At 46.9% G+C, this 144,179-nt stretch overlaps 2 protein-coding genes, 2 long non-coding RNA genes and 1 pseudogene across 5 annotated transcripts; 4 read left to right on the top strand and 1 right to left on the bottom strand.

The window, feature by feature from the left end:
- Positions 1-274: 274 nt before the first annotated feature.
- Positions 275-53,963, bottom strand: LOC8034144 (eukaryotic translation initiation factor 5B). The gene is made up of 22 exons (XM_029995791.4): positions 53,725-53,963; positions 52,182-52,257; positions 47,567-48,244; positions 45,791-45,964; positions 42,512-42,658; positions 40,246-40,360; positions 36,004-36,104; positions 35,634-35,750; positions 34,387-34,537; positions 27,360-27,461; positions 26,483-26,871; positions 23,899-24,006; positions 23,085-23,195; positions 19,352-19,419; positions 16,306-16,579; positions 15,132-15,314; positions 12,120-12,413; positions 11,099-11,230; positions 9,032-9,108; positions 5,504-5,807; positions 3,585-3,746; positions 275-1,819 (listed from the first exon to the last, which is right to left on the bottom strand). The coding sequence occupies exons 1-22, from the start codon at positions 53,763-53,765 to the stop codon at positions 1,712-1,714; spliced, it is 3,912 nt and encodes a 1,303-aa protein (XP_029851651.3). The 5' UTR covers positions 53,766-53,963; the 3' UTR covers positions 275-1,711.
- Positions 53,964-54,266: 303 nt separating this feature from the next.
- LOC115333165 (ubiquitin carboxyl-terminal hydrolase 46) lies at positions 54,267-80,420 on the top strand. 2 transcript variants are annotated; one of them, XM_029995779.4, is made up of 9 exons: positions 54,267-54,576; positions 57,301-57,381; positions 62,165-62,381; positions 64,374-64,454; positions 65,880-66,142; positions 66,733-66,893; positions 71,752-71,884; positions 76,912-77,055; positions 79,144-80,420. In XM_029995779.4, the coding sequence occupies exons 1-9, from the start codon at positions 54,574-54,576 to the stop codon at positions 79,243-79,245; spliced, it is 1,185 nt and encodes a 394-aa protein (XP_029851639.1). In that variant the 5' UTR covers positions 54,267-54,573; the 3' UTR covers positions 79,246-80,420. The 2 variants fall into 2 exon arrangements, with proteins under 2 accessions (XP_029851639.1, XP_029851638.1); XM_029995778.4 differs by having other exon boundaries at positions 54,297-54,576; positions 76,891-77,055.
- A 30,948-nt stretch (positions 80,421-111,368) lies between these two features.
- Positions 111,369-111,855, top strand: LOC115320015. The gene is made up of 3 exons (XR_006077617.1): positions 111,369-111,432; positions 111,522-111,571; positions 111,721-111,855. It is a non-coding gene; the product is annotated as an uncharacterized LOC115320015 (long non-coding RNA).
- A 1-nt stretch (position 111,856) lies between these two features.
- LOC121835492 lies at positions 111,857-113,064 on the top strand. Its single transcript, XR_006077616.1, has 3 exons — positions 111,857-111,918; positions 112,529-112,844; positions 113,012-113,064. It is a non-coding gene; the product is annotated as an uncharacterized LOC121835492 (long non-coding RNA).
- Positions 113,065-129,724: 16,660 nt separating this feature from the next.
- LOC115308327 lies at positions 129,725-134,790 on the top strand (annotated as a pseudogene).
- The last annotated feature ends 9,389 nt before the right edge of the window (positions 134,791-144,179 follow it).

Here is a 144,179-nt window from a genome sequence, read left to right on the forward strand (position 1 = left end):
GGGGCGGGTGCACTTGGGGACAGTTCCCCTTCGATACCTTTAGATAGTGTCATCTCGCGGACCGTTTGGACATTTCTGGAAAGCGGAAGACCTGTTTCTTGTGATTTCAGATACAGCTTCAGAAAACTGGCAACAATGGTTTTGTCGTTGATCCAAAGGAGAGCTTCTTCGATGGCTCTTGGTCTGGAAAATATAGGCAGGCATCGATTTCCTTTTACTACGCCCACGTCCCACAAATACGCCACTCCGTGCTGTCGATCGAAACCAACAAAAATAGCTTACGAGAGATAAATTTATTTCCTTGTTTTCACAACACTGTAAACCTTCCCTGTCTCACCCGTAATACCTTGCAATACAAGAGGGCATTTTCAGCAGCTGAACCTGCCGCTTCGCATTCTTCAAACCTTTTTTGGGAGCATTTCAAGAAACAGCATCTGAAAACGTCCCGCAGACGCTCATCGCTAAAAAAAGAAGGGGGGAAATATTTTATGTATATATGTGGCAATTTTTCAGAATCTTGCAAGTCTTAAAAGTGTGTCACAGTGGGCCTGTTGCACTGTGCTTGCCGCCGGCATATTACTTTAAGGAAACCTCATTATCGAGCCGTTACAATTGCCTTTCATGTGAGAAAAAAGTGAGCACATTTGAATAGACGTGGCTGTACTCCAGCATATGCATTATTCTTGCTGTACCAAAAATTTACGATGCGAACAAAAAGATGGACAGTAAAAGATTTGACAATAGTCTTAGTTGGGCACAAGCGTTCGACTAAATTACCTGCGGCCACAGATTGTAGTGTACTTGTGAATCATAATTAGCTGATCTGCAATAAGAGAAGGCAAGCGCAGAAAGCTATTTAAAACTCTAGAGTCGGTGAGAGGTTGCTGGGACTTCTGCCACCACTTTCGCAGTGCAAATGCTGAAGAGGGGGTGACCTCTCCAGCATTTGCTCTGCAATAGTGGAGAGGTGGGAAGAGCTTCCCCTGAACTCTTAACTTAGTCCTCGAGCACATTTGTGTAACAAGCCTATTTCTTCACCAGTCCGGATTGGGTTGCCTTTTACAAGCTGAACCAAACCCAACAGTGCTGCAAGTTACCATTAAAAAAACAAAAGGCTACTGCACAAAGTAATGCGAAAGAGATAATTACTCCAATTCAGGAGTTACATGCAGTGCTTATGAAGATACGAGCATGCCTCACACAGACGAGCACTTCCACCTACAACACTGCGGCACAGAGCTCTTTAAAAAGTCTAGAAAAATGTTTTTCTTCTTTTCAGTACGACCAGGTTGACCTCCGTAACACCATAAAATGTAGCACAGTGCCCATGAAATGGAGCGCACAGTATCCTTCGTTTCCTTCTGTGCCAACAAGCTGGCCTCCGCGTCGCCGCACATCTTGAAACTCGCACACCCACAAAAACAATTCTCAAAACAGAAGCGCAGTATGGCAAACGAAGCGTTGTGTCGTTGCCTTGCGGCGCTTTTTAATAATAAAGTTCATTATAGTACGATCGGTAGCAAAAGCCGGCCTCTCGAGAATAGTCGACGGTTCTTTTGGCCGCTCCGTCGAGTCCTTGCACAACACACTCCTTGCATCATTCACCAGGCGCCCCAGTCAGACTCTCTCTTCCACTCTTGCCGCGGAATTTCGTCGATGCGATGCAACGAGGAAACAAAAAAAAAAGTTCACTTTGCATCAAGTGGGTAGATCATAGGATTTGGAACAGCTTCTTGAGTTCCACCATAAGTTGCCAGTCCGTCTTGATCAGGTCGTCGCGGAAATACTCCTTGCAGGCGTCGATGGACTGTCTCGTGATCTGCATGGAAAGCAACGGAGAACCCTGGTTTAAGGTCTGACAAGCCCACCGATTGTAAGCATAAGGACTCCTTTTTAAAGTTGCATTCCCTATAGACGTTCTGTTTAGTATGTAGCAGAGAAAAGCGTTGGACAATGTTATTCTAGTTTTCTAACGAGATTGACTTCACGATGCTGGCCGGCACTTGAAAGAAGCTATCGTAATTTTGTTCCCACTTCATGTCTGCATCATAATCATCTCACTGATGCTGATGCAACGTGAAGAAATGGACGCACCGTCAAGTTGATTCGTCACAATATAAAGGAAATTTCTTCTTAATCTACACACCTCCTTTTTGGAGACATTGGACCATTTTTTCTGAAATGCCGCCATGCCTACTGGAATGTTCTACTAATACGCAATTCCCCACCTACTATGCAGAGGGGGGGGGAAGAGAGAACGGAGTTTTCGCGCACTGCTGGAGATGCAGTGTCCCCCTCCACGTCCCAGCACAGGCACACAGATGTTGTTCTCGGTGTCCCAGTGCAGGTCTACGAGTGCCTCGCACTGTCCCAGTGCAGGAACACTAATGTTGGTGACCCTCCTAGCATAGGCACACAGGCATCATGCTCTGTGTCCCAGCACAGGCCTCTGAGTGTCGCTATGTGTCCCACTGCAGGAACAGAAATGTCGCACTCTGCGTGGCTCACCACCGTTGGTCGCATGCGCTACGAACTCAAACCTACAGCTGCACTCTGCTGCTGATGCTCTCTTTCATGACCTTGCTATAGTGCGTGGAGGGTTCCCCTACACGGCTTTACAAATTTGTTTTAAAAAATCCGCGAAAGCTACACTAATTCGGTTTGTGCAGGTGAGTTGTATGGCCAGGTGGACATAATATAGGGTGCTAGTCGTAGCGATTAGTCAGTCGGATAATTGACAAAACTTTATCAACCCTTTAAATGGTAGAAATAAACATACGCTTCCAAATAGAAACTTGCCAAATGTAATCGAAGACCGCTCATTTCAGCAACATTTGGAGTGTGAGAGAAGTGCAATGGTGCACTGAAGTTACCATTCTTAAACAACCGGAAAGAACAAACACGAAAACTGGATGAAAACGGACGCACACAAGCGTCAATTTTCGTCCCGTTTTCATGTTTATTCTTTCTGGTTGTTTATGCATATTTACCAACACGCTTGTTTTTAATGTTTACCATGATTGCAATAGGTGCAAGGATAGTAGTGCGAAAACGCGTATGATAACACCATAGCACGCTTATCATCCGTGTTTTTGGACCACAATCTTCTGTAAAGCCTAAAAAAAAATTATACTTTTACAAATCTTTGTAATGCAAAATTAGAGCACAGCTCTTGAGAAAGAGGAGGGGAGGGTATGCCTTTCCTCCTCCTCCTCCCACAGATTCCTCGCTAAACTTAGCTGAAAAATTCCTCAACACCAATTCACTTTCCCCGTTAAATTTAGCAAGGAAAATGACATCACATGACTTGGTGAAACGTCACCTATGAACAATTCAGTTTCTCCGCTAGATTTAGCGGGAAAATTTATGTCGCGAGACCTCAACGCCAATTCAATTCCCCGCTAAATTTAACGGGGAATTAAATTGGTGTTGAGGTCACGTGACATCAATCTTCTCGCTAAATTTACCGCGGTTATGCCGACGCCGCGAAACACAGAAACAGGCGCCTAAGAGCTGCGCTCTAAAACACCCTGTACAGCCATCACTTTAAAAGTTGCAGAAGTGCAAGAAAGGGAAGGGGTCACCTTGCTGACGAGGAAGTCCGTGTGGTCGAAATGCCTGCCGTACATCTTGGGTGCGTCGCCGCCCAGGGCCTCGATCTTGAGACACACTTCCTGGCCCTTGCGGGCGCTCTCGATGGGTTTGTGGTTCACCTCTATCGTCGTCACCGTCCCGATCTCCAGGAACTGGCGAGGGACACAGACGTAGTGTCAGTAGTGAGCATTGTGCTATGTATGGTATACTAAAAATACTAGTTTTTACCCAGTACTTAACGAACATGCTTTATATGAAAAATTACTTCGTCAATGGCCCGATGACATCAAATACAATGACATTCAAGTCGGGAAGCAGCACCACGAAACATGGGTCTGCTGCATTTACGATTTTGGTTCCCATATTCTGCGAAATTGTAGTGTTCATCACTCATTTTTGTGCAACATTATGTTGTCTTACCTCGAAAAATCACTTATGCCATATTTTTCCCAGTTTCTATCTTCATTGCTTAGGATTTTACAGGAGGTCTCCCTCTAATGAACAAACCCTGCGAATCAACTTTTCTGCAGAGCATAGCAAAAGCAAATCATTGCCCCTTGTGTAAGGAGAGCAGTAAATGCAGCTGCATCTATACCAGGGGTGGCCAAGCTGCGGCTCTTCACGTGTTAAAGTGCGGCTCGCAGCTCTCCTCTCCTCTCCTCTCCTCTCCTCTCCTCTCCTCTCCTCCCCTCCCCTCCCCTCCCCTCCCCTCCCCTCCCCTCCCCTCCCCACCCCACCCTCACCCCCTCACCCCGCCTCTTTCCCGGTCACACGAGCACTTCCCCAGAAAGAGAAATGGGAAGCGTTGTAAATCGAAAGGCAGGTTGCAGTTTGGTAGTCTTGTTGCTACTGCTACCTTACGTAAAGTTGAACTGCTTTTGACTGATAGATTGAAAGTAGTTCTAGTTTCGTTTATTGCTCAGGGCAAAAGTTTACCCCCTCCCCCCCCCTTCCCCCCGTGGCTCTTGGAAGTTTCGTAGTTTTGTTTGCGGCTCTTAGGCCGGGTCAGCCTGGCCACCCCTGATCCATACCATTCAAGATACAATCTCTATTTGAACCCCCACATATGCAAGTACAATAATCAGTGTCCTAAAGCAGGCACAAGCATCACAACCAGTGCCCCAGTGCAGGCATAAGTGTCACTGTGTCCCAATACAAGAACATGATGCCAGGCTCAATATCCCACCACAGGCTCATGTCATGCTCAGTGCTCCCCAGCACATGCATGTGAGCGTCACACTGTGTCCCAGCACAGGTATGCCAGCATCACTCAGTATCCCAGCACAGGCACGAGCGTGTCGTGCTCGGTGTCCCCCAGCAGATGCATGTAAGTGTCCAACTTTGTGTCCCAGCACACGCACGCAAGCATCACTCAGTATACCAGCACAGGCACGCAGCATCACATAGTGTCCCATGCAGGCGAATAAGTGTCAGACTCAATGTCCGAGCAGACACAAGTGCATCATGCTCAATGTCCAAACTCCATGCATGTCATACTTTCATACTTCAAGTTGCAGCACAGGCATATGAGTGTCACACTCCATGTCACCGACAATCCTAGCACATGGGCATCACACTCTGTATCTCAGCTGACACAAGAGCGTCATTCGGTGTCCCAGTGCAGGCCTACAAGTGTCACACTGAGTCCCAGCACAGGAACACAAATGTCACACTTACCGTCTTAGCACAGGCACACAGGCATCACACTCAGTGGCCCCAGAGCAGAAACATGAGAGTCAGAAGTTGCAACACAGACGTGAGAGTGTCATGCTCAGTATTCCAGCACAGGCAAGCGAGCATCACACTAGTGTCCCAGCAGGCATGCAAGTGCCACACTCAGCGTCCCAGTGCAGGCAACTTTTCCAATGTTGCCAGTGGGTATGACAGTCAGACAAGACGCAGAACTCACATCCTTGGAGGGTACGCAGAGCGGGGTGCCCTCCTTGACCACGCCGGCCTCGATGGACACCCCCACCACGATGGGGTCCCTCGAGTTGAACACAAACTGGGGCAGGATGCGGACCTTGCAGGGGAACACCGCCACCGACTTGAACTCGTCCCGCTTCTTCTGGCGCAGCTCCTCCCGGTAGGCCATGAACTTGTCGAACAGGTGGTAGATGATGTCCGCCTGGAAGATCCTCACCCCCAGGGAGTCTGCCAGCTCCTGGGCGTCCCGCTCAACCTTTACGTCGAAGGCCAGGATCACCGCGTACCTGCATTGATACAAAGCAGATGGTCCTCAGACGAAAGCTGCGACGTTCCTTGGATTGCTCGAAGAAAAAAAGGGGCAGTGTTTCTGCGGGGCTTCGATGCAGACTATGTAGAAATGCAACACGTTACTGGTCTTTTATGAAGGCTATGTTCAATTGATTAAACTGCATCAAACCCTACAGAGGATAACTAAGTAGAATCTTTTATTGGCTTCTTGTTTCTTCATACGATCCTCCGTTGAAGCGTAACTTTTGCTACGACACAGTCACACTCAGTACATCGCCGCTTCTGTTTAACTGCTCTTCAGTGGGAGTAATGCCGCATGCTTAGCTGAGTGGGCAGCTCAGACAGCTCCAATGTGGAAGAACGGAGTTCAAGTCCCACCAGCCCAATTTTTCATTTTACCGTCTAATTCCAAATTGTTTCGGGATACAGACGAGAAGTTTCCTGGGGGGGGGGGGGGGGCTGCTCAAAGAAATGTTATAGCATTCAATACAACTGAAATTTCAGAGGCTTACTTCCTGAACCAACCAGAGACATCTGGCACACCTCAGCTAAGGACCGAAGGTTACTTTAGATCACTCAAAATCTTTAATCAGCAACTGAAATCTTAGTGAAACAGTGCGTACACCGCAATGCGCTTTGGTCAAATTCTGAGCACTTTGTCTCGTATTTGAAACCGCCCATTATGGTAAGTGGAGACTCTGCGCATGTGTCAACGTTTTAGTGACATGTCTATACAGCTGCCAATCAACTCTGCGTACACAGACATTTAGGACGTGCTCAGTACTGAGGATGCCTTCGCGGGACTGTTGCTCAACCCATATAAGTAGTGCATAACAGGACCGAAATTTGAAATGTCATCGTTCAACTTTTCCGAGCCAGTCTGCACGCTATGGCCGTTCACAACCTAACAATTCCATTTATCGTGAGGCTGCGAAGTAACCCCTCCAGTCAATGACTATGTTCTAACAACAACCTGCTAGACTACAACTGCAAACTGAGTCGCTGCAATTTTGGTTTTGACTTGTAGCCTCAATACCAAGTCCTATATTGAGTCGCTGCAATTTTGGTTTTGACTAGTAGCCTCAATACCAAGTCCTATACATGGTAGAGAAGCTCAACTGAGGCTATGGTCGGATTGTCTGTTCCAGCTGTGGCAGCATGGCGCTTTGGCTTAGCATGCATGCTGGAAGCTCGTGCTGGAGGAGGAACAACTAAAAGATTTTTCTGCCGTTTTCATCCTGTTAGTGACTATGGCTGAACAAGCATAGTTCAGCAGAGCAATCCTGTGCAACTGAACATTGCCTCAAAGTTGTCCAAGAACACTGTTGTCCTCAAAGACACTGACAAAACACTGCAGCACATCGAGAACCCATCGAACGCGGAAAGTGGGCGAAATTACCGAGCGGAAATCGGACGGGAATTTAATACTTTCCATCTATCAAGTGGAAAGTAGGCGACACTAAGCAGAATAGCGCGGGAACCTACCGTAGAATACCGTGCGTCTCCCCATTCCACATTAAGTGCCCATTACCAAATTTGCAAGATCAGAGAATATTCGCACCGTACATTTATATGTAAAATTCATGACCGGACAAGCGCCCATTCCTCCTTTTTTTTACGATTATCTCCAAAGTTTGAGTGGGCGCTTGCCCGGTATTTTACGGTAATACAGTATAGACCACTTACAACGTAACCGCTTATAGTGCAGGACCGGGTATAACGCGGTTTTTTTAAGCCACCGGTTCGCCTCCCATAGAACTCCATGTATTTATATACCGCTTAAAATGCAGGTGCGCGAAGGGAAACACCGGTTATAGTGCGTTTTTTGGCACAGCCCGCCGACCGCGCAGACGACCGGAGCAGCGAGCACGCTTCCCTGTGCGACACTAGATAACAGCGCTGACGGCGCGGGGTGAGGATGTTGCTCGAAGAAGTGGGGAGAAGCGAAGAGAGAGGCTTCAGTAGGGACGCACGCACGTGTCGTTCACGTGCGTGCGTCCCTCTGCCCCTCTACTGCGTGGAAACAAAGAAACAAACAACTGCACCGACAGACCAATCGCAGATCGAGGAGAAGTCGGAGAAGTGTTCGCGCGCGTTGCATGCCGGTCGCGGGCCGACTGCTTCTATCCGCAAACATGGCGTCGGTTGTGATCGTCGTCATAGACGGCGTTCATCTCATCGTTCTGCGTAAAAGCGCTATCCTTGACTGTGAATTTTCGTTGTGTGTCGCTATGATAACCCAGCACGTACTAGAAGGGAAGATCCACCTACTCGTGCGGCGATGTCGTGGCGGCGCTCTCAAGACGGCAGAAACGCCCGTGTCGTCGTGTTTGTTTACTTCGACTACAGTGGTGATTTCTATAAGCATTTGTGTCCTCGAACATCGCCCAGATTTCTTATTTGGCGCATTTCATGCGTGTGCTCAAGTTCGAGGTATTACTGGCGCGTACCGTATGAAGGATGCGAATTTTCACGCATTTTCATCTCCGGAGAAAAGTGATTAGGGTTAGCAATCCTGACCGCTCGCAACGTCCGTCCGCAACCCGCGATGCCATTAAAAGGCTGCGCCAGGCAAAAGCCGCTAATTTCTTTCAAAATGTGTGACACACATGAGACAGAACTGTACTAGTCTGGTGAAATAAAGTCTTTCCTCAAACTAAGCTTTATTTTTCATCTAACATAAAATAAATTCTTTTACGAAGGTAAGTTGTCTCATAACATGTATTTTGGGCTGAAAAATTAATGTTTTGGTTATAGCGCGGTACCGCTTAAAGTGCAGATTTTCGCGACTCCCACGACATACGTTATATGCGGTTTACACTGTACTTCGTCTCAAATTGTTTTTTTCGGACTGACCGATTGTGTGAACTTTTGCGTGATCCGCTTAGAGTACAAAAAGTTGGTTGGGAGCCATACGCCACTTTTTTGTAATGAAATACTAAAAAGAAAACTATGTTGTACCTGATTTGCTAAGGGAACATAACACAAGATTAGATTAAGTCTAAAGAATTTTTTCTCCGATTCAACATAACCTACGAAACCGCACGCGGCTAAGCTGCAAAATGTTCCATAGGCTCGCAGAGACCTCCATTGGCTTCTGCAGCTCGCACCTTCTAAGGATTTCCAGAACACTTCTGTGCTTCTGAGAGTTTGGTTCCTTACTTCAGCTTTTAATCCAAATTTCTAAAGAACCCTCACTGTATCAGTTCCACCAACTCACTGGGTATCATGTTCCAACATGATGGAGGCCTTCATGACATCCTTCTTGACCACCGGACCTATCCTGATGCCAGAGTACTGCAAAGAAAAATAGCAACATGAACATGCTAAAAAAGCTGCCTCTCTTCGGTACACCAATCCCTCGAAACAAAAATTGTGTTTAACGCAATGGTGTTTAGCAGCTCGTGTCAGAGAAAAGTCGGCATCGGTGGGACGGGAAACTCCTCGATAGGCTTATGACATCATAGCCACATGACCTCGCGTGAGAATTTCAAACAACCCACAACGCTCACGTGAAACGAGGCGTCAGACGTGGAATAGAAGTGATTAAAACATGCCACGCGAATTAAAGGTCGCCAGATGTCTCAAGTGATTTCACTTTAAAAAGTAATTCATTTGCCTTAAAACAAGAATTTGAAGAATTTTAGGCAGAGGCAGGATTCAAACCCCTGACCCTGCAGTTGCAAGCCAGACACGGTACCGCTTAGGCCATGCAGACACGCTTGCATGGCTTGAAAACAAGCAAGAATTCATACGTTTTTTTTTGTTTTTTTTCAAATTATTGCTTCTTGATCAAAATGCGTGCAATTTTAACCGGATTATTCTAAGCTTGTTACGGAGGCCGAGGTAGCGAAAACGCGAGCCTAAGTGGAGGCGCATGGAGACCCTTGCGTGCCCCCCCCCCTTCTCCTCCACCGAAGCAAACAATAAACCAGGAAAACGGCAAACAAAAAAAATAGAGCAAACGCGTAACAAAGGGCAGAGCGCGCAGAGTGCTGCTTCCAATGCAGATGTGGCTACACGATTAGGGAGCAGCATCCATGTTCCAAAGCTATTCACGACGCCCGCAGCTCACGCGGCCCGACTCCCGTTGGAAACGGGGCAAGGAAGTAAAGGAACCCGGAGCTGATAATCTTATGGGAGTGTGGAAGTGTTCACCAAAAGCCGCTTCAATCTGCTAGGTTGATAAAAGTGGCTGGCCCAAGTCAGAAAACCGCCAAGCAATTCGACATTCTGGCATTGAGTGTTCAACGATGTTCACCATTTTGCGGAACAAGCAAGACATAGTTGACAACTTCGAGAAAAGTTTCTCGTGCAAGAGAAAGAGTGCCAGCGACTCGAAAATGAAAGATTGCCAACTGCTTTGTGCATGTCCGATTTTCTTGCATGCGCACACGCTTGCCGAGTTAGCGCGCGATTCCCAAAGCTGCAGCGATCTTCACATGAGTGTGTGCAAACACGTTCGCGAAGCCACCGAGGATGATTTCGATTCGTTCACGCTTGTCGTTGCGGACATTTCCCTTGTTGCTCCAGCGACATATGCCGCCATCGTAGACCTTACGTGCAGTCAAGGTATATGCGAAGAGTCGTCGGAAAGGCACCGCGGGAAACCCCGACGACTGCAGAGATGCAAAACATCCTACAGCTGCTTCGGAATAAAGTGGAGTTTAGCGTCGGTGACAGTGCTTTTGCGATGCCTGAAACAGGTTGAGAACTGATGCCCGGATAAAATTATTGGCAAACTCCACCTTAATTATTTCTTTACTCTTCAGTAAAGCTGCCGCGAGTTGTTCATAACAGAGGTTTGCTAGAGTAAACATACGGTCAGAGCATTCCACACTGTTCTTGTCCAGCTTCAAGGCTACTGTCGTTTTTTTTTTTACTCTTTTGCTTTTATCAAATTGCCGCTTATATAGAATTTTTTTCCCGTCCCAATGACTTCCTTATAACGAGGGACCACTGTATCTCCGAAAGGAATTCGAAATGCATCAAATTTATAGTCTTCTGTTATGTCGCAGTATCGCCCGATGTCACAGTGACTTGAGTGTCGCACACTATTCATGATGTCATGTGACGTCACGTCATATCACGTGGCACTAGGACGTCACTGTCACGCGACATCAGGGAGTCGTACGACGACGTCAGGTGAACAGTGTTGCATCTTCAGCGCAACATCACCATCGAGGCTACGTCCGACAGACACAAATGCGCCAAGAGATATAAATGCAGCGCACCTAGAACATGTACACATAGCTCGTAGGAACCGACGTAATAGATATGCACTCACCGGAATCTTGGAGACCCTCAAGAACTCGAGGAGGGCCTCTAAAGAACCTAGCGTGGACGCCTGAACGTAGACGCCCCTCTCTGACAGCTTGAACCCGCTCATGACTTCCTTCAGAGATCGAGACACTTCGTCCTGGACGCAGAAGAAATGGAGGTTCGATTTAGAACCAACACAAAAAAGAACAGACAGCAAAAAAAAAAAAAAAAATTGGGACTTTTTTATATGTTTTTTATATCTATGCGTCCAAAGAAAAGTTTGCTTATACAGTCTTGCCCTGTTAATACAAGCCAACCCCCGCCAAGCCAATTACAAGCTAAGCCAGTTACAAGCCAATACAACAATATTTTATTATATTGTTAATACAATATAATAAAATGAATATCTCGCTATATAGACAAGGTTTTGGGGACGAACTGGGTGAATACATGCATCTTTACCACGTTATAATGGACAACTCACATTACGGATGATTTTGGGGGGGAACGGAGGTCTGCATATTAATGAGATATCACTGTACTCTATATAACACACTTCTGTTAGACAACAAACATATAAAGGAAACAACGAATTTCAAGTAAGGCTTATCATGTGCAAATGCTAGTTCTCTTATAAAGAGCTTCTGATACAACAAACCCCTCTTTGCAAACCTCGTTAGTATAAGTGGCCAATATTTGTTGCTTTTCTCCACATTCGTTGAAGCTGAGCAGTGCAGTAAATGTGCTGCCCAGAATAAACAAGCTTTTGTCCACGCATTTACTAGATGTAAAGAATATGTTACAGTAGAATCTCGATAATACAATCCCAGTTGATAGAAAATATGGGATGATAAAAACTTTCTAAAAAAATCCCAGCCAAAAAACGAAATGCGTTACATTTCGGAATAGCGCGAATGCCCTTTTGGGCTGCGATGGACGATACAAACAAAAGGGCCAACCTCGAAGACGTAAAACCACGATACTGGGGAAACCAGCCCTTAACAGCTGCGCTGTAAAAATAAAATAGAGCTAGTCCACGGACCCACCTTGAGCACCTCGACCTCATCCGGATGGTGGGCGATGAGCACCTGGAGCCCCGCGATGGCCCTGTCCAGGTCCCTGGCTGCGATCTTGACCCCCTGCGCCCCCTTGACCTCCTTATACTCCTGGTAGGGGTTCTTGACCCTGAGCTCCTTCATGGGCTGGGGCATGAGCAGTGACCGGATCGGGGTGGTGAAGGGCCCGTCGTGGCCCGCCAGCACCATCGTGTCGCCTTCCCGGAGGTAACCGTTCACCAGGATCACGTCGATGGTCGTGCCCAGTCCCGGAATGGCCTTCACCTGCACGGCGGGCGTCGGGGTCGGGCAGACGTGAGCTCACGGAGTTCTTCCGTGTGCCTAATGTTTCGTTTGCTCTTGGTGAGCTGCAGCTCTCAAACTGAGTTCATTCCCGGGCAGCACGTCAGAGCAATGCCCAACTTAGGCCTAAGTTCGGCAATCCTCTTTCACAGTTAGATTTAAATGATCATTTCCTCTTTCTGTCTATTTAATTGACGCATCCCTCACTTGCTCCTCGTATTTCACTACTAATGCATTCAAACATCCGTAACATCCCAATGTAAGCAAAGTTGGGCGAAAATAAGAAGTGGGTTAACTTTTTGCAATAAAAGAAACACAAAAAAATGCTAGTTTTAGATTTTGTAACCTGCAAGACGTGTAACTCTAACTGATGAATCAAAGATGACTGTCCTTCCCAGTCAGCAATGTTCGCTTATCCCCCGCCGCGGCCAAGTGACGCCATTTTTCAGCCGAGGTCACCACCGGCCAGGGCCGCCATCTTACGGCGTTTTCGAAAATGAAATTGTGCTGAAAATAGGGGGCGGGTTATCTTTCCGGGATGGAGCATCTCTCAGAATACTACGAGAGGGCTGGGCATAGAGTAAATTTTTTAACCCGATTAAATGGCACCATTTAATGCATTAATTAATTGATTAATCGGCCGCGTAAATGCCAAGCATAATAGCACCAAAAAGGCAAAAGCACTTTTTTCCTTTGTTCTTTTTTTGTTTGTGATAGACACTGCAATGTGAAGTTTCATCTGGGGATAAAGATGTGCAGTTGCGTACGGCCAAAAAGATACTCGCACATTATTATTCCTCTGGAGAAGTGATGAGAGCAGAGGGAGTTTTCTGGTATTGTTCAACACTACTACGAGCAATCGAGTTTCTAGCTCCTTCACAATCATCCTTGCCGCCATACAGGTACGTCATTTTTTTTTAACGACCGGCACTACTTCAGAATTGCCAGAGGTGTGCCATCCCCACTGCACCTTGCTGTTCCTCCCATCAGCAATGGAGGGACAGAGAGACACACCTAGGCTTTTCTGCTAGTCAATGTACCCCGTGGCCCGTCGCCATTGAGCAGCATGATGCGCGGCTGGCCCATTGCGAATGTCGGCTGCTTCGAGGGGGTTGACGGCGCCGTCAGACCGACTTCAACGACGGATTATGAACAAAGTGTTTCCGATTGTCAACTTGAGCGCCTCCGAGTGCCGGCCGTCGAGGCCAGAGACGCGAGGGAAAAAGTGCTCAACCCCGACAGGTATCAGAGTGAAGCTGAAAGGCTTTGTCCCTTTTGGGGAATCTCTGCCTGCCGGCAACCTGGCGTCCTTGAGGAGCGCCCTCTCTGCGCTAGACTAGCTGGAGTCACGGACAACGAGAAAACCTGACGGGCTTTCGTAAATTAGACAAGGCCATCTTGCTGGAACCAGCCCTGCCTTAACCATGAACAATTTTGTTCTCTTTTGTAAGTTTCCTTTTAAGAAAAGGATAGTGTTCGCATACGAAAAAATAAAAACGCAGTAGTAAAAAAAAAGCGTACAATGAGTTTTTTTTCTTTTATTTTAGTATGGCTTACCCGCTTTCAATATCAACCAATTACTGTCGAGACCGGTTATAACGAAGCCAACGGGAATCGGAAATCACTTCACTATATCCGCTATTTCGTTATAACCGACTTCGGTTATAACGAAGTGCAAAAGAGAATGGGAAATCGTGATCGCTTCGCTGTAGCCGCCATTTCGTTATAACAGTCTTCGTTATAATTGGTCTCGACAGTAGCCAGTTAAAAGCTTTTGTAGCTATTAAAGCATTACTTGATGAACCGAAAGATTAATCAATCAATCGCCCAGCCCCAATTAAATCGTCAGCTGATAGTAAGCGCTCGACCTCCCTCTTCTTTGTCCTTTGCGCTTTTCAATTTTTATGATTTTTACAATTCTAGGGCCTACTGTGGGCCTCATAATGTTTTGCCCAAGCTCTTATTGCCAAAGAAAAATACTTTGGCACCAATTAAGTACTTCTCTTTGGTCTTTCTTTGACTTTTCCCTGGTTTGCCACATAAAATTCGTGAAGTGCCAGACATGAGCCAAAGATGCCACAAATCAACCGAACGACCAGCAGTGAAGCCTAACTTTGGCACTAGTTTGGCAATTTAGGGCCAATATACTCAGACTGGCCAAAAAATATCAAGTTTGGCCATACCTCGGCTTTTTCTGCCTCTTAGGGCCCTAAATTGCCAGGCAAATACTAAACTTTGGCCCAAAAAGATGAGCCAACTTGAGTAGGAACACAGGGGTCCCACACAGTACCCTCACGGGCTGCTCAAACACCCACTTTGCCCTTAAGCAAAGCGTTTTTTTCCAGTTCAAATGCTACTTCAGCACTCCCTAGCACTATGTACATTACCTAATATGTGCATGACTTTTCCAAGGTAGTTATTTTTTTTCTCGTAAGCCTCCCTGCTTTGATTGCAGAACACGTGGCGCATCACAAGCCTCTACCGTAACAACCGAAGATGGTAGAATGCCTGAGCCAATAATGGCCCCGATTCCTCCTTCCCAACTGGACTGGATCGACTTCTTTCAACCATGTAATTTTCTCGCTAAAACCCCGTTCGAGAACACACCTGGACCTTGTTGGAACGCCGTCTCAAGATCTGAATGAGTGCTACGGTCACCGACAATGTGAGGACGGCCGATAAACACTGTGCCGCACAGACCTCCAGGACGGTGGCCTGCAGCTCCTCAGAGAAGGCAATGCGCTTGGCCATCATGTTCTGCGTCAGGTCCACGATGAGGCTGATGAGGTTGCCCATGCCGTCCCCACTCAGTGCCGACGTGGGCACCAGCGAGATGAACGTCCGCTGGTCTTGGTTCTCGTGGAAGAGCGCTGCGTTCAGCCCCTGAACAGGAGAAAGACGATCTGTGGCCAAGCATCTCAACATGCCGCAGTGCGTAACCCGGATGAAAAGCCAAAGTTTTTCGGATAAATCCTTTAGGAAGCGGATAGTTTGCAAGCGTGTCAGCTCAGAAAATTTCACATTTGTTGCACACAACTTTCACGATACATAACGTCATACCAAGATAATGTTGAGAGTAGTTTCCGTTCTTCTCCGCAGCGGATGTGACAACCAGCTTTCGAGGCATCACCACAATGCGCAGGTAGAACTTGTACTTCGAATCACCCTATGGCAGACTACGGCCAAAGCAACAGACCACGATGTCCAATCACGAGCCGGTTAGAGACGGTGCATCGCCAAGAAGCGTGCATCTGTGTGCCGGTGTTATACGCCCGTCGGAGCAAAATACCATGCAGCTAATAACCGGCTCACAATTAGACCTGGTGACCCTTAAGGGCTGTTTATACTACAACGTTGAGCGTAATGAACGCAGCGAAGCGCAGGACGCGTACCTTTCATTGGCCGGCGACCAGGAACTAGATATATTCGACCAATCAGTATCAGTAGGAGCTGCGCTACGCCACGCCCGTCAACGTTACATTGGAGTATAAACATACCTTTAGCTGCGGCTGTAGTCATCATAAGGCGAGACGAAGTACAGAAAAGACGCTGGACATGCAACCGGACATGCACGCCACAACGAGAAGGACACGCAATCAGAAAGGACAAACAGCCAGGCATGCAAAGGACATGTAACGGGGTTTGTTGCCCGTCAAGCGACATACAACCGGACATGCTACTACAACAGAAAGCATGTGCAACTGGGCTTGGCTGCACGTCGTTTGACAGGCAACCGAATGTGCACGCGACGACAGGAAGGACATGCAGGCAGATGCACATGCAACGACGGAAAGGGCGTGCAACCGGAAATGCGCGTAATGACGAGAGGGCCACGAAAGCGTAAAGGACAAGCCGCCAGGTCAAGGTGCCCCACCTGCTCGGCAAACTGCAGCACCACCTCCCGGGTGCGCTCCTCGAACTCGAGCTTGGTGTTGCGCGACTGCGACTTGAGCACGTCCGTGATGTCCTTGTTGCGGTTGCCCTTCCAGTCGTACAGCCGGTCCACCTTGTTTAGGGCCACCACGAAGGGTGTTTTGCGGGAACGCAGCATGTTCAGCGACTCAATGGTCTGCGGCTCCAGGCCGTGCATCAGGTCCACCACCAGGATCGCCATGTCACACAGGGACGAGCCTCTCGACCGCAGGTTGCTGCGAGAGGGGGCCGAGTTGGAGGTCGGAGGGCAGACTTTTGAGCCAATGTGTCCCGAGCAACTTATTTCAACCTTGCTCACGTAGCGAGGCCGAATTGTCTGCAATCGCTTGAATCCCCTCGGCGACTGCGAACGATGTGGCTATGTGGCCCCAAAAATTGCAGCTGCGTTATCTGTGCTGTGCTTCAGCACACTCCTTTTGTTTACACACAACCCGTTAACTAACGCGCTTGATGTTCCAACAGAGCCCATGTTCTTGGCTGGTACATTTTTCCGGCCGAAAGGTTTATAAATGCCGATCCTGTTGAGCTCCCATAGGAATTTGAGCATCAGTGTCCCGTTCGTTGCATCTGCCTTCTCGGCTGTATCCAAAATCTGCCGCCCTCTTTCCTTTGCTCTGCTCCCCTTCTTCATCGCCTCCTTGTCTATCTGAGCCGTGCCTTCTTCCCCGGTGGGCATGACCTTATCATTTGCTCGAAAAAGAGTCAGGTTTTCGCAATAGCTTGTTCATCCTTCGATCTCTTTCTCCAGTGAGAGCAAGCACTTCCATCTGTTTAATTCCCCTTGTACTCCCATCAAGCTTCCCCACCTTGCACCGGTGCACGCACCGAGCTTGGCCACTTTGGCTCACAAGAGACAGCCGCCGAGTTAGCTCGATCGAGGCTCTACTATAAGTAACAGAGGCCAGATTAGCCAAGAACTTCTTAGGCTACGACAACTTAGCTAGGAAGTTCGTAACTTACAGACGTCGTAGGAAGTGGTGAAATTGGTATTTGCAAATGCTTTCTTGAGTGAGAGTAAAAAAGCGAAGTTCTTGTGGTTGTCGTACAGGAAAATAAGAACTTCCGGTGTCCCGTAAGCTCCTGATCGCAGTCACAGAGGGCTGTTGCTATGGCAACACTGCCTTCAGAAACACGAACGGCCAGTCGGAGAGCTCGGCATGATCGCTGCGCACGGATTTTGGATCGTTACAAATGTGGGCGGCCTTTCCAGTAATGCTTGTCTGGGGATCGTGTCTATGCATTGTAGTGTCGATACTACAAAATGTTGATTTAAACAGGCCAGAATGCCCAGCTTCGCCGAGGACAGGATAACCGTTTTGGCCGACTGCTACAAACTCGATCGCTACAAAGTCAACACAATTACCATCATTGCTATAAGGAGACCGCCCGCAGAGCAACGCACGTGAAAAAAAATCGCCGCAGCGTTTTTCGTGGCAAGAAAGAACTGACGTCCAGGAAGACATGCTTGAACTAAAGGGCTGTCAACAAGAGCCACGTAAGTGCCTGTTTACATTGGGAGCAGAACTGTGCTGACACCGTGCTGTTGGACTGCGACTTGGTAACCGGTTCGAGAACAATCTTTTACACCCGATTATATGAACCGCTGAGCCGGTAGACAATCGCAGCTCATGCCAAAGTGCTGCCCAAACTCAACATGTTTTGGCGTATTGTAATAACAAAAGAAAAGAGAAATACTAAAACAAAAAGGGTAGGTACCCACGTTGTGAAGGCAATCCATACGGCATTTATTTGAGCTCTATAACACAAAAAAGGAGATAGAATCGAGGATAGTGTCCCCTTTCAACGAGAGATTTGCCACCTCTGAAAACGAGGGGACGACGAGGGAAAGGGACTGGCCCTCTTGAAAATAGAGGTCAGGGTTAAAACTATTAATACAGGAAGGGTCCACAAAGGCTGCGCAGGAATATTCCATTCGGAAAGCCAACCGGTCGTGGGCAGACGGTCTTAGCCATGGGCGTTAGAGCAATGTTGCGTCGGAGTGCCTTGCTAGTCCTAGAGATCCTAGCTAGCCCTTGGCGACATTCATTTTTGAGTACATCTTTTCTCTCGCCGCTTGAAATCAGGACGTGCGCGGAGAGCACAAAGAAAAGGAAAAGCCCGTTAATCAAAGCAAGCAACGTTTTCCGTGAAAATTTTATCTAAGAAGTGTGTTAAAACCTCTGAAGCTGTCGCAGGATTCCGTCGTAACCTGTGCAAAACTTGCAGCGATCTCGCTTCAAGGACACAAATTCGTTTCTTAGTTCTTGTCGTACGCACCTTTTTTGTCGCAAGGTCGTTTCATGAATCTGGCCTCTAGTGCTCAGCTTTGTGTATCACACTTGAAGTTGAAGATAGCTGATAGATATGTGCCAAGTCAACAGTTATAAACAATCTCAACAGCTTTCAATCATCTGTCTAATGTTCTATCCTGTATTCAAACAGGCCTCCAAGAGCCTCAAATCCCACGACAGTCATTTTTTAACTTGTCGCTCATTAAATCTTTTCGCACATGCGTGGCTTGCATCGACGTCACATCAGTAGCCATTGTGGTGGCCGGCTGTTAAGCACGCACCCTCAGCAGCATACATTTCGCACTACCGAATTTGTTTTTCTCAACAAGAACAAGAAGGAATGACCATCGGCCTGACGTGATGACGTCACGTACAAACCACACTTATTTCTCCCCTTAAGGTACAGGTGTCCTACAACTCCCATGCACTTTAATGGTATGACTGGAGGGACAGAGCCCTCCTAAAAACTGTCTTGGGGGCTGTAGAGAGCTGATATATTTTAGTAAAAAACATGATCCAATGCACACCCTCATCCAATGCAGTGTCAACAAAGAACTTTTCATAATTGAGACACCTTGACGGCCTTTTTCTTTCTAAAAATAAACCTTCCTTTCTTATTTTCTTTAGACTCGCGGCTCGTATAATGCAATTACAAATAACAGACACATTCGCCGCCCGAAGTCATTCGGCCCTCACCTGAAAGATTCGTGACCAGGGGTGTCGATGATCAGCAGGCCAGGAATATTCAGCGGCTTGGACGTGAACTGCGCGAGAGATCACGATAAATGAGAATCACCGTTCAACTTCCCAGGACACTAGTCAGCACTCGTTCTAGAGGCAGAGTCTTCCTAAGCCTTTCCAATTTAAGGTGACAATAGTGAAGAAGCAGGGTGCTTGGGCCAAGTCGCAATTCTCCCCAATTTCTGTAGTTTTCAAACTTCAGTTCTGCTAATTCCTGCCTTGCTGTTGCAGCCTAAACTGGGAAACAGAACAAGCACAAGACCTAGCGGCATTAACGGGGAACTGTGACAGATGAAGTGATGGTTTCAAATACCTAACGTGAAATGTCGGAAATTTAAGTTGTGCCAACATTCATTGATACTAGGAGCAAGAGTTTTTTATTTACCGTAAAATCACAAGCAAGTGCTCACTCAAAATTTAAAGACAAACGTGTGAAACTGAGGTCAACAATATGTAAAGATATGTCCTTTTTGTATTTTCCAAATGTTCCAACACTAAAGGGTTAGCGCCTATCATGGAAGGGGGGGGGAAGCCTCGGTATTAGGGTCGTGCAAATATTCTCATAGTAGTTTCAGATAATATGCTATTCAATATTCACTTCGAGATGAGCTGCTTTATTCATACATTTCGAAGTGTTGATCACGGCAGGTTAGCCCCGTTGAGTGCGCTTCTCACCGAGCACCTGTGCACTGCAGGGAAGCAACATCCGCAGAGCTCGCAGGCTCCGCAAGTATTGCTTCCCTGCGGCGCACAGGTGCTCGGTGAGAAGCCAACTTAACGGGGCTAACTGGCCGCGATTATGCATGTGTATATGCTATACTTCGTTTCAGCGGAAGTGAGGACGAAGCCAACGCTACGAGGTAATGAAACAAATCGAACAGTGTTAAAAGCATAAGTCACTGGGCCCCCTCTGTTTATGATTGGTTCAACGAAAATGTAACACATCCAAAAACACCAGGAACACCATGATGGTGCGCTTTTGACGCTGTCTCATTAGTCCCTTCAGCTCTAGCGTCGGCTGTGAAATATACACCGACACGCGGGCTTGACGTCACGGAGCTGCGGCGGCGCTGCGATCGCGCCGGAGCCGGGGGGTGTGGGCAAAAGCGCGCACGTTTCGCATGGGCGTCATAGCATTTCAGCATGCCCCGAAGCTGTGTTGCCGTTAATTGCACCGAAATGTACAAGAAAAGCAGCGCAGTGAGTTTCCACAAGTTCCCGGCAGACTTTGAAAGGCATAGAAGGTGGATAATATCCGTGGATCGAAAAGAATGGTCGCCTCGCGCGAACGACCGTTTGTGCGGCAATCACTTTCTTAGAGGCAAGTGGGGCTTCCATTTCAACCTCCGTCCTGAGGCTTGCTTATGTGCAGGGAAACCGCTGTCTGATCGAGACCGCCCAGATTTTGTTCCGACGGTGCTCGCGCACAACGCATCGGCCAAGCGCTCGTCGGAGGTTCGCTACGCCCGTGCTACCGAGCAGAAGGATATCGGCGACAGAACGGCAGTGTTGTAAGCGTTACAAAAAAAAAAAAAAAAGTAACGAAATACGTTACTCGTTACTAGCATATAAAAGGTACGCGTTACTGTGCTACGTGATCTAAAAATAAAAGGAACGCGTTACCGCTACCGATGAAAAGTAAGGCACGTTACTTCTGCGTTACTTTTTTAAATTATGATTTAACACATTTTACGGTTTTGACGATACAGGTCATATATCAAGAAACGTTATGTTCATGCAGAAACTGAACATAATTGCTTTATCTCTTTTTACGGTTTCACCTAAATACTTACGAGAAAAAACGCAAAGAAAAACATGGCTTGACGCCCAAAAAACGGAAGCAATTGAAGTATAATTTCTTTCAGACTTGCGGAAGTAGTAACGACTAACGTAACTACGTTACTTGAAATAGTAACATAAGTACGCTACCCGCTACTGTGTCGAAAACGTAACGAGTTGGTTACTACGTTACTGAAAAAAGTAACGCGTTCCTGGTAACGCCGTTACTTGTAACCTGTTATCGCCAAGACTGCAGCACGGACAAATCTTTACTGGTTCTAATGCCTTGTGGTCATGAGGGTATGAAAAATATCATACCTTGACTTGAAGACGCTCTGTGTATTTAATCAATTAATGGATACACACACTTCCGCAGACCCGCAGTCTGCTGATCCCGCCGGCAGTGTGGAAACCGACTCGATGTAATCGTAAACCTCGAGAGACTTGTACGCCTGCACCGTGTTGGCCGTGAACTGGCTTGGCGAATAAACTAAATAAACGACGACCTGAGCCGTCGACTTCCGTGGCAGCAACTTTACGTCGGAAGTCCAGCAGGCCTTGTTAACGGCGTACGGATCCTCGTAGGCAACGCCGTCCACGCACAGTTTGTTTCGATACCGCTACCGTTCAGGCTCGGGCAACGACCTCAAATAGTCGTGCATAGCATACGACATACGTTATGAGGAAATACGACGCACAAATAAAGATACAAGCGTCCCTACAACGTCAACAACGAGCGCACGCCATAGAGCGCAATGGCGAAAACACGGAGAGCCGGGCTGCTTTTGCCCACATAGCTACCGCGCATGCGCGGCCTTCCGGCCGTGTTGGTAAACAGAGCCGCTCCGCGTGTCGGTCTATAGGCAGCGATGTATTGATAACCTGTATTCACTTGTACTTAATTTGTTTTATTCGTTAATTCTGAAAAGGAAAAAAGGATATTTGCATATAGCGAGCAGATTGAGAAATTCCTTCGATTTGAATAGCTGTGAAAAATTTGTTGTTTACATGCCACAGTTTATAAATATAGTTTTATTAAAATTAACCGAGTTTAGAAGCGTACAAGGGGAAGCTCGGGAACAACCTTCACAAGTTCAGCTCGATTTTCATTTAAGCATGGTTCAGTAGTTAAAGGCTTGGAAAAACTATTAGATTAGAAAATATTTGGCCAAAACCACTATTCGCTTCAAACTCAAAACTCAGTATTCGCACATGACTACTCGGTATTTTACGGTACTCTAACACTTTAATTTTACTGTTTTCTAGAGTTCTACGAAGTAGGTTATAGTACTGGGTGTCTGGGAGAAAAGAGAGCAATGTTTTTCTCACTGCAAAAATAAACTGTGCACTGTAAAAAGGCCATGTCCTACCTCTGCCGAATGTAGTGCTAGCAGCTGAGACCACATGCCAAAGTTTCAGAACTTATTGTTCCATAATTACCAAGCTAAGAGCAATTTTCCGGAATTTTCTAAGGAAAATGGCGGCCAACCAAACCTGCGAGTGCATGAAGATGAATGCCGCCTGCTACTGAGAACGGGCCCCATTTTATTGCTAAAAGTTTCTGGAAATTGCTTAAAAATTTCAAAGAGGGTAGTAACTGCAAGTTATAAAAAATTTGGCATCTGGTTCAAACCACTAGCACCACATTTGGGCAAAGATTAACTTTTCGACGATGCATAGTTTATTTTTGCAGTAAGAAAAGCATGGCTCTCTTTTCTCCCAATCATCCGGTACAGTAGAACCTTTTTATAGTTAAGTTTTTCTAGAAAATGTCTAACATATTAGTCTTCCAAATAAAGATTTTAAACGCTTATAAAAGTGTTATATGCTACTTCGCTATGTAGTATACGGCACGCACACAATTTTAGAAACAATCTTTCTGCCAGCAAGGTGGGTGGCATCAGCTCACCTCTTTGACCATTTTACACTGCTCCTTGATGGCATCCAGGGGTACCATGGTCGCTCCAATCTGCTGCGTAATGCCGCCGGCCTCGCTGTCTTGAACATGCGTATGCCGGATCTGATGGAGACACGTCTCGGTTCAGAGAAAGGCACGCCAGGCAAACACACAATTACAATGCCTGGCATCATGCCACAACAGAACTGACTCAGGGGTGCACTTGCCTACCCTCATCCATCAGGCGTGATGTGAGGGTGAGCGAGTTCTTAACCCTCGAAAACTCGCGAGTTTGAGGTTGAGTGAGGAGTGCGAGTTTAGTGAGTTAAGGAGTTCGAGTTTGGTGAGTTTATGAGTTTGGTGAGGGGTGCGAGTTTGTGAGTTCGGCGAGTCTACGAGCCCGGAGAGGGGCGAGTTTGTTAGTTTAGTGAGTTTGATGAGTGTATGAGTTAGTGAGCGAGAACTTGAAGGTAAGTGCGGCTGCGAGAGTGAGAATGAGCGAGCTTTTAACTTTTTTCATTTGAGCAAGCTACGAGCGAATCGGGTCGACCAAAAATGCCGACCTCTGCCTGGAATGCATCTTTGACCGGTGCGTCCACCGTCCTATCTCGCCCACGCACTGAAAATGGTTCCAACGTGGCCGCAAACTGCATCGCGGGAGTTGACGATTTGTGCCGTCGGACGTCGCAATCCCAGCGGCCGGAGCCTTTTACGGTGCCGTCGGGCGGACGTCGAGGGACCACTTTCGAGGATGCAGTGCACGCACCGGTTGGAGACATACTCCAGACACTATGACACAACAGAAACGTGGAACGGCTCCAGTTACCGTGTCGAGGATCTTGGTCTTCCCGGTGTCGACGTGACCGAGAACGCAGATGACCGGAGAACGGAGGTGGTCCACGGACCGTTTCTTCTCGGCTTCCTCTCTTTGTTTCTGCAAAGCAGGAAAAAAGGGCACTCGAAACACGTAGCATATCGGACGGCCCCTTTACGCTTCTAGTGCGTCAACGAGTTCCGGACTGAACACTGTAGTCTCTCATGGGACAAGAACGGCAGGACGTCTCCTTCCGATGGCCAGCGCGCTCGCTGCCTTCCAACACGCTACGGCTGAACAAGCACACCCGAGGCTTGCGACATGCCAAAGTGACAGTTTTCCTACCTCCGCAGATCGAAGGCAGGACGACCGCATAAAGGCTGGGACAACCGAAGGACCTCCTTGCCGTTCTAAGCCAACGAGTGACTATAGATCCAAACTGTGTGTGCATCATTCTTCGTGAAGCTCGTAAACTTCCAAATCGCTTTGGCGGAAGAGCTCCGGGGCGGGAGGTCTTCGTCTGTCGCTCGGAGCAGCTAGGGATTACCCGAGATCAAGAAGCTTGAGAGCACCTCCTTTATAAGTAGTTTTCGCGGATGTCACTGCCGGGGCTTATGGTATGTCATCGCCGTCGCCAGGCACCTACATACTTTTGGTTTCAGGCTGCTGCCAACAACGCTGGTCGCCGCTGCATCGTTTTTTGTGTGCGTCTCTTTCTTTCGTGTTGTATGAGCTCACAGCCATAGTGGTGCAGTAATGACGACGTTCGGTTGCCGCAGCAGAAGTCTCCACAAAGATTGGTAAAACGCCAAATATAAGGCTGCATTCTTGCCAAAAGTGATAACCGACAGTTTGAGCGCACAAATCCCTTGTCCAAGAAATACCAGAGCTTCTCGCTTGCTCGCATACAGAGGAAAGATTTGAAGAGCCTTGACAATGACCGTGTCTCTGATCATTGTTTCATTGTTGGTAAGGAATACATGTATCGTCTGTAATACATGAATTGCTAAAACTTTAAGCCGGGTCCACACTGCTTATATGTCATACAAGAGACAGTCTGGCCATAGCCTCCTTCAAGACATCAGTCATTACGATATCCGTAGTGCGAATGCAGCGTGCCAAGTTTGCCCTTGAACTGGTTGCCACGCGGCATTCAAAGCACAGATCTGGGGGGGCTTGGGTCCAAACCTGTTTGCAGTCCGTCTTTTTTACGATGTGTAAGCAGTGTGACCCCGGATTTACGTTCATACTCTGTACGCCTTGCCACTGCGGTTAAGGTAGCTTCACAGTACCTGGTAGCGTCACGCCGCAGGCACTGACCTACCTCCTACTAGATTACGGACACTGAGCAACCGCTGCTCTCTTTGCGTTTGCCTTTGTCGCCGAGCTTCCTCTCTGTGGTGTTCGTAGCCCCTCGTATTGATGCTGTTTCAGCGGCAGCACAAGTTTGTACAGCTCAGCTGCTGCGACTTTGAATGACTCAAGTACAGGCTGTCCTTTAGTGGGCGAACCTTCGAAACTCGTGGACGATACGAACCCTGACTGGATGCCCACCCGACATCTGGGCTATGAACGCGGTGAAGGACCTCCGCCCTTCACGAGCCTTGCTGGTTTGCATGGTGCATTTCATGAATCTTTGTCGAGTTAAAATGTTCAGTTTAGTGATCCTGTTTCGGATGACAAACATTGTGTTGTAATCATGCACATGGATGCTGCAACATAGGCACGATGTGTATGCCGTAGCAATGTCGTAATCGAGTGGCACACAAGCAGCGGCGCCAACTGCGTGTGCTTCTCAGTACCTGGTAATGGCTGCCGGCGGGCGGGAATAGGGGAAGTGATGTCGCATGAAAACTATTTATTTATTTATTGTACTTTTCCGGTGCCCCTGTGCATAGTTGCACACCGTGCGCATAATCTGCATCTGGTGCACATTTCACAACAGATGCCCACTTCATTATCGCACGGAGAAGCTGGTGTCGTACAAAAGCAATCATTAGCATAAACTATCGTTCGCGAAATCCGCCGCGTCACGTCATGAGGAACAATCTCGAAAAAAAACAAATCGTTGCACTGTCCGCACCTGTAGATAGTCCGCACCGAGTAAAATTTAAACTTTTAGACATCTATAGTCCGGAAAGTATGCTACTCGCTGCAAGGGCATTTTGTGACGCATGAGCCTCTTCCAATGAAGTTGCACTACACTCTACCCTTTAACTATTTCGGCACCACTAACTATTAAGGCCTGTTCACACACTTGCAATTGCTTATGACTATCACCTTGCAATTTCCTACTCGAGAAGGCACTGGCACGCTGGCGCCATCTGTGAGGTGACCCTGGAACTGCACTTTGCTAGAGCCAAGGTTTCATGGCATTTGAGAGATCAAGTGTATGTACCGTCCATGAGAAATGGCCCTTTATAACAATGTCAAAAGTTTTTCGAGCCAAGAAAGAATGATGGGCGAAGGAAATAAGACATGCACGGAAATGCCGACTGTCCCACAGTTACCAGATAAATGTCGCCAGTGTGCTCCCCCGTGACGTTTCGAGGCACACAGCCGCGAGCAGTCGCAAATGCACGAACAGACGTCTCACCTGTATCCTCTGCAGGACCTTCTCTTTCGAGTGCGACTTGTCGTCCTCGCTGTCGCTACTCTCCTCGCTCGACTCCTCCTCCGAGTCGGAGTCCTCGGAGGACGAAGATTCCGACGACGACTCCGCCTTCTTGGCGGGAGCCTTCTTTGCAGGCTCCCTCTTCTTGGCCGGGGCGGCCTTGACTTCGGATTTGACTTCGGCTTTCGTCTGGGATTCAGACACCTCCTCCTCCTCTTCTTCCGACGAAGTTGCGTCCCAGGCGTCCTTCACGTCGTCTTCTTCGTGGGCCGCGACCTCGGTCGGCGAGCCCTCCTTCCCCGGATCCTCGGAGTCCGTCTTTGGCGTTCCCTCGGGCCCCCGGATTTCCAGCTGGACTTGGGGGACTTCCTCTGCGACGCATTATTAAACAATCGGTAAAACATTATGTTGCGCTTACAATGATACTAGCACAAAGTTAGTCGGCCCTAATGTGCATCTGGCATCCCCACTGTAGGTGAAAAATTTGGCCAGCACAATACCGCCGCCAGCCCGGGGTCATACAGTGAGGACACCTACCTCATTCCTCATAACATCCATCGATCCCCCCAAACAATCAATTCCTAAACTGGTGCCTAGACACCTACCTTCTTCCTCATAACATCCCGAAGGGATGTAAAAGTCCCCAAATTCCCTCAATCTCCAATTACGTCATAGCAAATTGTTTTTGCAATCTCCCTTTCACACCGCAGCATGGTTAGGGGCATTGCACTCGATTTGTAAACCCACAAACTGCTTCGTTCCATCAGCGCTGATGGAATAGGTTAACAGCAATCAATTTGAGACCAAATTTGTTGGTATACTTAAATTGGCTGGGCAGTGGAGAGCAACGAGTCCTCACCTGTCTTCTCCCCGTCCTCCGGCTTCTTCTTCTGCATCCTCCGCCTGTCCATTGCCCTCGACGGTTTCTCTTTCTTCTCTCCAATTTGGGGAACCTCGATACCTGAAACCCCAATCTGAGATTCAGTCTGCGAGTGTGTACGAACTATGGGGAAGCAGAAACATGCCACCAGGAAGGCCACCAGTGGTACCCCCATCTGCAAGCTCAACTTGAAAGAATCACGTCTATGCTGCTGCGCGAGTAACCTTGAGTCACTGAGTGAGCTATTGGGGAGGAGGACAGACCATGACGCCCCAAGCGGTTAACTTAACAACTACACGGATGGGGACAACAAATACAATGACGCAGCGCTCGGCCCACACAACCGAACGCGGCGTCAGCGTTCGGCTGGGGTTCGTGTTCTCCGGCGAGGGGGAGGAGGGGCTCTTTGTTTCCGCTACGGCCTGCATGAACAATGCAGCATGCACGATCCCAGCTCAGCACAAAAGCCGAAGTGGGTCAAGCTCGCATTCTCTGCGGATAGAGCCGGCACTTAACGTCGCTTTGTCGATTGTTAGTATTTTTTAGATTAAACTGTGCCCCGCGCTCTATTGTAGAAGATGACATGGCCATGCCCATAAGGCCTGTCGGCATGTGCACAGGCCTTGTGTTGAGTAAACACCGAGCGTGGGGAAAACAAACGGGTCAGAGCGCCCCCTATAGTTCGATCTCCTGCCCAATACTTAGCGTGTCAGCGCTCCATCCCCCTAAATTTAGCAGTTTTTCGTAGTGACAGGGCAAAACTCCGGGAGGTTCGGTGTCGGACTGTTTTAAAAGATTCCTATACTTTTTCGACGAAATTTTTATTGTTTCGAAGGTTCAGCAGTTTCGTCGATATCTAGCCAACGTGGCGTTGTTCCTCGTAGGTTTTGTAGGCGTTGTGAGCGTTTAAAGACTCTGCACCTTAATACAGACCGAAATTCTATCAGTTCTAGGTAGGGGTGTGCGAATACCGAATAGTAGTTATTGAATCGAATACCAAATCAAATTAAGAAAAAAAAGTCGAATATCGAATTGAATATCAAATGGTGATTTCATTTGTATGAATTTTTCAAAGTGTGCTGATATTGAGATTATTATCTGTGCAAAGTATGCGCCTGGTGCAGAATATGCATCTTGTACGGAACAAAAGCTAAAATGTAAAAAAGTTCCGGTGGAAAAAAAAGAAAATAAAAGCAGCTGTTGATGGACGTTGGGCACTAAAGATCCAATTTTACGGCGCAAACATATCTATCTACCCTAAGCGTCACAACAAAAAAGAAAGTTAAAGCCAAGCGTGTGTTTTTTTTGTTAAAAGCACGACTTAACATTGCGACATTTCCTTTTTATCATATTTGTATATCTCAGAAGTGGCAATTTGCAATATTTGGTCTCAATTTTAAGGGACTTTATTTTATATAAACAAATAGCTGTTAAATCTGAGTAAACAGGCTTAAACAATATAATTTTAAGTAAAAAAACACACGTGGTTAGGTGGCACAAGTCACCATCCAACTGCCGCTATGCATCCATTCCTCCGTCCATCTATCCTGTTTTAGAGAGCCTAGATTTAAATGAGGAAGCAAGCCAAACTGAAACCACGGAGATGGCTCCTGCGCAGATTGGTCGTAAGTGTGCGTGTGTTGTGTTGTCGCGTGGAAAGAAGGCGAGCAAACAGAGGAGCGACGACGCCTATCCGATCGACGCTCTAGCCTTTTCGTCACCTTCTCGCAGTTCGTAATTCAAACGCGGCTATCGAACGGTTGGAAACCCTCTCAGATCTAGGCACACTATTTTCCCATTTTGTTTCGTTCCAATTCGGAACTTGCGGCTTGCGGTACCAAAAGAACAACGACGACAACTTGGCTGCATGGTTTTATCAGCGTGGTTAACGTGGTTTCCTTTTTGTGATCTTGCAGTCGCCGATTTCTGTGAGTGTGGGCAAGTCTCTTCTACATGGGCGCTTCAATTTGGAACGAGCGGCTTTACTCGGGAAAAGAATTAGGCATGGCGCGGAATTCAGCGGCGCAAGCGGGATGTTTGGGTTGTGATTCAAGATTAGATTGTGTCACGATCATGAGTAAGTCTGCGTGCTATAAAGTTTGTGGCGTTCGTTACTTTTCATTTTTTTAACCTGTGCATTTGAATTTTGTGGAATGGTAGGGCCATTAGGTGTTTCTCGCATGGTCTGTCTAACATCACGGCACTAACATCGGTACGAAAAACAACTCTTTTGTCAGCTACACACCAACCGCGCTTCTTTGGCCGAATATGTTGAATATTCGAATGACCGAATACTAGGAATTCGATTCGCGAATAGAATTATTCCGGAAGTTTCTATTCGATTCGAATTCGTATATTCGAGTATTAGCACACCCCTAGTTTTAGGTTACCAGACTGCCCGCGATGTGTGGGGGGATCTTGGCCGATCCTACAATCCCATGATGAGGCTTGCGGGCGCGTTGACACATTCAGTGCTTTCTTGATCTGTGCTTGAAGTGACGGCCAAACTGGAGGCAGTAGCTCAACAAGCAAAGCTCAATTAAAGTTCTATGGTAGCTTGTGCGTATCCAAGCGTCAAGAGCTCTGGGTGTAGGCCTCCCAAACATTTTGGTCACGAATCATGGTCGACTGATCGGGGATTTCCTTTCCACCCTGGAAACACGCTGTCAGTTGTCTTCAGCGGAATGTTCTGCGTGAAAGGCGCCCAACTGCGATGCACGAGCAATAAACGTCTTCGGGTAAGCAATGAATTAGCATCTTTCTGAAGAACTAGGAATGAGTTACCGTATTTGCACGAATATAACGCGACCACGAATATAACGCGAGGGCAGGTTTTGATGCCCTCAAAAAGAAAAAAAAAATTATTACTATTATAACGCGAACCGAGGCCGCGTCAATTTCTCGCACTCGGGGGCATAGCAGATGTGAAAAGTAAATGGACATAGAAGAAATATCAGTTTATGTTTTGACTGCACTCATCCTCACAGCTCAGGTCCTTCCGTTTACAATCCACTTGGCGACTACGCAGATAAGCAGCAGCACGGCACCTGCTTGTCTGGTAGTTCCTTTTTCTTCCATGCGAGCTCCTCGGCAGCCCACAATCCAAACAAGGCAGGAAGCAGAAGCACCAACACACAAACACCGGATCACTCTGGAGCAGAAACTAAACAATGCGCAGCAGAAAAAAAGGCTGCTGAATCCGATACGCGATCATACTTCTTGTTCTGGTCCCTCTGCATAAACAGATGCCTCGTGTTGCACGATTGCGTAAACCTTGGCGTTAACGCGGTTAGTGGCCCTGGCTTGGCTTGTGTTGACTTGACTTCGCCCTGCTGGCCTTGACTCGAATTGTCCAGTGCCCGCATTCCCGCATGACGCGCGCGCGCGCCGAGTTTCTGCGGCGTGCGCGCGTTGTACAAACACAAAAGCGATAAAAATGCTTTTTTTATGTTTTCTATTCTCCCCATCACGTGGCCCAATAGCTAATAAATTCCCTTCCACACTCCCACTTCTTTTCCCACCGGATATTTTGCATTGAGCTGAAGGGATGGCTTTCTCCTCTGGCTTTCTCCAGACTCGCGCGCCTCGTGGCTGAACTCGATTCCGAATATAACGCGAGGTGCGTTTTGGAGCACGTAATTTCGGAAAAAAACTCGCGTTATATTCGTGCAAATACGGTACATAGCCACTGCAGCAGTTAGTGATGGAAAATGAAGCAAACCTCGTTAATCTGTACTGTGCAAATAGCCTTAGCTTTGTAAAGGCCTGTCACTACTGTTTGTTTGCAGCCTGTGCTTCTGCGAAATATAGTCGCTCGGTACGTCCTCTTTGAAACAGTACCCGTGTTTATGATACACTTAACAAGTTTGTTGGAATGAACTGTACGTAAACCTACAATGTTCCCTTCTTATAAACATGATACACGTACACAGTACAAGAGGTTTTGGGCAGCACGTCCGCATATATTCTCGACTGCATAACACAGATGTCAGAGATCTTCCGACACAGTCACTTCAACGTGTCACCTGTGTTGTAGCAACGTAAGCCACAACTTACTTGGCACTTGGAACGAACACCACACACGTCGTCAAGCTTTTGAAGTGATGAAAACGAGCATTGCAATTTGTGCTAATCGATTTCAGCTACCTGCCTGCTTTGTTTTGGTCGCGTGACAATGTGACTATGGAAGTTCTGAAATCAAAAGCGTTTTGACTAGGGGTGTGCGAATACTCGAATATATGAATTTGAATCGAATAGAAAGTTCCCGAATAATTCGATTCGCAAATCGAACTCCTAGTATTCGGTCACTCGAATATTCAATATATTCGGCCAAAGACGCGCGGTCGGCGCGGAGCTGACAAAAAAGCCGTTTTTTCTCCCAATGAAAGCGCCGTGATGTTCGACAGATCATGCAAAAAACAGCTCTTGGTCCTACCATTCCACAAAAATCTAACCCACAAGTTAGAAAAAAGAAAAGTAACGAACGCCACAAACTTTATAGCACGCAGATTTACTCATGATCGTGACACAATCTACCCTTGAATCACAACCGAAACATCCCGTTTGCGCCGCTTCCAGAGAGGAATGGTTGGGAGGCCGGAATCCCGCGCCATGCCTAATTCTTTTCACGAGTAAAGCCCCTTGTTTCAAATCGAAGCACCGATGTAAAACACACTTGGGCCGCACCCACAGAAATTGGCGACTGCACGATCACAGAAACAAAACCACGTTAACCACGCCGATGAAATCAGCCGAGTTACCGTCGTCATCCTTTACGAACCGCAAGCCGCAAATTCTGATTCGGAACGAAACGGAAGGGAAAAATAGTGTGCCTAGATTTGAGAGGGTTTCCAACCGTTCAATAGCCGCGTTTGAATTACAAACTGCGAGACGGTGACGAAAAGACGAAAGCGTCGATCGGGATCGGGCAGGCAGGGCAGGGAGGGCAGGCGTCGTTGCCCTTCTGTTTGCTCGCCTTTTTCCACGCGGCAACACAACACACGTGCACTTACGACCAATCTGCGCTGGAGCCGTCACCGTGGTTTCAGTTTCAGTTTCGCTTGCTCCCTCTTTTAAATCAAGGCTCTCTAAAACAGGATAGATAGACGGAAAAATGGATGCATAGCGGCAGTTGGACGGTGTCTTGCGCCACCTAACCACATTTTTTTTTCTTGCTTCAGATTATATTGTTTAAGCCTGTTTACTCCGATTTAACACCTATCTGTTTATTTATGTGAAATAAAATCCTGGGTGCCCTTTCTCTTCCTTAAAATGGAAACCAAATATTGCGAAATGCCCCTTTTCTGGGATATACAAATATTTATAAAAAAGAAAAAAAGAAAGTCGCAATGTTCGGTTGTGCTTTTAACAAGAAAAAAAAGGCATGCGTGGCTGTAACTTTGGTAGTTTTTTTTTGCAATGTTTAGGGTAGATAGATTATATTTGTGCCATAAAATTGGATCTCTAGTGTCCAACATCCAACAGCAACTGCTTTTATTTATTTTTTTATTTTATTTTCACCAGATTTTTTTACATTTTAACTTTTGTTTCGTACAAAATGCCTATTCTCCAACAGGCGCATACTCTGCGCATATAAAAATCTCATCCGCCGCACACTTTGAAAAATACCCGCAAATAAAATCACTATTCGATATTCGATTCGATATTTGGCTTTTTTTTCTTGATTCGATTCGGTATTCGATTCGAAAACTACTATTCGGTATTCGCACACCCCTAGTTTTGACCAACAACACAAAATCGCAACATTTTGTGTCACGTCGTTTGTTACTTCATATCTCCGATAAGTTTATTTTGTTCCATTAAGTATTTATATTTAACATTTTAGTTATTTAATGTGGTTTACAAGACTGTTTTGTTAAAAGTGTTGCAACACTCAATAATGTGGTCTGGCCACTCTGGCAACGCTTCAAAACTATCCGAACCTATACGAAACACACCGAGGTTCGGCCGCCCATCCGAAACTTTTCGGAACCCCTGTTTCGGGTCCAAACCTGTTCTGGAAAAAGTTTTGCCCCATCACTATTTTTCCGAGTTGCCTAGAGGGAGAAATTGGCGTTTTGCAGTTGGCGGGATATTCAACCGTTTTCACGTTGTGTAAGAGCATTTTCTGGCGGTCTACAATGTCCTTCAGTTCACACTTATCAACCGTAAATAGCCCAATTTCTGCAATAACTTAGTCAGGGGGTTGTTATTTTTGCTTACTCTCAACAGAAATGTTCAGTGAGAATAACGCTTGCGTTGTCATTGAGGTATTGGGGAGCAAACCAAGCTTGTTGTGGCAAACGTCGAAGCACGGCGTTAAAACAGCCATTCTCAGCACCGCGCCTTAAATTCAGAGGTTTTAGACGGTTTTCCGAGGTGCCTCTGGCGGGTTTTCAATTTTTGAGTAGGCGACGGCGCACTGCATTTCCCGATTTTCTCGTGAGCGCCGCCACTTCGGCGCTTGGTGCAGAATGGGCACAGTCGGCGATGGTTTCGATTCGAAGATGCGGCTTTCCGAGCTTCGGGCGAGGTGCCGGGGGAAGCTTGGACGCATCTTTTTGCTCCGTCGCCGACTGGAGCTCAGCCAGGTTGAAAGGTGGGCAGCATGCACACTATTGAAAACGCCGACACTGACGAAAAATTTTAAAAGTGATATGACAGGTCCTTGGGCTCTATACAACGCTTGTTCAGGGTAACTCCAAATTGCACTCAAAACTGTGTAACTATAGAACTGGTGGAAATCACCGATCACTAGGGAGCTGAAGGAACACCGTTCCCATGATTCCTCGAGTGCAGGCTGGGGCACTTCGGGGATTTAGCAAATGGTCGTCTATCGCAGAAACTCCAGTACCGGGCGCCGAGGTGCTCCGGTCTTCCGGGCACTACGACAAAATGCTCGCCGTAGTCCTCGACGGGACGAGAACAACGAGAAGGCCCTTCGGTTGCCCCACTTCCAGAGCGACGCTTCCGCCCCCGAGACAGAGAAGAAGACGCGGCCAATCACCCTGCTCCTTGAGAGCCTTGAGGGTGGCCTCCATCCTCGCCCGGGCAGTCTTCTGCGCCTTGGTCAGCAGACGGCCTTCCGCCTTCGCTCTTTCCCTCCTCTCCTTCTCCTTCTGCTTCTTGCGCTCCTTCCGTTCTTGCTCTTGCTTCAACTGAATGTGAGAAGAAACAGCCGAGTCGTGCGCATAAAAGAAATTCGGGCAGGTATCTACTCGTTAATATGCGCAGTGGCAGTATTCGATTGATTGTTTCCAAGGTGTACCCTTAGATTTTTCTCCGTCCACCCATTTGTAACTGCTGTGTTCAAAATTGTACGCCAGTTACTTCTACACAAGGCCCTTCTGACATCGATGCCTTCCACATTAGTCCTTGCACATTCGACTTTGAGCGTAACAGCACCCCTCAATACTGCGAGTGTAATTTTCGGACGTGCCTCTTTCGTCCGCCCGTTACCCTTTTTAACCTGTCTCTAAAGCAGGGCTTCTGCCAAAATTCTTCTCTCAAAAGCCCCGACTTTTCCCATTTTTCCCATCATATTTCGATTAAATTCCCCGATTACTACAAAAAGATGACATGCGAAGGACGAGGTTGCAGCAGCTTTTTGGGCTGTACCTCCTCAATACGGAAAGTAGAGCGGTGGCTTATTCTGCCCATTTGTGTCTCGGAGTTGAGCAACTTTTAGTCGGCGCAGACGCCATCCACGCCACTGCACAACACGCCCTCCTGCTTCATTGCGCATCACAGCGCTGCACACCTGGCCATTTTCCTCGACTTTACCATTTTCCGATGCTTTCCCTCAGTTTTTTTCGCTCTTCCATATGCATTGAAATAACCAGACAATTCCATGTTTCGCAGGTTGATAGTAGTATACACAGGGAGTCTTTAAGCTGTCAAAACCAATAAAATAAAAAATAGTGCAACTAATTTCTGCTGTGCCTACGACCGGTACCAAATAAAGGTTTAGCTTCCAGACTGTTCATAGCTCTCACCAACTTCACATCAGTTGCCAAGGTGGTGGTTTCCTCACCACCAAGCTTATACTTTAGGCAGCCTAGATTTTTCACGATCGAGTCGGTTCTTCTCGGCAAGAACAAACAGGAACCACCGGCAAGGCAGGAGAATGCCATGTGCAAGCCGTGTACACCCACGCGTAAATGCAAGCCCCACTTCTCGCCAACTCTGGAGTAACCGGTCTTGGGACAAACCGCCACTGCACCTAGCGTCGAAAAAAAGGCCGTGTGCACTCACCTTCTCCTCACGCTGCCTCTCCGCCTCTTCCTCGGCCTTTATCCTCTCCTCCTCTTCTTGCTTCCTCTTCTCCTCCTCCTCCTTCAATTTCTTCAGGTGCTCCTGAATGGCCGCAATCTGCAACAGCGCACGACGACAACAACTTCATACTCTTGCAACTTTCGCTAAAGAAAACACAGCACGGAGCAGTATGTCTACCGCCCACAACCTTAAAAGCGAAACAAACGTTACGCTTTACAGGGGAGTTGCTTGGCAACACGAATAGGCTAAGCAACTCTTCCGAGAGACAATCAACAACACAGTTGTACTATTTCACAAATATGCGCGAGTCGAGTTTTGTAAAAAATGCTTTTGTCGACGGAAAACCCACCTGTTTAGAGCCCGGCCTTTTGAGTTTCTTTTTGTCCTCCTCCTCCTTGTCTTTCTTCTTCTTTTTCTTTTTCTTGCCATCGCCTCCCTCTTCATCCGAACCTGGATAAAGAAACAATGTGGATTCAAGAAAACAACTCGGCTTAAACGTCGGCACGAGGAGAATGGCCAGCTTAGTTCAGGTTTGGTTACTCCGTCTCTAACGCGCAACTCGTGTGCAGCTCCACCAAAGGCATAGGTGCAAGAGCACGACTCCGTGAAATGTTTTAGATACACGAGCACCTGTGCACGATGCGACACTGTTAATGCAAACAAGCAATCGCCAGTTTTGTTGTTTCTTTTCCTCTTAGAACCTAGAGCAGTGATTCTCGACCACCGATGTGTCGGGGATCACTTGGAGACCCACCAAGGTGACGGAGTACCCCTGCCAGTGGGGGAAGGGGAAGGAGGGGGTAGAGCACTGCACGGGCCCGAGCCAGCCCGAAAGCCCGAGCCCGGCTTGGCCCGCAGGCCGGGGTCGGGCAGGGTAGTACGTATTTTCTCGGGCCCGGGCCGGGCTCGGGCTAGAACAAAAAAGTTCTCAGGCCGCGCCGGCCCGGGCCGGCCCGGACCGGCGCGGCACAAGAACTTTTTCCGTGTGAGCGAGGGTTCAGTGTTATAAATTGTAAACAAAATAAAGTCCCAGTCATATGCTTGTCAACCTGTCTGATTCATCGCTCTCAAAAATATCTAGTTCACTATTACGAAGATTTAGAAAAACGTATGCAAGCGCTTTGGGTACCGTAAAAATAGCGTTGCGATGTAAAACCTATGGCGATGCTAATTTTAGCTTGCCCAAAGTGCTTGAGTACGTTATTCTGAGACTCTTGCACAGAGCGCAACACTATATTAGCGCGAACAAGCGATCATCGTGTTTTTATGTTTATCTCATAGAATCAAAAGGCTGTTTTCAAAACTATTAGTGTCTTTAGAAGTGCTCATCTCGGCCACAGACCTAAGCGGTATACTTTGGTGCCTACTAACACCATTTCGAAGTAAAATTCGAAAAATGAGCCAACGTCGTGTTTGCGGTATCAGTGTCGCGCAGTGTACAGTCCATTTCGCGCTTGCACGTTTTGGGAACCATCTTGAAAAAATGTTTTAAAACGTTAAGTAGGAATACAGTCGAACCTCGATATAACGAACTTCAATGTAACGAAATCCTCGATTTAACGAAGTATTTTATTTTTCATAATTTCTTGCCCATAGACCCCATGTATTTTTAGTCCCTATATAACGAAGTCTATTTTGCTGCTATTTCAATATAACGAAGCGCCATTACCATAGAAGGCAATAAATAAATCAACTCTAAAAAACAACTTCGCAAAAAAATTGTGGTTAAAAAAAAAAATTATGCGCAAACGCGAGCGCTTGATAGGTTACTTCACGGGGACAGGCCTTCCAACGTTCCTAGGCTGCCCGAGGATGCGGCGCCGGTAGCGCCGGCGAGGCATGCGGCAAAGCGGATTCCGCGAGGCTGGCCAGAAAATGCCGAGCAAAAAGTTAACACGGCATAACAGCATCACCACTGACATTCACTGATCATCATGGTCCACTGTACCGCGGGTAGCGCGGGAGCCAACTTCAGCGGGGGAGCGACGTGATGGCGCGACCGCGCGATCCGCGCGATACCGCGCGACCGCACGGGCAGTGCCATCTAGGAGAAGACCGAAAAGACCGATTATCGTCTTGCGAGCGTGATGTAAAGCAAAGGCGCAAGCACACTGTGGGCGCAAGGGGGCAAGTAAACTGTGCGGTCAAGAGTGCTGTGTAGGTTGGCACCGCCTAAACTAAACATTGGCACCGCCTAAACTAAACAGCTTTATTTTTTAACCGGGCGGTTCACTCACGTGCTTGCTGCCATAAGGAAACGTAAAGTTCTTTCTTTGGATGAGAAAGCAAACGTTTTGGACGCCATCCTGAAGAAACTGCCGAGATCACGAGCACTCCGGAAGTGTTCGACGCAATGGACGTACTGAGGAGGTACACGGCACAGTGGTACACGGCGTCGCATGGGCAGCAAGATGCCGTGCAAGCGCTCTCGGCGCTCGAACGCCGTATGACGCCGCCGACGCCGCTGCTACTGTCGGACAAGGCGCAAGCAAAACTCGCGGACTACTTTGCCCCTAAATAAATGTCATTTTCGGTGAGTTTTCATACCCGTAAAATGTTTCGGAATTTTTTTTTTTTCGCATGCTAAAGCCAAATTTTGATTTAGCGAAATTTCAATGTAACGAAGTAAATTGCGAATTTTACCGACTTCGTTACATCAAGGTTCAACTGTATATCAAACTTAAGCTTGCCTGAAAGGGTTGTATATTTTAAGAATGCGTTGACATGTAAAGCTACTTCAGAACATATTCTTAAACAGAAAAGGTGCGCAGACCAGGCTTAGAACAATGGAGACTTTTTGCGAGGTTGCGGTGTGCAGGTTGCGGTGTGCGAGGTTGCGGTGTCCCGTTTCAACCCACTTATAAAGGTGGGTTGAAACGGGACGCGTTCAAACGCAAAAGGTGTTTCGGAAACTGGTTCAAATAAGAAGGGCATTTAGGGAATGGGTCGAAACAGGACAAATTCAAACGAGAAGGGCGTTTAGGGAACTGGTCGAAACGGGACGGGTTCATATGGGAAGGGCGTTTAAAGAATGGGTCGAAACAGGACGGGTTCAAATGGGGAGCTCGTTTCGGGAACGGGTCGAAACGGGACCGGTTCAAATGGGAATGGGTTGTTTCGGGCTACAGCCATCGGGCCGGGTCGGGCGGGGCCTAGAAATGAAAAATTCTGTCAGGCTCGGGCCGGGCACGGGCCGTGTCTCTTCCGGGCCGGGTCGGGCCGGGCCTAGAAATTAAAAATTTTGTCGGGCTCAGGCCGGGCCCAGGCAGTGCCTCTACTGGGCCGGGTCGGGCCTAGAAATTCCGGCCCGTGCAGTGCTCTAGGAGGGGGTATAAAATAAGACCACTAATTGCAGTGTGAAAAGGGAATCTTTTACAGTTGTAGACAGAAGTGAGAAGCATCAACTAAAAGGATGACTGGATGGATAGATGGTAACGTCTGTGCCCCCCATTGACAACGTGAGCGATCGAAAGCGTCGCTGTGGTCGGCCCACCACAATTGGCCGAATGCTGACAATGACAACAGCAAAGGATGTCTCATCGACGGAAATAAGAGGAATGTAAGAACTCCAATTTTGACAGTGTTGGCAGTGTTGCTATGAGAAAACTATGATTTCAGGCTTCCACCACCACGCCCATTACTAACACCATCGAACTTGTTTACAACGTAATGACGTCACGAGAGGGAACCCAACGAGGGCGCCACCGAAACATCTAGCCGCTAATAACGGGCGGGAGCTTGTGCCACCTAGCCAAGGTGAACAAAAATAGTAATTTTTTTATTTTCAAGAAAAGAGGGGCGGGGGAGGATGAGGTAGGAGCTTCGCGGACCTTAGTGGGTTCGCGGAACCGCATTTGAGAACCACTGACTTATAGGTTGTCACTAAAGTTACTAAACTTCCAGAAAGTACTCATTTAGGGAAGTAACCCATGGGGTAAAATTTGGTGCCTGCCAGTGTCTTTTCAAAGTAAAATGCGAAAAATCGCAAAAGTGCCGCATTTGCTCCAACAGTGTCGCGCAGTGTACACGAGGAGCACTTTGTAAAGCAACATGCTCGAGCCACGCCTTTCAAAATGCTAGACAATGCTAGAGTAATTGGCCTTGATGGCAAACAGTAGCAGAGTATCAAAACCTGAAATCAAACAGTAAGCACACTCACTCAAGCCTGGTGACACACAAAAAATATTCGCCGGTCTGGGGTTATGTGAAAAGAGAAGGCATCCAAAGAAAGTGACACTTTCTCAATTGCCATTGCCTCTAATGCTCCTTCGTTTATGTTGATTAGTACTACAAACTTACTTATCCACAACTCGAAAAAAGGAGACGCACCAAATGTAATTAACCCAAAAACCCTGCCTTGTAGTGCGATTAGAACGTACCATCCTTAAATAACCTGCACCCATCTGCCGTGACGCTTTTCCTAGTGCAGTAAAGCAAGCCAGCATTTCTTTAGAAACAGAACAGTGCTGATTGTTGTGAAAGTTGGTGCTTAATTTGAGAATGCATGGCAGCGCTCGAAGACGAGGACAAAAAGAGGGGAACTGGACACCACCGTGCGCATTAAAAAACTTTCTCTACAAGGAATGCTAACCTTCGGCAACATCGGCCGCGGCGGGTTCTTCGGAATCGGCGGCGGGTGTCGGCGTTGCCTCTTTGCTGGGTGGAGCAGGAGCCTCTGCTTCTTTCTTGGCAGCATCTTTTTTCTTCTGCATACGAACAATAAAAACCATTAATAAAAAAAAGGGCACACTCATTTGATCTAAAAAGCAGTATGAGCACCATCATCAATAATGCCCACAGCTTCCCGAGAAAGCTATAGTCTTCTTAGTCATCATGGACTTTTTGTTTATTAGGAACAGTGTGTCGAACCGAAAAAAATATGGGTTCGGTTACAGTTCAGGTTCAGGTGAATTAATTTTGTTCCGGTTCAGTTCCGGTTCGATTAATTCGATCCGCAAACCGGTTCCCGAACCGGTTCGGGGCGCTGAACAAGTTCGCAAACCGGTTCGGAAATTATAAATGACAAATTGCAACATCAAATAAATTACAAATAAAACATCTGAAATCAGCAGATACAAAACGGGATACATCGTAGTGTAAGGCTGAGGGATTTCTACCAGGAATGGTTTCTTTATGTGCGCTCAAAGGTTACCTCACCGACGTTTACGCATTCGGACTTCATCTAATTGGGTCCGACGCAGTAGCTGTAAAATCCGCGACCTCCTTACAAACCCACTTACAAGTAGAACTCGCTAACTGTCCCGCCACCTCGGCGTGTAAGCAGTTGAAGGAACAGTGGGGAGAAAATACAGCTTTCTTTATTTGAACTAGCCTTCGGTAACTCAAATTAGACCCTTAAAGAAGTTTTCATTAAACAAGATACGAAATATGAAAAACACTTCACCGAACGCAACGCCAGAAGGACGTAATAGGATAAATATCAAAATAGAAGAGTTCGCTGTCTCACAAATATGTTAGCTTCTAAGTGCCTATACGAAACCGGATGCATTATTACCAAACTCTACAGCCTTTTCTTTTCTCATTCCGATGGAAGCAAGCTTCAAGAACTCGCGCGTTCTAGAAACGTGTTATGAAATGAGCACACAGCAGCATTTAGGATTTACGAGATTGTAGGAAAATAAAACCCTGTGACGCGATTTTTTTTTTTTTTGCACAGCTTTTCAATTTTCTTTTTTCCGTGCAAGCCGCGACCAGCGCAATACTGGTTCCTATGTCAAGATTCATGGATGCAGCATTTGTCAAGATTCATGAATGCAGTGTTTATATTCCTAAGACTGAGTGGAGAAGAAAAATATGTAAGCGAGGTGTGTGTCAGTTGACGGCACTTAAAAAACAAATGGCATTGATAGCACAATGTCAACAGCGCGTGGCCGAACCGTTTTGACGTGAGCCGGTAACCGTTATTTTTTTTCCGGTTCAGTTCCGGTTCGGGTTCATCGCGATAACAATATAACGGTTCGGGTTCGGGTTCAGTTCCGGAAAAAATACCGGTTCGGTTCCGGTTTTTGGTTCGGTTCGGTTCCGGTTCGACACCCTGATTAGGAATTAGTTTTTCTTATCAATACCCTGACTATCTTTGCTTATTTTATTTATTATGCGAGTCATCCATGCTCTGAATCTGCCAGTGTGGGGGCCTGTGGCTTTGTGAACCTGTCATTGTGATAGCTTTTTCCTGAAGCCCTCTGGCATTTTTTCTTTTCGATGCAAAAAAAAACTTTATTATTACTGGCTTACACCCCTAGAGAAAGAAAAACAAATTGCACTGTGATGTAACTGGCCCAGTCACTTTGGAGCACCTTTTGAAGCAGCCAGAAGTATGTTGTACAACTTTTGGGGTTCATTCTTGTTCATTCCACTGCATATACTGTTAAGATCTATAAGTTTGCCCCTTCAACCAAAAGGCAATGTCTTGTTTACTCTCCCACACCAGTGCAACCTACTTGGTAGCATCCATTGCAAAGCAAGTTTGATTCCTTCATACACTTAAGCACCTATTTAAGTATGCTTAATAGCATTCAACATATTAAAAAGGATGCTGTGAAAAGAGCCATTCTTTTTGTTTAAAAAGGCCCCTCACGGCAATCACTCTTGAAACACATGAGCGCCTGTAAACGGTTATTTGAGGCATGAAAATCAAAGCCAAACAAAATAGTATTCCCCTGCAAAGTATGCTTGAATGGAATAGTATTGATTACGAAACTAAATACACTGTTCAATAACCTCAAACTCCTTAGCTCAAGTTCTTATGTGCAACACTCAAAAACATTTTTTTTTTATTTAAACACAAGTTGCTTTTTTTAGAAGAGAAAAAAAAAAAAAAAAAACTTGGGATGCACCTTCTTGGACTTTTTGGTGTCGGCGGCAGGGGCAGCACCTTCCTCCTTGGGTTCCTCTCCATCCTCTGCCCCGTCTTCCTTGGCAGCCGCCTTCTTTTCTCTCTTTTTCTTTTTCTTGGCCACCGCTGCCTCTTTGGCTTCAGCTGCCTGCGTGCGAGACAAACTGGTTCCTGACCCTCAACTCGTGATCAATGGACGTCTCAAACAAGCTAGTTGGGCCAAGCTTAGCTGCGTTCAGTACAGAAGCGCTCCCTTTTCGCAGTGACAACTGCAGCAGAAAAATTACCTTGCTCCTGCAGCAGAAATGATAAGGTCGCTAGAAAAGCGACTCACAATGCAGGCCTGGCAAAACCAAAACCAAAACTGCTCTTTTGTCGTGAGCAAATACATACCTGTTTGCACAATTAACGCAACTTTTTTTCGCCAAAAATGTGCCCCAGATCACATGCGCGTTAGAATAAAAACAAAAAACCGAAACTCAAAATAAAAGTGCAATACTTGGTTTATAAGGCGACTAGCCCCATCGCCCATCGTGACCGTTTGTTTACATTCGCTGTTTTGGTAACCGTGTCACGCAAATTCTCTTACGTCTACGGACTTGTGTCTGCCGTTAAGATAGAAAAACAAAACAAAAATTCCTCTAGGAGGTTTTATCTAAGGGGGGACATGGGTCTTTGGAGTCAAAAACTTCCTAAAACTGCATTCTTTTGAAAATGGCAATGACTGTTCTTCTGAATCTACCAGGCTTACAATTTTGTGAATGAATATTTGAGCTATAAATCAATTTATAACATCCATGTGGACTGAATGTGCATTGAAGTTGACTCTCAAAACATTGTTTCCACAAAACACAATTTTTGGACTCGTTGAAAATTTGCAAGAGGGATATCTCAGCATCTAGAGCAGATAGAAATATAAACATTCTTGAAATGTGTAGCTGAATGCGTGAAGCATACAATGTTGAGAGCAGATTTTTTAATGTAGGTCTAGTAAAGTTTCTATTTGATTTTTTTTTTATATTACTTGTTAGCCGTGCATTGAGCACTGAACTTCAATGTGTGGTAAAATCACTAATAATAAGTATATCTTAAAAGTGCTCCCAACATTGTATTCTCTACAGATTGTAGTATCTAGCCATGTGTTAAAAAGAATATTTTGTTGAGCAGTTTTTTTTCTATCGTTTTTCCAAAGGCAGGCAAGTTTTAATTATTTCGAGGACAATTCTACTGACTGGAAAAATGACCAGATATACGAAATCGGTACAAAAAGCTGAACAAACTTGTGCAGTTTCATTGGGTTTGGTGATAAAACGAAAAAGAAAGCTTTAAGACCAGTGTTCCCCCTTAAACGGAAGGCCATCAAGCAAGCGGGAATAGATAACAACGGAGTAGCACTGCGTGGCCTCGCAATCCCAGCAACCTGACAAGCTCGCAAGGTGTTGTTTTGGAAGACGACCCCCCCCCCACAGGCGATGGTCGCACACCCGTATAAGCGCGAGAAGCACAGCACCTAAAACGCTTTAGAAGAAAGCAAGGATTACAGTACAACCCACTTATAACAATAATGAGAAAACCCGAAATTTCTATCGCTATAACCGATTATCGTTGTATCTGGACTAGAAACTGATCATTTCCCGTCTAGAAACTGTAGAAACTGATCGTTATATGTGTCACCGTTATAAGTGGGTTGCACAGTACCTCTGTGGACAGCGAAGAACCATCGTCAAACTTCGACAACGGCGACTAGTGCACGGTATTTATTTTTGTGTTGGCATGCGTTTCATAAAATCCGTTCCATCAGGTATGTATTCAACCTTGATTATTTTACCTGCACAGTAGAATAAATTTACTTTTTGAATACCTGAGAGTTAAATTTACCTGCACGTTAGATTTGGGGGCGTGCTAGATTGTGCAAACATGGTAGTTCTACGTATAATGTAAACAGCAAGGGTTTATAGAAATATCTCTACGATACCCGCAATTTTAGGCAACTAAACACGGACTTTAAGGAAGCTCTGAATGTTCAGGGCATGTCGCATTCGCGGATTCTTCGCTATTTGCCTGAATATTCGTACATTGCCCGAATATTTGGCTATAACCAAATAGTATTCGGAAATTTTCTAATATTCAGTTCTTGAATCGAATACGAATAGAATAAGAAAAATATTCAATCCCGAAATCTCTAATATTCGCACAGCCCTGTTGTTTACGTAAAAGCAACCGACCAAAGAGGGCACATAACACAAACGGCCAAATGGCGATAATGCTTTTGTTTGTGCTTTTAAGATCCTTCCTTAGTATATCATCATAACATACATACAACGCTATTTCGTGCAGTGCACGAACTATACACAAATCTTTTTCTTTTCTCTCAAGATGACATTGCAAAAAGCAAGGTGATATTTGAGCTTCGCCGGTCTCTTTCATTTTACTTGGTTTTGTGTCTTTGAGCACACCAATAGAATGCCTATGTACCTGAAACTGATGGTGCTTAATTTACATCCTTTCTAAAATATGTACCGTAGATACTGGTCGATAAGTCCCACCTGCCGTAAAATACCGGGCAAGCACCCACTCAAACTTTGGAGACAATCGCAAAAAAATGGGGGTGAGCGCTTGTCCGGTCATCAATTTTACATATAAATGTACTGTCCGTATTTTCTCAAATCTTAACAGATTTGGGAATGGGCGCTTAAAGTGGAATAGTTGGATGCGCGGTATTCTACGGTATGTATATTTGTACATTCGGCACAGCGGAACTGTACTGAAAGGACAGCATATGTCTATTATGAACGAATGACATGCACAAGTGAGAGCAAGTTTCAATATTCTCGTCAATGAATCAAACCAAAAATATAATCGCCTGTGAGAAATTCCCGCAGTTTAGGTTCATCAAACACAAAAAAATGAGCATACGGCGCACCATTGTGTAAAACGCATCGACGGAAATTTTTTGAAAAATCATGAATCATACATTGGATTACATGGTATTCAAAATATGAATGCCCAAAAGCTTTTAGGTGTTTTTATATCAATTTCAATGTCTGGTGAAATCGGGTGAGATTTTTGCGAGTCCAGCATTGCGGCCGCTTTCCGATCGGGCAGCGCCACGAGGCAGCTTCCTCGAAGCAATAAGCACTACATCAATGCGGCATCATGACGAGCCATGCACCCCTGGCCCCGTCTGCTCGTGTTCCAGCAAGAACACAGGCAAACAAGACGGCAACTCCACTAAGACCACGAGCAAAAAGAGAAAGAGAGGAAGAGGCGTGACCCTCACCTCGTCTCCCGCAGGAGTGGCGGCGGGAGCGTCCTTGGAGGGAGGCGGGTTTTTGCCCTCGATCTCCAGGGCCAGTTCCTCCAGCATCTTGTCCAACTCATCCTCGTCGTCGTCCTGCTTTTTCTTCTTCTTTTTCTCCTTCTTCTTTTTTTCCTTCTTCTCCTCCCTGACCACCTGTCCCCAAAGCGAAGCGTGAGCAGAAAGATCTGAGCGCTGAGGTCACGAACAACTTAACAAACGTGGGGCGTCGCTTATGACTTCCACGCTTTCTGCCATGTGATTTGTTCTTCAGTGTCCTTGCCGGCTTATAGCGTGATCTCACTAGCTGCGGAGTGATAAGATGCTTACAACTCGCCACACCCGCGTTTCTTAGGCGGTCGACTATACACGCTTGCAAGCATGATCTCTGGGGGCCACAATCTTGCTGTTGGCATGCGTAGACCATCCGATGCGTTGCCGAGTCGTGCCCACAACTGCCAGACTGGCACCCCGAACAAGGCGTTTTTTGTCCACGTAGGCCACATCGGCTCTTGAGGCGTCGCTGCTTGCAAGCATCTAAAGCCAACTGGGAACAACCAATGCCATTCTGTAGCCCCTGGGAGCTTAAAGGGACATTGACAGGGTATTTATGATCGCCAAGGTTTTATTTGCCAGTGACATAGGAGAGCCCAACTGCCCAGAACACAATTTGCAGCTCGAAATTCGTCTTCTTTCCACCCAAAAACCGTCGATTGAGAACTGGCCGGTTTGAGTCGCGCTCACTCTTTTCTTTGTGGTCACGTGCCATTTTCTATGGTTTAGACACAACCGCCAAAGATAATCAAAGTTTTGAGTCATCAAAGGCCCACACTCAATACTAGAAATGAAAAAAAAATTATACCCATTTGTTGTGGCTCCTAAAAGTTGCAAACGCATTGATTGGAAAAAAAAAAAAAAGTTGCACAGCCACGTGATTTCTGGTAACTTTCTCCTTTATATTTCTTCTTTCTCCCCACTTCAGCTTCAGTTTTGAGTAGTTGCACTTTTTTCTTCACTTTATTAGAAATGTACGTGATGCTGTAGCAAAATATTAATTGGCTAGTCTTCCGACTCCATAATGAATCGCATGGCAAAAAATAAAAAAATATTGTGGGGGGGGGGGGGGGGGGGGGTCTTAGTGTTTTTTTAAGGGATACTCCGGCTATTTTTTTATGGTCGTTGATTTGCCTCAAAATTGGCTCAACACACTGATAGATGCGGCTGTATCAATACCCCCCAAAATATTGTGTAAATAAACATTTGCGAAGTTATTGAATTTTTTAATTTCATTCTCATCGTGCTTTTCATTACAAGACATCTGATGGTGGGAAAAGAATGCTTGGAAGCTCGTTCATGAAGAAGAACAAAAAAAATGCCTGACATGCTCAGTTTGAGACTACCCGCCCACCTGAAAGTCTCTGCCATTTGTGATGTCACACCACTGGAGTGCACAAGGAAATCTGAATGTTGCTTTTGGCATCATCTTCATTTACGGTTTTCTCAACTGATATTTTGAATTTCGAGACAATAAAAAGCATATGATGAAGACTAAAGTCCGGGTATTCAGAAAATGCAAATTTGTTTGGGTAGCTAGAAAAAATGGCCGTCCCAAACATTTCAATATCGCTCTGCGAACAATCGGGTTGCATTGTCTGCCAATAAAACTAATCACAAACATAATAAGCTCTGCGTTTCTTGAGCTGTCGGTGACCACAGAAACCCATGGTTGCCCGCCGAAACGAGAAAAGGAAAACTCACCTTCTCCTCCTCCTCTTCAGGCTCTTCCTCCTTCCCACTCTCCTCCCCTTCATCCCCCTCCTCCCCCAGGTCGAGCAGGGAGAACCCGCCGGCTTTCTTCGTCGACGCCTCCTCCTCTTCGTCAGAATCCGCCCCCTTCTTTTTGCCCTTCTTCCCCTTGGGGAGCTTGGGAACCTCCTCTTCCTCGTCCGACTCCGCCCCCTTTTTCTTTCCCTTCTTCCCCTTGGCTGGTTTCGCCGCTGGCTCCTCCTCCTCCTCATCAGATTCCGCCGCCTTCCTTCCCTTCTTCCCTTTGGCCGGCTTGGGCGCCTCCTCCTCCTCCTCGTCAGACTCCGCCCCCTTCCTTCCCTTCTTTCCTTTGGGCAGCTTGGGCGCCTCCTCCTCTTCCTCGTCAGACTCTGCCCCCTTCTTCTTTCCCTTCTTCCCCTTGGTCGGTTTCGTGGCTGGCTCCTCCTCCTCGTCAGACTCCGCCCCCTTCTTTCCTTTCTTCCCTTTCCGTGCGGGCTTCACTGCTTCCTCCTCCTCCTCGCTCTCGCCTCCGCCCTTTCCCTTCTTGCCCTTCTTCCCCTTGGTGACGGGCCGGGCATCTTCGTCATCGCTGTCCGCGTTCTTGGCGCCCTTTTTCGCCTTGGCTTTCCGGTTCGGAGCGTCTTCGTTGGTGCCGTCGCCGGCATCGGCCTGAGGGGGAAATAGAACGGTTTCCTGCGTTCAAGTTTGGCGACCCTGACAAAAATAGCGGTACAGTCATTTTCCGTTAATATGAACTTTCCATTCCCCAAAAGATTGTCCACAATAAAAGGATAAGTTCGTCCTAGAAAATTTAGTTTATATAGCAAGGCACCCATACTAACGAGACATGACTAGTCCACAAAATTGGGAAGATCTGGTTATGTCCCCCTAACCTCTAGAAATAAAGAAGGAATAAAATCATGCTCAGTATTTCCCGGGTTACAAGGAATTCAGGACTTCTTCAGAGCCTGACTAGTTCATAACAAAAGAAATGTACAAGGCACAAAATAAATATCTAGACACTCTACCTGACAAACTAAAAAGAAATCCTAAAGAGGTCTGGAAATACGTCAAAAACAAGAAACCTCCTAGCATCACTATCCCCAATGTCACAGATGGTGTCAATTACGGAACTAACCTAAAGAGCAAGGCTGAAAACTTTATTCTTTATTTCCAATCAGTTTTCCCTAAGCCGGTCAACCCGGTAGATAGATTACCGTCCTCAAACGTAGTTACACAAATGGATAACATAAACTCCTCGGAGAGTCGCATTGTGTTGTTATTGCAAAAGATCAAAGTAACAGTGCCTCAGGCCCAGATTGTAATTCCAACTTCATTCTGAAAAACTGTTTCGATTTCCCCTTACCTAACCGTGTTGTTTAAAAAGTCTCTTGAACAGAGCAAACTTCCTTTTGACTAAATAAAGTGCCAACATGGTCCCAGTACATAAAAGTGGAGATAAAACCAACACATGCAACTATAGGCCTATCTCTTTAACAAGTGTTTCTTGTAAAATGCTAAAGCAGATCATTTACTCGAATTTAATCAATCATCTACAACAGTGGTTCTCGAATGGGGGTCCGCGGACTCTTTGGGGTCCACGAAGGCATTTTAGGGGTTCGCAAAGCCCTGCCTCATCAGTCAAGCCCGGCAATAAAAGTTGCCTTTTTTTTTTTTTTTTTTTTTTCAGATTGAGAGGAAACGTTCCAATTTTCGGTAAGGTTTCTCGTGTGTATGTCAATGAGAGAAGTCTACTTCACTCTTGCCCTTAGTTACATCCAAATGTTAAATCATTATCATAATTAACCTACACCTTTCCCTTCCCCTCACCACGAACGGGGTCCTCCATCCTCTGCGTCAATCCACAAGGGGTCCGCAAAAACATCAACGGTTGAGAACCTCTGATCTACAAAATAATGCATTCTTTTCCCCTACCTATGCAACATGGTTTCAGAGCGGGATTTTCTTGCGATACGCAATTAGTAGAATTCACCCATGACCTCTCTTTTTTAATTAAAAATGATTTCCCAGTCGATTGTGTCTTTTTGGACTTTCGGAAGGCTTTTGACTCGGTATCTCATACTTTGTTATTACAAAAGATGGCAGCTGTTGAGATTTCGGATTCACTTTTACCCTGGCTTGAGGCTTATCTTGTTGGAAGGAAGCAATCCATAGTTTTAGACGGTGTGAGCTTGTCAAATGTTTGTGTTTTATGAGGTGTTCCACAAGGATCGGTGTTGGGCCCCCTTCTTTTTTTTAGTGTAGATAAATGATCATGCTGGTCATCTTTCTAGCCATGTCCGACTGTACGCTGATGACTGTTGTATATACCACGATATCACGTGTGAGGCGGACTCCCAAATACAGCAAGACGATCTCCATTCTGTGATGTCATGGTGTCAAACATGGAATATGACCTTAAATTTAAACAAATGTAACGTAGTCAGATTTTTTAACAAAAGACAACCTCTGACCACAGAATATTTCCTAAGTGTCACAAGTTTAACTATTGTACCTGAATATAATTATCTGAGAGTTTTATTTTCTAGTAACTTGTCATGGAATGCTCATGTTGATTATTTGTCATCTAAGGCCCAGCCGCACATTAAACTTTCTCAAACGCAATTTTTGTAAACTAACCTAACTAACCTCAAAGAAACATTGTACATATCAAATGTACGTCCCATTTTGAACTATGCATGTGCCGCAAGGTATTTGCATACCCCTCACACCATTGAACAACTTGAACGTATTCAGAAACGGGCAGCTCGGTTTGTTTTCAGCAATTATGATTTCTCTAAAAGATCATCTGAAATACGCCGCAACCTGGGATGGCCTCTGTTGGAGGGCAGAAGAACGTACCTTAGGCTCACTTTATTTTTCAACATACTAAACAGTAGAACCGGCATCGAGAAAGTACATTATCTTAAGGAACCCAGTTATGTGTCGTCGCGTACAGATTTAAGCACTCTTTTTTTTCACGAACGATACACGAATGGAACAATTTACCAACTGATGTCATCTCTACGGCACGTTTCTCCCTTCCTACTGCCCTAAAAAAACTTACTGTTGGAATACTTTTTCACTCCGCTCTTCTAATAGTGCCAGTCACTATACTTTGTTTTCATATATTGTACAAAATGTTTTATTTAGAAAGGGGGGACGGACAACAAAGATGTTTGTTGTCCGTCCCCCCTGTCTATGTATCTTCCTCATGTTTAATTACTGTTACCAACATGCCCGTTTTGTACCCAAGTGTTGTATTTTTCTCCTAAAATGTCATATCCACTATTTCTCCATCACAAAAGTTCTTGTGTATCTCTATATTTATTGTTTGCTATTGTTTTGTGTAACCTTACCCCCTACAATAATGCCCAGAACTCGGCGATGTAGGTATTAAAATAAATAAACAAATAAAAATTTTAAAAAAAAATCTGCTGCCTGCTAGAGATTTCGAGATTCTTGCCACAAGTGGTTCAATGTCCAACTACTGAAGCATTGAAAATTTCTAGTTGGTCATAAATTCCCACTCTTCTGGTTTAGACAACTGGCACGTTCGCGTATACCTCAAGGTGCATAGTTTCAACTTTGTCTGTAGGTAAATTGTGCAATTTCAGAGCTTATTTTTGAGCAGCATCCGAGGGTGTCTTCTGATTTCATAGTACATGAAATTAATTTTTTTTTTTATTGTCACTGGTTTTTAAATTTAACAAGAAAATGTATGCTTCAATATAGAAATAAAAAGGTAATGCTTTACCACTACTGTCGTAACAAAACTAACTTTTTTTTTTATATAGGATTGACCTTTAGACATTTTTCTGTTACGTAAAAGAAATTGTTAAAAACAAAATTGCAGAAGTTGTTTAAGGACCTTGGAAAAGATTATCTTTTCCAAGGATCTTTACCCAGAGCTTTTCGGATAAATCTGAATCCTTCCTAGTCTTACCGACAAAATTGTCTGGGCTTCACTGGATTTATATGAAAATGCCGGAGCCTCCCAATAGGTTATGCACTGTACAACAAGTTTACAATAACGCTTACCAAATTAAAAATAATATCATCCATACTGTACAATTTCAGTCGCAACTACTCTCCTGCCAATTTGAGTAACATTGAGCACCAAAAGCGATCAATTTAGCAAATCCCCAAGTATTAGCACCACCATTTAAAATATCTGTGGGTAACTCTAAGTTTGTAGATAGACCCAAAAGTCAAACTTCGTTGTTGGAACATTTAGCCAGCAGGTAGTCGGTGAACGAGCGACACCTGGTGCCCCCACTGTGAATGAGCATATGGTCAATGCAGTATGACCATTAACCTGGGGTCGGCAGTAGTGATTACACAAGGAAGCACTCGCAGATTTCATTCTTCTCAACAGAGACACTCTTCCACCTTGGTCCTATCCGACCTGGTTACTCGCACCATTTCCATTTCTAAAGCTCGAGCATCTTTGGCCTCTGGAATTTTCTCTCCTCCACTGTGGAGATTATGAACACAGCACCATTACGACATCGTGAAGGCTGTCAGTCTGCTAGCATGGACAGCTCTACGAGAACACGACGACCATACACAGCCTGCAGCAATGGAAAGAAAATGTGGCACTCACATCTTTGGCCTTCTTCTTCAGACCACCTTTGTCATTGATGGTAAGAGTTTCCATCTCTTGCGTGAGGGTGTCATCGCTGGAAGCAACCAACGTACCGTGTAAGCAACTTTTTAATGATTTCCCTCCGTGCCATCTCCTTTTTCTGCACATGAAGACGCACTGAAAGCGAACAACTGTAGCTGCCCTTAGCCAGGCAGATCGTAGCAGTACTGTCGGAAGTAGGGAGCCTTCATGTGTGCAGAACACATGAAAGCTCCCTAGTCGGATCGGAAGTATTTGGGAGATGGGAAGGGTTTGCCTCTCCCCATGTTGTTTACTACAGTCACCAATAGGATTAGGATGATATGGAGGTCCTTCAGCTGTCTCACCCCCAGCGTGAGCTTCCTGCCTTCGACAATGCTTTAGCGTCTCGCGAGCCTCCAGCTTGCACGCGCAGCCAAAGCATGACGGAAGGCAAGGATCACGTGCTGGCAACCGGGCGTCAGAAAGAGACGCCCCGCAGTTCTTATAGTGACTATGTGGATCGGAAGTTTGTCTGCTCCTTGCGGAAGGGTTGCGGCGACGTCATAACGCCGAGCTCTAATTCGCTCCGATTGGAAGGACGGTGGGCAGACCTCAAAGCAGCTAGCATTGAGGTCTTCCCGCTATCCTTCCAATCGGAGCCAATCCTGGCTCGGCATTCTGACGTCGCCGCAACCCCTGCGCAAGAAGCTGACGAACTTGTGCTCAGCACAGAAATCTCCGAAATGTCGGGAGGGGGTCACCACCTCCATTTTGATGCCACCGACGTAGCTTATGCATTATAACATCACACTTGCAAACTTGTCAGTTGTGGCTGCCGAAGGATCACACACATAACTCTCCTCGTTTCAAACACGGACTATCATAAGATGAAACACCGAGTCACCATCGTCGCGTCATAGATGGTAACATATGCACTGCAACAAGGTGTTTTGATCGCCAACCCGCCTGCTTTATATTAGGCGAGATCGATACTTGGAGGCTAACAAATGGTGATCGCGCTTCAACTGGATATGAAAATCCATTTACACAAGTACCGACACGTTTTGCTTGACACGCCGAGCAATTTGTTGTTTTTGTTTTCTTCAACTCCTCGTTTTCTTAGCTGTGGCTTCTGTTTTGTTGTTCTACGGCTTAAAGGTGCTGCCTGCGCCGCTATTCCGAAAAAAAAAAAAAAAAAAGGTTTAATCTGCAGGAAAACTGCGAATAAACTCAGCGGCGTGCAGAATTTAATCTGGTAGTGAGCTAGCCCCCGAGCTCAAGCTGTCACGTTTGTGGCCGGGCCCAAATGAATTGCGAAGAGCCCGAAAACCGGCTAGAGTCAAATTACCAACGACGCTGTGAACATCGTTCCCACTGTCATTTTGCTAATCATCGAAGCACGATACCACTTCGTATGTTTTTTGTGTTATTTTTTTAAACTCAAACGTTAGGCTTATAGTTACGAGACATACGGCCCTTTACTGCGGGCATAGGGAACACGAGCACGGTCGGCTTTAGACGATCAAAATTCGCAACTTACTCCTCAAGTTTGTCTTTCTTTGCCTTTCGGTCCTTCCCCATGGCTTCTTACCGCACGCCCGTTATGTACAAGACGATCGTTCTCGTTTTACGCAGCGTAAAACACAACTTTCCGTGAACTCGCATGTAACTTTGCTAGGCCACGGTGCCGCGTATGGAGACATCTAGAGATTCCGGAAGTGGCCATAGTCAGGGGGAATACAGCCATACAGCTCAGCCGCTCAGCCCGGAAGTTGAAGTAGCAGACGTCTTGAGCTACTTGATCGCTACGATAAATATTCGATTTATTCGAAACCAAATCAAATACTACAAATACAATGAAAGCGAGTTATACGCATATCTAGTGGAACTGCTAAATTTGAGTAATGTTGTTGTTTTCTTCGATGTGCGGTTTTATCATTCAGTGAGCATTCACGACCAGGTGCGCATAAGACATATTTCTCTTTCTCTTGAACTTGTTAAGGTGTTCTTTTTTACGGAATATTTATTTATAAACGACATAATTCTGCATATTCTTCGTTTAGCTGCCACATTTGAAATGACGCAGAAGCACAGCGACTCTGCGTGATCCGTAACGCGATTATCTAAGATCAGTGCGCAGCAGTTCGATCTGCACCGAAATTCCCCAAATTTGCCTGTTTCATCACTTATACTCTGTCTTAATACATCAATCACATCTCCATTGAACGCAACGAATAAAATGCGCAACGAGAACAAAATCAAAAGCAAAGCGGTAGCCCTTTAAATTACGAAACTACGGTTCGAGTATGGCCGGCTGAGGCAAGCAACAAAAAATGGCGCTGTTGAAGGCAAGGAAGGCATTCAAGGTTTGACGCAAGAAAAATGAAAAATGGTAAGATTTTTCTTCGTTAACGGATCCACGAACGAACGAAACAGTGCTGCGTGTTCACGCTGCCGGCCTGCTTTTACTACTGGTGCCCCAAATTGCGGCCACTGGACCGCACATCGTCACTAGCTCCAAATAGCCGCTAGACTATGGAATGCTAGCTCAATCATATTAGCGCTTGAATTGGACTCGTTACCATAACCTACCTGTTGAAACAGCGGCTCAGATATTAGCAAAAACCTCTATGTTGACCCCGCCATCCAATTGTCCGGTCATTTATTAAGCACGCGGCGCCGGAGATGCAGATGTTCGAGCCGCCGTACGGTGAGCGATTGTGGTTTTATTCGGCGCCTGATAGGGCTGCTACAGCAATCCGGGACTGGCAGATAAAAATAAGAAAAGGAAACCTCCGTAATCTGCGATTTTTGTTCTTATTTATTTTTACGGGCAGCGGGGGCTTAGCCCGGTATCTAGCTTTTAAGCTATCACCGTCGATAAGCGAGTCAATCTGTCGGCTCTCCTGGCGTTCTCTTTCAAAGGGAGGAATGATAGAAAGAAGGAAATTGATGTGTTTCGTAATCCTGCCTCAAATTTATAAAAAAAAAAAAAAAAGAAATGCGGCGCTTTTGTCAAAATTGATATCACCAATGACTGTCCAACGACCGTCGAATGACTGTTCAATGGCAGTCCAATGACAGCACCAATGACCGTCCAATGACAGCGCCAATGACTCTCCAATGACGACGGAAGCAGACGGCACCAACTCGTTTCGTTTTCGCGTCGTGCCACTGCTCTCGTGGTCATTAGAGCATTCTGTTCCACTGAAACGATACACAAATTTCTGCATATTTGTCATGGTATCAGCACCATAGGATAACTAGAATTCTGGTTGTGATAGTATCTGCTTTCGTGTTATCTGGTGTGTCTGGTTGAGTCGCTCCAAACCTTCACTTTGAGCGCCATTTCTGAGGGTTATGGCATGGCGTGTTGTATGACCTGCATTGAATTCACAGAACACGAAGATCTCTATTTCTCACCTACATTCTAGTAAGGTCGGCAATCTAGATGGTTTGGAATGCACGTTGCAAAAGCACTCTAGACGCTCGCTGTTGGTTTCCACTCAAGAACCATGGACTCGGCTATGGCCACCAGTGAATACCGCCTATATACCATTCCAGATCAAAGCATGCCATACGCCAGAATGTTGAAAATGGCACCAGCCAGAAGCCCTTCTCTGGAATGATCTATGTGGAGTGCAAGTTTGTCTGCTTTCTGCACAGGAGTTGTGATGATGTAAGAACGCTGAGCTCGTATTGACTGATTAAAAATATAGTGGGTAAACCTCAAAGCATCTAGCGTTGAGGTCTACCCGCTATCCTTTCAGTCAAAGCCAATCAGAACTTTGCGTTGTTCTGACGTCACCGCACCTCCTGCTGAAGAAGCAGACGACTTGCTCTTGGCACAAACATCTTGGCAAGGTATTATATGGCCCAATACGTAGCCATCTTCTGGCTCACCGAATGCACCCCTATGTTTTTCTCTACACGACACCTGGTGAAATCTCTTGTTGATGTCTCAAAAACCACTGTTAGATGTCTAAAGATGGTTATTGAACATCTCAGTGTCTCAGTGTACCTTGTTGCTTTCTATTTGTTCAGGTGATGAGGTAACCTTTTTGGTTTACAAGGTGCCTTGAAAGATGCATCTAAGATGTCTATCAGGCACCTCAGTGACCACTATGAAGTTGCATAGTGTTGTAAGGTTATCTTGTAGACGATTTAAAGGCCATTGCTAAACATCTATTGGGAGCTCACTGCATCTTTTAACTGTCCATTTGTTTAGATAATGAAGCACTATTTTTGGTTTATAGAAAGATGCTTTAAAGATGCCTATAGACATCTCAGTGACTGCTATGAGGCTGCGTTGTGTTGAAAGATGTGTTGCAAAAACCTCAAAGACCACTGCTAAATATCTGTCGAATGTCTCAGTACATCTTGTAGCTGTATATTTGTTCACATCATGGAGTACCATTTCAATCTACAAGACACCTTAAAAGATATGCATCAGAGACTTCTACTAGGCTTCTCAGCGACTCCCATGAAGTTTTATTGTGTTGTAAAGACATCTTTTGGATGCCTCAAGGACCACTGCTAGACATCTGAACATGACTAGTGGAAGTGTCAGTGCATCTTGTAGCTGCTCATTTGTTCACATAATATAGCATAATTTTTGGACTACAAGACACCTTTAGAAATGCATCAGAAACGTCTACTAGACATCTCAGTGATCGCTATGAAGTTGCATTTTATTGTAAAGATGTCTTGCAGACGCCTCAAAGACCACCGCTTTACTCCGTTTCACCTTACGATGTACCGCAACGGACGTTAGAAGTATTTTAGCCATTTCAGTGCCTCACACGGGCCACGTAGCTTCACGCCCTGCTCATCGCTTTGCCTAGACGGAAGTTCCGCGACGTGCTTTGAACTGTGGATTGGTTCCGGTGGCTCGTAGCTCTTGTTGTGGTACATTGTACGGTCAAGAGGAGTATAGGTATTTAAGAATGCCTATTGGAAAGTTCAGTGCATCATGTGGCTGTTGCTTTCTTCATGTAGTGAACAGTCATTGTTGGTTTACAAAATGCCTCGAATGACGTCTCAAAAATGTTCACTGGGTGTCTCATTGACCGCTACTGTGTTGCATCATGCCTTGTTTTTTGTTTTTTTCTAACAGGGCGCAAATGGATCATTGTTGGAGAAGGAGATTGGTCATGATCAGTTCCCATCGAACGAGCACTACTTTGGCCTTGTAAACGTGAGTATTGTTTAAATTTGTGTCCTTAATATGGGTGTTGGAATTTTTGTGGTATTGAGAAGGAGAAAGCCTGGCATGCTTGAAACATCCAGCGATAATGTTCACAGAATTGAAGGCACCTGCTGCTTCAATGGCATGGGGGTTGACCTTCACATGGCTTGCAGTGATGGAAGCTCTGCGCCATTTGTGCCAAATTGCGGCATGAAAGTTTGCTATATCTTGCGCCAAAATGTCATTTTTGCTCAGAATTGCACCAAACCTGCACCAAGATGGGCTGAAGCCAAGCAAAACATAAAAATATTTTATTATTGATCAGCTCTATGATTGAGAGAAGTAGAAAGAAAGGAAAGTGGTACAAATATATACTTCACAGCTTCTCTGCTCACCTATTCTGGTGAAAATTCTTGTATGTGTAAGAAATTTGTTGGTCCAACAAACGCATATCACAAAAAAAATCATATAAGAGCATACAAGAACCCTTGCAGAACATATAAGAACAGTATACTTATCAGTTTCTTATAACTTCTTATATAATCATATACTGTTCTCATATGTTCTTATAAGGCTCTTGTATGCTCTTATATCATCTTATTTAATAATATGCCTTTATTGGACAAAGAAATTTCTTACATAAAAGGTTTTTCACTAGAGTACTCACTGTATTGGGTGTCTGAAATAACCAAGTTCGATCTAAAATGGGCCGTAAAAATTGGCTCCTGCATGTAGCAATTTAAAGTTTTCGTCAAAGGTGTACTTCGCAGGTCCGTTTTATTTTGTAAAGTTACAAAGCGTAGCTCTCTTTCTGTAAAAAATGGGGACAAAGAACTTTTGGAGGGGGGGGGGGGGGGGGCATTTTTATTGGTAAACAAACTTTACTTGATACGGTGGTTTTTGCAGTCATTTCACAGAAATTATGTTTACAGGCTAAGCAAACTACCGGCTGCAAAAATGGGAGGGGAGGGACTTTATCCCAACCTGAATTGTCGCATTTTACCCCAATTGTTTTATTACTCATTTTAAGTCAAATCTCCTCTGACCAGAACCTTGTTTCTAAAAATGAGGTTCTGCCTTCCTTTCGCACCCTATCTATCTTTATTACAAAAGGTAACAAGTTATATGGTCCAGTATCAAAAGAAAACCCACAGTCATTACCATAGATGCACTTATTAAGCGATAATATCACTTTTTCCTTTTCAAGTGTGTTGTGCTAACAGATTTTCGTATCTGTTCCAAAAGTGTAAGCGGCTGCTCCAAACCAGTATTTTCGCCTGCTAGAGAACCTGCTACTAAAAGTCAAATACCACTTCCATCACTGAGCTTGACTTTGCTGAGTTAGGCAGGAGTACCATATTTGGAGAGCGATAGATTTGTCTTACAATTAGGCGATACCTGCATGCAAATCTGCAGTGGCAGCAACTCTGTCACATCACATCAGTGACATTGTTATTGCTATTAGAATGCACCGTTGGTTTCCCCGTCTTGTTGATAGCTTGCATTGATGGTCTTCGTTTGTTTGAAAGGCCTCACATGCGCAGCATTTCTGTGCTGCCACCCATTTGCCCTAACAGGAAGAAACAAGTGTTTCATCTGTTTTAGCCTCGTTCGTTTACTACTGTGATGTGCAAGTTGCGTTTGTAGGAGACTTGACCGGTTGTCATGTAAATGCACAGCATGTCCGCCTGCCGACAGTGAAATGTCGATGAATAGATAGGGACATTCCCCTCGCTTTTCCCCGGGAAAGTCGGGGAATGTCGGGGAATTTCGCAGAAAGGTTACAGGAGTTGGGGAAAATTTGCGAATGAATGTTGCTTTATTGCACGTCTGCATAGATCTACAGACGGGGAGTCCCGAATATAACTTTTCGGTGAATCAATGGCTCTTTGACCTAATAAGTTTGTAATCATGCAGGTACCCTAAAAGCCTCAAAGACTTGTGTTTTATGGGGTCACGGATGGTTGAGATCTACAATGGTACACAATTGTCATTGTTATTGAAGGTTTTAAACCTATTCCTTACGTGCATATAAATATAAACACTTTGCAAAATCCAGTCAAGCAACGTTGGTGGTATAGTGTAGACTGCATATAACGTATGTCGCGGGAGTCGTGAAAATCCGCACTATAAGCAGTACCGCGCTATAACCAAAACATCAATTTTTCAGGCCAAAATACATGCCATGAGACAACTTACCTTTGTAAAAGAATTTATTTTATGTTAGATGAAAAATAAAGCTTAGATCGAGGAAAGTCTTTATTTCACCAGACTAGTACACTTCTCTCTCCTGTGTGTCACACATTTTGAAAGAAATGAGCGACTTTTGCCTGGCGCAGCCTTTTAACGGCGTCGCGGGTTGCGGACGGACGTTGCGAGCGTTCAGGATTGCTAACCCTTATCATTTTTCTCCGGTGATGAAAACGCATGAAAATTTGCATTCTTTATACGATACGCGCATGAAATGCTCCAAAAAAGGCATGAAATGCGCCAAATAAGAAATCCGGGCGATGTTCGAAAACACAAGTGCTTAGAAAGCACCTGTAGTCAAAGTAAACAAACCCGACGGCACGGGTGTTTCTGCCGTCTTGAGAGTGCCGCCACGACATCGCCGCACGAGTAGGTGGATCTTCTCTTCTAGTACGTGCTGGGTTATCATAGCGACACACAACGAAAATTCACAGTCAAGGATAGCGCTTTTACGCGGAACGATGAGCTTGCACTACGCCGTCGACGTCGATGATCACCACCGACGCCATGTTTGCGGATAGAAGAAGCCGGCCCGCAACCGGCATGCAACGCGCGCGAACGGCTGTTTGAGCCCGGTTGGGCTCGCCAATGCCTTGCTGGCCTTGCGCCGTGAACCACACATGCGTGCGTCCTTCCGTCGCTACGGCAGCTAAAGCCTCTCTCTTTAATTCTCCCCGCTTCTTCGAGCAACCTCCTTGCCATCCTTGCCCCTGCGAGTGCCGCTTGCGGCTAGCGTCGTTATTTGGTGTCGCACAGGGAAGCGTGCTTGCCATGCCGGTCGGTCGGCGCGTCGGCACGCTGCTCCAGAGACCGCACTATAACCGATATTTCCCTTCGCACACCTGCATTTTAAGCGGTATGTAATTACATGGAGTTCTATGGGAGGAGAACCAATGGTTTAAAAAAGCCGCGTTATACCCGGTCCTGCACTATAAGCGGTTACGTTGTAAGTGGTCTATACTGTAGCACATTGTCACGCAACACAGCTGGAACGAACTGACAAAAAGTGGTTGTGAGACATGACTAGGTATGTGCCCGCTATAGGAAAAATTCCGATGAGGACATTAACGTGAGCTATGAGTAAAGCAACTTATCATCTGCCACGAGCAAAAACTTTGAAGGTCATGGAAAGATTGTTGTGGGAGATGGGGGGGGGGGGGGGGGGCAGTTCGCTCTCAGCACGTGCAAAGCAGCAGAGCATACAGCAATGGAGACCAGTATATGAACGCTGTACCTACGTGGTCTCTAGCTTGATCTAGTTTTTAAAAGAGTGATTACCAGATAAAATTGTTTAACCAATAGTGTTCAATCCAAGGGATGGAATTCATACTCAAAGCTAAGTGCCTGCCGACACAATGATTTTGAACGAAATTCAAGCCGAGTGCTGATGCAGCATTCGCATTTAATGTGCGCCGAGGGTGCACTAGTAAAGTATAGAGGCTTTGGATAGTTTGCACGAAGGCCACTGGATGGTATACACTCCTGTGTCAAAGTAATGCTGTTAAAAGGCTTACCCTTAGTCTTTGGCATGCTAGGTAAAGGCTAACTGTTCATAATAAAAATGCTGGCTATAGTTGGCTCAAGCCAGTGCCCGACTAAAAGGATTCAGCCGTATCCATCTACAGATATTTCTAGAGGAGGTATCTATGACATGTCTTGGGGCAGCTTTTTGTTGTTTGAAGCCCAGGTGGGAGTGTTGCTGACTGAGATATACTACAGAGCTAGGTACAAGGAAAGAGAGACAGTGTGTGTAGCAGGCGGTGAGCAGAATGAAATATAGCTGAGTACTCCATTGTCCACTATAAATGACTTCGCCCTGCAGTTGTGGAAAGACTCATTCAGTGAAGGCGCCGGTGTTTAATGTTAGTGAAGGACAAACGGAACATAGGGGTGAGCAAGGAGAGTTTTTTTGACTGGTGGCATAGGTCAAGAGAGGGACGAATCATTTTCTTTTCCCCCTCTTGACCCCCTTCCGGAATTTTTATGAATGTACCATAAAAAAACCTCAGCCTTAATTTTTCTTTTCTTTTTTACTTTTTTTTTATTTAGACAGTTATTATTTGTTGAAATTACAAAGATTGACTAGGTGTTGTAAGCCACCACCTCCGTTTAAGGGGTTGAGCCTTATTCGTCCATCTATTCATTGAAAGTAAACACTGGCTTGATGGCGCAAGCTGCTACCTGATTAAAAGATTTCGGCCTTATTCATCCATTTAACAAAACTATAGCCGGTGACAGGTCAAGAACGAAGTGGAATCTCCTCCCACCTCTTTCCACTTTTGTAGAGCAAACGCTGGAGAGAAAGCAACCTCTTCTTCACCGTTTGCTCCGCTGAAGTGGAAAGGGGTGGGAGAAGCTTCCACTTCGTTCTTGACCTGTCACCGACTATAAACACTGGCTAGGTGGCGCAAGCTGCCGCTCCATTGAAATGGTTCAGACTCATTTGTCCATCCGTACATCCATTACATTACTCGGGGAATTCTAAGGTAAGACATGCGGTCTGCCCGGCCATGTAACGCATCTGGGCGTGCCATTTTTCCAGTTTGGCAACACGTGCTACTGCAACTCGGTCCTACAAGCGCTGTATTTCTGCAAGCCGTTCCGGGAGAAAGTGCTGGAGTACAAGGCCCGCAACAAGCGCACCAAGGAGACCCTGCTCACCTGCCTGGCCGACCTGTTCCACAGCATCGCCAACCAGAAGAAGAAGACGGGCACCATCGCCCCAAAGAAGTTCATTGCCCGGCTTCGCAAGGAGAACGGTAGGTGGACTCCCTTACTTCAGAGGGGCCATGCAACGATATGCGGAGCGCAAGCTTGTCTGCTTTTTGCATAGGGGTTGCGATGATGTCAAAACGCCAAGCTCTTATTGGCTGATTGAAAAAAATAGTGGTTAGACCTCACGGCATCTAGCACTGAGGTCTACCCTCTATCCTTTTAATCAAAGCCAGTCAAAGCTCAGCATCGTTCTGACGTCACCGCAGCTCCTGTGCAAGGAACGGACGACTCGCTCTCCGCATTGGGTGAAAATAATTCTCCCTTTACGCAAGCTTACTAACACTAAAGAGACCCAAGTATATTTGCACGCAGTGATGCTGACTAAAACGCTTCTTTGCCGACGCATATTTTTAAGAATAAAAATAAAACATTAATAATGCGAGGAATTCAGCGCGTGTTCCGTGCTTTGCCAACTCCGACACTTGGCTATGATAAACATTGACGGCGTATAATTGGCTCCACATCACGTGGCTGCTTGTTCTGGCTTTGTGTTGAGAGCGTGAATGCTGCTCTTTGTTCAAATGTTTTCTGCGACTGCTGTTGCATGGAACAAAACACTAATGCGTGTTTCATAGGTTATGTTTGTCAAGGAATAATTCAAAGTGCTATTTACTGAAAGAAAAAAAATTGTTGCATCGTAAGAGCGTTTGCTTACATTTTCTTACGATACATTAGAAGTCACTGGAACATCCGTGCCTTGAATGCCGCGTGCAAGGCTACTCATTGAACTGGTTGCTACACTTTACACAGAACACGGATGTTCCGCTGACTCTAGATATAAGCAGACGTAAGTCCCCGTAACATAATGCAACTTAAGAAAACGGTGCTGTTTGAACCAGCCTTTACTTTGTCTTTCTCTCTCTTTCAAACTCTTCGAAACCGACGGAATCGCTGCACCTATACGGCGTGCAAGTTTGTCTGCTTCTTGCGCAAGGGTGCGGTGACATCACAGCAACGAGCTCTGATTGGAAGTACAGCGGGTAGACACCGAGGAGCCATTGTCCCTAATCACTATATCCCTCCGAGCTCTGATCGCAGGGATAGTGAGTAGATGCAAAGGCAGCCTTCATTTCTACCCACTGTATCCCTCCAATCAGAGGGAGCAAGGCCGTCGTCTGCTCCTTGCGCAGAGCGGTATCAGGGTCTAGCATACGGGTACCGAATGCCAGTGTCGTCTGCCGGTCGTAGCAATGGTTGTCTTACCTTTTCCACATCTTTCTGAAATCCACCGTTTCTTAACGAACGAGGACTTAGCCTTTGAGAGTGGGTACAGTAAATGCCTCGAAGAGCATGGTATGTTATTTTTTGTCAACTATCAACTACCAGACGCGTTCCTACAAAAGATGAACTCACAGCCAAGACGTCGTCTGCTCCCAACTGAGGAGCAGGTGCGAGGGTGGAGCCTCGTCGTACACGCTATCACTCCCTCTCGTGACGCCTCCTCTCTTGCTTTCCTATACTTGGCATCAATTATTTCACGTCACATTGTCGAGGCTAGCTTAGCTTCCGCACTCCTCCAACTCTGTCGAGGCTAATTGCACGAGTGCGTGCGAATGAGACACAGAACGAAGTCACACTATCTCGTGGAAGTGCAGGGCTGCAGCACTGTGGAAGCTACGCTAGCCTCAACAATGTGGCGCAAAATTGTTGACGCCGAGAAAATGCTAGCTCCTCTTTTCGCTCAAGAAAGAGACCATTCTGTCACTACACTTGCTCGGCGTATTCCTTAACCATTGAACAATTTTTTTCTTCGACCTGGCTAACTAGTTTTTAGGATAAGCTCTTCAGCGCTGGCTTTTGCAAAAGGTGCATTTATGTGGTTCACATTCCTCGTTGCACGCTCTGTGCACTGTTGACAGTTTGTACCTAGAGCAAGTTAGCTCGAGAGGAGATCGTTTCGGGGGTACCTTGTGCGACGCCGTGGGCACCAGTTCCGCTTGACTGTTCCATCTCTTTATTTTGACCTTGTCTCGCAGACCTCTTCGACAACTACATGCAGCAGGATGCGCATGAGTTCCTCAACTACCTGCTGAACACCATTGCGGACATCTTACAAGGTGCGTTCACTCTTTCGCCCCCCTTTTAATTCGTCTTATTTTGCAGCATACGTCGAACCCCTGGCGGGTCAGATCGCACTATGTCTCATGTCGTGCCCTCGCACGCTGAAAGCACCAGGTTGGTTGCTGTTTTTTGAGGAATTGTTAATTCCTCAAAATGAACTAATTAAATTTTGAGTTAATAAATAATGATGAATAACTAATTTATTAGTTATTAATTAACAAGTTGCTGTCAAAGCGAACTTATTGTATACTGTCGTGCCCAACCGTATCGAACCTGGATATTAGGACTGTTGCCTATAGAAATTCAGGCTCCTCCCACAAAGCTCTCTGCTCTTTCCATTTTAGCAGAGCGAAGGCTAAAGGGGAGATGAGGGGAGGAAAGCACCAATCATGGCAAGCTGAGAGCTTTGTGAGAGGAGCCTCTCTTGTTGTTCTTAACCTGCAACAGACTATTCACTCTTGCTTATGCGAGTTGAAACATGGGGTTGCCACTTTGGGGAATAGCCCTTGGATGCTTCTGGTTCTGAAGCAGACTGCAGGTTTTGCAAATTTTGCAAAATAAAATCTATCCACTCTCTTTGAGGAATTGTCACTTGTGGTGCTGTCAAACGTAAGTCACTCTTATAAAAAAAATGATGCTAAAAGAATGAAGAAATATGTGCAGACCGGAAGTGTGAGGGTTATCCAATAGATGGCGCCACCGAGTTTGTTGCCACACATAAAAAGGGTGACTACACAGTAGTCACATTTTGTAATATTGGGTGTTCTTGAGAAATAAGAACCGTGTCTTTTGGCCAGCATAAATAAACTGTGCATCACAGAAAGTTGAAACTCTTTCAGAATGTGACACTAGCAATGTCACATTCTGGTAGAGTTTCAACTTTCTGCTATGCATTGTTTATTTAGTTTCAACTTTCTGCAACTGACAGAATGTCAGAGTTTGAGAATTTGATGTTACCTGGATGGAAAGATAAAAGAGAAGGGCCAGTTTTCCCTACGAGCCGACTCTTACCTAAGCCTAGCTAATATCGTCAAAAGAAGAAATGACATTGTAATTAAATTGCCTTTAGGATTTTTCAGTGAAAAAAAACAAACTTGTCAGGAAGAAAGATAATGATATTCTTTCTCTTGCCGCAAAGTGTTCTTCGCTAATCTAAATGCCACATGTGCCAGCAACGTCAGTTCTGGTTTTGACGACATTAGGCTTAGGTGAACTTCGGTTCGTAGAGAATCTTTCTTTTTCTTTTATCTTCTTATCCAGGTAATGTCATGTTCTCAAACTTTCGCTTTCTATCCCATCCGCCGGTTTCAGCTTCCCACGATGCGTAGTTCACTTATGTGAGCCGAAAAACACGGTTCTTTTTTCTCAAAAACACTTGGTACTTTGTGGCAATATGTCCGAACCCAATGGGATTTCTGCAGCCGAGAAGCAGACGCAGGGGCAGAGCAATGCCAAGGGCAACAAGTGCTCCTCGGCCACATCTGCGTCCGACCAGCAGGGCTCGCACACGCCCCAGCAGCAGACGACGACCACCCTGGGCGCCCCCAACCAGGCTACGGCTACGGCCGCGGCCGGCACTCAGCCGCAGTCGAATCCACAGCCCCACAAGCCGGAGCCTACCTGGGTTCACGACATTTTCCAGGGCACACTCACAAACGAGACGCGATGCCTCAATTGCGAGACGGTGAGACTTCGTAGCTTTTTTTTCTTTGCTCGCACCGGCAAAGCATGATCACAGTGCCCCAAACGATGCTTGCACTGAATACTAAAAGCTCAGGGATGCTGAAATCCCATGGATTGCTTGTGTAGCTTTTTGTACACTCACACCTAAAAAGACATTGAATGGCTAAAACATATTTTTTGGTTTTTCAAGTGCCTAAATAAGACACCTCCTATATCACAAAAAAAAAAAAAAAAAAAAAAAGGCCTTTCCAAGAAAGAGTTTATAGGCGCAATGTTACATCACGAGACGCATTTCGAGATGGGAACGATTTCAAAACATGCTTCTGTTTCGAGACTTCGGTCCCAAGGTGGGCACACGTTTCTGAATTGCTCAAACGATTCTCACAACACGAATATTGCGGCGAAACATTTTGTTTTACGGGAAAGTTTGTTTTGCGATGTACACATCCCATTAAAACTCTAAGTAAAAAAAAATATTGGGAGGTTTTAGTGACTTTTTTGAGCGAAACAGGGTGTTGAAGTTTTGTTTTTAGCCTCAATTTTAGTGTGGGGCTGGCTTTGTAACGACGGTGGCGTCCTTTGTGCTCGCAGGTGAGCAGCAAGGACGAGGACTTCCTCGACCTGTCGGTGGACGTGAGCCAGAACACGTCCATCACCCACTGTCTCCGGGGCTTCAGCAACACGGAGACCCTGTGCAGCGAGCACAAGTACTACTGCGAGAACTGCTGCAGCAAGCAGGAGGCCCAGAAGAGGTGGGTGCCGCCCTGCCTACTTTAGCGGGCACTTTGTTTCGGCAGCCATTGTAGGCTTGAGTTTTAATGGCGTCGCCAGGAATTCGCTTAGGTTTGCGTTTCGGTTTGCTGGTGGCATTGAAGTGGAGATGGACCGAGTGTATATGAAACAACAGATATGTGACTGCTGCGTGACTTTCTATGTGTACATGCGACCTACGTGGGGCTTTTTCGTTAAATCGTGCATGCTAAAAAGAGGAAATATTTGAAAATATGGGGATAAACAAACCGTACCGGTTAAATGAAAAAAAAAAAAAAAAGGCTGCGAAGTTGTTGAAAGACAAAATCTTTGGCCGTGCAGGGGTTTGAACTCCAGGTCTCCCTATAACCTGTTGGGCCTGCCAAACACCACACTGTACTGCCTCTTTTTTTCTGTGTCTCCCATCTGTCTTATTAATAGTACGCCGAAGAGAAACGCGTCCAATCGGAGGTGTTCTGGAAGCACACACCACCCCGTGAAACGCGGTGCGATGCTTGCTGGCACGTGGTCCGTTCTTGTTGTGCTCCAGAATTTCTCTCGCTGTCTGTCCCATCTTGCGTACGTGCATTGTTTCTTGTTTACGAGCCTTTGAAACACCATATTGTATTGGGAGACCCCGCGTGCGAATCGTGGCGCCACCAGAGATTTTGTCTTTCGGCAGCTTCGTAGCCTCCGTTCCATTCAATCAGTGGGGTTCATTCATCCGCATATTTTCGAATGTGACTTGCACACATGCGGATACAAAGAAGACGCCGCTAGTTTTAATGTCTGGGCGAAAGAGACGAGTTCATAGTTTTTGCACTACTCACAAAGAATTTGAAAATAATTAGCGAGCTCGATCATGCTGTCGAAGATCGGAGAGCACGAAATGTGTCCCACACATGTCTCACTCCGTGCATGGTTTGTGCTAACTTTATCATTGCGCACAACAGACGTTGGCCAGGGCACGACCAGCAAATGAGCGCGCCGCACAGGCGCTGCCTTATGTGGCCCTCGCGCGATGCGTGACGACAATGAGGCAAGCAGTCCTTAGCGTCTGACCACCACCACACCGACCCGGGTTCGAGCCCCGCTGGGGTGTCTTTGTTACGGCAATGTTACGTGAGCCTCTGTAAAGTTTATACATGACCTTGATGTCGTGTAACGCTCCCACCGTGCTGCTTGTTCACGATACTCGTCCACAACGCTCGTCTGTGTCAGTCATTTCTGACGCTGGTTCCTGACACTCGTTCGTGACAACATTTTTATGCGGAACAACTTGTAAAAGATATTCTCGCTGTAACATCGACGAGACGTGCGGGCTAATTCATGTTTTTATTTATTTTACCATCAGGGCACAAGGCATTACTGAGGGGAGTGGGAACAATAGTAATAATAATACAAATTGAACAAAATATACAATACTTAAAAAACGGGGAACGTGAAATTGGCAATAGATGTACAGAAAAGTGTGTGGTCATTAATATATGTGAGCTTCCAATTGACCCTGATCATGAAACAACTTGACTGAATAATGTGCGAAGCAAAGAAGAGACGTCGGATAGCTAAAACATTCGGGTGGTGTTCTGGCCCTGAACAGCGTCCTGGCTGTGCCCCTGCCGAGTTTTATCCGATTTTAAGCGCGCGTCTAAAGGAATGCCGCCGAGGAGAAGATGTGCACGGTGAGACACTGTTAGCACAAACGCGACGTGGGCGCCCTTCCTGTTTTACACCCTAAAGGGTGGGCACCAAATTTTGCCGCTTGCCGTAACATCTCGAGAGCAAGCCCACCTAATATCGAAGGCAAATCAGGTGAAAATAAGAAGTAAGCTAACTTTCCATGTGCCATAAAAAAATTTAAAAAAGAAATGATGAGCCATTCTACCCTGTGGAGGTGGAGGACCAGCGAAGCTGTTTAGCACACGACACAGACGTGACACGGAATTTTGAACAAAGGTACAAACACATTTATTGTCTTGATCGGTGGTCATTGTGACGGAAGGGACGCACACACATGTCGAGGAGTATCCCCACCCAGAGGAGCCAGAGGAAACTAGACACGCGCGACGGACCCGCCACCCGGTGGAAAAAAAGGAAACTAGGCACGCAAGCAAGGGGCTTGGAACGACGACAGAGAGAGGATGGTGCGCTTCCCTCCTCCTCCTCCTTTCCTCCTCCTCTCCTCCTGCTGCTGAATTTGTTCATGGGTGACGTGGCACGAAGCCGTGACGTCATTTCGGTTGCCGCACACAAAAAATCCACAGGACTCTAGCAATAAAAAGCTTTGCTGTAAAATACTAGTTTTAAATCTTGTGGCATGTTGAACTTGCGATCGCAGGGAGGGGCGACAAACCAGAGATGACAGTCCTTCCCCGTCTGCAATGTTTGCTTCTCTCCCGCGTGGTTAAGTAACGCTGTGTTTTGGCCAACGTAGCCATTGGCCAGGATCCTGCGATTGGCACAAATGGGCTATCTTTCGGCGTTCCTGTAAAAATGACAAGTCATGCCAAAAATAGGGGTAGTGTCCCATATAAGCACTCTTGACCACACTAGTAGTGTTCATGACAGCCCTTTCATTTATTTATTTGGTTATTCAAAATATCTCCAAAACATTTTCTGCAAGCTGTACAGGTCTAAAAAAAATGGAAATCATTCGTTCGCATTAACAGTATTACACCTATTATATTGTGCATAATTTCTATAAGCGTCTTTCTTGGACATCCAGCATAATATGAAGGGCGTTTATGGAAACACGGGCCAAATCACTCCTGCAATATAACTATGCATCGCACACTTAAAAAGGTTGATGCCGTAGTGGTTTGTGCCAGAGGGCCCATTAAGGAAAAGTATTAGCGTCCAGTATAATTTGATTATTAATAACTTTTCAATAATTAAAATTTTCATTATTAGTTTTAAAGGTACGATTCCACTTAGAAACCTAATGCGAATCATCGAAAACGACTAAATCCACCTACATTACAATGATATATGGCACGCGCAGCGTTTTATGGTATTCCGAAAAATCCGTAATTTAGACGCGTTTCTAGGTTTCGGTTTCTTATCAGAGCGCATCTCTGCACCAGTAATCCTTCCCCCCCCCCCTCGGCCAAATCACGCAAAGTACTATGCACGCCACCGCGCATCGCACGTAGAAGAGGCTAGACAAGAAAGCCTCCGGACTGCCGGATGAGGTTTGCCCTTTTGGCGCCTGTGCCAGTGTAAAGACGCACCTTTGTGTGCAATGCATGGCGGCTCACGCACGTTGCACATTTTTGCTGTGAGGGGGCAAGGTTGCTGGCGCAGGGTGGCATGGATGATTCGCATCGAGCTTCTAATTGAAGCTTAAAATTTCTAATTGAACTTTTAAAGATAATAATTAAAAATCTGATTACGAAAACACGCAATTACCCGATTATCCTGAATGTTACAGGGGCCATGAAATGAATTTTGGGCTGGGATAAATTATTTTAGGTTCAGATTTGACTGATCACATATCGCTTAGTGGGCCGAAAAGAAGATAATAGAAAGTCAAAAGTCTGCTTTTTGCTATGAAAATGTGAAAATACAGCGCACTATTTAGAGCCCCGAAGCACGTCGGCCGACCCCAGCTCACGCACTGGACACGAGCACTGCGTCACTCGACCATTTGCGCTCGTCAACAATCAATCTGTCAACGAAAATTTGGATTCGCATTCGTGGCCAATATGTGTTGTGACGGCACTTATCATCACTTGCAAATGATGAGTTTCATGGTGTGCTTAAAGGTGCACTAAAGACATTTCTGACATCATCTGTTCTTGGTGAGAACTTATCTTACCGGCCCCAAACATCATAGAAATTCAAAATGTATGCTTCTGCGACGGTTATATCACTACTAAACTGTGATAGAAGTTTGTGCCACGCCCCTTTCTGAGCAGAAAATTCTGAAACACAGAATCCAGCGGAGGAGCCACGGGCGCCTCCACTACTGGCGTTTCCGTTTCCGATTGGTGCCCGTCGTTATGCCGCCAGCGCCTTGGCTGGATTCTGTGCTGCAGATTTTTCCGCTAAGAAAGGGGCATGGCACAAACTTTTATCATATTTTTAGTAGGGAAAGAGACGTCGCACGAGCATAATTTTTTCATTTTTGGGATGCTAAGATCTCATAGAGTGAGTTATCACCAAGAACAGACAATCTCGGACGTCTTTAGTGCACCTTTAAAAAGGAGGACGGAAGGTTGTGCACCACAAACAAGTCACGACCACATGATTTCTTGTTTCGCTTTTCAGTTGAGGATTAAAGCTAAGAAGGAACAAGTTGAAAAAGTGTTTCATGGCCCCTTCAATTATTTTTCTTAATGGGCCTTTTGGCGCAGACCACTACGGCACCAACCCTTTTTCTGCGCGATGCATAGTTTTTACGGGAGCGATTTGCTTTGCGTTTCTAAAAACACCCCGTATATAAAGCTGGAAATGGCAAAACCGCCTTTATGGTGCTACCACTTGTTTGTTCCTTTTTGGTTGGAGGGAATGATGCGAGTCAAGTATTATATTCTACTCAGTAGAATATAATTAGAATATGATTTTTCTCAAGCCTTTGAGAAGGAAGCTAAGGTAGATATAACCGCATATACCTCACAGAATGTGTGTTTGCAATGCCTCGTCGCAGCAATGCGTTTCTAGCATGGGTGTCTGGCGTATCCGGATATTCCTCCGTGAAAATTTCCGTATCACTTACCATTATCTCGACTTCCCTTCGATGCACCTTATCGTAAGTCCACTCACCCGCTAAATATTTCCGAGAAAAGTAGAGAAGTTTCGACCCCGTTCGTTTTACTTTGCGGCACTATTTGGCGTGACCTGGCGTCCGTTCCCGTGCAGGATGCGGGTGAAGAAGCTTCCCATGATCCTGGCACTACACCTGAAGCGCTTCAAGTACACGGAGCAGCAGAACAGGCACACCAAGCTCTCCTACAGGGTGGTCTTTCCCCTCGAACTTAGGCTATTCAATACGGTGAGTGCCCGCTTGTCCTCCCACGTTCGCACGGCCATAGTGTGCTATAGTCTGTTGGAGGTTAAGAATGGCATCAGAAGCTCGCCCCACAAAGCCCTGCACTCTTTCCACTTGAGCAGAGGCAATGCTGGAGAGGAGGAAACAACTCATCATAGAGAGCTTTGTGAGAGGGACTTGTCCTGCTATTCTTAATCTTTAACAGAGTACAGCCTCACAGTCCTAATTGGGCACTTGTTTGTTTTTTCTCGACTGAGATGTGGTGTTTTGACTATCATTTCCGACACTGTCCGAAGTAATAAGGGTTGTCCCACTTGGAAAAAAGGAAATGAGCAGCTCTTTCTATAGCTGTAGATCTGGAAAGGCCTATACAGTCGACTTTCACTAATTCAAACTCTCTTATTCAAACTTGCGGATAATTCAAACTAACATGCAGGTCCCATCCTATGTGTCTCTATAGGAGGAAACTCCCGTTAATTCAAACTTTGCTTTATACAAACGAGTTTTCAGTCCCCCTCAAGCTTGAATTAATGAGATTCGACTGTAACTGTAGGTGAGAATGGTAAGTTCCAGGGCTCTTAAAATTTGTACGAAATAGACCTTTCTGCCTCTTCCTTTGACAGATGCAAAGGTTGAGAAGGATAGATTTTTAGCCCCGCTGAAGAAGATTTAGCGAGTGGGCTAAAAGCCGGCGCTCTAAATCTCATTTTGCAACACTGCACTGCACTTCTAAGAAATGTTTTGTTTTAGTGGCCTGGAGAGGACTTACGTGTAGTAAAATGCATTTTTTCCAAATTAAAAAAACTAATAAATACAATATTTAGCTCACAAGGTGTATGTATAGCTTCAAGTGATCGACGCTGCTCATGCAAACTAGCTAAAAAAAAAATTTTTTTTTTTTTTTTTTTTTGAGCAAAGTGTAAAGTTGGGTGAGTTGGTTGATGGTCATATTGAATGGGTTAAAACAGCGCAAAAAGACGTAGGACCAGTAAAAGGAAACACACAGACACAGCGCTGACTTACAACTGAATTTTTACTTCTGTGCCATTCAGCAAGTAAACTTGAAATGAGATAAACATACAAGCAATCGACCCGACAACACGTCATCTTCCCATCAAGCCGACACATGGCTACACTTTATTTACCCGCCTTTCTGATAAAATTCATCTCATCACTAACCAGGTGTTCCGTCACTTGCCCTGGTTAGTGATAAGCAACCCCCTCCCAACAAAAAATTTTAGACTGGAGACGCCGGTATCGCTGAGCGCCAGAGTCGCGAACGGCCACTGGCGCTTGGTTTCAACGTCAGTTAATAGATGGCAGCACATACCGCCATTTTCCACTTTCGCATCCGTGCAAGTTGCGAAAGAGGGTGCGTTGCTGTACCCTCTATCGAAGATGTTTTGTCTGTTTGGTCTCCTTGCGCTTTTTGCAGTCGGTTGTTTAGTCTGTTAAGCCTATTCGTCTGCAATGGCCTCGCAATCGTATTCCGTTCACTGTGTGCACGTGGTTTGTGGAAGTCGTCCATCATGAGTGTGAAGAGAACGGTTATTTCTTATGCGGAAGACAACGGAAATCACGGCGCTGCTGAACAGCTCGGAGTGCGGCGTTCCGCATAAGCCGAGGCTGGGTGGAGCGGATGATGAAGAGGAACAGTTTCTCTTTGAGACGCCGCACCACTATCCGCCAGAAGCTACCAGTGAACTTCGAGGACAAGCTTGTCAACTTCCAACGTTATGTGATGAAGCTGCGTCGCGAATCTTGCTACGGACTTGGGCAGATCGGCAATGGCAATGAGACCCCTGTGTACATCGACATGCCAAGGACGTGCATTGTGAACGAAGTAGGCGCCCGAGAAGTAAAAGTGGGTACGACTGGCTATGAGAAGCAAAGGGTGACCGTAATGTTGTGCATCACCGCCGACGGTCAGAAACTTGCGCCCAACATCATCCTCAACAGACTAGCCGCGAGAGCGACTAGTTGACCATGGTGCAAACTGATGGCAAGCGGGCTACTCTCCAGTCTTTACTTTATTTATTTCTTTTAGAACATTTATTCTTTCATTTTGGTTATAATAAATTTATATTTCTTGTCCAAATTTTGTATTTTCAAGGGCATGTTCCAAATCTACGCACCCCCCCCTCTTTGAACATCGCGGGTGTGCAAAAAAGGAGGTGCTTAGAATCAAGTAAATACGGTATTCCACTGCATATCGGCCACTTTCCACTTGTCTGATGTCAATTTTAAGTTCTTGTGCAACTTCTGCTTTATATTGTTCTTTTTTCACTTTTTTGTTGATCTGCTTGATCACGGTGCTGCGCTTTGTTGGCACCTTCGTTGGCACAAACAGCAAAGTTGAAGTTGGTGCCGTCTGACATTATTTGGAGACAATGTTTAGTCCACCAAGCTCGCTTCAATCAATACTAAGCCTATCGGCAAAAAGCCTTCGCACTCTTAAGTCCACAAGAATGGCAGATGGCCTCACTTCTCGCGGTCACACTAGAAAAACACGAACCACGAGAAGAACTGGAAGAACCATAAGAATGGGCAGACGACAGCCATGTTGGTTATTGGCAACTTGGTGCGGATAAGTCACGTTCATTCCTTTGCCTCGGTGCTGGTGTTGCAAAAAAAGGAAGCTCTCCCCAAAACATGCCTCAAAACGAGGTCCTCTTAGATTCCGTACGATTGTCAAGATGTGGTCTTCGACACTGTAGTGCTGTGTTATTTGAGATCTTTCTCAAATGATTCTTTTTTTGGATATCGCCGCACCGTGTGGTACATACAGTATATTGTTTGAATGTTGACACTTGCTAAATCTGATGTTCAAGTCCTGTCGTGTACATCGGTGAACACGTCATCGGTGTGCGTGAAATATCCATGCCTTTCGGCTGTCTTCTGTTGTAAATAATTTTCGACGTCTAAGCATGTCGTCAATTGACACAGGTGAAAGGGCAGTGGCGTCAAAAGTCAATTTAAAGTAAGACAAACATTCCAGTCGCATTCGTTCTGTTGCGCATTACCTAGCAAAAATAGTTTAGAGCTTGTTTGTTGTTTTAAATGAGCTCAATGCTTTCTAAATGTCCTCAGGAAAATACATACACCATGAAAGGCAAAAAACTGGGAAAAGGCGAGAATTTAGCCGAGAGTAGTGTCCGAAATTGCGCCTACACAGGTTGCGCCCATCGAAATCATTAGTCCACTCGGTTAGGGTTAGCAAGGACACCAGAGAGAGACAAGCCTCGAACTCAGGGAGTGGGCTCGAAAAAAGTTTTCTTGTCCCTGGTGCTGTGTGTTTCTTGGAAAGATGTACATATATGCAATTATTCTTCTATTTCAAATTTGACCAAAAAATTGACCGCATTTCTACGTGGTGAATGATGTTGATTGGGGCGAAGCTCTGGTGGTGCTTGTCTGCATAGACGCTGAGCCGCAGTATGCCAAGCCTTTCATTCGTTTTCAGGCATGTCAGAAAGAAAATGTGTGGTATGGAAAGTGGTTATATACGCATTTGAGCATTTGAACACAGCGCCCTCTCTTCTATAAGCGTTGAACCAATGCATGCAAAGTTTAATGCAATTATATACGGATTTCACCGCAGTGCCTTCTCCTGTATAGATGTTGAGCGGCTGCATGCAACGTTTCATCCATGGCATCCCCAGCTTTTGAGTTACTACCACATCCCAGAGCCCCTTACTCGTCCCGCAGTCGTGGCCGAGTGGTTAAGGCGATGGGCTAGAAATCCATTGGGGTCTCCCCGCACAGGTTTCAATCCTGTCGACTGCGCAAACATTTTTTCTGCTTTTTTTTTTGCTTTTTTTTTCATCGTCTTTTATTTATTTATTTTATTTTAATTTTTTGGCCCTACACGAGCACGTGCGCATGTGCTCACGTGCTTGTGCTCATGAGCTCATGTGCTTGTGCTCGTGAGCTCACGAGCACGAGCACCAGCAAGATCGATGTGAGCACGGACATTGGACTGACAAGGCTACACCCTAAGGAGCTTCACCCCTAAAAGAAAAACAATTACATGAGGTGCTCGTGAGCTCACGAGCACGAGCACCAGCAAGATCGATGTGAGCACGGACACCGGACTGACAAGGCTAGACCCTAAGGAGCTTCACCCCTAAAAGAAAAACAATTACAGGAGGACACTTAAGCTTCGCCTTTAAGAGTAGATGCAATAGCTAAATATAAACCCCCGCTCGTTCCCGAGCCGTGCAAGCGTGTCTGCGTGCCCTAGTCGGTAGCGTGTCTGGCTCGCAACCGTAGGGCTGTGGGTTCGATCCAGCTGCGCCTAAAAAAACAGTTCTCATTTTTTCTTTAAGGCAAATGAATTACAATCAGGATTTTCCCCTCCCACCAACGCCGACTTTTCCACGACACGAGCTCCTTAAAGCTATCACTTTAAAGAACTTTCAGCCTTCCACTCTGGTGAAGACCAGTGAGGCTGTACTATGGTGGGAATGAAGTAATGGCCGGCCAACAGTCGGCAAACCAGAGTGGAAAGGCTGTAAAGGTAGCCGCCATCTACGAGCGACGGCGGCAACCAGACAACGAGCAAGCCGGTTGTCTGGTTGCCGCCGTCGCTCCTAGATGGCGGTAGCTGTTCAGAGCTCTGTGTCATCATTTGTTTGCTGGCGGACACGATCCTGGGGAAACTAGCCCCTAACAGCTCTGCTGTAAAACCCAAGTGCGAATTATGGGAATGCAGACTGTGGAGACATTGCTGCCTAACACATACCCTCGCATAATTGCGGCGAGTGAGCCTTGTCGAATGCGCTTCTCGAAGAGTACTCGCTCACTTCGGGAAAGCAATACCCGCGAGCTCCGCGGGTAGTGCATGCCGAGGCATTTGAAAGAGACAACCTGCCGTTCTCTTCCTTTGGGTAACCATACGAGGCAGCCATGTAACGCATTAAGGTCGGCTGCGGCTCTGTGTGCGTCGTAGCATGCTGCCTGACGAACCCGTCTTCCCTGCCTGAAACTTTGTCGTTGCTGGTGGACAGCTTGGGCCGTTTGCCTTGCAGTCGGACGACGCCTTCAACCCGGACCGGATGTACGACCTGGTGGCCGTGGTGATCCACTGCGGAAGCGGACCTAACCGGGGCCACTACATCTCCATAGTCAAGAGCCACGGCCTCTGGCTGCTCTTCGACGACGACATCGTCGACGTGAGTGGGGCCGGTTTAGAGGGGCCGCGCAACCTTGTTGGCTGGGAATGTCTCTCACTTTACGTGAGCTCACTGGCTTTAGTGGGGCCCATGTATGCTCGCACGCAGTGCCACCGACCAGAAAGCGTCTTTGTCGCCGCATAATTTCGAAGATAAGAGCAGGCGTTTCCTTTCGGTCTCCCCTTCGCAAAACGTGACGACCAAGTCGTGGGGCTTGCATTGTTGGCATCTTTATTCATCTTTATTTAATCTTCTAATAATAAATTGGGAGTGATGAAAACATTGAGTTATTTATGGACGTTCTTGTATTAATTGTATGCCACTACATCAGGTGATTGCAGTACTGTTTCGGTTTCAAACACATCCGTGTCTCCTGTCGTCTAATGACCCTCGTAACTGCTGCTCGTCCCGCCACGGCTTTCACTCGTTGTGGATTGCAGTTGTGGGATCTGATCGTGGATTACAATTAAAATAAAACTTAAAGCTAAGCAATAAAAAAGTCAATATGCCAATAGGATTCAAGGGACATGCGTGCCTGACTTCTAGACGCTCAGCACATCCGTTTTCGGGCCGTTTATTTTTGCGGGTTAGCCTTAATTTCGGTATTTCCAGCAATATTTCCCACAGCCGGCGGTCGTGAATTTTCCGTTAACTTACCTTTGCCACAATCTTCCTCCGCACTAGCTTGACGTGCCGATCCTCAAGTATGCAAATGTGATTTGTTTCGCTTATATTTCCAGCCTTCTCTTGCTGCTTCTGCGAGCGGATCGGCACTTTTCTGGTCGAAGCAAGAACGTATTTGTGGCTCGTCATTTAACGACCGTATCGAGATGCAGCTTGACCAATTTAAGCTGGTAACGACTCCCTCGCAAACTCTCGTCTGCAACACAACATACGGTAGCATGAACAACATACGGTGTCGACGTAGGGCTCGAAACCCAAAAGCCAACCGTGGCGTAATAGGCGACGCTAGAGCAGCTAGAGCTCAACAAGGTCGGCCATTTTACATTTATCTGAGCATATCATACACCGGATCTCATCTGGTCACTTGCACGCATGACGTCATTATGGCGCTGCTTTTGGAGCGATATCTGATGCTCTGGCTTTGCCCATGGAGTCCGGTCTACATTGCCATCTTACGCAGACAACAAAAATTCTCTGCCAGTTAACCTATCGTGACACATTTTTTTTAGAACTGAGGGGAAAGCTCCCCGGGAAACCGATATTACCTCTCTTGCGCTACCAAACGTAGACAGACAATCACACAAATGAATCTGGGTGTGGTAACAAAGGACAAGGATTCTAAATAGCCATAGTATATAGGTAGCTCAGAATTTCGGGAAAACGTTTCACAACTCCTTTAACGGTCCTTGCTCGCTTGCGTCACTGTTGGTCGCGCCGTAGCGAGGCGACGAGAAAGAGTGTCAACAAAGAGAGCGCAGTCATTGGTTTGACGTCATAGTGCGCACAACCAATGGCGTAGCGCCGCATGGTATTCCTCCCCATAACTAATAGGGCAAGCCTTCTTATTTCCCTAACTTTCCGTGGATTTTAGTGAAATGAGGGGACTTTCCCTAAGAATACTGGATCTCCCCTATTTGTGTTTTCCTTGGTTGAAGTGTAGTATGTGTTAGATTTAAGGTTTCTCTACTGCCTTCCATAACATTCTATGAAAGGCCACTGATTGGCTTGCTACATGTAGCTGCCGTAAGAATTTATATACTGTTTGGAAACTTTCCATGGCAATTCAAAGGAAGGAAAAGGAGCATGTGCACTGCCTCAACAAGCTGTTGGAGATTAGAGTCGTTGACAGGATGTGGACAGCAGGGTGCAGTTTGAGTTGCACCGCCTCCAGCACGATCATCTTACGTCCGATAACACACTCAACGTCCCTCGAGCTTTGGGCATGCATGCGCAGCCAAAGCGCAACAAAAGGCAACAAGCGCGTCTGGAGGCTGGGCATTCAAAAAACCCCGCCGTCCTCATCCCGTCAGTAACTGGCGTAGCGCATAGCAACGAACCACCGCCATTAAGAGCCCTTGGACGACAGAAGCCTAACCCTAGGCTCTCTGCTCGCGTACCACGCAGAAAATCGACGCAGCGGCCATCGAGGACTTCTACGGCTTGACGTCGGACACCCCAAAGACCTCCGAGTCCGGCTACATCCTCTTCTACCAGTCGAGGGAGTAGCTCAGACGGCGCCTGTCCGCCGGAGACTGAAAAGGCTGAAGATTCGTCGTTGCAGACAAAGAGGGCCCGTAGCAAGATCCGCAGCAGGAGAAAGAAGAACGACCTCTCTTTCTTGTGTCTGCCGACCAAGGTGCAATACAGATGGGCGCAAAAAGCCAACGGGAGACAGAAACGACGGAGAGGAACGGAAGGCGAGGCTCAGTCCCCTTCCGATTGCCTCGTTTTTGCTAGACGAGCGGCGGGGAAACGGTAACCACCGACGTAGAGACGAGAGTGCCAGGGCAGACAAAAACCACGGGTCAGCATTTTGTAGGGGAAAAACGACGGGGCAGCGCCATTTCAAAACCGAGGGATTCGAGGGGGTACGGGAAAGAGTCGGAAGCGGTTGACCCTTTCGGCGGAGTAGAATTTCGGGTTGGAACGGAACCTCTTGTACATATGCAAATTTTATACGATCCATCCCAGTGGGAGAGGCAACAGTAATGTGGTCTACCTTTTTTTCTTGCGTTTTTTTACTCGTGGTTTTGTTGGCAGGATTGCATTTTAGAAGTTTCTTCGTCATCTCGATTTTACGTACGTAGGAGAAGGCGTCGAAAGAGGGGTGCGATACGGAGCGTGCGTCTTCGTTCGACTAACGACCGACCGGCCCTCTCTTAGAGAGTTAGCGCTAGCATTAGGTTTCTTCTTCAGCAATGAGGTGGAAGTGGACGTGGTGTACAGCCTGATTTGCGACGTTAACTAGGTTTCCACCGGGGCACGGCGTCATCACAGTGGGACTAGCGTGGAATTCAAGGCAATATGAGATAGGAACTACTATGCCAAAACAGCAAAAAGTAGAGACAACGGGGCCACCCAAACCGAAGGTTGGTTGTTGTCGTTTCGAAGAGTGATGTTGCTTAAGAAAATAAGGGGAACCCTGTTGTATGTGTGGTGAGGACCTCATCAAAAAGATGGTCCCGTCCTCGTCAAAAGCACTGTTAATGGCAGAGTTGTACAGAAAGCACCACGAGAGTCTTTATAAGAGGCCGGGTAGGGGAACTGCGAAGATTTTGTTCGGTAGCATTATGCAGCACATGTAAAAAGTGTAAGGAAGAGGAGAAAGTGCCAGAGCCTCATCCACATTGTATAATATTGTACAGTTGCGTTGCCTCTTATTAAAGCTTTGAAAGCAATGACTGCTGTTATCTTTGTTTAAAACTGCAGAACGAAGAACTGTGTTCTGAGGGGGATTTCTTATTTTGTTTGTGTGCTGTTGCAATTTGTTTCGAAGGGGAAATGCTAATATCGTCCATCAGTATGAAGTTTGGTGGATCAATGACCAGAGTACCACATCAACCAAAGTAAGTTTTTTTTTTTTTTTTTTTTTTTTTGTAAAAGGTTTGGTATGCAGATTTGAACACGGCTATGCTGTAAATGTTTCTGAGCTAAATGGAAAAATAATAATACAGCACAGAAAAAAATGAGACTGAGGAATGATGTGGACAAGACCAGTCGTGACTAACCGAACATTTATTGAAAAAGTAGCTTTTCTGTTCCTTCAATGAAGGCTCAGTTGGTCACTGCTCATCTTGTGTACTGCTAAATGGTTCATTCACTTCAATATCTGTTCTTTCCCGTTGATTAGCCAAGCATTATTGCAAAGCAGAATTGTGAACCGCTGCACTCCCTACTAATCGCCTAGTTACTTGCAAGATATCTTGTGTTGCTTTATCTAGATACATAGTGCTTTTCTGAGGAAAGGGGGTTGGGGTTGAAGTTTGAACAATTTTAGTTTTAAATAAATATAATTAATCGGAGACATCTTGCTGCGATATCAGATGAACAAGCAGCGCGTATCCGATGAGATAAGAAAATTTTCATTTGATGTAAGGACTGGTGCATGGCGCAAGGTAAGCTGGCCAGCTATGGAAATCATCCACCAGAAGTAAGATCTGAAATGGACATGTCAAAATGAGATGTTCACCTGCCGTCTCCACAGCACGATAAACGTTTTTTGGAATGGGGGCTGGGACACCACCTGCTGGGACCACCATGGCTTGGGGAACGAGGGGGAGAGGGGTGTGGTACTTAAATTAGTACTTCAATTAGATTTAGAAAACTTGTATTTCACTTGGACATGGCCGGACTGGATACGTGCCGTCGTTTCTTTTCTTCTGGCCTTTTCAGTTGCAGAAAAAAAAAGCGTGAGCGCCATTCAATGTGGGGGCGCCGCAAGCCAACTATACGTTACTTCGCGGCGCATGCTCAGAGCGAGCTGCTACTTATTGCGTCCCAAGTGCTCGGCAACGAGGGGCTCAGTTATGGCCACCACTGAATACCAGTTGTAGTTGCTGTTCCACTCTCCTGCTCTACGTTTGCCTCAGCGATTGTCTACTGTTGTGCACCCATCGACGGTGTGTACATGGGCTGTTCTCTTAGGGAAGCATTTAGCAAATCATTGCTTTAATGGCAATCAAATTAATAAACGAGAGAATGCTCATACCCTGCGATTTTTGTGCCGTGGCATTACCTCGGGGAAAGTCGGCATTTAGGTATTCGACCAGCGCTGCAATTGAGCTTTTTTTTCGTAATTCTCAGAGTTTCTACTCAGAATTAATGTTCCCCGCCAGTCTAGCAGAACCTTACGCACATGTCGCATTTTCAGCACAACGTCGGGAATAGGGCATAACAGGCTCCGCCGATTTCCAAACAATTTACGTGTTCGCTTCTTCTTTGTTGGCTTCTTGATAAATACAAGCTTTACTGTCAGCTTTAGAGTGTGGACGGTGCGTCCATCGCGGTTCTCGGTCAAGGAACAAGTGCCCGAGCTCTCACTAGCACGCGATTGTCACGAGGCTCGCGGCATCGGCTGCTTAGTCCACCTGCCGGTGGCGCCGGTACATAACACCTCTTCCCCCTCAGATGTAGCTCCCATAGCGTTCTGGAGGGTGCCTATTTCTTGGAGGTTGCTCCCTTCTTCCGCTTCCGGCGTCTGTCGTATGTTCCGGCGTCGTCTCGGAATTATCTTGAAATGACGATCTCTCGGTAGTGTGATCGTGTTGAGAGTCCGAAACAGGAGCAGGAACAGACCACTCAGCCGATGGAGTCGATGTCGTAAATCGACGCCTTATTTGATCCACGTGGCGGCGGGTTGATCCAGTTGCTGTCTCTACCAGCCAGGAGCGAATTCCAAGTCTTTTGGTCAACTTTCCTTGGATCCACTTGGGGGTTCCTTTGAAGTTTAGGACATAGACTGCCTGTCCCTCTTGAAATACCCTGGACGGCGGTGTCTTTTCCATATCTCGTTCCTTGTGACTACTTTCTCGACGAGGAAGGAGTCTACTGATGTTAGTAGCAAGCTCCCTGTTGAACATCAAAAATGCTGGTGTTTTTCCTGTCGAGCTGCAAACTGAGTTGTGTTGTTTGTACAGGAATCTAGCAATTCTCAGTGAGAGCGATCCCGTTTTCTCTCTTGACAAACTTTGCTTAAGTTCGTAAACCATGCGCTCGGCTTGGCCGTTTGTCGCTGGATGGTACGGAGCGCTGGTCACAAACTTCACGCCATTCTTTTCATAAAAGTCTGTTATCTCCTTCGATACGAAGACGCTTCCGTTGTCGGAAACAATCTTGCGAGGCAGTCCAAAAGTTGCGAACATACCTCGGAGTTCTTTGATGACCGCTGCAGATGTGGCACTAGTCATGCTTCGCACTTCTAGCCACTTCGTGTAGGCATCTACAACGACAAGGAACATGTTTCCTTCCAGAGGGCCTGCAAAGTCCAAATGCAGCGTGTCCCAAGGAAGTGATGCGTGATCCCACGTAGGAAGCGGTGCCTTGCTTGGTATCTTCCTGGACTCTTGGCAGATGGGGCAGCTGCCAACAGCGTCCTCTATGTCGCGGTCGATGCCAGGCCACCACACATAGCTGCGTGCAGATGACTTCATGGCCACAATTCCCTTGTGTCCAGCATGCACTAAATTCATGGCTTCAGGACGTGCCAAGGCTGGTATGACCACCCGGGATCCCCATATGACACATCCTCTTTGAGTGGACATCTCTGCGCCTTTTTTTCTGTACGCGGTAAAGACCTTCTCCGTGAGCTCATGAAGCTTGCCTTGCTGCACAGCCTCGTAGACGCGGGACAGAATCGGATCCGCGCATGTCATGGCTGCTATCTTCTCTGCTGTCAGCGGAGAACTTGTCAAGGCTTCAATCATCAGGACGTCTCCCGGTGAGCAAGGCTCGTCGTCACTGTCAGGTAGGGGCAGACGGCTTAGAACATCCGCGTTCTGGTGTCGTTTTCCAGGCCTGTACACGAGTTTGTAATCGTACGCCGATAGTTTGACGCACCATCGCCGCATTCGGGGTGACAAGACTTGTGGTACCGGCTTCTGCGGTCCCAAGATGCCAAGCAGTGGTTGGTGATCGGTGATAATAACGATACTTCGTCCGGCGATGTATTGGTGAAAGTGCATCGCCCCAAACACCACTGCTAATCCTTCTCGATCAAGCTGTGAGTAATTTTTCTCGGCATCCCCTAGAGTTCTTGACGCGAATGCGATTGGAGCTTCCCTGCCCTCGTGGTCGACCTGCGCAAGAACTGCGCCGACGCCATATGGTGACGCATCACAGGACAGAAGCAGTGGTTTTGACTCATCGTAGTGAGCCAACGTTGTCTTGCGGAGTATTAGCTCTTTCAACTTCCGGAAAGCGAGGGCATGGCGCTCTTCCCAGTGCCAAGGGACGTTCTTGGCTAGTAGTCTGTAGAGTTCGCAGGCTACAGTCGCTCGGTTTTCTAAGAACCTGTCGTAGAATGCGAGCATTCCGAGGAACGACTGCAGCGTGGCTTTTGACGTAGGTTCTGGCAACTCCCTGAATGCCTTGATCTTGTCCCATCCTCGTCGCCAATTGATAAATACAAGCTTTACTGTCAGCTTTAGAGTGTGGACGGTGCGTCCATCGCGGTTCTCGGTCAAGGAACAAGTGCCCGAGCTCTCACTAGCACGCGATTGTCACGAGGCTCGCGGCATCGGCTGCTTAGTCTTTTTTAGTGCGTAAGGGTGAAAGATAAGAACGAAGATTAATATATCCGAGAGTTGACAGTCAGCGCTGCGTGAGTGTTGTTTCTTTGTGTGTATCTGTTTTGATGGTGTGTTGTCTGTTGTGCGCTGCGAAGTATTAGCATGCTTAGTCCACCTGCCGGTGGCGCCGGTACATAACACTTCTCCAGTTTGCTTTGACCAGAGTGTATACTGGTGGACATTTTTCCGTGACCTTTTCAAAAAAGAAGAGTTGCCACTTTCCGGGGAAAGTGGCGACTCGCCACTTTCCCCGGAAATGAATTAAGTGGGTCTGACTCAATAGAAATTTTGATAGTTTATGAAATACTTTTTTTTTTTGTAGCGTTAGCTACACTGGCGGAGGTTGAGCAGTTTCGCGTGGCCCTCATAATGGAGCCGTGCTCATTATGCGGAGCGCGCGGCGGCGGCGGCGGAGCTCCGCATAATGAGCACGGCTCCTTATGAGAGCCACGCAAAGCCGCCGCCGCGCCCACCTCGCCGGTCTGCGCATTCCAGAGGAGTGACGTCATAGCCGCGGCAGACGCACTGGCGCCGCCATGGGCCCAGCTGTGCGCCTCCGTTGCACAGTAGCCAAGTCTGACCCTGCACCGGAGCCGCTTGATAGCGCCTCTCATTTTGTGCACATAAGCTCACGCTACGTATATCCTGGCTTAGCCGAGCTAAGCCACCGCAATTTTTTTTGACAGAGCATAGGGAGCATAAGCTCGTGATATTGGTCCTCTTGGTATTTTGATGTCAAAATGCAGTGTGTTGTATAGACCAGTCAGGATTTGTGCAGCGATTTTGTACAATCTAAATAATAACCTTTTCTGAGTTTGTTGATTTATTTGTTTTATTCCTACCGAAACATGTCTTATTGGATGTCGAACATGGTTAAAAATTGCGCACAAAGAGACGAGGACAAACGTCTCAGTGCACGATTTTTAACCATGTTCAACGTGTACCAAATCGCTCAGCTTACTACTCTACTACTTATTAGATGTCCTTGGCTCTAAGCAACGAGGTGGATGACTCCAAGTGACTATAACTGGCAATTGACCCCGTAAGTGATGACGTCGCAACAAGGCGGCTGGGTCCAAACAAACCGTTGCTAGGGACGTTGCTATGGACTAATGCATGGAGACTCCACATGAGGCTAGATTTTTGCTTACGAGTAAGGAAATAATTTTTTGTAAGCAACCTAACTTCTTCATATCTAATTATGAAAATGTTCTTGCCGTCTCAGTGTCGTATTGCAACAATGAAAGCCATTTCTGAAATATTACACTCCGCTTTGCTTTGGTAGCAGACGACACGATAGATTTGCTGGCCTCTGCTGCAGCAAGCATCTTCATTGAATTGCGTTGGTAAACAAGCGACAAAAACAAGTGCATTGCCGTGGCCGTAGAGGCCTCTGCAATGTCCTTTTTTTTTTTGTGAAAGAACCCAGCTTAGTTCAGGGGGGTGAAAATGCATGCATATCATTTATGACGACGACCTGAAGTGCATTACCGGCGTAGTGCAGGCCAGTATGAGAAACAAATCGTACGCCGTCAAGCTAATTTGTTTATTATTATTATTATTATTATTGAGGTTGTCAGGTTATTAAAATAATTCCATGTCTATCACGATTTTTCAGTAACCATTGCAGCAATGCTTACAACCAGGTACGACGCACCCTCGCATAGCGCAAGTCCACAAACAAAATTTGGGATCTCGACCGATCGCCTGAAGTGCTTTTCTCACGGGTCCAAATGCGATCTTTTAGCAGACGATCATCTCGATCGACGCCCGGACTTTCGATAAATCATATTTTGCATCGCACCCCAATATGAATTCTTTTAAGGTACTGAAAATCTTTACATTAAGAACAAATGAAATATTAGAATATCGTCCTTATTCACACGATTCAAACGACGGCGCCGGCTTGGCCTGCCTACAGTTATGGTGCCTGGATCGCGTCTTCGACTGGTGTGTTTAGCGTCCTATCCCGCCCATACATCAAAAGTGGTCCCAATGTGGCAACAAATGACGCGAGTGTCATGCTGTTGCCTGTCGCGATCCTGGCGGTTGGCCGTAGAAATGCTGGCGAAAAGCATGAGCGAACGCGAGTGTCGCTTTCGTCATGGCGTCCCTTTAGGCGTCCCAACTTACGGCTGCTCCAGCTTCCGTGAACTGTCACAGTGGAAAGCGACCTGCAGCAGAACAGGCGTCTGCCACTTATACCACAACTGTTGGGGCGCCGCCAGGGTCGCAACAGGTGACAACATGACACTTCTATGACGTCATCAGGTGGAAATCGAGGGACCACTTTTTTGAACCCGGTAAACACACCAGCCGAAGACGCGTTCCGGGCACCATACTACAGTGGCTTAAAGGGACACTGACACCCCCCAAATGTTTTTTTTAATTTTTTGCCAGGCGCTTCATTATGGTGTCGGAGGACTACCCAATTAATATTTTGCAACAGAGTAGCGTATTTTTTTAATAAAGTCAAAAGGCGCAACTGCTCGAAACCGAAACCGAAACCCGACGGAGGTCGGAGAAGTGGAGAGAAGAGAGTGAGTGGCGGAAGTCACGTGGCTACACCCGACCGTGTGTGTTTTTTTTTTTTTTTCTCCTTCCCGGTAGCAGACGACATGCGGCGTTTGGGAACTGCTCGCCGTGGGATTCTTTTGCAGTTATGTATGTTCCGCTCGTTGTTCTCTACTCCAAGATGAGTTGTTTTGTGCATTGAGGAGTTGGAGATGAGTAGTGAGTGCCCGTGGTAAATTTTGATCGGCTCCGAAAAGAATACACCCAAGATGTTGCGTGAAGAGCTGGCTCACATGTCCCGCGTCCGAAACAGAAGTGGCATTGTGCGACAGAGTTTCCGAAAGATCAACGGGATCGGGACCAATGGCTGGCTGCAATTCCTGTAAACCATTTACGGGCACCTCGGAAAGCGGACGCTACCTGATTTATATGCTCCTTGTATTTTGTGGAATGTGATTACATTGAGTTCGCAGGTGTCAAAAAGGATATCCCATACCATCTAATTCAGCGACGTGTCGTCCACAACATTTGTTTCTTTTTTTTTTTTTTGTTTCTTCAGTAATAATTGTAAAAAAAAAAAGAAAAGAAATGTAGACATCAGAAAATATTTAGAAAAAAAAAAAAAAAAAGTTTCACGGGGGATCGAACCCGGCTCTACCGGGTGCGAAGGAGACTTCTTTCCCACTGAGCTACTGGGGCATATAGAGAGTAGGATATCTTAAGTTGGAAAGTTTGCTGCCGATTTTCCTCTAGCAAAAGCACTCCCGGGTCGAAGTCGGGATGCACCACGCATTGGCGACATTCTCACCTAGTAAAGAAATCGTACGCGTGCATATTCCACTCGAAGTAGACACGTCGCGCTTGACGTTTGCGCGAGCGATGTCTTCAGCCACAAGAAGGGAGCGACGGCTCGGCGACGTCTTCGTGCAAATCGGCTTGGTGGTCGGGCGTGTCGTACGGGATGAATACCAATTCTTTTGACCAGTCCCAAATTTCTCTTTTAAAGGCAGACAAAATTCGCCGGTACCGCGACGCTGAAATAGAGGTCCCACGCCCGTCGTCCGCTGCCATCGCCGTCCCTGCGAGTCCCACGATACGCGAAACGACGCACGCACAGAATGCTTCCGGTTGTCTGTGGAACTTTTTTTTTTCAATCAACGTATTTGCAGCTTTTTAGAAGCCACAAAAAATGGGTTTTATATTTTTTTCTATTTTTAATATTGACTGTGTGCTTTCAGTGACCCACGACTTCGATTAAATTTGGTGGTCGCATCGATACCTTAGAAAACGGCCCGTGACCGGGGAAAAGAGAGTGAGCGAGACTCGAACCGGCCAGTTCTTGATCGGCGGTTTTCGCGCGGAAAGAAACCGAATTTCGAGCCGCAAATTCTGTTCTGGGTAGTTGAGCTCTCATATGTCACGTACAACTAAAAACCTCGGCGAGCATAAATACCCTGTCAGTGTCCCTTTAAAGGGGGGTAGTGTAACGAACGAAACCGGAGAAGCGAAAAAGCGTTGGAAGACGGCCGTGGGTGGCGCTGGCGCTTGCAGCACCGTTGTTCCGGCTATGGCTCCGGCTTGGCCGCTTGGTCAGCTTGGCTCCGGCCAGCTCCGGCCGATTCGCAGCTGTCGACTACACTGTCGTCTGCTAGTTTCACATTTTTTATTCACCTTCAAACACACATCATGTCGTTGAAAGTTCACTGGAAACAAATAATTGTTTTTGGTGTATTTATATTAGTTTTGAAGCGTGTTAGGGTGCCTCTATCTGCCGGCCGATTGAGGCACCCAACGCAGCTGCGGATCAAAGCGCCACCTACATCGTCTTCCAAGGAGTGGCCGTTCCCGATGCATGGTGGAGGCTACGCCATAACCACACTACCCCCTTTAAGCCACTGTAGCCTGCCGGCGTGTAACAGACGGCATACTTCTTGCATTCATCGTCTGCTGCAGGCATCTTGAGGACCGGAAGTTGCAGTCGTAAATACAGGGTGATATAAGGAGACGCCAGGCTCTTTAAATAGACCGGAAAATTTGTGCAGTGTTGCCCACAGATGGTGCTTTTTTTTTTTTTTTGTAAAATTTGCAAAGAGCGAACTTACCTGAGGAAAAAGTAAAGAAAGAAAAAGGTTTAGCTCCTATGGAAACGCAGCGACGCCACCGGTCTTCAAAGAGCCACGGCCGGTCTAGAGTGGAGAGGCGCGCTCTTCGCGCGCCTCTCCGCTCTAGACCGGCCGTGAAAAAGCACGGCGCCGTTTCGCACGGGACACGAGATGGCGCAACGAACGCCGCCAACGAACGAGCATACGGCGCCGAGAGCCGGCGTCTTTAGCAGACAATCTTTTCGACTCAAAAGCGGCGCGCGTTCCGCAGGCGGCGACCACTGATCTCTATGTCTATTTGCTGGATCTAGGGAGGCTCAAGTGAGGGTGGGTGCAACTCAAAACCTGGAGAGCGTTTGCAATTTAATGGCGGCGCCTGAGGGAGAGGATTCGGTATGGTGCCTCGATTGCGTCTTCGACTGGTGTGTTTAGCGCCCTATCCCGCCCGTACATCAAAAGTGGTCCCAATGTGGCAACAAATGACTAGGGATGTCGCGAACCACCCTAGGTTCGATTTCGAAAGGTTTCGATATTTGCGAAGCGAACTGAGGTTCGATTTCGAAAAATTTCGATAATTTCGTACCGACCGAGGTTCGATTTCGAAAAATTCGCAACTTTTGTCCACAGCGGAGTTTCGAATTCGAAAAGTTCGAAGCTTTCACGGTTTCTAAAATTTCGAATTCGAATATTTCGAATATATTTTTACTTCAGGTTCGATAAATTCGAAGATTTCGAAATTCTTTGTAAAAAAGATTCGAAAACTTTGAACGCTTCGAATTTTTATAGACATGAAGTTCGAACAATTCGAAGATTGCGAATTTCTTTTTCCATAAAGTTCGAAAAGTTCGAAAGTTTCGATTCTCTTTTAACGCTAAATTCAAAAAAAAAATTTTTCGAAGATTTTGAATTATTTTCTAATCCAAGTTTTCAAAGTTCGAAGTCCGATTTTCAAGTTTTTCCACAGTTTCAGTTTCAAATAACGTTTTCACGACTCACTGGTTTTCACAAAATCAAGTTTAGAAAAGTTAGGGTGTGATATCTAGATTCTGCGAAGTTGGTCAGGCAATTAAATGAGACGACGAGTGTCCCGGATGTGCTAGAATATTTGCCAGTGCAGAATTGTGACCGCCAGCCCCGTGGGGGGGGTCTTTAACCTGCATCAAGCAGTAGTGATTGCACGAACACACTGTTTTACAAAACTCTTCCAGTTCGAAACGGCCAGGGGCGAGCAGGAGGTTGAGGCTCAGAAAAACCGTGAAGCGACCTGGCAAACTAGCTCGCCACCCCTTGCACGCTGGTAGTAATCCGATCCGGTGAAGTTTATAATTGTCCTGGAGGTTTATTTTCTGGGACGGAGGAATCGCATCGCAAAAAGCACAAAAGCCGACACAACTCGAGGTCGAGGAGCGTTCTACCATACAAGTGGCGTCGGAAGAGGAAAAACGGGGGGAAAGAGGGTAGCGGGGGGGGGGGGGGGGGGGGGGGGGCTTCAGTTTCCTTCTTCCCCTTGCAGGTATTTCGGACTGTTAAAGAAAACAATACGGGGAAAGAGGGCGTCGTCGAGCTTATTTTAATCTGAAATTATTTATGCATATGTATAGCTATAATGTCGCTCTTCACTGCATAAAAGGTTGCGTAGATGGTCATTGTTAAAAACTCGTTGTCAGAAGGCATTGCTCGTCACATGCTTAGTGGTTCGGAAGTTCAAAGCTGTCTTTTCGACCTAAACACCTGTGCCGATAGTAACAAAAAAAAAAAAAAAAAAAAATATATATATATATATAAATGCGTGAATAAAAAGCAGGAGAAAAAAAAAAAAACTATCAAAAATTCGTCGGAAGTGTTCTATTCTTGCATATTCAGAGGTTCAGAACTTCGAAACAAGTTGCTTTTACCAAAGTGTGTACAGGCTAAAAGAAACACGTCCCAGGAACGTGAAGCGAAAAAAAAAAAAAAAAAAGTTTTCTTTTAATGACGTGCTGAACTTGAACACTACTAGAAATCTTCTCCCATGAGTTAATTTATTCCTTAACGTGAAAAAACAATAAATATATTATTTTGTATTCTGCAGATGGCAATGATATGTACTGTCTGTGGTGTTAATTTAAATGCGATACCTCAAACAACTTAGACGAAAATAAATATCAAGTTTAGGTCATAATTGCATGCAGATACATGTTTGGACATTTCTTCGAAACTCACGTTGAATAACAATAATCACATCTTAAAACGGCACTTACCTAGGCTATACATAGATCATTCTTAAAAAAGTATAACTTATCTACCACGAATAGCTCCGGCTGCAGCGTGCTTCAAATCTAGCACAAACGATAATAGTCAAAAACCCGTCGTCCTTCCTCGCCCCTTCGGGGATTTATTTCTTTAAACCTAAGCATGCCAGAACATTGAAATAAACGACATTGTCTTTCGTAAGGAACGCAGCACCGCGTGTAAAAGTTCGAGAAAAAAAAAAATTACGAATGTACCCCACTACTTGAAATCAAATGAAACCGTCCGCCGGTCTTTCGAAGTTCGACGAACGTCGAACTTTTACCCTAAAAGTTCGAAGTTCGTCGAACTTCTGACTTTTCAGAGTTCGAAAAGTTCGAAACTTTTCGAATTTTCTTGATAAATAAGTTCGAAAGTTCGAAATTCATCGGATTTTTTGGTCAGTCAAGTTCGAAAGTTCGACAAGCATCGAACCTTGCAGCGCAATAAATTCGAAAGTTCGAAAAATATCGAATGTTTTAGCGTAATAAGTTTGACGGGTCGAAAAGCGTCGAACTTCTTAGCTTAACAAGTTCGAAAATTCGACCTCCGTCGAATTTTACGATATAGACAATTCGAAAAATCGAAATCTTTCGAACCTTTCGACCCGCTTGATTCGATCATCGAAACTTCGAATCGAAAAAAGTTCGCGGCATCCCTACAAATGACGCGAGTGTCATGCTGTTGCCTGTCGCGATCCTGTCGTCACTGCGTCGCTTTAGGCGTCCCAACTTCCGGCTGTCCTAGCTTCCGTGAACTGTCACAATGGAAAGCGACCTGCAGCAGAACAGGCGTCTGCCGTACTTACCACAACTGTTGGGACACCGCCAGGGTCGCAACCGGCGACAGCATGACACTTTTATGACGTCATCAGGCGGAAATCGAGGGACCACTTTTTTGGCCGCGGTAAACGGGAAAGGATATGCCCCAATGTTGCCTGCACGAGAGCAGACGCCCGCTCTGTTGCAACTCTGTTGCTCCATGCGCCTTTCCTCCTCTCGCCTCCCATTGCGAGCAACGAACGCCTTGGCGTTGCTTGGCGCAGCCTCTCTCGCTTCCTCCTCGCTCCGGGAATTGCAAACGTCGAGAGGAGAAAGCAGGGTTGCCAGACAAGCAGCAACGTCCAAGATGGCGGAATTTACCATTTTTCGCGTTAAAAAAAATACTTAACCTATCGCAACAAAACTGGTGGCTATGGAAAAGTAATCATTTATACCTTGTGTAAATTATTCAAGCACCTTAATGGGCTTTTATGACCTGAGTTAGGAAATAAAACGACACTCCCAGCAAAATTTAGCAATTAAATGGCGTCCATGTCCCGTGATCGCCGATCTAGGAGTTGCACCCACCCTCACTTGAGCCTCCCTAGCTGGATCGCGTTTGACCAGCTCCGCCTATGGACCAGGGTGTAAGATAGACAGGTGGGGAAACGGCCCATAAAAGCCTACCGCAGCGCCGTGACCGGATTGTGTACTCGTCTGCTTCCGCGGCTTCCGCGTACCCCCGACTTGCGACAGATGGCGCTGCGGCGAGAGGAAAAAAAGTGAAATCGGATTTGCGTGGAACTTTATGGGGGAGTGCGCAAAATAAACCGAGAGCACGACAGTCCTCCATTGAAAATCCACGAGAAACCATCTCCGTCAGTTTAGCCGGTCGCCATCGGTCGCCCACCCGGAGTGAGAGTTCGCGGTGCTCCACATAGATGGCGCCACAGAAAAAAGAGAAAACCGAGGGGGACACAATACGGTTGCTCATTTGGCTCTCGTTTCCCCACCTGTCTATCTTACACCCTGCTATGGACCGAAATACGGTCACTGGCGGCCATCTTTAGGTAGAGTTATATCATCTCTAGCCATCATAGTAATATGGCGGACAGCGCAATGGCGATCGGGTGCCATAAAATAGCCGTGGATCTAGTACACTGTACCGTGGGAGATAATTCGTGCTTGATTCAAGTTGTTCGACGACGCAGATTCTTGAAACCCAGCGTGAACGGTAGCCTCATCTTTGAGGACCCGGAGAAAGTTCTACGAAAGCGCAGCACCGGGGGAATGCAGCGCAGCTTGCATCGAAAGCAGACTCCATAACGGCGTCTGCTTTCGATGCTTTCTTCGTTGCGACTTTCGATGCGAGCTGTGCTGCTTTTCCCCCGGTGCTGCGCTTTCGTGAAACTTTCACCGGGTCCTCAAAGATCGCGCTACCGTTCACGCTGGGTTTCAAAAACATGTTTCGTCAAACAATTTCAATCAAGCACGAAATATCATCCACCCTATTTTGACGGCAGCCTGCCACCACACGTGCCAAAACGCTGTCTGCCATGGATGGATTACAGTGGCTGCAGGAGCTGTACCTTGGCTAGAGGTAATATAACTATGGTGCCTGGATCGCGTCTTCGACTGGTGTGTTTAGCGTCCTATCCCGCCCATACATCAAAAGTGGTCCCAATGTGGCAACAAATGACGCGCGTGTCATGCTGTTGCCTGTCGCGATCCTGGCGGTTGGCCGTAGAAATGCTGGCGAAAAGCACGAGCGAACGCGAGTGTCGCTTTCGTCACGGCGTCCCTTTAGGCGTCCCAACTTCCGGCTGCCCCAGCTTCCGTGAACTGTCACAGTGGAAAGCGACCTGCAGCAGAACAGGCGTCTGCCACTTTTACCACAACTGTTGGGGCGCCGCCAGGGTCGCAACAGGCGACAACATGACACTTCTATGACGTCATCAGGCGGAAATCGAGGGACCACTTTTTTGAACCCGGTAAACACACCAGTCGGAGACGCGTTCCAGGCACCATAATAGACCTTTGTCCGGAAGTGCTCTTTTTAGCCTCGACCGCAAGGAGCAAAAGCGACCAATAATCTCGAACCCAGACGCTCACGGGGAGGGGGGGGCTGCGTCGGCCTGCGCCGCCGCTTCCCGTTGAAGGCTTCTTCGCTGGTGTGCCGACTGCAGTTTCGCCGGCATCGGTCCTGTTTACCGCGGTATGTGAGTATTAGCGGCGAGATGTTTTAATGGCGCCCTCCTATGGTTCCCCCTTGTGACGTCTTTACCTTGCGAACAACAAGTTCGACGGTGTTTGTATGTAGCATGGAGGAAGCCTGAAATCATTGCGCTCTCAAAGCAACACTGCCAACACCGTCGAAATTAAAGTTCTTTCATTCCTCTTATTTCCGTCAATGGTATACCCTTTACGACGTCATAGTCAGCTTTTGGGCCAATCGTGGAAGGCCGACCACAGCGACGCTTTCGGTCGCGCACGTTGCCAATAGTGCCCGTAATGGGAGAGCCGTGTGTCCATACGCCACTTTGCCGCTGTTGGTTTCCATCTAGCCGAGCCAGAAAAGATCTCGCGACGAGTTGACCGCGCCGCGAGTGACGAAGAAGAAGCAAACATGGCGACGGTTTGTGCGATTGCTTTGGTGGCTCCGGTGTTGAGTGTCTTCAACGTCCTCGTGAGAAGGTTCCCCTGCCCTTCGAAGTTATCGCAGGCACCACGAGTGGCACGAAAGATGTGGAATCATCGTCTCAACTACAAATAAGCAGGCCTGCACGAGCAACAACGACGCCGAGCAGGCGCTGGGTCGTGCCTGTGTCGTGTTGTGTCGTCAGATGTTCTACAACGCCGAGATATTTTCATTTATCATTTGGAATGGCTTCAAGAGTGGGAAATTAATATATTTCGCAGATTGTTAACGCCGAGGTGAGTGCCCTCCGTTGCAGTGCCGTTGTCGCGCGAAGTGCAGAGAAAACCGGGTGGCGATGGCGGCGGTGCTCTTTGATCGCTTTGATCTTGCGCCGTCGGGTTCATGGAGTCCGGAGTAAACGTACGTACGTGCGTGCGTCTGCTGGATCGGTGTTTTGGACTGCCACAAAACTCTTTCTCGCGGGCATTTACCTTGTGAAGCTTAGTAGCTCATTACATTTCGTCGTCGACTGCGCTCATTTGGCTACGACGGACGAGCCTGCGTGATGTGAATTTCACTGCCTAAGATCCTTGGTGTGCTATAACAAGGGCTAATAAAATATCACCGCGAACTTCTGAACAAACGAGTCGAAGTTTCGTCTGTTATCATAACTAATCGTCTGTCACAATATTAATCAGTAGCGTTCCTAGACTCCGTCCCCACAGGCACCCTGCTTCGTTGCCCGATAGTAAGTGTCTCCTGGTACCTCGTAGAATTCCAGCTCCCACTTCAAGTAAGTACCATCCTTTAGAACTGGCAATTAATAGTTTCGAACCCAGACGCTCGCAGTGTGTGTGTGTGTGTGGGGGGGGGGGGGGGGGGGGGCGTGCTAACACACTCGGAGCCCTCGTTTTCGCCGCTTCACGGCGGCAGACAAGGCGGCGCATTACAAAAGAAACCTAATCCGAGCTGTCTATGGAACTAGACCCATTCGCTAGTCATTTGATGAAACGTCGTGGTCTCGTTTTCATTCGCTAAAACGGCGTTCGATCAAGTAAACGCCTCCCACTTATTTCGGCTCGGCAGAGCCGCAGAAAGGCAAGCAGATCGCGAAAATCGGTCTCAACCGTGCCACGAATGTAATGTCGTATACAAGAAGCCGACAATCAAGCATTTGAAAGCTACAAGAAAGCGGCAGCGAAATATTTACTACGCAATGAACCCGGACTGAAACGCGGATGTCAAGGGTCAGCAGACACCGAGAACATTTAAGACAAGAAAGGTTTTCTCTTGTTTTCTCGATCGAGATGGGTTCTCGGTTCTCGAATGTTCACGACATCTTATCTGTTGAAGAACGGGCCGCGGAGGCTTCTGGTGAAGACACCTTTCACGATGTGCCGGTGCATTCGGACAGCCTGCCGCATCCAGCTCCCCAAAGCAACGCCGCCAACGCAGCCCCCCCCTCCTGCCTGCCAGTTCTCTCCGCGTGGTGGCGCGAGCGTAGATAAACATGGCGGCGCCCTGGAATTGGCGCGGACACTGGTCTATATAACTCTACCAGAGCCGTATATGTAGAGAGTTTGTCCATTCGTTGGGAAGTATAGGAGACAAATGAGGAGGCGCCATTGGCCGAAAGTGGGCTGGGCGTGTTCCAGGGCATCTTCAGAAATTCGAATGTGACCAACCAGAAGCCGGAAATAATACCCTGGCGGTGGTCGCGAGAAACAAAACCTGATAACTGCATTGGAGTAACTCTCGATGGCTGAAAATATGGTACACGTGATGTTTCAATCACGCTCATCCGAAATGATGGTGGAAGAGTGCGACTAGCGGAACGATCGACATAATCCGTACGCCAAGCGCCGAGGGCCGGGAATCTGCCGCCCGAGCGGTCACACTCTGTCCGCGCAAAACAGAGTTGAGCGGCGCATTCGTTTCTTACATCTCTCTGCATGATCATGATCAAAACAACACCTGCACCCTATTTTCAACCACGAAGAGTCACTCCGCTTCACTCTTACGCGCTTATTAAAACCTTATAGACCTTTTCATCCTCCTCCGCATGGGCGCTGCCATCTTGAAATCACGTGACGCGACAGCCATTAGGTTGCTTCAACTTGCTGCTCCGCTCTCCCCTCCGCGCCTTGGCGGGTGCGTTATATCTAGGGTGTGTACTTTCCGGTGTTTATTTGTGAGAAAAATCGGCGGATGTTTTTCGGTGTTTATTTATTTTCAAAACACCGGTGTATTTCGGTAGAACGTCTCACGACGAGGCTAAAAACGGTGATTATCGGTGAAAAAAAAAGCGATTGGTCACAGACAGAGAGTTCCAATTTTATTCACATAGTTCAAACACTTCTTCTCTAGGAAGCAACTATTTCTCACACTTGGTTATTATAGTAGATGCAAGCATACTTTCATGCTTGCATCTACACGCAAGGCACGTGCTGCCGTCATGGCAGCACGTTCCTTGCGGTTCGCAACCCGCAGTTATGGAAACGGACGCTCCTGTACGACACGGACGTTGGCAGTGTCTTCCAGGAACCACAGCAACCTCTGAATACATGGCTTGCACCGACATCACTTGGCCAGACACAATGTGGAAAAGGCACGTAAGAGCCTACCCTGCACTGTGTTAATTTTTCCACAAAAGGGGAATGGCGTATGAGAGCTTGGCTTCCACTGCGTTTACCAGACGCTTTTGACCCCCAGAAAGGAGGGCGGACTGACGCCACCTGCAAGCCATGTATAAACACTGGAAGAATGCAGGATCCACGAGAAAACACGTTTGACGAACCTCTACGGGGAAAGGGTTTCGCTAGGTCGGAAACTAGCAACGACCGGTGTTTTTCGGTTTTAACAAGGGCGAAAATATCCAACCACCGGTGTTTTTCGGTTTTAACCGATTTTATATTTTCGTCACCGACGGATGTTTATCGGTGTTTTTCGGTTAAAACCGGAAAATGCACACCCTAGTTATATCCGTGTTTTTCGTTGCGTTTCACCGCGCTTTCTTGCCTTACTTCGGAAACCACTCCATGGCTAAGACATCACGAGGGTTCAAAGGTCCTTATGAAACCGAGGTTTGTTAACTAATAGTGACGGAACATTCTCAGTAAGAAGCGCGTACATTTATATTGCGCATTTAGGATCGGAAGGCGTCAATAGTCAGCGCAAGGAGACTATCCGTATTTCCTGAAAGTATCATTCTTTGTATTCATAATATATCAAAAACAGTTTGTTTTCATGATGTGAGGGAACTCGTGGAGGAGATAGACAACGAGCGTTTAACTTGCATTTTATTCGAGGCTAGCAGTAATGGTACGTCAACATCAGACGATTTGTTTGTTCATAATATCACACCTACATGTGTATAAGGTTCTCAATCTTTTTTTTTGCGGCGTAATCATTCGGTTGGTCGGTTTACTTATGAAGTTTAAGAAGTTGTATACTGTGCTCGCTCCCATTTTGAGTCTTTTCTTTTAACACAAAGGTTGGGTCTTCCCGCGTAAGGAACTTCCACGGACACTTAACAGTAGCGAGTTTTAGAATAGCGTGCACAAAGAAATAACTTCGTTTCTATTTGCAAATCCAAAACGAAGTTTGGGTTCGGCGCATGGGCAATAATGACAACGCTTTTCTTTTTATTTTATTTATTTATTTATAAATTTTTTTTTTTTGCGTACGTTGTTTTAACTTTTACCAGTATCTAAAAACCACAACACTTGACGCCGAAAAAAAAATAGCCGTTTTTATAACAATTATTTGAGTCCAGGATTGCCGATGGCAAATAGAGGTTTAATTTTGGTGGCGGGCGATGCCGAAATTTACTACGCGAATCTGTTCAAACAAATAAATATTTGTTCACAAAGGTCCGTGAAGTGGCGCCTAGCGCTAGAATTCAGTAAAACTTTCCGAGGTATTTCTCCTCCTGCGCCCTTTATCTTTATTTGGCCAATTTTACGGGAGACAAATGCCAGATTCAACTTTACGGACCTGTCACTTACATCATATCTTGAGTATGCAAATGTTAATATAAAAATAATTTATTTCCTAGGGCCTATATCGCGAAATGCTCCTTATGAGTAGTTTAGCAGAGTTGATAATTTAAGAAATTTCCTACTCGGCCTGGCAAAAGATGCTCGAGTATTGAATTACAAAAAAGAGGCCTAGACGATACTACTTTTTTATATCAATTACCTGCGTCATTACACGATACGGTTTTAGTCTGCGAAGTTAACTAAAGGTTGGGTGCCCACGAAAACCAAACAGTGAGTAGTAAACTCGCGAGTTCATCTGTTCTGGCCGATTCAGCACATCGCTAATAAAGCCCTCGATATGCTTCTTTATATTAACGTGCTAGCCTCTTCATTGGTTGTCTTTACTGGAAACTAGTGTAACCGGGTACGGCCGTTGACGATGGTAATCTTCCCTGTACATCAGTCAGATGTTTCGCAACCAACCATAATCAGATGCATCAAAGGGGTTGGAAAAACAAAGCCCACAATTTAGGCTAAAATACACCTCGTAGTCCTCAAAGTGGCTAAATACCACGGTTTCATTGGTTGTGTGCCACAAGGAAAATAATCGTATCATAAAATTAAGCAAAAACAACGTAAAACAGCAACACAGACGCGTTCACGTTGAAACCGAAACCCACCAAATTGAAGCAACCTAATGGCGCCGACTGCGTCAGCGCCCTCTATCCGCCTGTGAGGTAACCACTCAAATGAAAAGGTCTATACGAACATAGACCTTTGATCAGAACTGTTTCTCGCTACCACCGCTAGGGGATTCTTTTCGGCTTCTGGTTGGTCAAGAGAGCATGCCAAGCCCTCTTTCCGAGTCTGACGCACGCCCTAGCTCTGCCCGCGCCTCCCATTGACCAAACTCTCTACATATACGGCTCTGAACTCTACCTAAAGATGGCCGCCAGTGACCGTATTCGCAGAGCGGGCAAACGCGATCCAGCAATTGTCATTAAGATCAGTGGCGGCGACAGTCGCAGAAACAAAAACAGGTGCGGTAACAACAAGGAACTGCAGTTCCTTGTCTGCTAAATACGCCGGTTCTCGGCGTCGTCTGCTCGTTCGTTGACGGCAGTTGGCGTCGCGACCGCTTGCGCCATCTCTTGTCTCCCGTGCGAAACGGCGCCGTGTTGTTTGCAGACCGGTGGCGTCGCTGCGTTTCCATAGGAGCCAATAGGAGCTAAGCCTTTTTCTTCCTTTACTTTTTCCTCAGGTAAGTTCGCTCTTCGCAAATTTTACACACACAAAAAAAAAAAAAAAATGCACCATTTGTGGGCAACGCTGCACAAAGTCGTAGCGCGATATGTTAAGAAACCGAATTCTCCGGTCGATTTAAAAAGCCTGGCGTCTCCTTGTTACGTATTGCGTACGTAAGGTCGAGCAACGCTATACTAAAACTGTCTAATGTCAGGCTGGGTATAAATTGCTCTCTGATATAGGGACATGCGGTTCGGCGGTTGTGACGGGATTTCGCAATAAATCTTACCAAGAAAGAATCAAATGTTGATTGACGTGTCAATATTCTATCAATGAAATTTCCTCTGCAGGAATGCACGCTCAGTAGACTCAATCTTCCAAGACACCAGTGGAAGCGGACGTCAAGTAAACTGCTTCGCGATTTACGGTACTTACCTCACCATTTTAATGACGACTAAAAAAAGGTCACGAAATGTTATGTTTCACGGGGTCCGGAAGATGTTGTAAAGGTTGTTACATTATAGTTCCCAGAAAACAAACGCCGTTGCAATATTTTCGGAAGTACCGACACACATAATGTTGCAAGTACAGCTTAGGAGGAATATGATGAAAACCATCAGAAGAAATAGGAAGACGTTTATTTGCAACGAAGACGCTATGAATGAACGGCGTTTAGCGACGGCAAGTTATGAGCGTTCGGGAATTCATAAGTTGACGTGATTGCTAACTATAGGGTGTTTTCACTGACGTAATTTCGTCCACCATTTTGTTGTTGCGATCTGTCTGGCGTGTGCCAAACTCGAGCATTTCAAGGATTTACATGCCTTCTCAGATGCGTACAGCACCGCTGATATCATTTCAACCGGTTACGATGTAATCCTTCAATGTAGTAAATTTGTTTGAAGAAACAAACTAACAACAAAATGGCGGATTGACGTCATGTGCAAACAACCTATAGACATGCGGACAATGAAGACCAGTTTTGTCGGGAGATGGTGTTGTGCTGATGACCTGATATCGGACGACTCATGGCAGACGAACAAGCAAGTTTCTTCTCAGCGAATGGTAAGTGTCCAGTGTCAAGCACAACACGTGGCTACCGACGTTGTCGACGTTTCGAACACTTACCGCTTTCGACAAAAGTCCTGGCACCTGGGCTAACTTTGTGGAAAGACTCGAAGCCTTCCTTGATTCCAACGCCATCATGAACAGTAACTGAAAACGATCCACTATTCAGTCGGTGGGTGGCGAAACCTATCCACATCTGCGGAGTCATGGGCAATGCGTAGTCTAAGTGGCTGGAAGTTTACACGATGCCTGCCACGACGTCCAAGCACGTCATCGGCGTTCTACGGTCTCTTTTACCTACTTTTGCACTACCGAAAATACTTTTCTCTGATAACGCGCCAAATCTTGCTTCAAATAAAATAAACAAGCTTTTGAAGAAAAACAACAACAAAAAAACCGGCATCAGGCATTACATTAGTGCACCATACCATCCTGCAACTAACGGGCAAGCAGAAGTGAGCGAAACGAAAAAAAAAAGTCCTTTTGAAGCTTACGGAAGAAGCAGTTCAGTGAAGAATCGCCAGGTTCTGTCTCATCTTACACGAAAAAAAACCCGCGGAAGCAATATTCGGCGGACGGAGAGCCACACCCCTCGATCTCATGATACTATGGCCTACGAACAAAGATCGAGAGATTCCCAGATCGGGAGTAATGGCAGTTTATTCGGTCGGACAACTCGTCTACGTGAGGAATTTCAGCGGAAGTCGGGCCTTCCATGTAAAACTTGAGTAGAAAAGGCTCTATGTTGGTTGACCAGGAGATGTCATCTGTCTGAATACGTTGGATATCAATGCCCTTAAGTGTAAATATACCTAAATCACCAAACTCTCTTTGTTTATTGTGTAACTGCCCTTGTATTTCATAGTAGAAGCTATGGTGGTGATTTGGACCTTTCACACCAGGCTCCTTTTTCTTATTTTTCGCCTCATACTCCTTTGCGGTTTAAGAGGGGGCGCACCTCAGAGCCCCATAGAGAATACATGAGGTTTTTCACCAAATTAAAAAAATTCTCACATAATAACGGCTGCGCGGATCTTCTTGAAAATTTCGGTTTTAAAGACATTGAGTCATTATCGAGACACTAAGCGCAACAAATGTTTCATCATAAATTTAATTATATTCTTTAAAAAATCATGAAAATGGTCAAAATCGGCTAATTCGGCACTCTTGCGTTCGGAGCGAATTTACAAAATTATCTAAATTCAAACATAAGAAGTATTGCGCTTAATGTCTTCTAAATTTATTACGGAATCGAATAATATTCAAATTATTCATGTAAGTCGATTTGTTCCGTAACTACAGCAAATATAAAGAACCAAGGTGTCGGTGATTGTTTTCGTCGTTTTTAAGGTACCTCTCTCTCCCGTGCGGTGGCGCTCGCTGTCCACGAAATGCGAAATCGTCCGTTCGGAGATCGGCCGGATCGGCACTGCGCGAGGTGTTCTTCCGCGGCCGTATTCCGCGCCCGTATCCTGTTTCATTCTGCACGCCGAGGCGTCAGTGTGCGTGTCTTGCTTTCCTGGTTCTCGCTGGGTAGGTCTCCGTGTTTTCGCAAGTGGTAAATTCGCCTTGGAGCTATGGGTCGAAGACAGCCGTCCTGTGGCAAGCGGACCGCGAGGTGTTCCACAACCTCGCGGTCCGTCAACGCGTTGTGCTTGTTTCTAATTTTTTTTTTCTTTTAAAAACGGGCTTTTTTTTTTTGACGCAAATTTTTATTTTATCGTTATCCTTCACACAAACGTCCTTCGGCCTTGGGGTCGTGGAAATCGGGGATGAAGCGTGCACAGAGTAGATCGTTGTTTGCCTCCTTTTTATTTTTCACGGACGTCCTGTGACCTCCGTACGGTTCGTGGTCACCGCAATCTAACGCGGGGAAAAACGGGTCGCCTGCTCTGTAGTCAGGGTATTCCTAGGGGAGGGTGATAACTCGCTGTTCTTCTGGAAATTCACATATCACCCAAAAAGGTGACATGGGTAATGATTAACGGTATGTTTTTTCCGGTGTTTATTTCTGAGCGAAAATCGGTGCATGTTTTTCGGTGCTTATTTTTTAATCACCAGTGTATTATGTGATGACGCTAAAAGCGTTGATAACCAAAGAAAAATGCGATTGGACAAGAACATTTCAAATTTCCAATTCTATTCACATATCCATTACGCTCTTCTCGTGGGAGCATCTATCCTGACGAAAAATGCCTAAGTAATTGAGCTGTGAACGCATACTCAGTGTACAATCTTTCGGCCTAGAGAGGTATTGCGCACGCTCGAACGCGCTTCACAGCCCAGTAGACGAAGTTGGTGGCACCCAGAAGGCGAGTTTTTGAATGGTCTGTAGTAGGCAAAAGAAACAAATAACAATCAACGCATATCAGCTCTTCAAGCGAAGAAGCGCGTTTCTAAGGTCAATGGTTCCGGACGGCACTAATGTTGTTGGCGTTGTCGTAAGATGACGTCAGTTCATACGAACTGACGTCATCTTACGTGATCACGTGACACAAACACGTCATCTTACATGATCTCGTTACACGAAATGACGTCATCTTACATGATCACGCTGCACGAAATGACGCCATCTTACGTGACCACGTAACACGTCATCTTGTAAGTCAACCTCTCCCCACAGCAGCGCGCTCCGCGCTTTCCGGGCCCGTGCAGTGCTGTAGTCGAAAGCAAGCTCCCTATGGCAAGCGAAAGCTTCTGAAGTCTCACATTGAGAATACTCGCAAGCGACCGTCTGTGCAAGCTTCGCACGTTGAGGTTTTTGTTGAGATCGAGCCATCGTGTTCCATTAACTATAGTTGAAGTTATCGTTCAATAAAGCCCTAAAATATGAATGTAGTTGGTGTAGACATCAAGATCTAATCAAAAATGCGGTTTGACTTCGTTTAATTAACGTGTATATACAAGTGTAGAAAAAAATGAGTTATTTGTGCATAGATGTTTAAAAAAGTGTTTATTATTCGACATAGGACTTTGGGAGAAGGATGTGTTCAGATTTTTCTTCACGAGCGCAAATATACCTGACGCAATAAATAGTGACGATTTCATCGTCCCAGTGGTGAGCAGGTGATTTCTTGCTCGAAACAATGATGCCATTTCATAAACCAAGTTCTGTGACATATGCTTTTCCAATGTCTGGTCACTATTTTGTAAACCTTTCAGTCCAAACGAGTATACTTCTGTTTGTTTTTGTTAGCTTAGAGGGGGGGTCACAGAGCCTATCTTTTTGCCTTCCTCTAGGACAGACGTACAGAGTTATACCGCAACACGCATCTGTGGAGCACACAGAGCTATCGCTCTCCTGTTGGCGGTACAGTAGCAGACGACACAACGCAGCTCCGTAGTCTATCGAGGGCACGGCTAGCCGCGGCCCGTAGCGTGACCGTTCAGACTAGGGAAATGGTTTTGAAGAACCGAGAAATGGTATCTTGTGTACAATAATCACATGTCGTTAGTATACTAGTATTCTACTTGCTAAGCCAAATAAATATTTGCAGCTTGAGAGAATATGCGTGACGATTTACCGTTCACACTCCTGACGGATGTTAGCGAATCCTTCATGTTCGTGGCTCGCAGTTATCGGTACCCCCTCGGAGTGACTTCACCATATATATTTTTTCTTGCTTGCAGGACATCATAAAAAATCCCAAACACACGAGAAAAAAAAATCTTATGAGTACGCGTGATTTTGAGCTTCGCAGCTTTAAAAATGCCCGGTAAATGTCGTCCAGCTTGGGAAGAAACTAATCCTTTTTGTTGGAGTTTGACTATCGTATGCTGGCAGCTCGTTTCCGGTCTGTTTTGTCTATACTCCGTTTCACCGTAATTTGGCAACCCTCAGTCAGAGCTGCTGTGAGGGAATCACAATCGCGGAGCAAAGCACGTGACAGCTACTTTTAGGAGCAGTACTATGGCGCCTGTAGCGTGTCTCCGACTGGTGTGTTTAGCGTCCTATGTTGGCCATACATAAAAAGTGGTCCCGAAGTGGCAACAAATGACGTCACAGAAGACGGAGTGTCACGCTGCTGCATCTCGCGGTCCTGGCAATTCATCGTAGAAATGCTGGCGAAAACCACGAACGAACACGAGTGTTGCTGTCGTCATGGCGTCCCAACGAAAAGCAATTATGCAATCTCGACGTTTTTGTAATTCGGTAATTTAAATTGCTGTATACAATTTTTAAGAAAGTAAAGACATCATAACCAAATAGGAACTTCCGTGCTAAAACATGCAGTGCGAAGTTAAGACAACTACTATCTTTTTTTTTTTCTTGATGTCCACAAAAAAAAGGCTATGCAGCATCGATCCTACCGTTTTTTTTTGTTGTTTTTTTTCGCACATTATGTGATGTCCTCTAACACGAAAGTACCGACGTAAAAGTGCTGTAGAGACGATATAAAAACAAAAATTTAAGTGAATCGAGCTTTGTAGTGGAACGGAAAAAAAATAAATAATTAACGACTTTTTACGGTAAACACTTCACCTCTAAGTAGAACTTCAAAAAAGTGACGGTTACGCGCTTTCATGCCCATTTCAACAATGTTGGGAGAGCGATGTTTTGCATCTTGTGAATAGACATGTGGAGCAGCATGTTTATGTTAGAGGCATTGTGTGTAATCGCTGCGGAGTACCTGCCAAAAGAAGATATTATTTGGGCACAGTCTCAACCGTTTCCGTCTGTGTGTGCTACGAATACAGCAACTCTTTTTGTAGAAGAAGTGATGAGGAAATGGCGTGCCCTTGGTGATACGATTGTGATTATGAAATCAAATTTTTAATCAGTCAATAATTGCGACCTATCCGGTCGCCTGGAACCCCGACAACAACTATCGTTCTCTGGAAAGTTCATTCTAATATTTACACGTTTTGTGGAGTTCATCGAGCGAATAAGAATGTTCCAACAATGAGCTAAACCTACACGAGTTCCCGAATCCAACACGGCGCTTTTGAATTTTAGCGCCGTAGATAGTTCTGCGAACAGTGTATACTTCTGTGCAAATATTCGTCTAACAGTTTTGCAACGTTGGAAAGCATCGGAATGAGTCAGAATCACTGCGGAGTTGATACTCGGGAAGATAAGACGGGCACTTGGGAGAAACGGACCGTGGCATTTGAGACAGGGGCACAACCGGGGGACAAACGTGCTACAATCGCATACCCTTCCAAGGTCATCGCTTGGGCGACCGCGCGCGCGCCCAAGAAACCTTTCTTTTCTTCGTTTTAGGGTGGGGGGGGGGGGGGGGGGGGGGGGGGGAGGGGAGGGGAGTGGTGTAGGCGCTGATTGTGTTCCTCCTTTGTGGCTTTTGACAGACGCACAACGAGACTGGTAGAAAAAGCGCATGATTCATTTCTTTCGATGGAGGCGTTCTGTCTGTGTATGCAAACATGATTTTTTTCCTCTTTTAGTATTTAGTTGTTCTTGCCTTGACTCGGGTCCCAGTGGGTGCGTTGTCGTTGTATGCCCACTACTTTTTTTTTTTTTTTTAGCTTATGGTTGTTTTTACGCTGATGGGATATCAAGGTAGACAAAAAAAAAAAAAAAATAGCGCCTCGACAAAAAAAAAAAAAAAGTTGTTGCGATCAGGAACGTTTTCAAAGCGATTTTAGGAGCCTGCAGTGTTACCACAGGTGCAGGATTGAGAGCGTAACCCACGCACTTGAAGAGAAGGGGAAGCTCTCGTCTTATCGGGACTCTCTTTTATGGGTTTCCAGGTCGCGATTGTCCTTCAAAATTAACTGTCATTTATTTCTCGCTCGTGGCTTCCAAGTACTGGAAGCCGGATGGTGCACGAAATAACTCAATCCCGATTCCCCCGTGTCGATATCCCCGTAGCGAATTCCCCGCGTTATCTCCCCCGACCTCATTTCCCCCGGGTTCCAAAAACCCCGTGCCCCCATCCCCTTATCAGTTCCCCCCGTCCTCCGCCCCCAATTCTCGTTACGGGACGAAAGAAAAAGTGCATACCGAGGGTCAACAAGAACAAAGAAACCTCTAACGCGACCAGGTGAGTTCTATTTAAGGAACTTTCAACATTGGATGCTTCCCAAACGAGGTTGAGATGCAGGAGATGGATGTCGAATTTTTAAAATCGGAAAAAGGGAAGGAGGCCTTAATACTAGACGGATTTAAGTATTGCTTTCAGTGGAAGAACCAAGATGAGAAAACTGCCTGGAGATGTGCTAAATAATGGGCAAATAACTGCAAAGCAGCAGTTCTCACGAAGCACGGAAAAGTCGTCAAGACAACACAAGGTGAAGTAATGACTTTCTTTTTTTACTTTCGCTAACTCTCGGATTGCTGTTCAGCTTGAAGGGCACAGAATGAATGAGGCTAAAATCTGCTGCGGCGTTTCATTATCATCACGTCGATGTGTTTCAGAGCACAACCATCCACCTGATAGCAGCCAACTTCGGGAAGCGCGACTGAAGAATGCATTGAAGCAAAGGGTTAGGTCGGAGCCTCATTGGCCAGCACCGCAAGTGTACAGCAGAGAGTTCTTGAGCATTGTGGGTCAAGTAAGCAAAAACATTGTCTCGTCTTTACATACTATGTTTTATTACACGTGTATACGTGTTCATGGTGTTCGCGATTGAACCTTGTTTGTGACGGGACCAATTTGTTCTAGGTTGACGACACGCTGATGGCTGAGCTGCCGACTTTTGAGAGCGTGAGGAGCACCTGTACAGGGAGAAAAAAAAGCAGCCACCGAGCTTACCAAGGGACATGGCCGAGATTAACCTTGGAAGACTACATACGGAGACACTCGACAAGCGAGACTTCCTGCTGTTTGACGTCAGCATAAGTGCAGGCCGTGTTTTTTGCTTTTGCACGCTGGAGCTGCTTTTTCATTTTTCGGAAATGGTGGAAGTGTTCATCGATGGCACGTCTTTCTCCTGCCCGTCATTGTTTTATCAACTGGCCACAGTAAGCGCCGTCAAAGAGGGTTTGAGCTTCAACATCGCCTACTTTCTTCTACCTGGGAAATCTCGAGAAGCATATGTATCGGCCTTCACGAACTTCAAGACAGCGTTGGACGCTCTTCGTGCACCTCTGTCACTCAGCGTTGTCCGTACGGACTTTGAACTGGCCCTTATCCAGGCTTTTCTTTTCGTTTTTCCTGAAATCCGGCACCAGGGTTGCCATTTTCACTTCGCTCAAGCAACCTGGAGGAAGGTTCAAGAACTCGGACTTGGCAAGGCTTACCAGGAAGATTCTTCGGTAATGATGTTTGTACGCTAGACAATCAGTTTGGCCTTTGTACCGCCAGTGTTCGTACGTATTGCTGGCGGGGTTTGAAGGCAACTGCACCACCAGCCCTTGGAGTCCCACAACTTATCCTGTACTTCGAGGATACTTGGCTCTTAGGAAACTACGACACCCAGCAGTGGAACCACCACCAAAACAGCGGAGCCCGGACAAACAACCTAAAGGAGGCCTGGCACCGGTCAGTTCATTTTTCAGTATGGTATAAATTTGCTATCAAAAAATCAGAATGCTTATTTACCAGGAGTTGTAATCCTTGTGCTTTTTATTTACAGAAAAATTAACAACGCCATCGGGAAAGCGCCCCCCAATGTCTACACTTTCGTGGAGCACAACAAGCGGGACGAGGTATCCAACCCTCCTCCAGGTATCCAACGGCGGCCAAGCCCGAAAGCGACAAAAGAAGTGGGAGATGAAGGACGAAGCCTTCATCTACCAAGTGGGAGATGAAGGACAGAGGAAGCTCGAGCAGCCTCTGTCCAATGGAGAGCTCAACATTCAAGAATTCCTGAGGCTGGTGCAGCGATATTGCGGTATCTAAGTAGTGGACATCGCATCGCTTCAACAAAACTGTATACATTAACATGTTAATAAATTTCCCATAATTTGCAATATTGTCAAGCACTGAACTGACACAGGATCACGGAATAACAGTGTGCGTTGGTTTCAAAGAACATCAAAGGTGATCAACGGGCGTCCGTATCGTTTCGTCGACACTAGTTTCATCGACACCATGTTTCGTGAAAAAACTAGCTTCGTCGCACGTGCATCACAGGGACCCATAATAATCCAGGCGGACCACCCGTCCACGACGCCTCGCGGCGACAGACACAGGCAACTTATTACAAAAGGAAGCTAATCTGAGCTGTCGGTGTAACAAACTTTTGATGAAACGATACGTTGATGAAACGTCGTTCGATCATTTGATTTCCACTGGATAGAGACGCACACAAAAGTTACAAAATGGGGGAATTGGATACGGGGGTGCTGGCGCTCGGGGGAGGCAAGACGGGGAATTTGACAACGGGGATTTTGACACTCGGGGGAAATGGCACGGGGCATTTGGGACGGGGGAACTGCCACCGGGGGAATCGTGCTACAACCCTGGAAGCCACGACTCGAGCCACAATAGTTTTGCGAAATCAAGGTTTCGCTGAAATGGATAACTCTCACGTACAGTTCGACGCGCAATACCTTTGCCGTATTGACTCGCGAGAGATGCCCCCAACACGGCTGAGTATGGCGGTGCTCCAGACCTAACATCTAAATTTTGTTGCCTTACCTGTTACTATTTCGCGCCCATATTGAGCCATTTCAAAATGAAAGCGCATGATGAAATAAAAATGACACTCGTTTTCCGCTCGATGGAAATTTCACGCCAGCTCGCTGTCTTTGCTGGTACCTTGAGCGTTTCCCAGCGATGCGAAAAGTCAAAAAGAAAAAAAACAAACAAAAAAAACACGTACGATGGCATCCTTTGCACACTCATTACTTCTATAACACTGAGCCACCTCGTATCCTTTTGTTTTTCTTTCATGGTACTATTTTCTTTCTGCGCATTACGGCTGTTACGACGCTAAGTCTGTCTGCCCTTCGAATTTGAACTTAGGCTCAGATCAGGGACGAACCAGTTTAAATCAGGAAAATATAATTAACACTGTAGCAAAGTAAATCTATCATATCGATCGGAAATACGATTTGGCACATTCCATCTGAACACATATTGTGCACAGCGAATGCAATAGCGAGTCAGCGTGCAAAACGCCGCCACACTGAGCTACTACAACATCTCAGCGATTTTTGCATAGCATCGAGCACGGAAAAGAGAGAACAGTTATTCATTCACATAAACGAAGCAAATTTATTTAAAGCCCGGACACTCCGTACGTCCAATCTAGCTAAGGTTATCAATAGACTCGACCATGTCATTTGTCGAAACAGATAAAAGACGTTGGCAAAAATGATTAGACTGAATAGGTGAATCTAACGCACGTATTTTACCAACCGACGGTCGCGCGCCTTCAATACCCTTTCCAATTGTCATTGCGCACCTTGGACACACTTTGGGGAGCAATGCATATTTACATCGCCGCCCGAGGTCTCCATTGAACGTGTAGTGCTGACCCAAATAAAATGCTAACCTGACTCTCAATCGCTCACCGCAAAGGACGATTTCGAACAGGCGGTACTGTAGATCACTTGAGATAGAAAAAAAAAAGAAAAACAAGCTATACATGCCTTGCAAGTACGTCATAGGTTGACGTCACACACAGGCCACGGCCATCCTGGTGGTTGAGTTGGTCGAGTTGACCGCCATTTAGCCATGGTGAACTGCGCCGCGTTCGGCTGCAATAACCGCTCGCGTAACAAAAAGAATGACACCGGTAACTTCAAGGGCGGTTTCTACCGTATACCGGCGATTGTGACATCGGAGGGCCCCGAGGCAGAGCGTCTGTCGAGGGAACGAAGGCGCGAGTGGCGGAGGAGGCTGAAGCGAGACGACTTCGATGATGCGGCCACACACTATCGAGTTTGCGGAATACATTTCGTTAGCGGTGAGTGATGGACCTTTTCTAACGTGTTTATGTTCGTGCAAGCTTTGCATCGACACCGCCGGTTACGGAAGAGCGAATATAAACTACATATGAGCGATTCCCCCAAGCGACGCAGCGATGCGACGCAGCGATGCGACGCGACAGGACCCGCTGCCGCTCACTCCGTCGAAACCACATGCAAGTCGCGATGAGCAGCAGTGACGGGCGATGGGTTCCGGAAGTCTAGAAACGAGCGACGAGACAGCGACGGCAAATCTCGTCGCTCGTCGCCGCCTTGTGCCGTCACATTGAGTTCGGATTGAGAACGCGACCACAGGGCCCGCATTCCAGTGATGCAAAACTAGGGCGGACGATGCTCATCCAGACCGAAACGGGCAGGGGTGAGGATCGACCGCACGCCGGGACGATACGCATCTAAACAAGCGTCGTGCGGGCGTGCGGTCGTGTATCAGTACTTCGTAGTGCACCTCAAACACCCCAGGCTAGCAGTCCTGCACTGGATAAATGGCTTATGTACTGCGCATAAGCAGTGTCTCAGAAATCTCTGGCAGGCTAACCTCACACTGTCTAAAGATCTAACGACAAATTTTAACATTTTGGCTTCAATCATCTAAAAATTATTTGTTTGGAAATTTTAGGCAAACCATCAGCATTGTTCGATATCGGCCATCCTGACTGGGCCCCCAGTCTGAATTTGGGGTACAAGAGAAAGGTCATTGACAAAAATGACAGGTACGTAACATACTGTGAGGGAAAAGGATGGGCCCCAGTTAAACGGATATTAGCATGAAGTACAATGCTTCTGTTTACTCTGCAAACAGGTACAACCGTCGCAAGGCGAGAAGCGCTGCAAACAAGAGGGCTCTGCAAGGTATGTCACCACCTCACTTTCCTAAGATAGTGTTCAAATTCGCCCTCTTTTATAATTCCTGTTAACTGGTTCCGATTTACTTTTTGATGACCTGCCAGCAGCTAGCAGCTCTGGAATTCTAACTTGTGCTGCATACGCCTGCCCTTCAGCTGCTCAAGACTGCCCCCCTTCCGCTGAGGATGGCTCTCCTGCTGAGGATGGCTCTCCTGCTGAGGATGGCTCTCCTGCTGAGGACGGCCCTCCCGCTGAGGATGACCCTCCAGCTGAGGACATCGAAACTCAACTGGGTGGGAACGCTGCTCTACCGGACGACCAAAGTCAAGTTGAGCAGATAACGGTTACTAGAGGTACGCTTCTGGTTAGAAATCAAGCTTGTGGCCACTCTGGTTGTATGAAACGTCCGACCAGGTTGCTCGCATGTTAATTATTTGTGACCACCACATTTGAAAGGGGCCAAGGGCATTCAGTCATGCGAGGGGTGCTCCACCTTTCATGAAAGGTCAGCGAAAAAGTAAGCGAGGAGCTTTTTCGGTTGCAGCATGCAATGAATGGTTACCATGACTGAGTGTTAAACCAGTGTGTTGTGTCGTTCTCTGAGCCGGGTAGCTGCAAGGAAAATCTGACGCTGGTGTCGAATGTGGAGTGGTGTTGGATTGATTTTATTGCTGCCTGCCTCGGAGAATGACACGACACACCCGTGCAGCGCATAGTCATTAATTGGCGTTATTGTCGCGTGCCATGACCCAGAAAGCCATTGCACATACCTTTTAATGCTGGCTTTTCAAAAAGGCGGAGTGCCCCTCTCATGTCTCAGTGCCCTTGGCCACCTCATGGAGATGGCCATAAATGATAGCCTGCCGGCAACCTGGTGGCATGTTTCAAACTACCAGAGCACCCACAAACTTGTGCTAACAAACCTTTGTGTAACAGTCTCGGTAACAAATCATTATTCTTCAGGAACACAGGCAGATGACGGCTCGCGGGAAATTGCCGATCGCCTAAACCAGGAGGTCAACCGACTTCGGGTGGAGGTCTATTCCTTGCGGGAAAGCCTGAACGCACGGTGCCTAACTTATGCTGCCTTCCTGAGGGACGACGAACTAACCAAGTTCTACACGGGACTGCCAAACTTCAAACTTTTGAATGGTGTTTTTACACTCGTGAAGGAACTGGTGAGGCACAGCCCCATTAATGCCTTGCCTCAGTTCCAGGAGTTTGTGGTCACACTGATCCGGCTCCGGCTGAATGTACCTCTCCGGGACTTGGCATTCAGGTATTGTATTTTGTTTATCTGTCAGAAAACATGCACAGTTTACATTGTGTGTTACAACCTGTATTGGCCTGTCTCAATCTCCAAAGGCTATTAATGTTTCTTTTTTCGTCTGTATTGACCACTCGGTCTTCATTTTCTATACTTCCTCCTCCGTTCTGTCATCACAGGTTTGACGTCTCCGAAGCCACCGTCTCAAGGATTGTGATGAAGTGGATCGACGGCCTGTACTTCCGCCTGGAAATACTGGTCAGGTGGCCGACAAGAGAGCAGCTCGTGCACACCATGCCGATGTGCTTCCGTGTTGCCTTCAGTACTGACGTCGCAGTCATTCTTGACTGCTTTGAGATTTTCATCGAGCGTCCAACCTCGCATCTTGCCCGGTGCCTCACATGGAGCCAATATAAACACCACAATACGGTGAAATACCTAATTGGAATTGCTCCTCAAGGAACAGTAACTTACATTTCTAGGGGGTGGTGCGGCCGCTCGAGCGACAAGCTCATCACTGAAAGCTGCGGGATTCTGGGTAACCTGCAGCCTGGCGTCTTGGTCCTTGCTGACAGAGGCTTCACCATCGCGGAGTCAGTTGGCCTCTGCTCTGCACGACTCAAGATGCCGGCATTCACCAGGGGACAAGCCCAGCTAGCGCCTTGGAATGTGGAGGCCACGAGGAAGCTGGCCAATGTGCGCATTCATGTAGAAAGAGTGATAGGACTCCTCAGGAACAAGTATATGATAACCAAGAGTATCGTGCCTGTAGACATGCTCTCTGCAGTTCACAAGGTCGATGCAACCACACTGGACAAGATAGTTTTTGTTTGTTGTGCTTTGACGAGTGCTTGCAGCTCTGTTGTACAATTTGATTAACTCTGCTTGTGTGCGACTTGGAACACTGCCTTCACTAAACTGTCTGCAAGGCTGTCTTTTTTTTTTCTTTTGTCAGGAACTGCGTTGTCCCGTTTTCTATGCTATGTTTTCCTAAGTTAAGAGTGAACAAGGTATGTGCATTTTTTGTTTTTGCTCGTTTTCGAAGCTTACAACGAGTGCCGTATGTAGCACACGAGTTATTGACAGCGTATTGTTTATTGTGATTGTTCTCAACAAGCTTAAGTAATTGCTCCTTGATGTGCATCATGGGGCACTTTTGGGATTGCTAGGAGTGTCATGATGCAATATTTTAATTTTTGTGGGTGAGTAATTATTGCATAGTCTCTAAATTCTTTCCATTTCCCCATTCTGCAATAAAAAGGTGCGTTTATTAGGTATAATTTTCTCCTAAAGATGCTTTATAGAGATGGAAGTTCATTTACAGCAGAAGTTTCTATCAATGCCACATCGAGAATGAACACAATATATGGACAGAAAACAAATGCCCCTGAATTAGTAGAAAAAATTTCTTTGAGAAGGGAAACCTAATTATAAGGTCTAAATAAACAACATTTTGCTTCTTTCGTTTGAACACAATTTTCTTTATTTGCAATCTTTGTACAGCCATTGGCCTCGTGGTGCTTCTTTTTATTTACACTCTTTGCACAGCCATTGGCCTTGTGGTGCTTTCTTCATGCCGATGCATGCAAAGTGGTACCATTTTCGTATGCATTGCGGATTATCACACATTACCATCTTGCCATACTCTGGCCCATCACAGAGACAGTAGACGTCCTCGTCTCCCACATTCTCGTATGTCTGTTTCTGTACAGGTTGTGACGTATACCTGTATCGCAGCTCTGGCAACAGTACGCGCTTGAAGAAGTGCGTGCTCTTCAGCAACATTGTGGCACAAAAGTCATTGTCTAGAAAGATTCTTTCAATAAAGATCTTCGTCGTCCAGACAACGTAGTCTGAATACTTCACCTGGCACACAAACATCTGCATTTGTACTTGCCAAAAATGTGCATGTTTTCGTTTTAGTTGAAGGACATCTCCATCGGGCAAAGTGATACTACTGCTGTTCCAAGAAGTGAGCTCTAAGACAGTACACTCTCGCAGGCTATACGGGCACTTCACCTCGAGTACGCCTGCACCACAGCAATCGCAACTCACGACTCCATCAGGTGTAGCTGCGAGGAACTGGTGATCGAAGCTGATGTGCACGCCTGAATCGCAACACTTGAAATTTGAATGTTGACTAGTCATTGCTTCAACATACTGTGCCCTTGCACGGGGTTCATTGTCAATGCCCCAAGTTGTCGCTACTGGCCGCTTTCGCGCATGATGCAGTCACCCTACCGGCACGAAATAAAAACCATTTCCTACATGATGCCTGGGCTCTGGTTTCTTTCTCAATAAGGTGAAGAACCTGCACAAAAAGAGAAAAATTAGGGAAACGTTGCCAACATCACATTTCCACGGATCATACCTCTCGTTCAACTCTGATGTTGCTTGCCAACTTGTCGCATTCCTCGGAGACTTCTTCCCATGATGGTGCTACGCAGTCCTTGAACAAAGTGCACAGAAGTGCGGACTTGTACTTTGCAGCTGTCGGTACGTAGGACTCTGCATAGCCATCAACAAGCGAAAGGAAGGCTGGCCTTAAATTTGATGCTTGAGCGTCGTCCAAAAACTTGTTCCACTGTTCGTCGGTCGGTCTCAATGGAGTCGGTCTTTGTCGGAGCAGTGCTAAAGTTGTTGATGGCTTTCCCTCATCCATTCGCCTTTTCTTAGCTACTGCAGATGAGAAGTCAACTTTCGCTATTGGAACGCATGTCAGTTTGTTGCAGTATGCTGGAAGCCACTCATTCTCTTTGTCAGTGCAAGTTAGTGAGTCTCTGTGCTTCACCGCCACTTGAAGGTAGAATAAGATTGCACCAATGTGAGAGCAGCTAGGCCTCTCCGAGACCAGCCATACAGGTGCAATGGGCAGCAACAACTTCACCGTCCTGCTTCACTAGTATCCATGGCTGCAGGCAAGTTTCCCTTGTACTTTGGGAGTGGTTCACCTACAAAATATTAAAGAGAAAGATTTTACTACATTTAGCGACCTTTTAACATAGATACTGTAGGCAGATGTTTTAATGTGCAAAGAGTGACTCCCGATGTACCGGTCGAACCTACTCGCGCATCTGAACGTCTGCTTACGTGCACAGAACTAGCCACCTTTGTGGTCCCGCCGCCGCCGTCGCCGCCCCCGCCCCCGTTTTACGGAATGCCCAGTTACCCTACAGTGAACGCCGGACAGATCTTTAACGAACAACCCGGAACATGCAATTTCGTTATGGTTAGATTGGAAGTCTCTTACCTTGCCAATCACGACAACATCGTTGTTTGGAAGCACTTTCAGTCGCGGCTCTTGAACCCACCCACTCGTCAAATAATTGTGCGATTCCAGTGACTTGTGTGCCTTGAACTGCTCCCGCGTAATAAAGCTTGTCTTGCCGACAAGATAGTCCTTCACGTCGCACTCTTCTACTTTGGAATAAGCGCTTGTATCGGTCACGGTCTCGTCAACTGACAGCGAGAGTGGATCTTTGCCGCCGCACATCAACACTTTCTCCTCGTAGCGCGATCGCACCGACGCCGGCAACTTCTGCGCATACTCGCTCAACAACATAGTAGATTTGCGTGAACACGTTGTTTGAACTTGGAATTACGTACCTTTGTTGAAAAGGTGACGCATTTCTGCACTCGCGCGGGCCGCGAACGGTGCGCAAAGCCGTGCCGTGGGCATACGCGCGGTGCCAGTCAACCACCAACATGGCAAGGGGCGCCGCCCCTTTTCTAACCTGACGTCACTTGCAAGGCATGTATAGAAACGACCGTCGTAAAAAAGGGGACCGGCATTTTTATTCCTACCTCCGAACAGAAACGAGCGTCACCCACTGCATCACACAGCGCACAGGCCGGACTCGGCCACCGCGCGTACATACCAAGCGCGCGAGGGAGGGAGAAACTTCCTCCGCCGGGAGAACACGGCACATTTCGGGATCTATTTCACGCAGCGGATAACGCGGGCCTTTTCACACCTCGATACTGGCGCCATCTAGAAGTTGCGCGTTCAACCACGTTTCGAGCCGCGCGCCATCTGGTGGCTGAAACGGACGAATAAATAGAGGTACCGCGTTCTCTTAAGTATGCTTCAAGAATCTTTCGGAACGGGGACACTTTACGTCGACGAGGCCATTTGTTCCAAGTAGTCAATCAGGGAATGCTGCTAGAAATCCGTCCCTGATATTAACCAATAAGCCACACTTCTGCACAGTGCAGTTTTCCTGTTCCACGTACAGTTGTAAAGCTGCATCCTCATTGATTCTACCATATACTGTTGCGGGTGAAGAAAGTCTTTGGGTACACGATACTTGAGAGAAGTCTGGCACTGTACGTTGTGGTTCGACACCCACTAATGTCGTCGTCCTTATAGAGCCTCATCATTTAATCATTACCTCGGCACCTCATATTGCTCTTCATCAACAGTAAGAACAATAGGCTACCGCCATATTGCAATCCAAGAATTGAAAAATTTAGTCGTTCAGTCCTTCAACAAGTTTATTATTTATATAATGTTATTACGTTACATTACCTCGAGACGATCGACGTCCATCGTCGATCTTCAAATACTTATACCTGTATATAAATTAGACGCACGAGGGAGGGGGGAGGGGGGGGGGGGTCGGGTCGGTGGCCGAGTGCATGATCTAGCGCGCACCAGCTCGGAGCACTTGGAGTGAAAGCTCGCGCTGCAGAACCCACCCCGCCCCTGCCCGTTTCGATCTGGAAGAGCATCGTACCGGCGTGCGGTCGTGTATCGCTACTGCGTGGTGCACGTTAAAGACTCCAGGTTTGCGGTTGTACCGCACTGGCTAGATTGCTCATCTACAGCTGGGACACCAGACCCCCACTAAGGCAGACTAACCTCCGGCTGTATAAACATACAAACAACAATTTGCAATTAGACGCATCATAACAAAGAACACAGCGTGCCGCCTCTTTTCTTTGGATGCCTTTTTTTTTTAAACCAGCGCAAGCTCATGCGTTCTCTCTTTTGAGACGGTTAGAACGGTCGCACATAAAACCCGCGTTTCTCCTACCCACCCGCTTCCTCCTCTCATTATGTGTATTTGGTTATAACTAAATAAGCTATAATAATGGTGTGTTATTCATATTTACTTTCAGTTTCAGTCAGGAAAAAGGAGTTTCGCGGGAATTAGAGCCAATAAATGAGCTGCGCTTAGAGTATCGGCACTCTCTTCCCCGACAGTGTTGTGAACGCCGCCATTTTGGTGCTTGTGCAGAGCAGGCGCAACTGCCGATCGTCATGATTCAAAAGTGCGACATTCTCAGCATTAGATTCGGTGTTAAAAGCTCATGTAAAGTTGGTTTGCTCTATCGCAAACTGTTTAAAGTGGAGGACGGAAAATCGTTTCTTGTGATTTCATATAAAGCTTTAAATAACTGGCAACCATGATTTTAAGCCACAATAAGGCCAAGTGTCGCTACTCTGAAGCGTAGCTTATTTAATGACACTATTCATGCTCTTGTTCAAGAGGCTTGTAATACCTGGAGGGGCCATGACGTAAGCCCCGTGGGTTCCACAAGCCACTACCTTTTGACACCTGCCTCTTCTTCATTGTTCCCGCTTGTGCCAGTAAATTAGCTACGGTTCAGAGTAACGACACTTGGCCATATTGTGGCTTAAAATCATGGTTGCCAGTTATATGAAGCTTTATATAAAATCACAGGAAACGCTTTTCCGTCCCTCACAAATGTTTAAAAGAACCCGCGACAGAGCATTGCAATATTGCATCAGCTTCCTAGCACTGCATCTAATGCTGAGGAAGTCGTACTTTTGGAATGATGATCGGCAGTTGCGTTTGCTCTGAGCAAGACCCAAAATGGCGGCGCCCAAAATAATTTTGGGGAATGGAGTGCCGATACTTTAAAGCTCATTTAGTGACTCTAGGCATAAAGTGAACTTGGGTATATTCTTTTCCTCTTCGTCTTCATTGTTTATTGATTTCAATCATATCGAATAATGAACATGTTATATCACGCTACGCTTGTGTAATTATTTGTCTTTGATTTATTAGCCTGACCTAGTACCTAAACCATTCAGTTATCGACAGTAAATCTTCCAATATATTTTTTAAATGTGAGGGTAAAAAGACACGGAGATTGATGATGATACAGACGCCAACGCCGCCCTCGGAAATTTTTTGAACATTAGAAATCAGCAGTTTGTCTGCCATCCGCCAGGTAGGGCAACAAAACACCCAAACAGTTTTTAATTGTTTTTAAAATTAGCTAAGCACTACACCTATTAAGAAACCAAAGCAAGATTATTGTGAAAATTTAATACATCGAAATGTAGATGTCCAAAAAAGATATGCGTCAAAACAGGTAAGTTTGAAACGCTTCTGGAGCGTTATGACTTTGAAAATGAAAAAAAAGCCATCGTCCACCTCTTGGGCAACTATTGTAGCTCTAAATGTTATAAAAATTTTTATCATAGTTTAATTATTTCCTCAGGGGAATTTGAAGTACCATGACTCGAAGCACAAAAAAGTGCTACGTTTGATATAAAATATCTAAACAAGAAATTTTTACACAACATTAAATTTTTTTTTGTATTTACCAATTATAAGCACTACATCTGTAGCTAATTTCATTGCCCTAGCGCGTGTCATTAAAAATATATTTGTCCTGAAAAATGTCAATTTTAGGGCAATATTTGGAGGGATGAAAAAAAAAAACAAAGTAGTGCAAATACCAAAAAAGTGTATCGTTACATTCTGCTCCGACATCATCTTAACAAAACTGCTATATTGGAACCTTGTTATCTTTAATGGATCGTTCATAAAACATGAACTAGCGGAGCAAGTGAGGGTCCGCGCCATCATATTCGCAACGCTACAAATGCGCATGAACAGTAAAAACCCACACATACATAATATCAAATGAAAGAGGATTGCATTGCTTTTCGAATGACATCAATCCGACAAACCAGTATTTAAAAGGAGATAAGTAATGACCTGCCAAAAAGTACCTAAACTGCCACATTCAGTGGGACCGTGGCCTTAAAGGGCAGCTCCGCCGTCAATTTGAGCGTTTTTATCGAAACATATTTTCGGAAAGGGTACTAAAAATGTAGACTATAGCAGCGGTTAAATCATGAAAAAACTTTTTACATAATTTATAATTGTTAAAATACGCTGAAACCGAAACCGAAACTAACTTGCCACTCGACTGGTCGGCCATTTTGATGTGACGTCACATATGGTATAAACACTCGCACGTGTGCAGTTTGAGCCTGGCAGCAGGTCACTGTTTTGTGTTCGTGCCGCGGATGAAAATGGACTCATCAAGCTCGTCTGAATCAAGCAACGATGAGGATATGCGGCTAGATTTTGAGGACGATGACGATAACCCGTTTTCATACGATCCGTCGGCGTCGCCTCCGAGGGAAGCGCCAGCGGCGGCTGCATTCGTGATCCGCCGCCATGTGGACCCAGATGCCGCTTCCGAAGCGGAATGGTAAGGCAGTTTTTGTTGCTAGCACGCCAAGAAAAACTGATCGACGTTATGCCTTTTAATTGGAGGCACTTTTTGTTATATCTTGGGGTCTGACAATAGACGGTTTTAGTAGACCGTGTTTTCAAGCCACGCTTCCGTAGCGCGAGATCGCGCCGCCACTTCCAAGCATGCTCTAGCGCGCGCCCGGAGGGGTAGCGGGCCTCTGATAACTATCTACTAAAACTGCCCATGGAAAGAAGGCACGAGCGCGGGGACGGAAGATCGTTAGGGCCTCGTAACCTCAATTTCCATTCTCGCGCTGTAAAAGCGTCGTTTGAGACATCATTCGCGCATGTATAGCTTCGGCTTCGTGAACGTGCATTTCATCCGCGCGCTCGCCTGTGCTGTATAAAACGATAAAATAAGCAAAAACCACACAGTCCTAGCACCAACAAGCTCCAAAGCAAGCACCCTGACCAACATGTGACGTCACGGCAACGTCAGTGCCATCATGGCAGCCTCCGTTTGCCGCTCTTCCTCAGTGTTGCCAGTAGGGCGGCAGCAAGTGATTTGGGTGTGGACTTGTAAATTTCAAAATTCATTTTCTTCTAAGAAAATTAATATTTTTCCGAGATATTTCGTACACATGCTCAGGAAGGGCATGCAAATACACGGTGAAAAGTTTATAGAAATCGGTGACTATAAAAATTACGGCGGAGATGCCCTTTAAAGGGAACTGCAAAGAAAAAAGAAGTGTTTTTTTAAACAGCCTAATTGGGACAAGCACGTCACAAAACAAATGTTCCGCGAAATAAAAAACATATTTTTAGCAATATTTACGCCACAGGACGTAATTTAGTCGGAGTCAGAACCTCTCCACATTTGAAACTCCCGCTCTTTCGACCCCCGCGAAGGGGAACTACGCCCGCCCCTCACTCTTGGATTTGCTTTTGGGCTGACTTGGCTGCGGTGTTGAACGACGCAGCGTCTCGGCTTCCGATAAGATCTGGCAACAACGCACGTTAAACATGGCGCCGGTATTTGGTTTGACTATGGCGCCTGTAACGCGTCTCCGACTGGTGTGTTTACCGCGGCCAAAAAAGTGTTCCCTCGATTTCCGCCTGATGACGTCATAGAAGTGTCATGCTGTCGCCGGTCGCGACCCTGGCGGCGTCCCATGAGTTGTGGTAGAGATGACAGAGGCCTGTTCTGCTGCAGGTCGCTCTCCACTGTGACAGTTCACGGAAGCTAGAGCAGTTGGAAGTTGGGACGCCTGGGACGCCTGGGACGCCGTGACGACAGCGACACTCGTGTTAGCTCGTGGTTTTCGCCAGCATTTCTACGGCCAACCGCCAGGATCGCGACAGGCTACAGCATGATAGAGTAACTGTATAGGCTCTGCTTCATATACAGTTACTCTACAGCATGACACTCCGGCTTCTGTGACGTCATTTGTTGCCACATTCGAACCACTTTTGATGTATGGGTGGGATAGGACGCTGAACACACCAGTCTAATGGCGAGTTCGTTTCACACGCACTGGCACCGTTCGAGTTCTCTCCCAGAATGCATCGCACTCACAGAGTGTTGCACGGAAAACTGGACTCAAACGAACTCGCCAATTGCACCGAGTGCAGAAGACTGATGCTGCCGCCATCTATGTTATAGAAAAGGTACCGACTTCAAACCGAAACTAGCGCCTTTCTGTGCGGAGTGATGCGTGGGAATGCGAGAATGCAGTCGCTACCAACGTTTATCTACAAACGTTGGTCGCTGCAACCTGTAGTTTATGGTTGCGATGACTTCAAGCAGCAAGGCTGCCGTAGAGATAATTACAGGCTGCGTAAATTTCCGCAACCAGCTGTCTACAAAGCAGCTGGTTGCGATCTTTCAATTCTTATAACCGTTTACACTGAAGAAAACTGATAATTCTGTCCAAGCAGAAGCTTACTCCGTTTGAGCATGGTATTACGCGTGAACCACTGAAAGGGTACGGCTTAAAACTAGCCTGTTGGAATATCCAGCAAAACTGGGACTTTCGATTTGGATTGTCATTATAGGTGGATTAGATATTAGCCTTGGTGAGGGCGTCGAGAACGAGAGCTTTCTCGAACAAAATACGACGGGGCAAGTTAGCTGACGTAGGTAAATGTTAAACATGATGATGTTGCCCAATCCTCGTGTAAAGTCTCCATCCATCTTTAGCTTTCTCTGATGCTTATTGGGCAGTCAGAGGTTTCTGCTGGGGGAGTTTTGTCGACAAATGTTAAATTTTTCACCCGCACACGGATGGTGATAGACATCTCGGGGGCTGCTGTTGCGTTTGTTCTGAGCATTTCTTTACACACTGGTATATTTCAGCGTTTGAACGGCAGCAGAGCGATTTAAAACCGGCAAATAAATCACGGGTTGTCAATTGCTTCCTTCGTGAAATAGCAGACGCTCACAATTGAACCTCGCGTTTGATTTGGTTGCCCGCGGGACGCGATTTCTATCAGAAAATCTACTTTTTTTTTCCGTTCGGTTCCGCGACACGTTGTAGCAGACGAACCCTCGTCGTCTGCTCCCGCTCCTCGCCGGCCCCACCGGAGCGAGGCATGACGGGATTGCATTTTGGCGCACTCCCGATTTTCTCGGTGCAGCGAGTGCATGCACGCGTGGGGTGTCAGCGCTGAAACGAACTCGGAGAGTGCAACCACTCGTGGAGTGCCGGCCGAAACGAACCCGTTCCACGCTGCGAGTGGGCACGCGTGGGCACGAGTGCCGTGAAACGAACTCGCTATAAGACGCGATCCAGGCACCATAGTTTGAGGATAGAGATCAGTGGTTTGACGGGACACGAGAAGCTGCGCGGTTTGCGAGCACATAGCGATGACGTGACCGGAGGAGTGCCCCTGTGATGTTCCCGGAACACGGAAAGTATCATTCGTAATCGTCGTATGTGTTTTGAAAACGAAGGGAGTCACAGGGTCCACGAGTGCGCAACCACAAGCCAACGTTCACGACAGCGGTGCGGTGACTTGGGCGATCCCGTTCTGTTTGGTGCAACACGGCGATGCGACAAAGAACTGAAACGTTCGTCGTGTGTGTGGTGCGGTGCTTGGAAGTAGACACCCACACTAACACGGAGCGCAAATTGGTTGTTGTGGGGTTGAGGTTCAACGGGTTCAGTCCCGTCATCGTCAGCTGATCCAGTCAAACTGGTCCGGGAAAACGCAGCGAGCGTTTTTTAAAGTAAATCTCCCTTTGTTCCGTTTCAAAATGCGGAAGATTTCCGACGCATACCGTGAGTAAAAAGCTGCGGGCGTTTTCAACAAAATTACGTCGTTTTAATTGAACAATGGACTCCGAATTAGTTGTCCTAAGCTGCCGTTTTTATGCTTCGTGTTGGACTGCGTTTGCACAGCGACGTGTTGCGCTCATCGGGCGGTGTGAATAAATTTGGGCAAGATTTCCTACCTGCCCACAGATGCATGAACTGAGACCATTTTTTACGTAGTGAACATAGTGCTTTTCTTGGAAGAGGGGGGGGGGGGGGGGGGCGGGGGGAGAGCGTTGGGCATTCATTATGGTACAATCACTTGAGAGTTCAGAAATTGGGAGGGCGAGCAAGCTTTCCGAACTTTGTCTCTGGTACTGACCCTAGTTTCAAGTTTCAGTTTCAGTAGACATACCTAGTAGCAGCCAGCAGGTACAAACTGCTCTTTATGCAGGTAAAAGACTGGGAAGTCGGGACGGTGCGGACTCCGTGTTTCGCGCTTTTCGCAAGGTGACTGGGGAAGTGCTTTTGCAAGGCATGCGGAATATGCAACCGATTTTGTTATGCCCGTCGTTTGCGTCTCTCCAGCAAAACGAATAAGATAATCTACAAAGCCGCAATCACAAGCCAAGATTTACGATAACAGTGCATATTCATTCAAACAACTTTACGTAAGATGGTTCGGAAGCTGAGAAAAAAATCTGTCGGCTAACGGCAGAATTCGGGCGTCCGAAGGCTTCTGCGGACAGCTATTACGTAATAACCTGGATGTGCCAGGTTTTTTACGTAACAGCTGTGTCTAGTTGCGGACGTTCGGTGCACCCGGTGCGAATCTCGACGGCCTCGAGCGATATGACGAGAACGCAACTGGACACGTTTGTCGCTACGCGAACCCCCGATTGCCTCCAGCCAAATAGCATTCCTTTCGGGGCGACATGACTGCTGGAAGGCTCGCTGTCGGGATCACTCATCTGACATTTCCAAAAAGTCAACATTTGCACGCGCAAGGAAAAAAAAAACAAGCTAAGCATGCAGAGAGGAAAACGAAAGAACTGCGCTATGAAAGCAAAAACCCCGCGTCGCTTCCTATCACCAACACCTACGACAGCTGCTAAACACACACTAGTTCCCTTCAAGAAGTCTCACTCAAGCACCTGGGTCAGCATGAAACATTGATCACTTCGGCGAAACGACTAGCCGAGGAGGTAGGCGAGACAGGCGGGAGCAGAAACTTCGGCGGCCATGAAAGAATGGCGAAGCTTTTGGTTGTTAGGGGGTATTCACACGAGGGAGAAATCCCGGGGATTTCTCCCTCGTGTGAGTACCCCTTTATGGATGGTATGAATCCAAACAGAAGTGCCCGTCTTGTAAACCTTTTGTAAAGAAAAATAACTCTCACCACATGGGTTATTCTTTAAACGTAAAAATATGCCACTAAAAAGGAAATTAGAACATATAACAAAGCTTTAACAACCAAGACATCTAAGCTGTCAATCAATCTCTTAGCCGATGAGAAGTATAGCAGCCAATTGTTGCTAAACGTCACGAAACCCCAACTTTGGGGCGCGCGATTTAAAACGGACGAAATAGCCGCAAACTAAAATCAGTCTCACGCAATAAATATTGTTGTAATTTTTTTTTCTCGGAAAAATTGTTTGTTGACATTCTTGTCCAAATAGGATGGTTAAGAAAGAAAAACTTTTTTCTTTGCAGTTTTTTTAAGAACATGAATATCCCAATATAGTTCAGTTTCAGCTAATAATAACGACTTGAAGTTGCCCTAACATATAAATTGTCAAATAACTAGAAATAATAACTAATAGCCTGAAATAGGCATTTAGCTACACAGTGTCAATATAAAACAAAGTTTACTGATTTGCATATGAATTTTCTGGAACACAACAATAATACAAAAGTACCATAACCAAGTGTGTCTCAATTTTAATCGGTAGCTATGCATTTTTTACCGATAGTGTAAGGGAGGAAAACTGGAGCACACGACTGATATCAATTTAATTTTCGGCACCGAGTTGACCACTTCACGCCAAGAGATGGCACCACTTCTGTGTCTCCTGCCAATCCTATGCATTTTTGGTTAAGTTTCCTGTATTGGTCTCACGGTATTTGGTACAACTTTCAACTTCAAAATACATTTCCCAAATATGAAAACAAAAACATGGCATATCGGCTTGTAAAAACCCGCTATCGTCTTTCAAGACGTCATCTGATCATTTCTCCGGGTGTAGTAATGGCGGCTGGAAGACATACACAAAGTGCCTTATAAGTTGATTGTTAAATAGTTTGTCAGCATGAGAAAAATAACTACCCTGTGGCAACTAAAAGGAGCGTGCAACCATGTTTGGACTTCAGTCGAATAATTGAGGTATTTCGTTTCAGTTCTTTAATTCATACGTGACAGGACGTATGCATTAATTAACTGAAAAGAAATTTTTCCCACGCGTGTTAGTTCTTAAAAAAATAGTAAGACAATTGACGTTTTGGGTGCCTCCAAACCACTGATTTCCCTACACCTCCCCCCCCCCCCCCCTTTACGGGGGTGTACTCCCCCCCTTGTTTTTCCGAAGGCACCCCCTTAATTCACGACTCCTCTATTCTCAATGCCCATCCCCCCCCCCCCTCCCCCAACTCCCCCCAAAAAATTGAGACCCCCCCCCCTCCCCCTAATTTCCATTCCTGGGGAAACCCCTGCTCCAAACCGCCCTCAACTCTTGTACCTTCTTCGGAGTCACGTGCGCAGTGACGCAGAATGGGGATAGAGAGTATTGGGATCCCTTTCAGAGGCTTCAGCGCCTGCGGCATCTGCTTGCGATTCACATGGCGAAGGCTGGTCTGAAACTGAGCGATGTGGAGAGGGAGAGAGGGGGGCGGGTGAACAAATAGCTTGCCTTTTTCTAAGGAAATTCGACTTAAAGCCCCTTTAAGTAGCGACATCCTTTGAAGAATGCCGCCTGCTACCTTGGGCCGATCCAAGCGGCGCTACCGTTGACGCACGAGCGCGAAAGAAGAGCAAAATATAACAATAAGAGTGTGCATGAGGGATGAGGAGGTTTACGGCCTGCGTCGTCCTTTAAGCAGTCCCGTACTTCCGCCCTCACTCGTGAGGCGCGGCTTCGTGGCCTTTGGGCCTGGTCGCATTTGGACAATATTCTTCTTGCTCATGCAGACTCCTTTTTTCTTGAGGCCCAGACCGCCGGTATTGCTTGTGGTTTGCGCCGCTGTGGTATTCGTATCAACGACCTCGACCCCGACCTCGTTCTGAGTTGCACGGTGAAGTTCCTCGGATTCGCCTTGGACTCAGTGACAAATACCGTTGGCCACACCTTCAAACGCCGCAAGGACCTTCTGACCACCCTCCGCATCCTCCAAACGCCCCAAACAGTGAAAGTCTACCAACGTCTTGCGGGCTTGTGGAACTTCTATTTTTCAGTTTACGCTAGCCACATTTATGCACTACGACTCCTCCACTTGGCTGCAACCACCGACGTCTCTCCTGACCCCTTGTGGCTCCGCCTTTTCTCTACCGTTTGCCAGAAGTTGCCTACCAGAGTGTCCTGGAACATCGTACCGGTGACTGGCCATACCTTCGCCGACGCCAGTAACACTGGCCTTGGGGTGTGCTTGCCCCTTGCCAACGTCGCCGTCATCTTCCCAACACCGGACTCCATCTACCGCCGCGAGCTCTGGGCCGTACTGCTGGTGGTCCTCCTCGCGCCTCCTGCAACTCTGGTCGGCTGTGATAATATAGCAGTCAAACGTGCCCTCACCAAGGGACATGGTAACACGTTTTCGCTTTTTGAGGCACTCGCCTGTACCCGCATAATAAAATCTCCTGGGTGTACTGGATCCCCACTCAGTACAGTCCCGCCGACGGCCCTTCCCACCTCCACCTCACGTATCCCTAGGAGCGGGTGAGGGCTGCCACCAGAGGGCCTGCCTCTATATATAGGGGTGGGCTTCCTGGTGGCGGGCAGTCGCTGTTTGGGGAGCCACCATTACCGTAAAAAAGGGTTTCAAAAAGCGCTATACTCCATATTGAAAAACAGCGCGAAGAACACACAGACGAAGAGAAGAACACATGGACAAAGAGAAAAAAGATTTTAGTAGAACAATGAGTGAAGCGTTAAGGACGTTCACGGAGCAAGGGCTAGGACTTCGCTTCACCTCTGAGACGCCTACGGAGTACAAAATCCAGTTTTTAGACATCGTAGTTAACGTGAAAGAAGATCATGTTTGCTGGATGCACCACCCCAGATCCACGAAGAACTTACTAGACTATCGTTCGGCACACTCAAAGCTCGTAACAAATTATATTGCATATTCTTGCTTACAGTCAGCTTTGACAAAATCCTGTTTTCATAAGATGAAAGAAAGCTTCTCCACACAGCTCGCTAGACTCAGAAACCAATTTTCCTGACTCAGTTCTTATTTCAGCTTGCGACAAGGTGACTCGGTACATCAAGTTAGATTCCAAAAAACCTGACAAAGAAAAAGCCAAGATAGACAAAAAGAATGTCGCCGTTACACCTTATATCCATCTTCTTTCACACGCTTCGAGGTATGCGGTCAACGTAATTTTTTCAACGAGAAACAAACTGAGCAGGATCATAAACGTGGTTAACAAGCGTGCTGGCAGGAAAAGTAAGTCAGAACTTTTTGGATGTCGCGTGAAGCATGGCATGAAGTTCGTGTCCTGTGCACAGGGGACCGTGTATGAATTACCATTCTCTTGCGGTCCCTCTTATATAGGTCAGACGGGGCGTTGCCTAAACATTCGTCTTCGTGAACACCATGGTTCGTTAAAAGGTAGCGCGTACTTCCATTTAGCTGTCCACTGCCGTGATTGTGGTTGTGAGCCAAGATTCAGTGACACAAACGTGTTGTTTAAACACAAAAGATCAGCTATCGAGGGAGTTAGTAGAAGCTTACCATATAGCACAACGAAAACCCGGGTGCGTGAGCCAACCATCCGTTCAAAATCTAGTGGACAGTGAGATAGTTTTTTTTTACTTGGGTTGACGAGAGAATTGAAGATCAAGATTGAAGATCGGAGAAGAGTGTTAGCATAGGATCAGAAGTGTCTCATCCAGCTCCACAGAAGCGATTTTTTTCAGTCCTACTTCGGCGCCACTTCTAGCGCCGAAGTTCACACGGAACATCGGAAGTTTCAAGGACCTCGCTAACCGCACTTTGCCGAAAACCGGGTAAGCGACCTTCGGCAAATAGGGCTTCCAGTGATGAAGGAAGACCGCTGCTGCGGCCTCCGGTACTGGGCCCAACAGCCGAATGTGAAACACTATTCACGCAGCCAAATCCCGGCGACATCGTGATTTTGCACCGAGGCGATGGAACAATCGCAACTGCAGTCGAATGCGGTTCATCGGTCAACCAAGCCGGTACCTCGAACATGGAGACAGACGCCATAACACCGTTGAGCCTAACCAGCGACTGTGAAGCCCGAAGATTACGCGAATCTTCAGTAGCAAAAAAGCGTAAAGGGGAAGACTTGACGCAGGCAGACATGTTTCTCGACGCGAAAGGAGAAATAATGGACGACAACGGTTGCAACGACGACAACGACTGCAACAATGGTGAATGGCAAGTTCCGAACTACCACAAAAAGAAAGCTCAGCGCAAAAACAGGCCCAATCGACCCCAGCAGCAACAAAACGAACCGAGGTACACGGTCATCGTCAAGCCCACCACGGCCATGAAAATCACCAACGTGGACTCATGGCTCGCCATGCGAAACCGACCAGTTAGGTTACACCGTCAGTAACAGAAATAACTTCATCGCAATTACTGTGCAAACGGAACACCATGCAGAAGACCTTATGGCACTCAAAGAGCTGCCCACGGAGGACCCTAACAAGACGATCCAGGTCACAGTATACAGGTCAACAACCGGCAGTCAGCCACGAGGAATTATACACGGCGTTTCACCTGGCGACGCAGCACGAGGCATTGTTGACAATGCCATAGCGGACTACCATGACATTATTCATTCTCGACCCCTAGGCAAGAATGGGACGTATTTATTCACATTTGAAGGAAGGGGTATCCCGAGGAGCATCCGACTATTTGGAAGATACCATATACTGTGTTTCCCTACAAACCAACTGCGGTCATCTGCCTACAGTGCCACGAACTAGGTCACATGACCACGGTATGCACAGGCAAGCAACGGTGCAAGTCGTGCGGCGAGATCCACCCGACCAACCAGCAATGCCAGGGCAAGTACTGCCCGAACTGCAGAAAGACAGGTCACACGGTATTCGAAGCAGAAGCGTGTCAAGCCCGGAACCGGGCGGACGACAAACTCCAGAAACGGGCGGCGGCCGGTCGACATAACTATAACAGCGGAGTGGTTACCGCTGCGAAGGGCAGGACCTCTGCCCGGGCGACATTCAAACCTGACGACTTCCCCTCCCTCCCAACCCAGCGGCTGCACCACCAACCAAAGCGCGATACAGAAACGTCGTACAGCCAAGTCCTAGCTCCGAAAGCTATGAACACGGACGTGTCCCATATCGGGCCGCCCACCAACATTAGCAGCAGAATGGCCGTGGAACTTGCTCAACTTAAGGAAAGTAGCCGCAAAATACTTGAGAAAATTCAACAACTGGAAGTAAAGTACGAGAAACAGCTCCGACAAGAACAAGAAGAGGCCCGCAAAGCCCAAGCCAAGACGAAGGCCGAATCCGACCGGAAACGTAAGCAAGAAGCGGAACACCAAATTCGAGTAGAACAGCAGAGAGCTGATGAAGCACGTCGACGTGCCCAGCGCTGCGCCGTCACCCACGAACAAGTCATTGAACGGAAAAGGAAGGAAGCCGAAGCAGCAACTGCTAAGGCCACATCAGCACACGGCGCGCGCGCTAGTGCCCCAACACAACAGGATCGAAAACAGCCCTTCCCGCCAAATGCACCTCTATCACAGGACAGCACACCGATATCGGGATGCCTTCCAGGCACGCCCCTCAGCGGCGAACATCTCCTACAACTCGTGGAGAGTAGACTTCAAAAATGGCAACAACAGTTCCAGCAACAGCTACACCAACAGCAACAGGTCATGATGCAGCAGATGCAGCAACAACTGCAGCTGATGTTCACCCAGCCTGGGCAAGGACCGGCAGCACCGGCCCAGTAACCCAGACATGGACCAACACCATAGACGAAATAAAAACGAGAAGACGTTTACAGATCTCCGGTGGAACTGCCGGGGACTGCGGGGAAAGAAGTCTGAACTTAAATTACGACTCAATGAGCGGAAGACGCCCGTGGATGTCATCCTCCTCCAGGAAACGCACGAGGCAGATATAAAGCTGACCGGGTATGTCAAGTACGCTGCCCGTTAAAGGCAAAACGAAAGTGCAACCGCAATCCGCAATCTTGGTTCGCAAGGACCTCTTGCCCCAACAGCAAGTGGACACAGGAGAGTGGTGTACCGACTCACAAGAAGTGGTGGCCGTTCTGGTGGAGAGCGAATGCGACGGCCCGATCCTGGTAGTGTCAGTGTACTACCGACCTAGGACATCAACGGCAAGGAAAACGAGATCAGAAATCGACCATGGCTGGATAGAGAAGCTAGTACGAGAGTACGGTAAGAAAAGGAAGCACACGATCCTGATCGGAGGGGACTTTAATGCCGAACATGAAGAATGGGGCTACGCCAAATCATCGATCAGGGGTACTGAGCTGCTCCGCAGAGCAACCGGAACAGGGCTGGTCCTAATCAACGAACAGGATGCTAAGACACGGACCACGCCCAATATCAAACAGCAAGACACAACGCCCGACCTGACTTGGACCGACTCGCGTACTGCGAGAAAGACCGAATGGAAAGTTTTTGAAGACACCTGGGGCAGCGACCACCACCCCATAGAGACGTCGATTCTTGGCAAAACAAAGCGACGCAAGAAAAAGAGAACGGTCAAGACCACAGTATGGGACGACTTCCATGCCGCTCTGGAAGAGTCTACGGGTACAGCCTTTGACGACCTGACAAAACTAATGAGGGAAGCGGCCAAGACTGCCACGGTCGAGACCCTAGTCGAAATAGGAGCGCCGATCCCGGACACCAGGCTACTGTCCCTCTGGCGCAAAAGAACAAACTACTTGCGACGCTACCGTCGCACTCGGAAAAAACGGGACATCCGCAAAGCAAACAGGTACGCAAAGGAGGCGCAACGACACGCCAACAACCTGTGCAGGGACGACTGGACCAAGTTGTGCGAAGGATTCAACGAACGAACTTCACTGAGACGCATGTGGACAGTATGCAATATGATGCTGGGCAAGAGCAAGGGGGGAAACACGGCACCGAACCTGGCTTTAGCGGAAAATAAGGAAGTCAAGCAAATATTAGATGAAATAGGGGACGTCTTTTCCCCACAGCCCGCTACCAGCCCAAACCCGGTAATCTACAACCACAAAGAATCGAAAAACGAGGAGTATGAAGCGGATTTTACACAGTGGGAAATGGAGGCAGCGATCGAAAAGGGCAAAGAGCGAAGCGCGGCGGGGCCAGACTGGATCACTAATTCCATGCTCAAGAACCTCCCGGAGGCGATCAAGAGAGATCTGCTGAAATTAATCAATGACCACTGGCGCGAGGTCACCATCCCAGATAGCTGGAAACTGTCCTGGGTGTGCCCCATCCCGAAACCAGGGAAGAAGCCCGACTGCGCGAGCAACATGCGCCCCATCTCCCTCACTTCTGTCCTGTGCAAACTGATGGAGCGCATGGTGCTTGCACGGATCGACTGGATAATCGAGCAGAAGAGGGAGCTGTTGCACCCTGCTCAGACAAGATTCCGCAAAAATCTAGGCACACAGGACAGTCTAGTACTGATTCGAGAGTACTTAATGAACCGGCCGACGCAATGCCACCGCCAAGTCCTGGTGGCAGTGGACATCAAGAAAGCCTTCGACACCCTGCCTCACACCACAGTCGCGACTCGCAAGCTAAGGGTGCGAGGCAGGCCACTGAACTTCATCAAGTCTTTTCTGAGCGGACGCAAATACCTGGTGAAAACTGGCAAGCACAGGGGTAGTACAGAGAAATCCCAAGGAAATCCAACGAGATCGGCGTGCCGCAAGGATCAGTGTTGTCGCCGATGCTATGATGATGATGATGATGATAATTTTATGGCTGTTCCCTTTGAAGCAGGCGGTTTGAATAGAAATCAGACCTAGCCGAATAAAAACGGAGAGAAAAAAAAATTGCACTACTGTTGCATTCTTCGCCACCAGTCCTCCAGCCTCCTTTTAGTCCTCTCGACTGCGTCGCTGCACTTCCAGCTGGGCTGCAGTGCCACTGCAGCGTGATTTAAGTCCGTACTATTCAACCTGGCGATGGCGCCCGTCTTATGGAGACTCGCCGCCGTTGCGGACCTAGCATTCACGGTCTACGCGGACGACATCACTGTGTGGACGATGGGAAGTGACAGCGCGCCTCCTCCTGAGACGACGATCCAACGGGCCCTCGACGTGGTGAGCGATTTTTTGTCAAAGAGCGGCCTTCGTCCATCGCCCGAGAAGACCAGATGTACGGCCTTTGGGAAAGACTGGGACAAGGTCGACGCTGACCTGCGCTTTAATGGGCAGCAGATCCAAAAGGCGACAGAGCACTCCATCCTAGGAGTGAACATTCACTCGGGCGGCGACCCAACCATCTGGATGGAGCGAATGCGAACTACCTGGAAGAAAGGGCTCTCGATCGTACGACGACTAGCGACACGAGTCGGGGGTCTCGGAGAAAGGTTAGCGAGGACCGTAGTAGAAGCCGCCCTGATATCCAAAATATCCTACGGCCTTCGTTTCTACAAACTCAACACCACTCAACGGGCCAAACTGGAAACACTAATGAATGACGCGCGACGCTGCATCTCGGGCCTGCCGAAGTGTACGCGCCTGGAATTACTACACGAAGCCGTCCCTATGCTCTCCTTGGAAGAGGTCGAACGGCATCAGGAGTGGATGTATGCTGCCAAACTAACACATACCCGTCAGGGCAGGGCCATAGCAGAGCTCATGCCCTAATGGAGCTCTCTGTGTGCAGCGACAACCCCACCACCGATACCGGATCCCATCCCACCGTGGCAGAAGACAACGGTCACCCCAGCCAGGCCGATCCTGAGAAGGATGAACTTGGCGACAAACACCGGCAGAAGGCGCAAATTTGCTCGACGGCACGAGCAGAAGAACAGAGGTGACGACGAGCTTTATGCGTACGCTGACGCAGCATTCAAAGAAGTGGCGGCCACGGCGGCGTGGCATTATGAGAAGACAACGAAAAGCACGGAACTGCAGCGATGCGGATCTGCGCAGGAAGCGGAAGTCAGAGCCGTACTTGAAGCCATCAAAGACGCGGCCGCGACATCGAGCGACAAATTTCGAACACTGCGCGTCTTCACGGACTCCCAGGCCACCGTGAGAGCGCTCAGGACGCAAGTCATGGCACACGGAGCAGTCGGAGAAATATTCCGGTTGGCGCAAAACCTGGAACAGCGCGACCTAAACCCGCTCACCATCAGGGTGGAGTGGATTCCCGGTCACGCGGGCATCGCCGGCAACGAGAGGGCGCACCGGGCGGCGATCGAAGAGCTTAATCGTATCGACCTTCGACGCCAGGACCCGGGGCCAGCCCCCTCTGTGGAACCGCCACCGCCCGCCTTCAACTTGTACGACCCCGAGGCAACCATCCTCAACATCAAATTAGCATACAAGAAAATTGAGCAGACCAAACTCAACGCCAGAGGCGAGCCCCCCAAAGCGACCATTCCTTCGGGAACCTTCCGACGGCACGAGACAGTCACCCTCCGAAGGCTAAGGGCCCAAGCCGGCATCACGCCGGCCCGCACCCAGCGATGGGAGCGAGTGGTTCGTGAGAGGAAGACGAAACTCGCCAACGCTTCAACGGCAGTAGACCACGATTATAGTTTATTGTCAAAGAAGCAAAGGAAAGAAGAAGAAGCCTGCTTCGAAGGCTGCATCTACTGCAGAAATCGAGACGTCAAGTGCGACGAATGTCATCTGATCTGGCACTATCTGATTTTTAATAAAGAAAGGACGAAAGCCCTGAACACGCTAGAACAACAACACCGCCCTACGTGCTTCGAAGCCTGGTGTAAAGCAGTGGGAGACAAAGACATGCGTGTCGCAATCCTGTCCGGTCTGCTCGGATTTCTGAGTGACACCGGCTTGGACATTCATATCTAGGGGGTCTATGTATACCCCAAGCGGCGGGACCACAGCTATACTATTACTTGCAAATTGCCAATGTCCCGCCTATCCATCCATTTTTAAACTTGCTCCAACAAATTGACTGGTGAAATTTTCACCTATCAATAAACGTCTTTAACAACAACAACAGATCGAAGAAAGAAGAAAGGACGAAGACGAGATGACTTATATCCCTGTCAGACGGGCTAGTTTAGTGTCACTACAAGCGAGTGCACTTCAACCCGTCGAAACACACTCCAAACGTGTTGGTGCTACACGGGAAAACTTAGTGTCACTCCAAAATGATGGCAATAACGATGGGTAAGTAATGGCCACGCAACATATTACAGTGCATACGCATTTTTTTCATAAATAACTTCGTCGTCTTATTAGAAACACGTTACCACACATTGTTGCGCTAAGTCGCGAGCTCCTTGCTCTGGGGCACATCAAGGCGGCACAAGCTCTCGTGCCTTAAGAGTAGCTCCAAACGCTATGAGCTCGCGCATCAGCCTTGTCTGCGGTACAACATAAGGTGAAACGGAGTACAGATCGGGATGAACCCAGGATGCCTGGGTTCTGCAGCGCGAGCTTTCGCTCCGCGTGCTCCGAGCTGGTGTGCGCGAGCCCACTCGGCCGCTCGCCACTCGCCACAATGAAACATCATGGAGTGTGTGGAGGACGAGCTGGAGGGCGATATCCGCGATGTTGGACAGTGGAAGCGCATGGTTGGGGCACTTTTCTCCGTGAGAGCCCAACGCCTTTCAGATAAGAGGCAGCTGGACCTGGATGCCGACGCACAGGAAAGAATTTCAAGTGACATCGATCAGCAGCTGCAGGCCAATGCCTTCACCATAGCCGCTCTCATGACCGACAACCTACCCATGATCAGCCGACAACGGTGGACTTTCCAGAGGAACGAACGGTGGTTCGGAGACACCTTGCCCCATTTGGGCGAGTTCTACTTCAAGCAAGCCTTTCGCGTCTCTCCTGCCACCTTCAGATTTCTCTTGCAGGTACCTCCTGGCCGTCGCTGGCCGTCACGCAGGGGACAAGGCTGGAAACTAGATTAGCCGCTTGTTTTTCTACAATGCACTACTTTCCTGCCAAGAGAAAACAAGTGCGCATCTAATATTACTCCTATCAAAATAATACTAATTTTACGCAGCGTTAATTTCTTCTATTATTTTTACTCCTTGAACATTGCCATTGAGATTACACACTCGGTCTACAGGAGCGAGCGTGGTGTGCTCCCCGAACTCACTTCATTGGAAGTGTGTTCTTCGGGCAGGGCTGGGGATTGAGCTCAGGATCACTGGGTTCTCCAGCGCGAGCTTTCACTCCACATACTCCGATCTTGTGGGCGCTAGCCCACTCGGCCACCGATACCCCTTAATAAAGACACGTTAAAAAAATTAGATGTTTACGATTATCTGTAATGCCGAATTAGAGCGCAGCACTTGAGGAAGAGGGAGGAAGGGTACGAAGGGGGAGGGTAAGCCAACTACTCCCCCTCCGTACCCTCCAAACTTCCTCTCCTATTCCCATCCCACTTAGCGTAAAAATTTCGCTGAATTTCCCGCTAAATATAGCCGGGAATTTTTCCCGCTGAATTGACGTGTGACGTAACATGACGTCATCTGAAATTTGAAATGTGACGTCAAACGGGTAAAATTTTTCCTCTAAATTTAGCGGAAAAATTTTCCGCCAAACTTAGCAAAAACTTTTACCGCAAAGTTTAGCGGGAAAAGTTTACCCCCGTGACGTCATACGTGACGACACACGTGACGTCACGTGTGACGTCATTTTGGGAAACAGCCCTTACTGCGAAGCGCGGTTACGCCGATGCCGGTTAACTCAGAAACGGGTGCCTAGGAGCTGTGCTCTAAAACAACGTTACATTAATGAACCAATTTTACGCCAATTGGATGATTGTTATCGATCATCGCAAGCCAATATTCAACTTTGGCGGTCGCTTCGTTTCACGGAAGTCTACGAGGAGGCCCTGACACTGCCTAATCAGATCATAATTATTGTGTTGTCTCGAATAATTACATACTGAAACAAAAGTAGGCTATCATTCTCTGCTAACCAAGATAGCCATGAATGACTGACCTTGTCGTCGTCTTTAATCAATTCACCGCTGACTAATCTTGATTCAGATAAGCCTAAACTCCAACTCCACCCCACTACATTTTAGCAATGCCACACTTCTACATGTCGTCTCTTTCACGAATTTCTTTTTCTCTATAAAATAAAACTTAAGCAACGCTTTTGGTTTCCGTGTTGCTATGTTTTACTGTTGAACAACTCCTACTGATTCCACGCACTCGATCGAGCGAAGTGAGTTCGTCAAACTCACTCCAAACCAAGTGTGTTCCTCAGAAAGGAGTCGTGTGGCACACTACAGAAATGACACTAAGGGCGAAGTGCACTCGCTTGTAGTGACACTAAACTAGCCCGTCTGACAGAGGTATTATATAACCTGTGCTGGTGTGTTTTAAATTACTGGTTTGTTTTAACGTGATATGATTAGAGCCACTAAATGAGCTGAGCTTAGAGTATCGGCACTCTGTTCCCCAGCATTGTCGTGGGCGCCACCATTTTGGTTCGTATGCAGAGCAGACGCAACTGCCGATCGTCATGATTCAAAAGTGTGACTTCCTCAGCATTAGATTCGATGTTAGGAAGCTCATGTAATATTGCTTTGCTCTGTCGCGGACTGTTTAAACATTTCTGGAAGGCGGAAAAGCGTTCCCTGTGATTTCATATAAAGCTTCAGATAACTGGCAACCATGATTTTAGGACACAATATGGCCAAGTGTCGTTACTCTGAAGCGTAGCTTATTTAGTGGAACCAGATGTGATTTATAATGTTGTGCGCTGAATGACGAATGACTGGTGGAAAAGGAAAAAGAAGAAGGAGTCCTCGCGTGATTTTCTATGTATGTTTTCAGAACATATATATATATAGTCAGCGCCTCGTCCTGAGTGTTCTCTTCTCTTTGTTCGTGTGTTCTTCGCGCTGTTTTTCAATGTGGATTATTACAACTAGCTCACCTTTCCATTTTAGTAAGCGTTATACTGATTAGTGCCTCTATTGAAAATAAAGTACAAACGAAGAATGGCCAACAAATCGACGCTGCGAAGTGCTTTGAATGTCTTATATGCAGTCGTTTTTACAGCGGCAGTTCACACATTTGTGTTGGTTGCGTTTGCAGCGACCGAAACGGCACCAACGGCAAAGTCACCGGGACAAGAGAGGTGTAGCTTCGCGAAGGAATGTTGGGTCACAGTTGTTTCGATGTTCTGGTCATTTCTGTCGTTTTGTTTGTTAATGCAACCATCACATATGTGTGATCCAACCTCTAGTGCCCATTTCTGGCGAAATCCCGTGATAATGATAATCTTTATTGGCTCAGGAGAGCCGTGGCACCGCGGAAAGGCGACAGCCCGTACCATAGAGGCCCGCGGCGCCACGTCTAGTGATGATGATTATGAGATGATATGTACAAGGGGAGGACGACGACGTATAGGTGACAGAGAGGTGCTGACGATGTGTAATGAAGCCCGCGGGTGAGGGCGCGCGGGCCGAGGTTGCGGGCGATGTGGGCCCAGTGCTTCCCAGTTGGCTGCTCGCTGGGCCGGTCCCCCGTCAGCTAGCAGAAGTGCCTTGGCAGGCTTTCCAGGGTGGCGTCCGCAGGCCCCACCATGCGTAGGGGCTGGGAAAGCCCTGGCGGCCCGGCGGTGACAAAGCCGCCATGCACGATGAGGACGACCCGCTCCTCTAAAACGCCGCGCAAGTCCTGGAGGCCCGGTGACGGCGAGCAGGCCAAAGAGCCAAGGCGACCCTCGGCGGGCCGTCCGATGTACATTCTTAATGGCGAAGTCCTGGCGCCTGACGGTCCGGTCGCTCGCTTCGGTGAAGAGAGCGGCTCCAGAGGGGTGGCCCGTGTTTGTTCGAACGCCCACGTGATTGCGGGGAAAGGGGTGGTGATTAGAGGGAGAAAGTGACAGCGCTTCGTGCCCACTCCGCTACTGTTCATGGCTGGTGTTCCGTGGATTTTTCGTGTGGCCAAACACTCTACGCTCGCACCGCACCCACGCGCCGCACGTGGCGGCGTCTGCAGCTGTGACTGTTCTAAAGCAAAAGCCTAAGACAAATGACATTTTGCACGCGCGTTCGTAAACGTTTTATTTTGGTTATTTACTTCGAACTTTTTATACGGGGAAGGCGTGCGCGTGCGGCGCGTGGAACACCAATCCCTGCATTCTTTTTGAAGCTTGGGTAATTTGGTAATTTTTGTGTGCGTGAGCAAAAACTGTACGCTCGCACCGTCCTCTCTTTGTCATCGCTCCAAGCGCTTGCGCGCCTAGTTTGCTTTCCTTCCGCCCTCCCGGGGAGGCGGTCCCGTCGCGCGTGTCTAGTATCCTCCGGCTCCTCGGGGCGGCGATAGTCGTCCAGGCAAATGTATATATATATATATATATATATATATATATATATATATATATATATATATATATATATATATATATATATATATATATATATGTATATATATATATATATATATATATATATATATCAGTGTGTCGAACCGAAAAAAATACGGGTTCGGTTACGGTTCAGGTTCAGGTAAATATATTTTGTTCCGGTTCAGTTCCGGTTCGATTAATTTGATCCGCGAACCGGTTCGCGAACTGGTTCGGGGCGCTGAACCGGTTCGCGAACCGGTTCGTAAATTATAAATGACAAATTGCAACATCGAAATAAATTACAAATAAAACATCTGAAATCAGCACATACGAAACGGGATACATCGTAGTGTAAGGCTCAGGGATTTCTACCAGGAATGGTTTCTTTATGTGCACTCAAAGGTTACCTCACCGACGTTTACGCATTCGGACTTCATCTAATTGGGTCCGACGCAGTAGCTGTAAAATCCGCGACCTCCTTACAAACCCACTTACAAGTAGAACTCGCTAACTATCCCGCCACCTCGGCGTGTAAGCAATTGAAGGAACAGTGGGGAGAAAATACAGCTTTCTTTATTTGAACTAGCCTTCGGTAACTCAAATTAGACCCTTAAAGAAGTTTTCATTAAACAAGATACGGAATATGAGAAACACTTCACGGAACGCAACGCCAGAAGGACGTAATAGGATAAATATTAAAATAGAAGAGTTCGCTGTCTCACAAATATGTTAGCTTAAGTGCCTATACGAAACCGGATGCATTATTATCAAACTCCACAGCCTTTTCTTTTCTCATTCCGATGGAAGCAAGCTTCAAGAACTCGCGCGTTCTAGAAACGTGTTATGAAATGAGCACACAGCAGCATTTGGGATTTACGAGATTGTAAAAAAACAAAATCCCGTGACGCGATTTTTTTTTTTTTTTTTTTTTGCACAGCTTTCCAATTCTTTTTCTTCCGTGCAAGCCGCGACCAGCGCAATACTGGTTCCTATGTCAAGATTCATGCATGCAGCGTTTGTCAAGATTCATGGATGCCGCGTTTATATTCCTAAGACTGAGTGGAGAAGAAAAATATGTAAGCGAGGTGTGTGTCAGTTGAGGACACTTAAAAAACAAATGGCATTGATAGCACATTCATTGTCAACAGCGCGTGGCCGAACCGTTTTGACATGAGCCGGTAACCGTTATTTTTTTCCGGTTCAGTTCCGGTTCGGGTTCATCGCGATAACAATATAAAGGTTCGGGTTCGGGTTCAGTTGCGGAAAAAATACCGGTTCGGTTCCGGTTTTCGGTTCGGTTCGGTTCCGGTTCGACACCCTGATATATATATATATATTATATATATATATATATATATATATATATATATATATATATATATATATATATAGAAAAACAGAAAGAAAAGTTGCCATTCTCCATTTTCAATTTCACTTCTCTTCTCTCGTCCTAATGGGGAGGTAGACCGGACTCCCGAAGAGCAACGCGCCTACAAAGAGCAACGTCGGGAACGACAACGAGAATGTCAGCGGCGGCGGCGGGCGACGCGTGTGCGTGCGTCCGCTTTCGTTACGATGACCACCGATCAAGAATGTGTTCGTACCTTTGTTCGAAAGTCTGTCACGTCTGTGTCGTATGCCAAAGAGCTTCACCGGTCATCCACCGTCACAGAGTGCACTGGCTCCCAATTTTTTAATGCTTTCCGCGTGTCTAGAAACCGAGACGGCGTGCTGCGGGAGTACGGGGCGGACGCCAAGCGGCGGAAGTGGCGGGATCTGCACGACGTGGTTTCCTTCGCCCCGTCGATGACCGAATTTCAGAGGGCATTCCCAGACAATCTCTCCGGGTACTCGCTCGACATGCGCGACCGCTTGTGAGCTCCGCGAGACTCGACGCCCGCGCAGTCCAAGCACGCTTCCGTTGTGGCCCAAGAGTTCTTCGGCCAAGACGCGTGTATATATAGTTTCAAAGTCTGCGCGACTTGAAAGTCTGCCTAGGGGGCAAATTACCGAACCTGTCCACTAAAAGAGCGAACCTCCCAATGCACACCTTTCTAGTCTTGTACTCGTATTAAATTATTAAATTAGGCTACGCGAGATAAAAAGTAATTCACGTTCAATTGAAAAAAAAACAAAAAAACCGTTACTTTTTTTATTACTTCCGGAATTCAAAACGACAGATATTTCTGCCCGTTTGAAAACGGCTGTTCGTATACTGGTCAATATTGATTTAGAATCATCGAATTACAAGCTACATATCGTCTCAATCTACCAATTTTAGTAGGCCATACTCTGGTCCGAAACATTGATCAAGCATTCCGAAAACTTGTAGAAACAAAAGATATCATTAAAAAGGGGAGGGGAAAATAGGAATGGTTGCAAGTACGTTTCGTACCTCCAAAAGTAATCAGCTAGGCTACACGTGATTACCTCGTAGTCAAAGTAACCGAATGATTACAATATTACTACAAAAAGTAATTAATTACAAGTTATCTGACTACGTCTAATCAGTACCAAGTGTGATCGCGCAGCACACTATCTGTGATCGTTTAAAGCTTTTTATTTTATTTTATATTTTTTGCGCACGAGAAACATTGGCGGAATATCATACTGCGGTCTCTGATTCTGTTGGAACAGACGTGTAAAACAAACAATAAAAACGTTCTGTCGGATTTTTGTTTCTTCTTCTTTAACTACATTTAAATTGCAGGGATTGACCGGAACTTTGCCCACAACTGTACCTCCCCCAACCCAAACTCTTTGCCCGCTGTTGTGTTGCCTATGTCTTTGCCTCGTTGCGTCCGGACGTCACCTGGTGCAAGAAAAACTCCTTCGCTTTGACGAAAGAACGAGAGAGGTAAACACGAACGAAACGCAGACATAATTGTCTATCGCAGCCAACGCTACGATCCAACCGACGGAGCCAATCAAGCAGTAGCAAGTCTCGGGGTTTTTGTCTCGGGGTTTTTGTCGAAAAGCAAAAGACCATCGTCAAAGTTCTGTGGTAGTATTTACGCGTTTGCTACAACGTGGCTAAACCTATAACGCAGTGCAAATGTGCCTTGCTCCCACACTCTTTTCTGCAAGTGATGACAGCAAGCGTCTAAAGACGTCACGTGACAGACGTCACATGACGCTGAAATTAGACGTCGAGTCATGTAACATCATGATGACACGCGATGTCGCCATAACACTGTCGTGGCGTCCGACATATATATCTTCTGTTTCATACGTAGTGTACAACTCTGTCAAAGCTGCTGGCATGGCGTTTTGGAATCAGACTATCCCTGCTATCGCGGGTGCGCGCGTGCTTTTCTTGAGCCTCGTCTTCGTCTTTCTTGACCGCGATATATATCATATCCCCCTTCTTGATTAACACCCAGTACGTAGTCTTTAAAGTGTGCTGGCTGCTTGATCTGGCTACCCCCTCGGGTAGTCCTTGAACCGGGGTCTGCTTGGACATCCGCGTTGTCGTCCACGGTGTCTCTGTCCTGGACTTCAGCATTATTGTCCATGGTGCCTCTGTCCTGGACGTCAGCATTATTGTTCCCGGTGCATCTGTTCTCGGGCTGTGTCATTTGTGACTCGTCTATGTCCTCCGTGGCTGGGTAGATTAAGAATGGCGAAGCTTCTTCTTTGCCCTCTAGAGTTTCCAAGTGTGATCTTCTGGGGCGAATATGATCAACGTGTCGCCGCTGAAGTTTTCCGTCCTCCGTTCTTGTTTGAAAGGATCGAATACCTAGCGGTTTCATGATTACCGCGGTAACCCATGCTGGTCTTCCACCGAAATTTCTCACGTAGACGGTTTGGCCTGCCGAGTAATCTGCTGTTACTCCGTCCGTCGGAGCTTCTCGGTCTTCGCTTGTCGACGAGCTTTGATTCATGAGATCGAGAGGTGTGGCGATCCGTCGGCCGAACATTGCTTCGGCGGGTGTTTTCCCCGTGGAGGTTGAAACTGTCGTATGCTGCCTGAACAAAAACCTGGCGATTCTACACTGGATTGTTCCTTCCTTGAGTTTCAGGAGGGCCTTTTTTGTTTCGCCCACCATACGCTCCGCTTGCCCGTTTGTGGCCAGATGATATGGGGCGCTGGTGTAGTGTTTGATGCCGTTTCTCGTTACGAACTCGTCCATTTCGTTCGACACGAAATTTGGCGCATTGTCGGAGAAAAGGATTCTGGGTACTCCAAAAGTTGCAAAGGTGGAGCGAAGGGCGTCGATGATGCGTGTAGACGTCGTGGAGTGCATCGGCTTCACCTCCAACCACTTCGAGTAAGCGTCAACGACGATGCGGTACGATATCCCGTCGATTGGTCCGGCGAAGTCGATGTGAACTGTCTCCCAGGGTCGAGTGGCAGGTGACCAGTCAGGCGTTGGCACCGTAGACTTGGCCCGATGATGTTGTTGGCACGTCTCACACGCAGCTGCGGTTGCTTCGATGTCTGCGTCAAGCCTCGGCCACCAGAAATGGCTCCGAGCGGTACTTTTCATGGCAACAACACCCGGGTGGTTGGCGTGCAGCATTTTCAAAGCTTGCTCGCGTGCTGCTTTTGGCAGAACAACACGTGCCCCCCCCGTCACACTGCCGTTGTGTGTTGCCAACTCGAGTTCTCTGTGTGACAAGTTAGTGGCGCCCCCCTCCAGTCCGCCCGTCTGCAGCCGCCTGGCTCGGCGGGCAACATTGATCACCACACCAATAAACGCCGTTGAGCGCACGCGCTCCGGCCAGTCATCGTCCACCCTCAACCAGGCTGCGTGTCGTCTCTCCCCGGCGGGTGCTTCGGCCCCTTCGTCCACGTTCGAGAAAGATCGTGACACTGGCGACGAGGAACCGTGGCACTGGAGGCCACCAACGTGCACGGTTCGGCCCACGCCGCCGAGAGAGTCGCAACACCGCCCCCCGCTCCT

The sequence above is a fragment of the Ixodes scapularis genome, unplaced genomic scaffold, assembly GCF_016920785.2.
Source record: "Ixodes scapularis isolate PalLabHiFi unplaced genomic scaffold, ASM1692078v2 PGA_scaffold13__105_contigs__length_92229423, whole genome shotgun sequence".
NCBI lineage: Eukaryota > Metazoa > Arthropoda > Arachnida > Ixodida > Ixodidae > Ixodes > Ixodes scapularis.

Bases quoted from the DNA above. Each gene is read 5' to 3' on its own strand.
- LOC8034144 (XM_029995791.4), bottom strand. From the start codon at position 53,765: ATGGGGAAGGACCGAAAGGCAAAGAAAGACAAACTTGAGGA. The intron at 34,538-35,633 runs GTGAGTGCACAC...TCTCACATTCAG, and splicing joins AGAGGCAGCGTGAGGAGAAG to TTGAAGCAAGAGCAAGAACG. The intron at 26,872-27,359 runs GTGAGGACTCGT...AATGCGTCGCAG, and splicing joins GGAGGACGGGGAGAAGACAG to AGGAAGTCCCCCAAGTCCAG.
- LOC115333165 (XM_029995778.4), top strand. The intron at 64,455-65,879 runs GTGCGTTCACTC...GGATTTCTGCAG, and splicing joins CATTGCGGACATCTTACAAG to CCGAGAAGCAGACGCAGGGG. The intron at 66,143-66,732 runs GTGAGACTTCGT...TTGTGCTCGCAG, and splicing joins GATGCCTCAATTGCGAGACG to GTGAGCAGCAAGGACGAGGA.